This window comes from Scomber japonicus, chromosome 12 (genome assembly GCF_027409825.1).
Source record: "Scomber japonicus isolate fScoJap1 chromosome 12, fScoJap1.pri, whole genome shotgun sequence".
NCBI lineage: Eukaryota > Metazoa > Chordata > Actinopteri > Scombriformes > Scombridae > Scomber > Scomber japonicus.
The window spans coordinates 21,000,413-21,144,591 of record NC_070589.1 but is presented as its reverse complement, the minus strand read 5'-3'; the positions used below and the strand labels follow the sequence as shown (position 1 = coordinate 21,144,591).

Here is a 144,179-nt window from a genome sequence, read left to right as displayed (position 1 = left end):
GTTATGTAACACAAGTAGGTGGCTGGAGTAGCTCTGTGTGTGTGTGCGTGTGTGTGTGTGTGTGTGTGTGGTACTCTCTGAATGTGTGAATTTCCCCACACGCAGGCCTCTGCCCCTGAAGGGTGGGTGCATGCTGAAGGTATTGGAGCAATTTCATGTGGTGATGGAGGGTCAGGACTTGGGGTTGTGGGATCAAGTGTGCTGTCTAGGAAGCCTCTTAACACTGCTTGTCTGGCACAATCAATCTATACCATTTATAACCACCTTTTTTTCCAGTCAGTATCTCTATTGCCTCAGTGCAGATAATTGCCCCCATATTGCACTCACTGATGGCTCAGATCCTTTTTTTGCAGCTGGTCCAGGGCTGGACATCTTTATTTCTGGCAAAGAAGGGATCAGATCTCATCAGATAGAGTGCCCTGAGGGTGGGTCAGCATGAGGTTGTCTGAGCCTGGACTACTGGTTAGAGTGGATAATTCAGTACGCTATTATTCTCTAAAAACATCTAGTGGTTTGTTTGCAGCAGTGCACTTTGTGTGGTCATACGTCATATGTGGGGAATGTTTTAACCTTTAAGTCATTTTCTATGTCCCTTTCATTATGTGTAGTGTTACAGGGGATAAACATATCCTAGCATGCACTGGGTGAGAAGCAGAGAAAGTAGATTGTAATGCACAGTCTCACACTGACTCCAGGGAATTTATGCATGTACATCTGCAGTTTTAACGACTACTTAATTGGCTAATTAATAATTTGACTGAAAAGTCATCAGCAACTATTTTGATAATCAGCTGTGTTTAACAACATTTTCTGATTTTACCATCTCAATATGAGGATTTGCTGCATATCTTGTTCATATATAAAAGTAAAATATGTTTAACTTTGAAGCTGTGGGTCAGATAAAACTTATAATGGGCATTTTTCTGACATGTTATAGATAAAAAGATCAATTCCACCACCTCATTTGCTTTTATTTCTATGTTGTGTTGCTTTTAATTTCACGGTACATGATTTTTGTTGGACAAGGTGTTTTTAAAAATGCATCTACACGACTGGTGGAAGAACTGAGCAAGCAGTTATATGATGCACTTTGTGAGATAGCTGGTATGCTGGTGACTCATTGAAAATTCTTCTGGTTGCATATGACCTTGCTGAGCAATGCAACACCTCAGCCCGCACCGACTTAAGAACAGGGATAGCAACTGTCCAAACTAAGCCAAACATGGAGTGGTTTTGGATGCCTATGAGTTATTGGACATACAGTGGAACTAAGAGGAACCTTTGCACTCATTTATTTTCCCTCGAAATGGGAGCAGTTTGTTTGGTTGTTTCTATGGAGGGGCCTTACTTGAACATCCTGGATAGTTTTGTCCTCTTGTGTCCATCTTGAGAAAAAAACATCCACTCTAACCAACATTTTTGCTGGATCTCTTGCTTATTAAGACTTTTATGGAGGAGCTTTCAAATGCTCTGTGTTCAGAATGTTATAAAATGCTAAAAACCTATTTATATGCTGCCCAATATCTATCATATTCTGCAAATGCATGCAGTAGCCTAGGTTCCTTTCTACGTGGGAAACTGAGCTGGTGCAACTGTTTAAATGAAGGTTGCAATGGATGTAATATTTAGTCTGTCAGACATGGATGGCTCTGGATAGACAGACAATTACTATAAATACTGGGCAGTGACATAATGTCTGTTCTGAGTGGCAGTTTTTTCTATCAGGTTTTTTTTTCTGTCAGAAGAGAAGAAGGGCTAGGATAGATGGAGAATCAGTTAACTCAATTAAGCATCTGGGCGTCAGTAGACTTTTTGGACTGGAGATGGAACAGCACAACCAAAGATTATCTGAACTCAGTAAAGAATATCTCTGATATCTGTGATTATTTTGATATGATGTCACTGAACAGTAATGCTATTTGATATTAGATTTTGTGAAAAACATTAAGTGCTGGGTTTTAATGCAGTGCTGCTATTTAAAATTGACCCCGTGCCACATAACGCCTATGCTGTTGCAATGACAAAAGGTTCCTGAAACACAGTGTATCACTAAGCTTTAATGTCTGAAGTCTTAGTTATTTTTGAAATATTGCAAAAGTGTGGAAATGCTGAGCATATGGGGTCTCGTCCTGGATATCTCTTTGTGGGGATTTCATTAATTATTCATGTAATATTTTGAAATACATTATTCACCTCAATTATTGAGTTACATATGACAGATTGCAGTGTCATAGGTAGGGATGGACAATACATCATCATTATATCAACATTGTGATGTAAGACTAAATATCATCTTAGATTTTTGTAATTAGGGTGTGACCGATACATAATTTTTGGGACAGATGCTGATAGTAGGGAGTAAAAAAAATCAGATAACAATATATCAACCAGTAATATTATATACAGTAAAGATGCACAAACAACTATTGTTTGCAAAGATCTTTTAAAATGTAGTTATCAAACACTCAACACAGAAACACAGAAAGATATGTAATGGAGGCCATGATGTTTTCCAGTTTCACAATAAAACTTATTGTATAGAATAACATCAGTGCTCTGAAAAGGTAAACTTAACTGTGTATATATTAAATTTGAATTAATCATATTGTTAATCATGAGTAACCCACAGCTAAACTGATTGAATTCCAATTTAACATTTATTGAACTACTTATTGATTTTCTTTCATTTTCTCTCCCTCATGCTCTCCCTGCTATTGGCCATCTTGATGAATTCCCACCATCATGCAACTCTGCAGGTAAGCCTTGCAAACCAGATGCTGTTAGATGTCAGGATTTATAGTAAAAGCATAATGTTTGTTACATGATAAACCAGTGAAGGGTTAGCTAGCTTGCCATACTGGGCCGACCACAGTTTCACCATCCTTCTGCTCTGTGGATCCTCAAGCAGACAAGGCCATGACTTCCTGCCCTCCCGCAATCAGTACCTCTAACAGCCAGCTGTTAAATTGTACCTGCATATCAGTAAGGCTTTGCTTTGTGGTCACAGCCAACTGTGTATGTCAGCAGGTATCCTGGGGGTCACAGGACTCAATATGGGGAATATAAGAAATACCAAAATATTTTCTTTTCATGAGCACAAGAGCTTTACTTTCCGACTTCTTACCTTCTTTGTCTCAACGTGCAAGTAGCCCGTCTACACATGAACCTATTAATATGTTGATTTGGCTGATTTGTCTTTCAAATCTGTGGAAGAATCAAGTGCAAATAAGTGGGGCATGTTACTGAAGCTGCTGTTGTGGGTCCACAACAGCCTCCTCTTGGTTTCTCTACTTAATAGATTTTCAGCATTATTATTTCTGACATATGCTCTGTGAGAGGATAGGAACATACAGCCCAAGGCTGGGTATGAGCAGGGCAGTACTGATGATGTATTAAAAGGTCTTAAGAACAAGAGAATTTCTGGATCTTGTGGATTCTTCTGGAGCACGGGGGTTGCTCATAGTCACAACCCCCAGAGAGGATCACAGATGGGGACGCCATCCTCTCAGCTGGCCTACTTCCCTGTCATTTGTAATGCATAGGAATTTGTCCAATCCGCCTGCTCCTCTTCTCTTGCTAAGCCAGCCATGTAATTATTGTGTATATTCTGGCTTTGCTGCAGTGGAAGACACTCTTCTCATGCAGAATTTCCATACAGTTAGGACACTCATGCTGTACTGTGGGCACCTGTGCTCAGAGCCTGGCATGGCACAAGTGACGGAAATGTCACGGTAAAAGGTGTTGCTGACAGCGATGATGTTATCTGGCAGATGAAAGAAAACACATCAGTGGAAGAAAACTCCAAACCACAAGACTGATTTACCCAAGAGCACCAAAACTGAGCATTGAGCCTTTAAAAAAACATAAATTTCTCTCCAGTCACCTGCATGACAACAATGTTAAGCAAATCAATTTTCTCGATAGCACAGCTTTGTTGATAACCGAGGCCATCAAAAGCAAGACCTCAATATTGCAGGTCAGCTTGGGTATCTGCCGCTGTGAGGATGCAGTTGAAATGATCACAGGTTGTCATGCTGTACTGAGGCAGCAGAAATGGGGCAGTATTCAATAGGAGTCATTTCACATGTGAAAAAGGAAGCCTCTGTGTATCAGGAATTGACTGCAAGCTCATTATTTGAGTTTACTTATGAATAATTCTGACACATGTCATACCTGATAACTGTAAACTCACCAGTACAAAGCACACTCATATTTTACAGGGCTTTCCACAAGGATGTGGAATAGCTAGTCAGTGGGGAGACAGTAGCCAGCTAGGAGGGTCCGGGGAAAAGATTTTGGCTATAAATGCCCAAATTTGGTGGCCTCTGGCACATTCTGACTGATCACTTTTGAAATTAAGCCTAACCCTAACCTTATTTATTTTATTTATTAGCACCTTCACTAATCTTTTTAATTTTTTAAATTTTACTACAAATATAAATGCACTGTTATTCAATAAATAATATATTTTAAGGGAGGAACATTGTTTTAATCCCACATTCTCCTGTGTCTAGCCTACGTATTGGTCTTAACTTAGGTTTATGTTATTATCTATAATATAAACCTATGCCCAAAATAACTAAAATAACAAAACAAGTGAATCACTTGGTTGAAATCATGTGACTTTACTGAATCACCTCAATGTTTAGTCATCTTTGTCTTTATTTTCCATTTTCACTATCATCCTGAGTGTGAGGCTCAAGCATAGCCTACATTTAGCTTTCACAGGACTAGTTACTTACTTCACATTAGCCAAGTTGCTGCCACCAGTGTTTTCTGAAGTAGCCTGTCTAATGAGGATGTCTCACTCAGTGCAATGTGTTTTGGTATCAGTTATTTTGCCAGTATATGTCAAACACTGAAGATGCATATCAAATTGCAACTTGTTAATTTAAAATTATTTTATTTAAATCAAAAAATAATATAAGAGAGTATCTGGCTGGATTTAAAAGCTTTTGATCAGATTGGTTGTTAGATCTTGTTTATATTGCTGTTGTTTGGTATAAATAGTATAATATATCTTATTATTTTTTATTTATTTATTTTATATGGTTAGACCAGTGGGTAGGGTTTAGTTGGCATATAGTGGTGAGTTTGCAAATTGCAACCAACTAAATACTTATCACCTTCACCCCCCCTTTCAAATGTGTAGGGAAACCTACGATAGCCACCCAACTTGTGAAAAAAAGGGTCCTCTCTAGAGCCAGTGTTTGACTAGTCTGTTCTGGGTTACTGCGGAAACATGGTGGTCTCCGTATGTTGCTCCCTATGTTGATATAAATGGCTCATCCTAAGCTAATGAAAACACAACAGTTCTTATTTTCAGGTGTTAATAGACCAATGAAAACATTTATGAATATTATATACCATTTCTGCCAATAGATCTCTCTAAGTTCTTCCACACTGCTCATTTCATGGCTGAGTTTAAAATAGGCCAGGAGCTCAAGAATCCACTAGAGAGTTTAAAGTTTGGAACTAATTTTAGTTTCACTGCATCGATTTATGCTAACAGCAGGTTTGCTATGTGAAGTTTCTTATGTTTTTTATGAATATGAATGATTTAATTTATTGATAAAATGCCATTCATCACCACTCTTTTGCACTGGTCTCAGTATTTCATATGACGTATCAGTCAAATACAACACCTACGTCAGTTTAGCTTACAGTACCAACTGATAAAGCTCCCCAGGCTCGTGCTGCCATCGGTGGTAAGAGTCTGTGGTTTTTGAAGCTGTTTGAAGCTCTGTTTGGTTCCTGATGCAGACTTTCTGTTTACTTCCCTCAATTACTTCCTTTTGACACATTGACATTGACAGTGTTGCAATAGGTGGCCACAAAAACAACATCTAAAATGATGTGTGTAATAAAAAGGAAACTTTTTACTGGGACATGACTGACAAATTGGATAGTACATGTGTTATGCAATAAATGCTCATTCTGGTGCATAGCAGTAGATTTTGGAGGAATAACCAAACAACAAGCCAGTATTTTATGAAAGTGGTCCTTTATTGAATCATGTTTGTTTTAATCGCATATTCCATGTCTTACTCAAATCAAATCACAGTGAAAGAGAAGATTTTACAACCTGGTTATACTTAACATTTCATTTTATGATTTCATTTTTGTGAATTCTGTGAGCACATTGTCTCACTTACAGCTGCTCTGTCTGACCTTCATCAGGCACATGGGCAGCATCACAACACTGCCACACTCAATGAGTTTTTGTGAATCCTGCCACTCATAACTCATTTCGCTCCTGCTCTTCATAAAACTTGACAGTTTGTAATTGTGAAGGACAAAGAAGAGAGCACCCAGAAGTTGAACTTGAGGCACTTTTCTTATGAGTGCGACTCATTGTCCTCTTCAGTTCCTTTGTTCTCTGAGCTTTGGTTACTCTACAGCCCTGGAAACATATGTTGTGCTAGTAGCTTTGCCCTTAGTTTTTAGATTAGGTTGCTGTTTCCCAAACCTACTCAGCCTCCCATTCTTCACTCTAAACACACACAGAGGAACCCACGCTTTTCACTAACACACTTGCTGTGTAAGCAAGTTTTATTTTATGTATGCTTTGGTTCCCACTAACTCCTGAGAAAGAGCATGTATGCTTTTAGTTTCCTAGATGCTCAACTAGCCAGTGGCTAACTTGCTGTTTGGTGCTGGGAAAGTTATGTGCAGTTGGTTTATTGGAGCCTTTTGCTGGAAACAGCTGCTCGCTGGAGTTGTTTTGAGTGACTAACAATGACCTCTACAGTACATGTGCAGCACAGTTAATGCAAAACAGTGAGCTTAAAGGGCAGAAGCTGCATACAGCCATAGAGTTGGTTGCTAATTTAAAGCCAAAGCTGCTTTTTCCCCCCTACATGCTAACATGCTGATGTGTAGCAGGTACAGTTTTGAACAGGTCTACCATCCTGTTCAGCTAAAGGATGCTAACTTTTTATTATTAGAACTACACACAAAGTACAGCCACGTCTGTAGGTTTTATCACCAGTATCTAAAACTAAAGTATTGAATGAAGTGACATTTTGATCTGATGACAGCACTTGAGGGACAGTGAAAAGAGAGGATTGACTAAGCTGATGGTTTTTGATTCTAGCTTTGGGAGAAAACTTGTTTATGTTGACAACGCCACACCACACTGCCTATAATCACACGACATATAATTCTGTTTTAGCCCTGAAAATTGCCTCATTTACTTAAATATACCCCACAATACTATGCTGTGTCAGATCAAAGGAGAAAATGACTAAGTATGCTTTTAGGTGTTTTTTGGATGCCTCTTGTAATATCAGATAGTGTATGTGTTGTAGTTGGCATGAAGACCTGATTCTTGACAAGCATCTGCTGATGGGAGTCTTTTGTGATCCAGGCAGCTCCAGTCTTTCTTCGCTTTCCAGTACTGTTTTCTGTAATGGCTGTAAAATCAAGAGATGTGACAAAGCAGCATGGGCGCAGGCGGCACAAGACTCATTCATTGCCACCCTGGTGGAGTGGCTCGTGGCTTCTGCAGTTGAATTGAGTTACATAAGATCTGGAGGCTCATACTTAAAGAGGAGAGTCATAAATCAACCTGCGTAGTCACAACAACACAGCAACTTTTGTCTGAGTTGTTCAGAGTGCTCCTCATCTCTTCCTTCTTGTTTTATTCTTCTTTGTCTTCCACTTCAATCTCTTTTTACACTCTCTTTATGTAATCTGGAGGAGATGGAGATGAATGTGAAGGAGATGATGGCTACATTTTTATATGACTAGGTTTGGGTGATTCATAGCAGTTCTGTCTCAGAGTATGCATATGGGTAATGATAGCAATTTGGCAAAAAATTAGTAAATTCATTCCACCAGTTTCCTCCACATTTCTTCACTGCAGTGTGCCTTGAGCCCATAATTTGTAGACACACAATCTTCTTTGAAAGACTTGCCACTTTTCCTTGTCTCATCAACTTTTCCGAACAAAGGGGGGAAGTCTCTGATTCGCTATTTCCCACTGTTTTCAAGCATTCTTTCAGAATCACATAGTGGGATTTTGGCGGGAGCATCTCTTGAAAGTCCTCCAAAACTTGGAGAAAATAGAAGCTGACGCAACTCTTTTCACGCTAGTTGAATTTAGCATTTTGGGCCAGGTGATTCGCTCTGCCAGTCTTGGAGTGTGAAATTTGCTGTGACGAGTTCTCGCTCTCTCTGTCTTTCTTTCACTCTCTCTCTCGATCTCTTTATCTTTTTCCCCCGTCTCTCATTCATTCTGCTTCCCAGCCTGCATCACATTTTCTGTTTCTCCCTATGTTTTCCTCTCACACACAGTTGCACACATTTTACTCAGGTCCTAAATTATCAAGTTATTAGTTGTTAGTTTTTGCTTTGATAGTAATTATCTACAATGAGGCATACATCCTTTTTTTTTACTTTGATGTTGCAAAGAGGGAAATGTTTTTGTTAAGAAATAATTAGCATTCTATAAGATAGAGCTTTAACTCTGTTGCTCTTATAGACTTTTGCTTTAATTGCAATTGTACAAGCTTAATGTCTGCTTTTACTTTTCTTATTTATCGAACAGAACATTGGCTGTGTAGAAGTAAAAGAAGCTGTGACGTGTCCTGTGCATTATATTACAGTACTGCAGTTTTTCCACTTTGTTCTGTTACTTAATGACTTTATTTGGTCTCTGTTAGTTGATGTTTGTCTTTTGTAGACATTACAATCGTACTATAGTATTGTGTCATGATCACTAATAAACAGCTTAACACCTCACCGAAGTGCAACAACAGGGGAGCATCCGGTCTCTGTGGCCTTGCTTGGCATATGACGGAAGGAGGAGAATGGGACTCAGCCACCGGATGTGTAGTCAGGAACCAGTCATCACTCTCTTCCTAATCTCCCTGTTCACCCCCCTGTTCACCACCATCTGGAGAGGATGCCAGGGACTGGCCTGGTGGCAGAATTAGACTTGCAGGCTCGGAGCGTTGCCAGGCTGGAGAGGAAAATCCTGGAGGGAAAAGGCCTTTTTGCAGTTCACGCTTGTCTGTCCTGCGTCCCTGCTCTGTGGAGTTGGACATCCGCCGGCAGTGCTGACGTTGGCTGACCTGCCTCTCAACAAGACAACATCTAGCTCATCTGGCATCCAAAACATGTCCATAAGACCAAATCCCCTGATCGGGGATTAGTTACAGGCTGCAGTGAAGCATCAGTGTAGGGCGTATTGCAATCAAGCTGCACCCCAGATCAATGCAGTTATCCTGTTTTTCTTTTGTGTTCTTTGCTGTGCAGGTTTTCTTCAGCTGTATAAAAAGGCTTTTCTTTCTCCCTCTCCCCTTACCGATAACCACCTAATTTAAAGCAGTTAAGGTCAAATTCAAGATAGAGGTGCCTGGTCTCTTCCTAATTCCCCTAGAGAACACTGAACTGCAGAGTGCTGTATTTCTCTAAGTAATGAGAATGCGAGCCACCTAAAACCTGGCTGCAAAAATAATGAGTCCAAAAATGCACAGACCCGGTGTGCATGTGTCCATACTGTGAACTGTACGTTGCGTTGTCTGTCACACTCTTTATTAATAATTCTATACTCACTGTGGATAATGGAGAGTGCGTCAGATACTGTTAGCTTTGACCCTCATGTCATTTTGTCATTCTTGTCATTAAATACAGTTTGGCTAATTAGTGTTATGAAGATAGATGGAGAGTGTTAAAGTTATCCCCTCTCCATGGTTACCCAGGTTTTACACGTATAGCAAGCTACAGTAAGGAACATTTTGTCTCAAACAGTGTGGTTGGTAAGCCAGATGGAATTCAAACTGCATGGAGAAATAATTTTTGTTCACTCAGTGGACCGCTGGTGCCAAAACATCTGATTATCTCTTTTCCGCATCTCTTTGCCTTCATAACTACCAGTCAAACTAGCTACAATAAACCGGTGGCCGCTGCTGTGCTTCCACCTTTCATATCCTGTCAGTTCAGTGGTCTGCAGGGAGAGCAGACGAGGACAGGAAGTTATAATAGGACATTTGGTGGGGGGAGAACAGGAGGAGGAGGAGGTGGGGGCGGGGGCAATGTTTGTGTGTATGTTCACAAACGAGCGGCCTTGAAAATGATCCATGGGTCTCATCCCATGAGAGGAGCTCATCCTCACTGATGAACTGCCTCTGATGGATTCTCCCCTTCGTAATATGGGTCACGGTCAGAAGGGATCTCCAGATAGTAACACAGATTATTCAAGTCCGGCGTGATTCTCAGACTGGTGTATTTTTGCTATAACACGCCTCCACAATCACCATCATAACATCTTAAGTTTTAAACAGCGCAGGTTTTTAGGATGGAACATTGTTGGTGTTACGTAACACGGCTGCTGTTTTCTTTCCTCTGCTGCTTAATTATGAAAACTGTGTGTCAGAAACAGTTTTCATTATTCTGCTGCAATATTCAGGACCTGAATTTGAATCTTGTCTAGACAGCAAAGTGGGAGTATATTTTTAAGGTAGGACTCTGTGTGTTGAGGTTGGTTTGTTCCTCCATAAAAATCAATGTTGCTCTGTCCTGAGGGATAAACAGTACCTGACTCCTCCAAATTGGCTCCTCAAGTAAAACGAGTTATTTCATTAAAATTAAATTACCAGGAAAATTGCTGATGTTCCCATTATATGAAGAACATAAACATAGCCTATCAGAGTACAGATTTGGAGTGCACATACTTCCTTTTGGCTCTATTCAGCTGTGCAGCTAGGACTATAGTAATCAAGGCCTGGCATGCTGCCTTGGATTTGTGCAATATGTGCGCGCATTGTTCGGTCGTGTAGTGGTTTGTAAGAAAAACAGCATGGAGCAATATGGTTTGTCCTCCCATAATGTATCGTTGGTCTCTCACTGTGAAAGCAAGGTTTTCTCTTCTACCTCCCTCCCACTCTGCCTCTCTTCCTCTCTCTTTCCTTTCTCTCGCACTCCGCAAGGGTGAACGTGGGCGGCTGTACCGAGCATGACAGCAGTGCTCTGTTGAATTTAGACTAGAAATATGGAATAAAGAAAATACAACACCCATGGAAACACTGAGGTAGTCATGACAAAGGTGCTTGTTTGTCTTTAAGGTCGTGGATGTACAATGGTTGAGCTTACAGTTTCGTTGCACCACCATTTTGTGGTGGGTGTGTTTTTGTATTGTAGAAAAGGATGAGTTCGTGCTTTTTTTTTTTTTTTTTTTTTTTTTTAAATTACAAGTGAAAGTCTTGCATTGTGGTGTTGATTTGTGCATACCAATCTTAAGTTTGATGGTCTTTCAGAAATGATTTTTCTCTCTCATGCTGTATATGTTCCTATGTGTTCGTGCCAGGGGATGTTTGCATCCCATAAAGCTTTTGTTTCTATTTTCGTCTTTATGTAAGCATCCTTTTCCTTCCATCGTCTGCATTCCTGCTGTGATTTGTGCAGTGAGGGGCACGGCAGTAGTGACACTGATGAGCACAGCATCAGCCTCCAGCTGTGTGTGTGTGTGTATTTGTGGCTATGTGTTTGTGGCTGTGTGTGCATGTGCTTCATAGTGAGTTTGCCTGTACGTGTCACGCCTCCCTTGACAGAGTGCTGGCATTGATGAATGCAGCAGCAGCTGGGCTGAACTGAATGTTACTTGTGATTCTGTCTCTCTCTTTCTGTTTTTTCCCTCTCTCTGACACAAAACCAAACAGTAGACATTTTTCCAATTTCCTAACCCATGTTATTTTCTGATAGAAAGAGGAAATGGTGTTGGTTAGTTGGATGTCTGTGCAGCAGTCACACTGGCTGTGGATGTGAAGGCTGACATGACTTGCTGGGTGACAGTGCAAAAATCACAGTCGAGTGGATTATTACATGAATGGTCCCTGGAAATATTTCAAAAAAGACTTGTGGGTACATTATCTTAATTAAATGTTGATAATTGATGTGTCTGCAGGACATGTCTTATCAAATTCAAGCAAATTTGTTACTTTGAATAATGCTGGGTTCATTGACAAATTGTGCAGGTTTATGAAAAAGTGTTTCAATCTACTATGGACACTTGATTTTAGTGTATTTATCACTATTACCTAACAGGTAAGTTGCACAAGGAGACAGTCTCCCCCCAAAAAGCCTGCTCTTGTTACATAACTGGAATGATTCCATTTACTGATATCATGCTTAGTTGCTTTTGATTGATAATTGTTTTTGATCTTGACCTTGCACACAGACACATCTAGATGTCACAGCACCCAGTAATTGGAATCCTCAATCAGGGCTATTTGAAGATGATCTCAATCATTTTTCCAGTGTTCATGGCCTACTTTGTAAAGATAGAAGACTGTCATTTTTCTTAGTTTTACATGATATAGAAAACTGATTAAAAAAAAGCACAGTCTGGAGTGTGTTTCTTCCCCAGTCTTATCTGGAAATGTTAATACTTGAGCGTCAGGTCTGCTCACAGAAAGAGACAGGCAGATGTTGAAGTAAATTCATGAATGAATGGATGAATGAAAGACTAACTGTTGTGCAAGTAAAATGTAAAATGGAATTTGTCTTGACAATTAAACAGGCGCAAGGGCTTTGAGGTTGCCTAGGCAACTGGTTGCCGTTGCAATGGATGGGCAAGTGGGTGTGGAGTCAACAGGGGTTTGTGGGCCGTTGAGAGCGGAGGCAGGCGATTGGCACAAAGCACATGCGCACGGGGGCTAACACTGATGATCTGACAGCGATGTTGACCCTCCTCCATCTGCTGGGAAATGAGGAGGGTCACAACAACGTGACATGTGGGGAGTACACACACCCCTGCCTTTGTGCCGTGCTGCTGCTGGAAGCTGACAGCAGTTTGTGAAAACATCACAATGAGGGAACACCTGGTGGTGAAGGATTTGTCTTTTGTTCAGATGCTGTCAATGTCCGGTGATGTGTTTAAGGTCATGTGTCTCATGTTTTTTCATATCATGCTCAGGCTTCACATCAAGATTTTTTGTAACCCGAAATAACTAATAATAACTTTTTGAACAGCAGTACAAAACTCAAAGATATTCAGTTTATTGTTGTGTAATGATAATAAAAAGCAAAATTAACTAAATTTTGGGCTGTTGGTTGACAAAGCAAGTCATTTGAAGATGTCACAGGGCTGTAGCATGTGGTTGCTTTTTCACTATCTTCTGACATTCATAGACCAAAGGATTAACTGATCACTCGAAAAAATAATCTGCAGATTATTCAAAAATACCCCTTAAAATCTTTCTACAAAATACTGTCTCTGTGCTTTAAAGGTTAAACTGTTTTGGCATGGAGTGGCATTTACACATAAACAGCATACAGTTCTTTTTGAAGTCACTCTTAAACTCACGCACACAAATAGATGATAAGTGCTCTCAATACTATGAAATCTACTGTACAAGAAAAGTGCAGCCTCCCATTAAAGGTCAAGGATTTTGTGGTTTTTACATTAGTGGGCTCTCTAACCACAGTGAAGACCCCACTGACCACACTGCCATCTGTCTGTGTAAATGACACCCTTAACTATACAAGCCAGGTAACAGGTAAACATGGAAACAACAGAAATTTCCGCAGGTACGTTTATTATATTTGTTTTGCGGCAAGAGCCTAATTAGCATTTTGGTCTTGTGTGTATGGGGAACGTCAGCTGCAGTTTCTCCTGAATCTTACAGCAACCCAGTTCACTTGCACTGAGTAGCATCTCGTTAATGGCTAATTATTCACATAAATTTGCAGCATCTCTGCTGCATTCCCCCTTCAGCAAGTCACCTCAGCCATTTTGTTCTTACTTTGAGCGAGAGGCCGATCAACAGTGAGAGATTCCACTGAGGATGCGGAGTGCGTGGGCCACTACCCCACTGATGAGCTTCTTATGTAATATCCGTCTTCCAACCTCTCAGTGCACACTGGTGGTGAATTGTCCACAGTGAGCACAAGCTGGTAGACTGTGCTCTTGTGTGGATTCAAAATAAATAAAAATACTGGTAGTTGAAATATCTGCATAAAAAAATAAACAGGATTTGTAAAAAGTCTCAGATATATTTTGCATCTTTTGACAGGATTTTAGAGAAAATGAGCAGGCAGCATCTTGGGATGGTTACACTGAATGGTTGGCTTGGAAACACGCATGCAAAACAAAAATCCTGTTTTATCTGTCAGAGTTCATCTTCAGGATGTATTTTGTTAAATTTCCTTTCAGAGCAAGCAGCAAAAGCAGCATGTAGCTGCAAATATTTTTATGTTTGTCAGCCTAAATGTATTTTGCATTTTCATACAGCAACAGTGACCCCCTGTGGTGCTGCTCTGCCACAGCGTACAAAAAAAGGAAGAGTTTTCTTTTTGACCTCAGATGTGAAACTTTGTTTGTCCATCAGTCAGCTGAAATGTATAAAGTAGGTAGAGAGATTACAACAGAGCCAGTGCAACAAATGGTATTATGCCGGATGCAGAAATAGAGGGTGTTGTGTTGTGCCCGTCTCTACGCAGTACGTGGGCAGAGCTTATGTTGGGATTTAGAAGAATCTCCTCCATTTATTGTGTCAAGGCAGTTCTCAGTTGTTGGCTAAAGTCAGATTAGCTATTTGTTTACTCTCTGCAGTTGTCCTTTCTCCAGGGGCTGTGTGCTGGTGCTATTATGTTTCAGTTATTATCTGTGGATCTGGCAGCCTATCTGGAGTATCTGAGAAAGGCCAGCGTGTCAGAGTAATTGGGATTGTCATTTCTTTACATGGATGATCCTGAGTTTTCCTCTGTGGTGAATAAGTCTTGAAGGACAGGTTCACATCTTTTCAAGTCTGTCCTAAAACCACAGTCAGGTCCCCAAATGAACATTAAGACCGGGTTATCTTGCTGTAATCACTGCTCTTGTTCATACTGGCTACAAGAGATCACCTCATAATGTGCTTTCACTGTAAGTACTGGCGAACAAAATCCACAGTCCTCTTCCTGTGCAAAAATGTATTGTTTGTATACGTTTATCTGAAGCTAACATGAAGCTTCAGCCATCCAAATTAGTCAAGTCAATTTCCCTCTGTTTGTTACTATACTTTTGCATCCACTGCAGCTGAACACACAAAAAGGGATATCTCTCCCCAAAAGACTGTAAATGTGGAAGATATCCACTGTGTTAACCTAATTCAGACAGCTGGAGCCTCATTATCTTCAGATTAACTTTTACATTTACTAAATGTATTTTGTCCCCCATCTCTGACATTGTAAGCATATCTGGAGAGGATCTGTATGAATAAGAACAATGATTACAGTGAGGAAAATCAATGTTCATATGGGCACCTAGCTATTGTTTTGAGACAGACTTTAAAAATTGTGAACCTGTCCTTTAAATTTAAATGGCTGTGGTGTGACTTTGCCTCCAGCTGCATGTTTGATGACACAGATACTAGATGCTCATTGAGACATGATGAGAGGGCACGTAGCAAACAAATTGATTAAAACAACAGCCAGTGGAGCTAAATCTAAACATTTGAATTTCACCTCTGGTGGTTTTTTACATGAACCATATCAGCATTGCAATATGTGATGATTTAATCTGTTAATAAGCCATAAAATAAGTCATAATTTCTGACTTTATAATGCTAACATGCATAAAGACAACTGGTGACATTGCTCACCTTATGAATACCTTGATAAATGGATTTATGTTTCTCTAGGCCTTAGATCTATTGCAGTATGAGTCATTGTTGGACTATTAGGATATACAGAGACATCAACAGCATTGCAGAGGGCCGAGCAGCTATTTACACGTGAAGAGGATAATAAGCAATCCTTCTCCCACATATGTTTTTTTTTTTTTTTTTGTCAGAATAGACATTAGAATAGTCGTGAGTTTATTCACAGTCATTGACCAACAAGATCCTAGCTGTAGCTGCATGCATCTTTGGTGGTGTTTGTTTCATACCAAATGTGCATACGTGTCATGACTTTTGGTGTGTGTGCATGGTGCTTTCGGAGTCTACTTAGCACTGAGAATGTGAAAGCCAGAGCAAATCAGACTGAATCCCGAGAGCAGCTGGTTATCTGTCAAGTATTTCACAAGCAAACATGTATTTACCTCCTTACACGGTTTACACTGGAAGTTAATTTGCCATTTGAGCAGCAGGAAATTACCATCAAGATCGTCGCTGTGTACAATCACTTGTTTCTTCTAAATATTTTTGATGTTGTCACTCGCCTCGCATACTTATCCTGCCAGGATTTCATTTATGATACACCGTGTCATCACAATAAAGTAATATAATACATGTCCAAGTGAGTCGACTATAAAATTATTGAATTGAATCACATTTATGAGTTGAAGGTGATGGTCCTTAAGATATTCACTCATCGTGGCAGAAAGTTTGACGTGCTTTGTCTCTCAGCGCACATTAGGTGAGAGCTTATCACTTGACGTCAGTACAAGATTAAAGTGATGATGTCACCTGAATATTTGTACGGAGATGTTCAGCCGATCGTTAGTTGATAATGAAATATGCTGCAGCAGTCAGTGATTTGGAAGTAATCTGAATAAAGTAACCATCTTCTAATAGAAAGATGTTATCATTCTTCTCCCTTACACACAGTATAGTTGATATGAAATATACAGTTTCAGCTGGTTTTCAATTCAAACTTCAACAATTTTATTAGCTTTCAGAGACTTTAATCATCTGTTTGATCCTCTTTAATAGTACCTGATGCATTGGGTAGTCCACAGTACTTCTGACTGCATTTCAATACAGAAGAGTAACATCAAAGGACATTGACTTGTTTGTAACACAGTACATGGAAAAACCTGTTTTGTTTTTATGTTTTTGTTTCACTGCTGCTTATGATAATTTGAGTAGAGCCCATTCAGTTTTCATTATGTTTGTTTCCTGTTGCATAATTTCCCAAAATGTCCCAAAAGCCAGGATTGCATGCTTTTTATTTTGGCTGTGCATGTGTGGCAGACAGGGGTTTGCCACAAATAAGCAAGATGTCTTTTGTTATTTTTATTTCTACACTTATATTATCCTTATTTGTCACAGATTCTTTTTGGGAGCTTGACCTTTATGCATTTGGTTGCATAAAGATTAAGCAACTGAAGCATTTATGTTTGTTTACACATAAAGGATCAGCTTATTGCTTAAAACAGTGTTCTGTGTATCAACCTTATTTATCTGCTTGACATGATATACACTTCTTGTGTTCAGGACTAAGTTGACATTCAGACAGCGTTAGGCTGAGATATTGGATTACTTTTGTGTTAATTGAAATACACAAAAAGATTTTTCCAAAGACGATTCAGTTAACTACTACCTGGCCTTTTCTTTCGTCCTCTGAATTTCGTCCAGTCCTCTGAATGTAGCAGACCTGGCTGGAATTTTGACAAAAAGAAAACTGATGTCGACATAATGACGACCATCCTGCAGCTGTCACTACGCCGAAGCGCAAAACTGACACTGCTGCTGTGCTGATCTCATTAGCATGCAGCAGCAGTGGCCAGGCAGCCGGTTCAGACTCAATACAGACAAAGGGCCCATCATTCAAAAATAACAGTGAGCTGCACTAGCCTTTACCTTTTGCTCCCCAAACACTGACCTTGACTCTCAACTGTTTAAACTGAAACTGCCTCTGTAACACAAAGAGGTGAAATATCAGTGGGAGGGTTGGGATCCCAGTTATTTTTTTGCACCATGCAGTATCTTTCCACCATCAACCCTGAGTGCAATAGCACCTTTCAGCAGGTTTCTCCCTCCACAAGAGCTCACACCTGTCTCTTCCTGCCAGAAGCCCAGAAATAGTGCACTGCAGCAGTGTGGTTCTACGAGGGGCGGGCAGCCATGTGACCTCAGAAACTATACCTATAGAGATGCCTGGGTAAAAATAGCAGAGCCGTCATCTTCTCCTAGTACTGTAGATCAGGCAGTGTGGGGGGGCTTCCCCCGAACTTCATTATTCTTGGATTGTCTGTGGTTATTTATCACCCAGGATTGCGTAACAGAGTATCACATAATAGAATCACATCTTCCCTAAAGGTGGGGGTGCAGATGAAGCTGGTGCAGATGAAGCTGGTGCATCTTTGCGGTTTTTGAGGTGGCACTTATTTGTAATGGTCTAGTTAAAGAACAGGTCTCCCTTCTCCTGGGGAGGTTTGTGGGTGGATAGGATCGAGTTTAGGATGAAGAGATGCAGAAGGAGGGAGGAGGCGGAGGGGGAAAACCAGGAGATCATATTTTCTGTGTCATTTCTGCTGCTAGGGATTGTTTTCCAGTAGCCCAAAGTTAAGTCTCAGCTCATTAGTCTGCTTATTTCTCTTTGAATTACACAAGGGAAGATATGGGGTGCATGTAGGGAGTGTGTGTGTGTGTGTGTGTGTGTGTGTGTGTGCATATGTATGTGTGTGTGCTTGTATATTAGACACAAATATAATCAACCTCAGTGGCAGGGGAAAAAAATCAATTGCTGAAAACTTGGCATGGGCTGGAGGTGTAGGAGGTTATGACACTTCAAATCTCAATAAGGCAGTAATGTTGAATAATAATGTAGCCTGCACATGTTCAGCATACAAGATACTTGCCAGTAAGTGCATACAAGAGGCCTCTGCTAAATGAAATATATAAGCTGGGGCACATCAGCATCTAAAGTGCAGCATATTTTGCTCTTACTCATTAAATGGCCATTTGTTGCAATTTAGATGCAATTTTCTTTGCTGACTGATTTGTTTCAGGTGGAAAGGCACTGGGGTTGTAGACATATTTCTCAGTTATTGAAATTGGTGCAGCGTAGGCCTACAATCAGCAGTGCTCTAGCTCTGTGATGCACAGAAATATGACATTTCATCTCTAAAAGTGTGCAGATGATGGCTGCATCATTCCCATGGATGTTTGCTCCAAGGTCTTAACTGTACTTGTGGGGCAGCTGCCTGCTTGGACACTCTCCACAGAGCCACAGAAGTTATTAAATAAATCTCCTTGGTACAGCTGATATGTGGCTCCATTAAATTGACTAGTTTCTGACACTTCCCGAAGGGAGAACTCCCCCTTGTCTAATAACGATGGCGTGTCAGCATTTGGAAGAATTCAATCATCCAGGCTGGATGTAAGTCTGAAAAAGCTGAATTGATCTTTTGTGGCGATTCTCTGGAAAAAAAGTTGTGTTTAGATGACTATCAGTTAATATAAACTCCAAGTGCATTTAATGTTTTCCCTTCAAGTTGAGAACATCTCCTCATATGATACCCGTATCTTGCTCTGGCTTTTTTCCTCACGTTTAAAGATTTGATACACTTTGCTTTTGCTTTTGCTGATTTGGTGTGATTGTAAAAGGTGCCGTTTTGTGCCAGTTGGTCTGTGTAATGTTTTTACATCTTTCAGTTGTCCATGTCAAAACCTGACTCTGCGGCAAAATATCAGATGGAGAAACAGAAACTGTGTAATCAGCACACTGTGGTGCCCTGCGGAGAATTGGATCGTCTGATCAGCAGTTTAAAGACGTGGAATGGAAAAAATGACAATGATGAGCTTATGTTTCTGAGTTTGTGAGTATGTCTAGCTGTTTTGTGTCCATTTGTGTGTTTGTTTCTCGACATCCTAGCTCATTCATCTTGCAGGTACCATTTACACTCTTAGTTGACATTAGAATAAAAAGCTCTCCAGCAGGCCTCGTTTCTCGAAAGGCAAATTGCACAAAATACTAGTTGGGCACCATCACTCATCATCTCCACGTCAGGTTTAATCATATTCAGGTTTTCTGTTTTACCTCGACCTGCTCATGCCCACACTGCACTGAACTGAAGGAATGAGCATGATGAAATATTTCCTCCTCCAGTGTCCCCTGGCAGGGACAGGCTGATGTATAGTTATGTTAAGGGCACCTAAAATCCCATGAAGAGCATGTAATGTTACTGCTTCATACTGACTTTGACAAACTGAGCTGTCATTAAACTTCTCCGATTAGGATACAGATGTTTGCGATGGCCTCTCCAGCCTCGATGTCTGTCTCATTCAGCCACTGTAAGAGCCGACTGAGCAACTGAGCTGGAACTAAGCCTCTGTGTCTGGCTGTCTGACTGAGGACGTGCTCTCATCCAGAATACTGATGGAGTGTCATTTCTGATGGTTCACAAAATTTAACATAAATTATTTTGAAGTTATTCAATTTCCCCCACTTTTTAAGCCTTGGGGCAATTTCAGGCCTCTGCATCCTCTGCATGTTTTTAATATTGAGATATTCTAAGTAAATTGAATATCTGGAGTGGTTTTGAGATGTTTACTACACTGTCTTCTCTTTTGTGCCAGTCATTCGTAAATCATGTTACCACGGTGCCCGTCCAACCGAGCACCGTTTAACTTGAACTGGTGGCGCGTAGCTTAATTGTCAGTCACCTGTAGAACTAAATCTCCCAAAGCTCTTTCACAGGCTGAGGATTTAAGATTTTCATCAGTCACAGATATGCTAGTTAAACAGACATAACAACAATTAATCCCACATTGAATACGGAATCGATGATGCGTCACTATCCTGGAGCCATTATCTGTTAATTGCATAACTGTTTCAGTAACCAAATGCCACTGAATCAAGGGAGGAGTATTGAATCCTTACACACTAAGATCTTTTTAAATTTTGTGTACAGGTTCATGAACTGTGTATGAGTTTGATAGAAACAAATAAATATCCATAGATCAGTCAGCAGCTGCTCCATAAGTCTGCATGTTATTAGCTCTGGAGGGGGAGGGGATACACGGGAAGGAATGATGGTATTCCTCCTGACTCTTTTGTAAAATGGTGTTGTCAGGTTTATAACGAAGCTCCCAGCTTATTGTCTCAGCATGCATGGGCGGCACAGGAACGGAGACAAAAGGCGTGGGAAATTACATGGGAGCTTGTGCCCAAATGTGTCGCTATTCTTGGCCCTCTTTTGGAACAGCAAGGAAGGACAGACCTTGAAAGGCGTTAAAAGGAAAAGACTGAGCAGAATTAGACAATATACTGTAGATTTATCTCCTGTTTTATAGTTGGAAAACAACAGAAAACATGCACCTAAACCTCTATATGAACCAATGATAAACCAGTATCCTCAGATCATTATTATCCTTATGAAATATGTAGAATTCAGAGTTAGTTCAACTTAATAGTTTACCATGTCATAGCGAGAGGGTGTCAGTTTGTGGTCGACTGATGTTATGATTGGCAGTTCCATTTATTTTAACAACTGCGGGATGGTTACAGCACGATGGTAGTGATATCCATGTATGCAGCTGAAAGCCAGATGGTGCATGACAGAAGATATGCTGCTGTTAGTAGAATGAAAGATGGTGATCCAGGTTGCTTGATTGCTTAAAAGCTGCATATATCAGTGAGCAAGTTAGTGAGATGAAGAAAATGAAGTGTGTGGAGCTGTGAATAGTTCTTTGAAAAATTAGAGCGCTTCTCATATAATACATACATAAGCTTGATTGACCTTTCTCAGTTAACGGTAGGCAGGTGCTTTGTAGAGATGTCACAAGTGCCCGATATATCTGTAAAAACATCTAGGTCATGGTTATCCAAGGAGAACTGAAATAAAGGCAACTGGAAAATAAAGTTGCCCTCTATTCAACACGAAAAAACTAATTGATGAATCGATAATGAACATAATCATTAGTCGCAGTCTTACAGGAAACTACACATCACTTCCTGTCTGTGACCAAATCATTTTGGACTTTCAGATCCAGAAAGTACTGCTATAGATTTTGGAGTAGATTGGACGTGGCTCCAGTGTCTGACAGGGAGTAACGGCGGTCTATATTGCACAGGTGTTGGTGAGATCCTTCATGGATTGCCCAATATAGTGTTTAGGGGTTAAATCAAGCATATCTCTTTGCTGCTTCCTGAAGATGATCTTTGAGGTTGCAAGAGGTGCAACTAACAGTTATTTAATTAAACTTCCAATTACTTTTTTGATTAACTTATTGTTTTGGTCTATAAAGAAAACACTGGAAAATTTTACAATTTCCTGGAGTCAAACGTTACGCCATTAAACACTCAAAAATATTCAAATGACATGAAAAGTAGCATATTATCATATATGAGACATGAACCATCAAGTGTTTGGCATTTTTGTTTGAAAAAAAATACCTAAACAATGAGTCCATTATCAAAATAGTAGTCTCATGATATCAGACATTGGTGATTTCCATCTACTGAAGTCTGGGGATTTCTAAATGCATGGCAGGTGCTTGAATGGCAGTGGGAGTACATACATACACCCCTTACATTTTGTCAAGGACATCTTAACTAGAAAAGATATTCTCTCCCCATTCTCCTCCATAGTGGACTGCATGTCAGGTTTATAACGAAGCTCCCAGCTTATGATGATTATGAAGGGCTGCCTTATAGACTTTACATTGATCTGCAATTCAGTTTTAGTTTTTTTTTTTTTTTAACTTTATCATTTCCATCCTCATTCTCCATGAGCAACGCATTTAGAGACTGACCTGTAAGTCTATCATAATAGTTGCAGTGTAGTTCATTTTCTGTTGATCAACCAATGGATTAATTGACAAACTGTTGGCGCTGTAGGTCGAGAGCTCTATGTTGTTCTGTAAAAATCCCAAAAATATGACTTATATTGCTACTACTCCCACATTATCAAAAACATTAAAGAATGCAAAACCAAATCAAAGCCGTTGCATAAAAGTGAGCTTGAAGGCAAGTTTTGAAAGATGACACCAGAAGCAAGCGGGGGTTTGCAAACTCAAGTGTAGAGGAGGAGGAGTACTGGGAGCCACCAGCCCACACAAGCCTGCCTGTAAAAACAGTGCATCTCTCTGCAGCCTCCTCCTACGTTCCCTCACTGGTCATTTTGTCATCTCCTACAATCCAGTACATGCCTCCGTGTTTCCCTGCCCAGTTCCCAGTTATTGAAATTCAGGCTGACCTTTTCAGTTTTTCACACAGTTAAATTTCTTCAGCCGACACAAATGAATGAACAAATGGTAACATATTGCTTGTCATGATGGTTGGGATGACTGCACTAATCAAAATTAAAAAAAGTCAAGACTCCTAGCTGTTCATTCTCCTGTTTTCAGTAAAACATGCAGATACTGATCCTTAGTACTTACAGTCTAGTATTATTTTCTGTCAAAGGAAAATTAGTGGCGAAAATCTTGGATGTCACACATATTAATAAGGAGGGCTTCATGTTGCTTACACAGCTTTGCGCAACAGATACACACTCTGTCACTGTCTCTGCCCCATTCAATTTAATGCATTCTCTGTCTCTGTCTTTCTCTCTCTCTCACACACACATACCATACAAACGCACAAGCTCTCTCACAAAACCTGAATTTTAGAGACAGAAGCGTCTGGAATTTTTTCACAGCCTCCCACAGACGTCCTCGAACCTATCATTTTCTCTGCAGTGGAGCAATGGTGACGTATGCTCGTTGCTAGTGCAGCTGAATTTTAAAAAGCTCTACACCCACGCTCAATACCACTACTGCAAGCATAATTATCATAAACTTTCCTTGCTGTCTGTAGCCCTTCTGTCTCTGTGTATGATTCTCCGGATTAATTCAGTGCTGGTGCAGAAAGGGGAGGGTGAAAGAGAGGTCTGGTAGATTTATGTCTTTTTGAAAATGGGCAGGTCATTGTGTAATCACCAGTGCTGTGTAATCACCTGGGGGAATCAAAAGCACATGTTTGCATATTTTCACTGTGTGTGTATTTGTGTATTCTGGTACAGTATATGAGTTGTTGCATGCACAGATGCACAGATTTGTTTCCCAAGCTGCAGTTTATTTATATTATGTCTGTGGGCAATTCTCATAGAGGTGCCATTTCGGGAATAAATACTGGTCAACATGAATTTGGGGGAGAGACACCTTATTTCAGTTTTCCGCTATAACAAGCTTTCTTTGTGTTTTTTCCCTATCTACAACATACTGTATAGCCTTCAGATGTTTCTTTGGGGATTTGCTGTTTGACAGACCTGTTTGTAATCTTTTTTGGAGGGAGCCACTGCAAGTGTTAATTGTGCCACAGAGAACAAAATAGTCACACCCAGAAAAACATCAAGGATCTAGAGAAACTCCCTCATGAGTGCCCAGATTTAAAATTAACAGTGGTAATTTATTCCACCTCTGTTTTTAAAAGATATTATGACAAATTTTTAATTTGTTTTCTCTTTCCCTAAAGTAGGGATGCCACAGTAGTGCCGTGATCAGTCAGATTAGACCCGGGTGTTATAAATAAATTGCATAAACTTCAAAGTGAATCCATGCACCTAAGAAAACTTAATAATAACACTTGCAACATAATTACGCATTAGGAATGATTTTTCAGACAGCTACCATAATCCTCTTGTTGTATGCAAATTAATTCACACAACATGGCATGACTGAAAAGTACTTCTGCTTTCTGCTTAGCATTGATTGTTGCTTTTTAGATATGTGCAGTATTGATTACTGTTTTACTGTACATGCTGTGTATAATGCTAGAAGCCACTGAATTGATAATAAGTTGTAATGGCTGAAAGTAGTTTAATAATTGGGATGCTTAAATTGCCTAATGGTGTTACAGCAGAATAATGTACCAATACAGACATGCAAGGAGGTTAATGTTAAAGCTGTCCTTACTACATATCATCTTAAATGCTAATGCTCCCATTAATATATTTACAACATGGTCTTTTGGCAGATTATTGAAAAGCAAAATTGTAGTTATCAGGGACCAGTGATGGCAATAATTAAAGGCAATAATTTTAACCTTTTTTATTGTAATAATTTAGAAAAAGATCTTATGTCCACATATTTCTAGGACTGCTCTGTGAGACTTAATTTGTAATAAACATGTTCCTTTCCTTTGCCCAAAAAGGAGCACAGCTACATTAAGTGCTGGCATGTTGTGCTGGTAACCAGCTAAATTTAAAAGTCACTTAGTGTGATTGAAGGGTAGATTAGCAATACAGAGCACATAAGTGTGTGTGTGTGTTTGTGTGTGATGATGCTAATCATGATTTCTGACTCTGGCCAGTGAGGTCAGAGACTCTTCAATCTCTTCAATCAAGGACATTTTCTGACAGCTCTGAGTAATTTCCTCCACTTTGTCTGAGTTAGGCTCCCCGTGCAAATACATAAATTTATATTCACATGAGATATATTTAAAGCATGACATCAATACCTATGAGAAGTCGTGAACATTTTGTGAGTCACTGCTGCAAGCTTTGACACTGATTTGTCATGCAGAGCTTGCACTGAACACTTCTGAATAATGCAGATGACATGATATTTGTAGAAAGTAGATCACACCAAAGGTTTTGTCCTTTTATACAACGCTGAAGAATGATGGATGCTCGTCAAGTGTGAATGTTGCTTTACCTTATTGACAAAAAATATCTTCGATATCTTCAAATCTCAGCCTAATGTGGATTATCCTCCATCAGAAAACAGCTTTTGTCTACTCTTCCTGATACCCTGATTGCGAGAGGAAACAAACTGTCTTCATGAAAGACTATACATATGTGAATAGCTGTCTTTCTCATGCTGACTCATGTTCTAATACTGACAAGGGGTTAGTAAGCTTTACTCATGAGGCTGGGATGCATCATGCAATCTGCCAGACACCAGCATTTGTCGCGCATAGTGTCTGTGTCCTCATATAAACACACCAGCACTGCCATGTCTGTCATGTCGGCTGTACATAGCTTTCCTGTGGTTCCTGCTAATAGGTATTCAAAAGGTATCGCAACCCCTGAAATTGCTTAAGCCTTGAAAGTAATTGATGATGCTGTGAAAACCACTCTGAGCCTTTCAGCCACCTCTAGGCTTTCCAGTAGGTGACTGTAGCATGAGAACTTCCCTGTGAGGTTGTTTAATTTAAAGGTTGCCCCAAACTTTGTCAGGAAGTTTCCTAAACAGGTGTTTTGCTTCAGGAAATGGTTTTCAGTATACAGTTTTGAGTGACGTGACTGACCCCCTCTGGAAGGGAGTATATTGTATCAGATTACCTCAACTAAAGATGCAAATAGTGTCATGTAACATTCGATGTAAATGAGTTTAATTAAAAATTGATGGCAAAAATACAGATAATTTAATTAGGGGCTGTGAAAGTATTTTCGAAAAAAACCTTAAAATAATCTAATTCTCCATTGGTGACAAAAATACTACCCTGTATTCTAATTTACTTCAGATATACTGTAGCAACAAAATGTAAATATACAATTCTGGAAAGGTAATCCTTTGGGATAATGAGCAAATACAATTTTGGCATCTTTTTAAAATCAAATTTCTAAAGAAAAAGTACTGATATAGATGTTTAATGGAAAAAGGACCAAGAAAATCTTTCCAATGGTAAGCACTTTTAATGTAGCCTAAGGAAAGTAAAGGACAATGTGGGGTCAGCGCCATGTTGACAAAATAAGAAAAACTGAAAAATGTTTGTCACAGTGACGCACAAAGATGAGATAAACAGTCAAAACACAGAGTTGATATCTGTGCACAATCAGGCAGATGTGTATACACACACGAACGGACACATGCAGTGGAGTAGTGAGCCTCAAAACATGCTAATCCAGTTTTTCTAGAAAACCCTCCCAGCTGCCATCAAGATACAGTTACAAGAGGGAGAAACATTTAGCTGTGGGACAGAGGAGAAGAGAGGGGCACACAAGAGAAGCTCTGTTACCTGGTCAGCACGTTGAAATCCCAGGATTTACCACAGCGCAGGCTTCCTCTGGTTCAAGCTACAACAAAGACAAGAGAACAGTGGATTAACTTTAATCCTATCAGTGTTTCTTACTGTATGTAGGACCCTGCTAGCAAACACCTGCATTACAAGTTACCGGGAGGAAATTACTCCTTAGTGAACAATGACACTTGGGCCAGTTCCTCAGACTGCCCAGTAGCTGGAGGAAGAGTTTCCACTAGTATCCACATTACCAGGACTGCATGGAAGGCACATCATGGCCACAACACGATGCAACAGACCAAAGAGAGTTTTTTTTTTTGGTTTGTTTTTGGAGCCATGCTGGAAAAAACTGTCATGCTGGAGCTGAGAATTGGACTGCAGGATTATTTTTACAGCAGTGCCTGGTAAAAAGACATGAAGACAAATGAAAAGATGACCAACAATTTGGACTGACCACCTGAATGTTTTATTTATTTATTTTTTTCTAAACGGTTACATTATGAGTCATTGGATAGTCAAATTGAAGTTATAAGTAGACTATGTTGCTGTGCTTCGGGGGACGAAGACGAAATCGACACCACCAGATCCAATGGAATGAAAAGGACTGTCTGCTTTATGATGAGCCTCAGATCATTATAAATCCCTGCTTCATAGACACAGGTAAAACCCACAGCAAGTTATACTTGAGTTAGAGAGTTATACTCATGAATTTCTCTGTCAAAGCATCTGGACATTGTATTGGTAAAATTCAAAACTCTTTACATTAAGACATCCCTGATTGTACATATGTACGTGTTATTACAGTACATGTTGCTTATTACGGTTACATGTTGAAATGTAAAACTATGGGCTTCCTGGAGCAATACTTTAAATGTTTTCAATTGTTTTCATTCTCACACAACACAGCCTCCTGATAACAACACAAAGGAAAAAATGTGGATATCAGGAATTTACTCACACATAGATGGTATGGAAAGGCTATCGCCTTGATTTTAGTAATTTTGAAGAATATTATTCTTTTGAACATTGTGGTTTTATGAAGTCTGTAAATCAACTCTTGGTGAGAATTATTTTTTGGCACAATGCTGCAGTTGTGTTTGGGGCTTCAACTTCTACCTCAATGGTTATACTGGATTTTCCTATTGTGATGCAGTCATGGTTGTTTTTGGATTTCCCACCTTATGCACTCTGAGCACAGCTAGTCATTGTTGCTATATTGCTCATCATTCACCTGCGTCAAGGTTTATTTGTAATACTGGAAACATTGCAATGAAAGGTCTTTAATATAATATAATCCAATAGAGGGTTGTTTTGATCTTGTGTCATAAAATATTATTCTGGCAAATTATTATCATTGTTGATGTTAAATAAATGAATATATTGTATACTCAGGAAGAATTTTCCTTTTGTTTTTGGTTTCCTGTTCGCTACCAGCATTTTTCTCTTTTTGACCACAAAGGGGCAGTGTTCCAGCCCTAACCACACAGTAACTAGAGTGCATGCTGCAGAGACGAGCAGGTACAATCTGGTTTGATTCAGATGTTGGTATTTGTAGTACATGGCACTATGTATGATGGGCTCCATTTCAGTTCACTAATGCATCATAAAGCACCACAGCAATGAACAAGAGGAAATGGAACAGGGTAACATAAAAAGGCTCCTCTTCTCATGGCAGAGTTCACATCAGGATTTTTCTCAGTGGCTGAATGTGCCAATTTTCTCAATGAAGTTAGTCTCGGCAGTAAATGTGTTATTGTGTCAAGATGCATAAAATGCCATTTTATATAATGCCCAATGTACCATTTTCTGCTAAAGTAAGTACCAGTGCTTTTAAAGAGAATACAGTTTCCTCTACCATAAATAGCGTTCAGCCAATCTTGGAATTAAGCTTAAGCTCTGCCACGGTGTGTGGGCTCTGTAGTGGGAGCCACTGGGAGCGTGGTGTGTAGTTGTGTGGATACTCCATGTTACTAACACAGGTCACATCTGCAATAGGTCATGTAGTGAGAGGCGAGTATCTTTATTATGTTACAGTCTTTTACTATTAAAGATATCTGTACAACACAGGCAGTGTCTTTGTTAGATCCTTGAAATTAATGTTTATGTGGTTACAAAAATGTGGGGGGAATAAGAACATGAGGTATATCAGACTATTCCCCATTAAACATGGGAAAGTATCCCCCCTTTTTTTGTTTCATAGTTAGAGGGGCAGTGAACACAAAGTGTCCATTCATGACTGTTTGTTGTGGATTGTATTCTTTGTTGATTACAGTGTATATTCAGCCCAGTCTTCTCTCAATCTCATGTTCAATTCGGTCTGTTTATGTCTCTGGGGGCTACTAGCAGCTCTAGAGAAATCAGGAGGGCGTGTTTAATGCCCGTGGGATCCACTCCTTGTTTTCCATGTGTCCCGGGGGTTGGAAGGCAGCTGAAAGTTCAAACAGAGACACACTCACCCATGCTCTGCATGGCAAGAGCTCAGAGATTAAGGGGTTTGTCTGCACCGCTAACAACAAGGATTGCTCATAGCTCGCAACTTGCCAAAGAGGAAGGATGATTACATTTTTTATTAGTTGCAACTTTTGTAGCTGTTACAGATATGACTTGGATAATTTGTACTTCTTTTGTCCATCTGCTTGTGCAAGACAGGTAAAACAAAGTGTGGGGAAAAGCGTGTGCGAGTTTGCTGAGTGAAGGAGCCAGAGGATGCAGGTGGCAGCAAGGCTTTGCTCTAACTTGTTTGAAGTTTTTTTCCCATGTCAGAGGTGAAGGATTATGCCTGGCATAGGAATTTAGTCTTCAAATGAAGGACTTTATGAGCAGAATCTCAACAATTCCTGGGCAGAATGTGAGCATTGGCTTGTGCTATGCACTTGTTTTAGTGTGTTTGAATCAGGATGTGTGCGTGAATCAGTTTCAGTGAGTTGCCATGCTATTCCTCAGCAGTGGGACGGTGGATGCAACCCCAAGGAATACAACTAGCCAACAGCAGCAGGGGAAAACTGTTTATCATATCTCTGTAATTCTAAAAGAAACACAGGGAGATGCACCAGAGTCAGAGCTAGGTATGGGCCGGGTCACCCACACCCTTGTGGACAATTGCCAGCCAGGAGGAGAGACAATTAGTGTAATGCCAATGGAGAACAGCCCGAGGCTGGGCAGGGCACGACAGGACCTTGACAGGTGGCCCTCCCTGAGCTGTTCAAGCAGAGCTGGGAGGCAAAGAGATGAGGTAGTAGTGGAGGAGAATGAGGAGGAGTTGGAGGAGGTGGAAAAAATGAAGACTGACAGGTTTCTGAAACAACTTACTAACTCAAACAAATCCTCACAGCAACACAGAGACGTGGCAGAGGTAGCTGCTCAGACAGACACTCAAGAGAAACACATTCGGAGCACAACATTATGTTCTGTCAACGTCCATGCTAGAGGACTTGTCTTTGGGCATCATGGCACTGTTGCGGGACATAGTTCTCTACCCCGGGCTGTGTTGCGCAGGCCGCATCTGGATGAAGCCTCACTCGGCAGGAGAACGGTGAGCATGTATGGGGACCCAATCAGGCAGCAAAAAGATTATCAACCCGTACGGCTTCGGAGGCCCAGGAGTGTGTGCATGCTGGCAGGCCTTGGCCCAGTCCAGACAGTGACCCAGAACGAGCACCCCTCAAGACTGGAAGGCATTTCAGAGAGCAGCCAGCAGTACAGGAGCAGGAAGGCTGAGTTGAGGGCTGTGGATGGCCTCAGTCATGTTGTTGCTCAGCGGCCTTCAGTCCTCACAGAGGTGACCCCAAGGATCCGCCAGAGAAGCTGGAAGCCCAGGCCTGTCAGTATGACAGTATTGGAGCTAAGGAAGAGGGGCTCTGATGATGAGATAGACAGCCAGAGGAGCTGTAACCACATAGGGAGCGATGGAGGAAGCTCTCTCAAAGGGAGTTTCCGTTGGAGGCTGTTTGGCAAAGCACCTCAAGATAAGAACAAGGAGAGGGAGGACATTAAATCTTCTCCCAAATTTGGTAAATCGGAGGCTCCAAAAGGCACACTCAGCTCATTGAGACGGAGCCTCAGTCTGCGCATCAGAAGGACTCGGCCACGGGACAAAGTTACCGTAGGGTCTGAGGGAGAGTCAAAGGACTGCTCTCGAACTAAAAACTCTGCTGAGGAGACAACAATGCCTCCACAGCCTTTTTCATACCTCACAGGAAGAGTGCTTCCAACTTCCAGTGAACAAATGGAGGATGGGGGCATGCAGTACATTCAGTACCACAGCAGAGGAAAGGTTAAGGTCATGGAGGTACCCCTTTGTCCAACAAAACTGTCTAAACCAGTTCAGGAAGAACCAAGCATATGGCAGCTCATAGCCAACCGTTTCAGGAGGAAAGAGCAGCCATGCAGTAGCAAATGTGAATCCCAGCAGTCCGAGTGCAAAGACACTGGCCAATATCCCCTGGACAGGAATAATAAGTCACAGCCAGTCTCCATAGAGACTCTTGCAGACACTGAGTCCCATAAAGGTCAAGGTAAGACCTACAAGATTGCTGAATTTATTTCTGAGCTCAGCTTTCCATTTGCAGCCCCTCATTCACTGCATAGAATGTTTCAGCTCAAGAGAAAGTCGGAAGTGCACTTTTTTTCTTTTATTTTAGAAGGACGGGCAAATGAAAAACACATGGGGAATTGTGAGTTTGGATGGCATTCAAAAACGTCTGGTTCCAGAGAGTCCTTGTGGAATTTCTATTTTGGGGAATTTATTTCTCCAGTGTTTTTCATGTGTGAACAGCCTGTTTGTACTTACACTTTTACTTACACAATTACTTTGCCTTACATAAGATTTTTCAAGTTCAGTAAATGAATAGGTAAGTAAAGTGAACTCAAATCACCAGTTACTGATAAGACAACATCATAATGACTTGTTTTACAGTGGTGCAACTGTACTTGTGTCCCACTTCTGTTTCTGTGTTACCCAGACACAGGACATGGGAGTGTTGATAATGCTGTCTGTTGGCCTTTCAGAGACACAGCTTAAAGCAGCAGCATTAGAGTAGTTAGTGGCTGTAATGGGGATGCTTTTGTCAGCGTAGCAGGGCTAAATTAAGAGGGCTTACATGTTATAATGATGGGGAGAAGAGAAGACGACTTAAGCACTGTGTTTAAAGGTTAACTCTGACAGTTGAGTATGTTTGTCCAGTTTCCTGAAAGAGCAGTCAGGGAGGAACAAATATTTGTAACGATCCAAATTAATAGCTGATTTGCTATGTTTTTAGCGTCAAGCTGCAGTCTTACACATTCACATGAAGAACTAATTAGTCACCTGTGACAACTCAATGACTTGTACTAATGTTTAGTTGCTCAGTATTCACCCTCATTAAGCCAACCTTTGAACCAGCAAAGGAGAGTCCTGAGGTTGGCTTTGTTGATATTCCAGTCTATTTGTAATCTCTGTGTTACCAAGGATACTTTGTTGTGAGGAGTCAAGTGGTAATTGTCCATTTATTCCACTGTAGAGTCAAGTCAGTCAGGCATTAGGAATGTAGGTGTGCCGATCAGCCTCAGAAGTTAAGTGTTCAATGCCCTGGGCGGGACTCAATGCCTGTTGCTACCTGCCTAAGTCCTTGCTCCTAAATTAAATCCAGAAAGTTGAAGCCCAGTCCTCCTACAACTAAACACACATACACATGTGCACACTATTCTGTTAAAGTGCTTCCTGGTGATAACTTTAAAATCTTGTTTTAAATCAGCCACTGCCTTGTCAGAAAGGTTTGGGGGAACGGTGGTAAGAGGGTGAGGGGGTTGAGGTGTGCAGACTGTGTCCCCACCCCCACCTGTGGGTGAACAAAGCCACTCTGTTGTACCCGTGGATGCATGAGTGATCAGTGAACCGTGTGCTGAGATGGGGGCTCTCTGGGGGGCTTTGGGTTAGAGGAGGGTGGCTGGGCTGAGGCCTAGGTTGCCTATGGTGCATTTATCTAGTGAAGGTTGTAATACTAGGAATGGGACTGTATATAGAACATGTAATAAATCTCAGTATGAGGTATCACTGGGATCCAGCAGATGGAAAAGTGCTCACTGATGCGTTTTTATTCTGACTAGTCTTGACTTGCCATTACCCATTGAGAATTTCAAGAAAATCTCCTGTGTGTTTGATTCATTCTTCTTTATCTTGAATCTGACATGAAATGTATTCATGAAGATGGTTTTGCCCCTTTTTGCCGTCTCTTTTGATATCACTTCCGATGAATTCGTCTATTTCTATAAACTGTACCTTGCTGTTGAAATCAGCTAGTCCACTTAAGAAATGTTCAAAGATTGAAAATTAATGCACTTGCTATCTTGCAATGGTTTGGTAAACCAAACTCCCAGCAGGTAATTACGTTCAAGACAAATATACACCTTCAAGGGAATTGGGACGAACAGCAACACTGTGATGATGCCCTCTCATCTCCTGCAGGAGAATTGAGGAGACTTAGAGATACTGAGAAATCATTGAGTGATACACAATCTGTGCACGAACAGAAAGAAATCTGTTAATAATGAATGTAACTCATATTTGAGCATCTGCCACTGCAAATCTGAGCTAGGGTACATTTTGTTCCTCAGGATTGTGGTTCAATAGGTGAGTAGCTTCCTGCTGTTCTAGAAACACCAAGAAGTACTGTTGTTTGAGTGGGGGCCTGCATTTTGTATGTCTGTCATCACTTTGTATGCAGTTTTCTCTTCAATTCGCGGTTCATTATTTTCATCAGTTTGCCCCATTCCAATGTTTTATGCCAACTGGAAAGACATGTTAAATCTGACACTATTCTTCCCACAACTCTGCAAATTGAGCCAATCAACTTGGGCATTGTACTGCAAGACCTTTTGAAAACCCAATTTGCAAATCTCATGTCAAATGAGAATCCTGTTTGAACCAGGATGTCCCATTTATTTTCATGGAAGTGATCAATGTCTGTCTGCAGACAACACAAGGCTTAAAGAGCTTTAAGTAGGCCAGGCCATCCAGACTGCATTAGACTGGCATCGCATAAAGATTTTTACCTTGTTCTCTGCTGATTGTGTTTGTCACTTGCCTCCTTTGATAACAGTTTGGTGTTTGGGAGCCCAGCGGAACAGAGATAAGAGCTCTAACTGGGTTGCTCATTCTGTAAATGGCTTTTGAGAGCAGCATACAAAGCCCTATGCTACAGGACCATTTTGTCAAGACGTGCATGATAAAAGTAGTCAGACAAGGAATGTGGGTTGGTCATGAGGTTTGCAAATGAAGGAAGCAGAAATACTAATTGCTAGCTAAATTCTCACCCTGTAATTTATGACAGTGGGAAAGCATGGTTGGAAAGTCAGTCAGAGAGCTATAGTGGAAATTTAGACCTCAAGGTTGTGCTCTCTCATTCCAAAAACCACTGCACATTCACTACACGTAGAAAGGCGCGCATGCACACGCACACAAACAACTCCATGCACAAGGTTTCTGCTCACATTGCTTTTTCTTTTCTCGTGAAATGGAATAAGTGGGGGGCGATTGTGCTTCGCTACCCTCAGACAGAATGGTCATTTTTATCTGAGTAGACATGAGCAGTGAAGTGAAAAACCTGACAAACAAGCTGGCAACACAGTTTCCCTCTCTGAGACAAAGACACTGGTGTCCTCTCAAAGCATCACAAATGCTGGGGCTTTCTGTTTCCATAGGCATTCTGGGACACAGTAATATGGGGACGCTCATACTTAAAGAATGACGTAACATGGGGCACATGGATTCAATTAGGCTTTTTTCTTTCGTGGGCGACCAAAGTGGTTCTACTGGTTTTGCTCCAAGGATGGCAAAAGTAGGACATCTTCCTCTGTGTTAAGATTTGTTATGGGTGTGTTTGTGAGGGAAAATAGCAGATCATTTTCTACAAAGACTTTAATGGGTGTTTGCTTCTGTCCAATTTTTTGTAAAAGTTCCCGATTTCCTCTACCTCTCCTTTCCTGTGTTTTTATATCCTTGAAAGCGTAAGTGGTGTTATTATGGTCAGTAATAAGAGAATGGGCTGTTCCGGAGATGCAGGGACCAACAACTCCATCTCTGTGTTGTATGGTTATCTATATGGGTTGGCTTTGTTTGAATGTATTGCTCTTTGAAAGTATGACAATCAGTATGTCTCTCTGTCTGGCTGCTTTATTCAGTTTATTCTTAGATTTCTCTATTCAGTGACTCTGTGTAGGTTTTATGACAGTAGGTGTGACAGTAGGTGTTTTTAAACTGGAATTACTAGTTGTGACCTTTTTATCAACCATCCCATTAGCTGGAAAAAACTATAATGTAAATAAAAATAATGTAATAGAAATATAAAGGACAGAAAATGCATTTGGAAATAGTAGGACTGCACAAAACAACAGGAAATCTAATAAATTGAGGTAATAGCTTTATCTGATATTGACTCAGAGAGCTGTTAGCTGCATTCAGTTTCCTGCACTTAAAACAAAAAAAAAACAACAGAATCATATGGGTGTCTTCGTTCGTGTTCTGACATGTCAAACCCACACTGAGAGGGCTTAAATGAGGCGTGCTGTTTAAACCTACTCTGCTCCACACAATGCACGGTGAAAAGCCTCTGTGTTAGGGATGTACTCTCCTCTCCCACAACAAGTGAGATATTCAGAGCAGCACGAGGCTGATTGTAAAAAGAGGTCAGAAATAAGTAAACATTGAGGTTTTATTTTTATACCTTAATTGTAGTAAGTAAAGAGATTTTTGGCAAAGGTCTTTTTTTTTTGAAGAAAAAATAGAAAAATGTGTTCTTTAGTGACGGTGGATGGTTGCCTCAGTGTTTATACTGTCATTCTTTTCATATTAGCATTGCCCGGGCACGGAGGGAAACCACTATTACTGCAACAAACGGGCTTACTGTAATGACGGCTCCCTGTTTTTTATGTTAACGCTTTAATTGTTATGTTTTAGACGTGGGGAGGGAGTAGGGGGTTTCACCTGGTATTATGCATCTTGTTGCCCGGAGACATGGAGTCTCCTGTACTGGTGGTGATAAACATCTTCTTGGGGGATTTAGATGGTGAGAAAGCCATGACTCAAAGCAAAGTAAATTTTATTTATGTAGTGCCAAATCACAACAGAAGTTATCTCCGTGTACTTTTCACATAGAGTGAGTCTAGACCGTACTCTTTAATTTACAGACCCAACACTTGCCCGTGAGCAACCACTTGGTGGCAAGTAAAAGCAGGAAGGTGGTCTTTGTTCTAAATGTTGTTATGACACATACTTTTGTACATCTCTGTGGGAAACAGACACAGCTTATGCCATTTCTGTTTAACTGTCAGAGTTTTGTGTTGTTCCTTTTTAGTGCTCTTTCCCCTCCCCCCTTTTTCAAAGTGTGATTATCTAGTCAAAACTCTCCAAATGTCACTGGAAAACCAAATAAGCTGAATCAAGCCTGATAAGGGTTGTCTTTCAAAATGGATTAGCCTAATCCCCCTCACATATTGCACTGCATTGAAACCTTTATATTGAAATAGTCTGTGTAGAATGTACTCATTGTAGGTGTTTCACAAGTTTAAAAACCACTGAGCTGTCTTTTGTTTACATATATACAGATGCTTAAACATAACTGGACATGACACAATTAGTCATGTAGATTGAGAAATCATTACTGTCTGGTTGTTTCGTCTCTGAATGTGTTTTACAGCTGTTTGTTATTGATTAATGTTCTTATTAATTTTTTAAAATGTATCTAAAATGTCAGAAAATAATAAAAAATGCCCATCCCAATAGCCAAAGTTTACTTTCATAAAAAGCTAAGAATGACAGCCAATATTAATATTTCAAACTGGTCCTTGTACCCCCCAAAATTAGTTTAATTTTCTGTTGATTTCAGTATTGGTGTACTGATGTGTTTGGCTGTTTTTTCTGATCATACCTATCAAATCCTCTTTGAAAATAAGGAATAGAAAAAGAACAGAATAAAAATATCTGATACTTACTCTATAATAATAACTGTAGAAGATATGGCACAAATACAATGTCAAAGGTCACCAGTTTGAAAGGTCATATCATCCAGTTAGTATAGCTCTGAGACAAAATCCCACTGATTAATCCTAAAGTTTTGTGTTTAAGCAATAAGAGATGAGGGGAAAACAAGTTGACCCAGCACTGAGCATGTTTCTTTTTTAAAAACTATAACAGTTTGTTATGGGTGCATTTTTGAGAAGGAGTCTATCATATGATTTCCTAAAAGATTTTCCCAGAGTCCAAATGTAATAAATGCCTGACTTGACTGTAAATACGCCTTGTCATATCTATATGACAGGTGCAGTATTCATCATAAAACCTGTTGCACACACTATAAATAGTCTAAAAAAAGCTTTTTTTTTAACAGCTTCAAAATTGCTTTGCCATTATCCAATGGAAAACACTGTTATTGCCATATGACCTGAGGCTGGGGTCAAAAGACCTATAAACAGATGGTTTACCTTTCACTGCTGTTTGACTCAATATTTTTTTTTGTATTTTCAGACTCTTTCGTCAACAGCCAGGAATGGACATTGAGTCGGTCAGTGCCAGAGCTGAAAGTGGTGAGTAACTTCCTAAAATCCCTCACAGCCCCTCTGTCGACTCACCCTCAGAGGTCTCATCTTACTGATAGATTTAAATGTCTGTGGGAATGCATGTTCTGTTCATGTAACACTGGTCTTGCATTTTACATGAGAGGGAACAGTTGAGAAATTGGCTGGACTTTTCCCTGGCAAGTAGTGGGTGATTTTTAATGAGATGCGTTGGCATGGAGATGCAGGGTGGCTTGCAGCAGGACGCGAGATGAGTGACAGTTTTGGGCTAGACTAGTGACACATCCTGGGTCTGATCCCACCCGCCAGTGAAGCGCACACAGCCACTGCCAAATGCACAACTAACATCCTCACATGATTTAATGCCTTAAAGACTAGCAGCCTTGAAAACTGCACTCCGCCTTTCTGCCAGTTGATGTAATATTTCCGTGTTAGGTGCATTCATTGTTGCAGCACCTTGCAAAAGAGAAAACTTCAATGAAACAGAGAGAGGGGGGAATTCACAAGGAGCTCAAAGACAAACTTACTTTTTTTTTTTCTTCAAACACATTTAAATGCGTCTGTTTCTTTTTATGTTTCTAAGGTGTTAATTGGCAGCTTCCACACAGGGGTTTGTTAAATGGACCTGGACAGAATTAAGTATCGGAAAAGAGCCAACATTTCTTTCGAAACCCTCAAATAGCTGCTGCTCAGAGAGATGATCATACTGAAAAGATGCTGGTCATATATTTTAGACTATTTTTAATATGATAGTCTTCTCATGTTATGATAACAAAATGTTGGAAGTGGGGTCAAAGCTGCAGATTAGTTAAAATGATGATCATAAAAGCATGAGAGAAGCTCTAAAACATCTGCTACACTGAGCTTCAACATGGTATTGTAGTTTCGTGACAGCAACTTAACTGTGGTCAAACCTTGTTTTATTACCATCTTTTGATCATCAAATCCACGCTCTTTAAAACGCCGAGATCAAATCTAAACATCTATAAAGAAAAGAAAAGCGCTGTACTGGAATAGTGCTGATACAGCATTTTGATTTCAGTGAAGGCTATATACCAGCAGGTCACAAAGTCTAATAGTTAAAACAGCGGGAACACTGATGCTGTGGTGCATTCAAAGTCAGATTTTGTTGACTCATTGCTTTCAGACCACACGGCCCACAGCTTTTGTTAACTTTAAGCTTATTCATAGTTTATTCTGTACCTCATGGTATATACTTCAATTACAGAGAGGATAGGCTTGAAAAGGCCTGAAACAGATATTTGCTTTTGCGCCCAAAACTTCCTTATAATTAGAACCATACCTGACTTTAACACCCACTAATGATCTGAAGAAGAGGAGGGCTATGGTGGGCAGAGGAGGAGGAGGAGAGGGAGGAGATGAGGCATGTTGCAAGCCTTTGTTCTTCCCAGACATGCTGGCATCATCAGCCCACCCTCCACCATGCATCACCCTTAAGGCGCTGTAGTTAGGTCTGGTCTAGACACCAGGGAGAGGAAGCGGGGGAAAGATAGCAACCAAACCGGTGTATGCTAACTGACTTTCTTCATAATGATTCAACATCACACGGCCTGCATAAAGAGCCAAACTGTGGCTTTCAGTGAACTTTCCATTACTGCCCACTGTTCTCTGAGCTCACCATAAGATTAAGGATATATTTTTTGACCTTCCAGGCATTCATTGGATTCACTTCATGCCGGTATGGAATAAAAATCTACTTGCAGATAGTTAAGCAATCCATCACAGTGAAAACTGAATCCAATTGATGTTTTTGTTCAAGTTTACTTTGTAATTTAGAGCTCAACATTTTTATTAAGTTTGTTATTCAAAGAACTGTTACTAAGACATGTACTGAGAGGGACATTTTACAGTTGAAAAATACATTTCACAGATTTTTTCTTTTCCAAAATACCCCCAAAATATTAAAAATACTTCTGCTTCTTTGTACAGCAATGTCTTACTCAGACTATACTCAGCTAATATCAGCTGATTCATCAGTTGGTATCAGATGCTGTGAAACATGTTGATTTGACCAAGATTTGAGAGTTGACAGACAAACAGCACATACTGTTTTTTTATTTTCCCTATAACACACTGTGGCTCTTAATGCATTTTCTTTTTATTGGCAGTAATGTAAATACAACTTATAGATAATAGGCTTAAATCTATACAAAACCACTATGATTTTAATTTTAAGTCAAATCCGCTTTAACGTTTTTTTGTAATTATGGTCCTTTAAATCAACATATGCTTGTGGTTTGTCATGTTATGCTTATCATTATGTTTCTGGTCTTGCAGGGCATTGTGGGAAATCTGTCCAGTGGCAAGTCAGCCTTGGTCCACCGGTACTTGACAGGCACATATGTGCAGGAGGAGTCTCCTGAAGGTAAGAGCACTGCAGGTCTGCTGTTGGAGGTGTGTGTCAGGAGGTGATTATGACCACCAAAGATGCTGAAACACGAAGGTTTAGACTCATGCAGCGTGTTTCCTGTGGCTCTCTTGGCCTTAATGTCACACTGCTAATTCATCTCACAACTCGGCCTATAAAAGAGATGTTTTCTAATGGGTGAATACCTTGTACTTGTACTCAAAATGCTTGTTGACAGTACATTTCAAGGGTTTGGTGAGTCAAATTATGAAGTGTCCTGCAGTGTGGTGCCTCAGTTTTCTTCTGTTTTACACAAGAACAATGTTTGGCTCTGAATGCTACTCTGTACAAAGGATATTCATATTAGGAAAGGTGTATAAGGAGATTTTCATGAAGCATGGTGCTGGTTTGCCTCATGAGAGTATTTTTTCTAATTAGTTCAAATTAGTTTAAAATGCTGTGCTTTCGGATGCGACGATCAATAATTGGCTCGGTTCTGTTTATAAACTCCTTTTTTAGTCCTTTGCCAATGCAGCGAGATAATGATAGAGTGTAACATTTCCAGTAAATTATGTCTGTAAAGATTACTCATTGTTAAAATTTACCCCATTAAACCCCATCATTTCCCTGGGACTGTAAATTAAAGTTGTTTTATTATCGCAACCATAAACCTGGATTTCCTGATGGCGTATGAGCTAGTTATAACATTTAGGAGGTCCTGCCATCCTGTTTGATTCACTGAGGTTAGAAAATTAGATTTTCTTGAATATATCAGCAAGATCATAATGAGAATGCCCCCTTCTGGCCTGAATAGTAAGTCCTCCTCTCAGAAATCCACAAAGATGTAGGCAAACCCAGAGTTTACTGATGATCTTTGAGGGGTTTGCAGTGTTTCATTTTAGTGTAATTATAGTGAGGATGAGACATGAAGCACATAATCAGTTTCTGGCATTTTGCTTCACTAAGGGAGAAAAATCCTCATAGCTTAATTAGTCCTTGAGAAATCAATGGTGGAAAATAGTGGAGAAAACGAAAGAGCATTGCTGTCGTAATCAAGGAAATCTGTCTGCTTGGATGTCCATGCTTGTCTCTTTACATTTCTGCTAGTTGCTGTGACACAACATACCTGTCTCGTGATTAGCAGCTGCTTGAGCTCTGAAGGGTTTTTTTTTTCATGTAGTTTTAACACTGGCGTTGTTCCAGATTAGGAAAAAGTATTTACATTGCAGAAGCCCAGCAAAGGAAGGTTCAGCAGTGACTGTTCCTGGGCTTTTGCTATGATATCAGGAAAAAAAAGGTACTGGGGTGTGTTGCCATAGCAACACCCGAAGGAGCTCCGTTGGATTGTGGCGTTGTGTCAAGGTCTAAGCCTCCGTGTAAGCAGAGTATGCTTACTGCGTGTTAACCATGCCTACCAACTTAACCGTCTCTCTGTAGGCTGTCTGCAAGGTTATTAGTCACCTCTTTTTAATGTGTGGTTGAGCAACAAATTTAAATAATTCATAATTTGAAGAGTTTTGTGTAGAGTATGGTCTGCCTAATTTATTCACAGGTTTTTTCTTCTTTATTTGGATGCATTGTATTGGCTCAGCTCTAAATAAAGACATCAGCATCCTGGATGATTATGTAACTGAAATGTTGACTTCAAATTCCATCCATGTTTTCACCCGAGCCGTATGCTTTCATTGCAGATACTCATTTCAGAGACTCTCTCCATAATCTGTTTTGGCATATGAAGGTGCAGCCAGGGTTCATACAAACTCTGTATTCTGACAAATCTTTTGCTTTCTGTGTTGTTTTGATTCAGTCTTCCTCACTGTGTAATGAGATCCTCCTCATCTTTTTCCCCCCTTTTTAAACAAGATTCGGAGTCATAGAGACACATAGTTTCTGAGTCCTTTGTTTTAATCTCTAAAGCTCTGTGACTTCAGTAAGAAGAAAAAAAGCTGGCTGGTGGTACGTGAATCTCTGTTACACAACCAGCATCCAGCAGGGCTTGAGAGCCTGTGCAAAAGGCTGGAGAATCCCCTATTTGCCAAACGGGCTAAAGTGGATTTAACAGGGTAGAAGTGTGGCTCAAGTGGATATGTATTGCTTGCTGAGACAGGAATACTGTCCACCTATTAAAAATTACAGGCCCTGACTACTCTATGGGCCTTACAACTCCTGAGATCTATGGTTCTTAATGTGCTCATTTTAACAGCATGATCTCCAACACTCTACCTTAAAACATGACATAAGATGTAAGACCTTGGCTAACATAATGAAAAAAATCTGATAATGGTAAAATGTGCACTTTTTTCTGCTTTAACATATGCTGTCTCCAGCATAATTTCCTGATCATTCTTAGACCTTTTTAAGATTGTGCATTATTCAATTTTGTCAAAATTGCTTTCAGCATATTTCCGCATTCATAAGGCAGTGTTTTCACACTCAGGGACATCCTTAGCCTCACAACTTTCTCATTTGAATGTTTTTAATCTCCACAGGATCACAAACCATTCAAATGATATGCAAAATCTAATTTACTGTATGTTTCTACCATTGGTCTTTTCTTTATCTGCAGCCAGCTTCGCTAGCGGCAAGGAATATGCATATGTATTTGAGAAGAAGTGAGGAAAAGGGAAAAATATCAAGGCTGCATGGGGGTTTTAGTGTTAGCTCTGCACTGCTGTCCTGTGGACATGGTGTGACATGAAGCACTCCAGTTCAGACAGATTTTTTTTTTCTTTAGATGTTATCCCCCCTTCCTTCCTTCCTTCCTTCCTTCCTTCCTTCCTTCTCTTTTATTTTTGTTGGTCCGTTTTTCTTTTTCTTATTCTCTTACCATTTCATTGAAAACGGTTGACCACACTGCTCATGCAGTGAAGTGATGGAGACTGAACATGCGGCCACATAATGTTGGGGAGGGGAAAGTTGAGCTTTTCCAGGACTTGTGCAGTGACAGTGGGGCTGAACTGGTTGCCTTAGCAGCTGTGCATTAGACACGCTAAATGGCAATTTCTCGCCCACATAATTGGCTCCAGATAGACCTGGTTTCCTGTCGGCATATGATTGTAACAGCAACACATTCAGGAGATCTAAATTGAGAAAGTGCACTTAAAATCGTACACATCTCACCAAACTTTTATGAGCCTTGTCAAGCTGCGTTTTGATATTGAATTTGGTTTATCTGGTGCATCCACATCGTTTTTATGCTTAATGGGTGTGAAACGTGTCTGTCAGTGCCAGTGAATCCCTTGGCGGTTTCTAATTATGTCCTAAAAAGATAGTTATACAGTATCATCTTGTACCAGCACTGGCCCAGACTGAACATTCTTTCAGAATGACCTTGAAATTAACTTTTGGAACAAATGTCTTCTTCTCAGGTGGACGGTTCAAGAAAGAAATAGTTGTGGATGGACAGAGCTACCTTCTTCTGATCAGAGATGAAGGAGGGCCTCCAGAATTGCAGGTAAGATTATCGATCCTTAAAAACATACAGTATCTTTTGTCTCTAAATGTCTCTTAACTTTTCAAACTGCAGACAGGAACTGTTTAGAGACAGGCCATTACTTGCAGCAGTGTGAGAGCACTCTGTGGTTGTTCTACCAAAAGCACTTAAAGGGGAGTGACAGATCAATGAGCGAGCACGGCCAAAATCATTTTTGTGGTTAGAGGGACAACGCAGCACTTAATCGTCTTATTAGTGTATAAAATATAAAGAATAATGGAGCCACTGTTTCATCCAAAGTGGACTTTGCTAAGTCTCCTTAAGAGAAAAAGCTATTGATATTCTGCTGACACTATCTTATACTTTTTCACAGGGGGTATATTTAGGAAATGCTTCCTTAATCTAGCCCTCATGTAATGACAGAGCAGCCATCAGACTCTTAACCTCAGTTATGAGGATGTTGTGTCTTGTCCCTCATTAAAATGTTTTACTGGACTTAAATAGGCTTTGCATTTGGTGTTTGTTTTTTTGGATATATCAGCCAGCCTAGGGTTTATGAAGTTGAAGAGTCAAGCATAACATTCACTTTTACAGTATTTCACAGAGTCTCAAACATCCTGCTTTGCTAGATATAAGTCACTAGGTCGAAATATAGGCATTGTCGAAACACCCAGTGGTAGAAGAAGTACACAAATCCATGCAGGACTGAAAAAGAAGAAATAAAATAAAAAACAAAATTTAAAAGTGCAGAAGCATTATCAGCAAAATGTGCCTGGAGTATAAGGTATAAGTGTAAAGGTTCTCTTTATGGTGTTTCTGTAATATTATGTATTATATTACTGGATTCATTCATGCATTTACATGTCAGCAGCATTTTCATGTTGTACCTGGTGGAGGTGGAGCCACTTACTTTATACTGGTGGTTTAATCTGCACCAATGAATCAGGTTTTATTTGTTAATCATTTCAATTTTAATTTCTTATCATTCATTGGTTTGCACGATAAAAACATAATCTTAAAAATGTAATGATTTGACAAATACACAAAACCTGCTTTGCAAACACTGAAAAAGTGTCAGTGATGTTCTGATACTTTAATCTGAAATGATGCGTCCAGAGGATGCAACCTGTTTTTTCCCTAATAGTGCTACATTGTGAACAACACATTCATGTTGAAATCATAGAAATAAACAAAAGAAACCACACTGTTAACTAACCCTTTTCTCACTGACTGCACCTATATCTCTCAGCACAAAACAGGTTAGCAGTGTCATTTTCTGAAATGGAGCTAAAAAACGGAGGCTGGTAGTGAGTTGAGGCGACAAAATCCAAGATATACAGTTTGCACAGAAATATAGCTTAACGAGCTATGTAGCTTAAATAGCTTAAAGATAACATTGATGCCGAATTGACGAAGAAGAGTGTAACCTATTATGTCACATTTCTTAAAGGAAGTTTGGCGTAATATTATCCCCACAGTAGTAATTCAAACTGCTAATATGTATATTACTTAACATTAATCACCAATACAGAAACACCAGGTAACTGCTAAAGTATGATAAGGCTATCTGACGTTGACTGCTGTTAGTTATAGGTTTGATTAATGGTTTAATAATGTGTATTTTTATTGATTACTGATGGTGGCTGATCAGGCTAATTATCAGCTAATTATAATAAGTTATCTAAGGGCAGTATGCAGTAAATGGTTTTCCCTTTGTGTGCAAGACATAAACTACTTCCCTGATTAAACATGATGTGCTTGATGGTGTTATTAATGACTCCTGATGAAACTTGAAAGCTCAGTGTTCATGTTGCCCTTTAGCTTCCCTTTTTATGAGCACCATCAACAGGAAAAGCTAATATTTCTCTGTGTTATATGATCTCTTTCTTTCAGCTGCTATGTGTCTGCAGTGTATTTATAGATTTGGGATTTTATTTGTTTAATTTTCAATTAAAGATTCATACATTTTCAACATATATATGAATATACAGTAACCATAATTTAACCATCTACCATTAAACACAGGTTTATCACTACACTGTCCACTCAAATGGCCACCTGTGTGTCCCAGGGACTCACTACATTAAACCCTGTCAACACCACTGAAGGTGGCCTATACTACTTACGTTAATTGTGAAATACCATAAAAGATGTCTTATCCAATCTTTTGTCTTAGTAATTTAAGTACTCTTAAGTAATTTACAATACCCTTATTTACTTAGTAAAAAGGAAATATGTCAGATAAAATACATGGCAAGAATTGAGTGAATATAGAAATTCCAGTCTTTGAAAAGTTCTTAAATATGAAGTTATGTGTAATTTGTTGCTTAAAGGTGAATAGGTTTCATACGGGATTCAAAAGGATTCGGATTTAATTAGCAGATTCTATCAAACGCTGGCTCCACAGAGAGGCTTGCTTGTCATTCACAAGATTCATAGTTTCTGGTCACATACCGCATAAGCTCAGTGAGAATTTACCATGCAGTTTTATTAGCAGCTACTGATACCTGGCAAAGCAGAGCTCAGATTTACGCTTGCTTTACGCTCTGTGAGATCGGGGAATATAAATGAGTTCAGCTCAGTTGTCAGCTGCCTGTATAATTAGCGGCATAATTAAAGGCCTGCATTATGTTCCCACTCACAGGAGGCTGAGCAGAGTTGTGGCTTGGAGGCTTGATTTGCCATTCATTCCCTATGGGGGTCTGGGCGAGATGTGAAAGCTGAATGAAGAAGAGGGCAATATGGTGGAATAGTTATCACTTGATTGTCACTGTTAGTATTACTATGGGTTCTGCTTAGCCTCTTTGATAGAATGGATGCTGATTAGGATTGATTTCATCCACTCAAGGGAAACCTCTCTCCGCTGTTTGATTGTAAACTACACAGAGATTATGACTGTGTATGATGCGGCAAATACAAAGATTCCTAGATTATGATAGCAGTGGGAATAACAGCAAGAAAACTGATAAAGCTTCAGTTGTGGTGTTTAATCTTTCACTGTCAGTCCACCCAGTAGTGGTACCCTGCCATAGAGCAACATATTCAACTATACTATAGCTCAGAGCTGTACTATGGCTGTTGCTACACTGCCCCCTTCTGTCTGTATGTATGAACTTCAGTCAAAACACAGCCTGCAATACTTAACAAATCATTAGTGATGTCTGCAAGCCAATAACAACAATATTTGTTTCCTTGACGCATTACAAGAAAAAAAATGAAAACTCTTTTAAGGACATATGGAAATACTCTGGAAAAATAATGTGTGTTTGGTATGTTTTCCATAAAAAAGTTCAAATACAGGCACCTTGTTAAAAATTCAGAAATTCATATCTACTGCTTCTTTCTCATTTAAATAAATCAGAATATAATAATATGTTATATAATAACATTTTTAATTTAAAAAGTTTTATCAGTTGATACAAGATGTCCCAGTGTATGTGAATTTACACACTTGTGGGAGCCAACCTGCTTCAGCCTTGTTTTTATGTCAAAAATCATGCATGTAGTTTCACAGGAATTTACTTTACTTCACTGGATAATCTCTGCATGATTTACAGTTCAGAAAGCTCCTTATTTATCTGTTATTGATCCTTTATGTTTCCTCTCAGTTCAGCCCCTGTATGAAACAGGCTGTTTTAGCTCCTGTCTCTTTTAAGGCCTACTAATGACCCCACTGTGTTCTGATTAGATGCCACGAAAACAAGCTAAACAAGCAATAGTTGTAGGATTGACTTATTTTCTTGTTCTTTATTCAAAATGTCAACTTCTCAAATACATCTGTACATGCTCAAGCCGGAATCTGATCCAAAATATGCAAGTAACAAAGGCAACGGCGACAAAGGCTACACAACAGACGTTTGGACATGCACCGACAATCTGATGTCCTCAACATGCAAAACACATTTTTAGTAGAAGGGGACTTGAAGTTCCAGTATTTAGCTGCAGTGGAAGCAGTGTCTCTGAAGCGAATAATATCTGTTTTGTGAATGTTGTTCTTGCGTGATGATGAGGCAGCTTATGTTTCAATGTGCCACCTCTGCTTTGTCCTCAGTTTGCTGCTTGGGTGGATGCGGTGGTTTTCGTCTTTAGCCTGGAGGATGAGATCAGCTTCCAGACAGTCTACAATTACTTTCTGCGCCTATCCAGCTACAGAAACACAGCTGAGGTCCCAATGGTCCTCGTTGGAACACAAGGTGTTTGCCCTACATCTGATATAAAGTTTTGCCAAGAAATTGCTTCCTTCAGAGAGGAGCTACATACTCTTTACACAGGAAATACTATCTGATTAAAGGATAACTGGTGATATTCAATATTTTTTATTGCCTTTCATTACTTTGAACATCAGCACTGTAGTTTATCTTGAGTTGATCTCATATTGTTCAACCTACTGTCATAAATACTCACTAGCACACCAAATCTTCAACAAATACACTCTTTTTTTAACAATTAATTTAATAATGTTTGCTAAAAACTGTTCCAGGACATTTTTTTACCTTTTTTTCTCAATGAAACCATGTATTTATGAATATTTTTTAAAGAATAATGTCTTCAGTAGGTAAGTAAGTGAGCTTGGATCTCAGAACCACAGATGTGTTGGCTTTTTGTGAAATTTGCTGGCAATTAGGAAAACATAGAATATCACCAGCCTTGTACTTCAAGTGTAATGTTTGAGTAATATTTTTTTCTTACCCGGTTCTCTTAGATGCCATCAGTGCTGCCAACCCCAGAGTGATTGATGACTCGCGGGCCAGAAAGTTGTCAAATGACCTAAAGCGTTGCACATACTATGAGACCTGCTCTACCTATGGCCTGAACGTGGAGAGAGTCTTCCAGGACGGTGAGAAGGGTGTCAAAAATGAGCAGACATGGGTTAGACAGATGCACATTACATGTTACCTCCTCTGACACGTGATACACTTTTTCAGGGGTATTACAGTTTGAGAGGCAGTGCATGAGATAATTATTTTAAACTGTGTTCTTTCCTTCTGTGAGTCAGATTTGTTCAAATTAATCTGCCATACCAGCATCTTAACTGGTCATATTTAGAGATAAGCAATTTTTTAATGACTATTAAGCTTGTTTTTGAAAGATACGTTGACAGTTTCCTGGATTAAATGTCAAAAGTTGCAACTTTTAATGAGCAGTATTGCGTGACAACAGTGTAAGATGCAGGGTCTTTTCATTTGTTTTCCATTTCGAGTCAGATCTAACTGAGGTAAGTGCACAGCTATGAACCATTTCATGATGTGTCACTTTGTTAAAAATGAACACATTTTTTTTTTAATTTAATAATTATGATGCTAGGGAGTTTAATTGTAAAGTTCTTCATACAGTTGATGAGTTCCTGATAGAAACAAGCAACTGCCTGTGCATGCTTGAGTCACATAGAGGGGTATATATAGACATAGATATTAATCCTTATGCTGTGCTCTCAGTGGGTAAAATTAACAGACACACTTTAATTGATAATACAACAGGCATTCTGTATTAAATTAAGTTTTAATTATTGAGCGTAAAATCAGGATTATGACATAAAAATGTAGCGCTCTAAGCTAGGAACCAACTGAAATTTAGTTATATATAAATGGTGAAATACCCTTGCAATATCTCCTAAAAGCATGAACTATCTGAAAACTTTTTCTCTGAATCCATAATTGAAGTCAGGAAACTGTCATTTGGGAACTCGGCTGCTTCAACTCTGGCACATTATCCCCCTAAGGCTGCAGCTCCTTTGAAAGCCTGTCACCCTTTCACAAAACATCTGAATATGTAACACAACGTTCACTTTGCATTTCATTGACTGTTGATGCACAGGCATGTTGTCTTCCCTCCCTGCCTTAATTGCTTCCTGAAGCCCAATTTCAAATAATTAAAAGAGATGAAGGAGTGTTGGCTGTCTGGAGAACTTGCTCTGATATCACTCTTGCCTTCTTCCTGTATTTGCCATGCTGCAGCAGGCAGTCGGGCCTTCTGGTCCCAGCTGTCAGTGCAGCTTCAAATCATCTCTCTTCCCCCTCAGTGCTAATTCACGTCTCGCAGCCGTGATGTCCCCTCCCTTTCGCTCCACCCAGTCTCTCACTCAAGTGTGCCCTGAATTAAACGAGTTACACCAAGTGCATGGCAAATCAGGTTGTTCAGACGGTGTAACTGCTCTCATTTGGCCAACATCACACTATAGAGCTCAGAGAGTGACAGAAAAAGTATCATTTTGTATGATTACTTTCTTTAGTAATGGAGGTAGCTTGTTCGTTTCCCCTGGAGATATTTATAAGCCACCTTACAGTATGTTACTTAATAACTGACTGTAAAACAAATATCCTGAGGTGGTTTAGATAGTGTGTTCATATGGTTTTCTGTCTGGCTGGAATTAGCTGGACTGAAATAACTGAAATCTTTTTTCTTTGTTTGTAGCACATTTTTAAGACAACATTAACATTTCCCAACACTATGGAAGCCTTGTAAACTCAGCTGTGTGTGTGCGCATCCGCAGTGGTCATAAATGAAGGAAGTCCACTGCTGTGTAAACCATATATCATGTGTTCTGTTTGCTAATAAGAAAATTTTTAAAATCAAGTAGAGTGAAACATTTTTCACAGTGACATTGACACTCAGAAGAAAATCCTAGAGCCGTTAAAAGAAAATGTTCATGAATCAAAATAGCTGCCAGTTAATTTTCTGTTGACCAGCAGTTAATCGAATAATCGCTGCAGCCCTATTGGTTAACTTTGTAGCTGCTACAACATCTTGCATTCTCACTTTCGAGGTTTTACAAGCTGTCCACATTCACTCAACAAAGTGATTTTAATATTAGAATGGAGCAACATAACACGTGTGAATGGATTAGCAAACAATCTGTTCATGTCTCTTTGCCACTTTGTCCTCCAGTTGCCCAGAAGGTTGTGGCCATGAGGAAAAAGCAGCAGCTCTCTATTGGTCCGTGCAAATCTCTCCCTAATTCTCCCAGCCACTCATCAGTCCCCGCTGCATCCATCCCCTCTGTTCACATTAACCAGGTAAGATCAAAACCTTCACACTCTGTCAGTGTTTTACTTACCGATTATGTAACTCTAATTAAGAATACTGTGTGTAAAGAAGCTTCCACAGTCTCAACACACTCAGCTTACATAATAATTCCTACAAGTATCAGTGCAGAAAATACATACAAAGTCCATTATTATAAAGATTTTTAGTTATTTCTAAATTGACGTGCTTGCTCATTGTTTTTATTTTCTCCTCCTTTCTGACTACTTTCTATCTCTCTTTTTCTGTATTCCTCCCTCCCTTCTTCTGATTCTGTCGGTTCCTCTTAATCTCTCTCGCTCCCCAGGCGGCCAATGGTGGGGGTGCATTCAGCGACTACTCCTCCTCTGTTCCCTCCACCCCCAGCATAAGTCAGCGGGAGATGCGCATTGAGACCATTGCTGCCTCCAACACGCCCACGCCCATCCGCAAGCAGTCAAAGCGCCGCTCCAACATTTTCACAGTAAGTATGCGACAGCTGATGCAAAGCAACACCCACTCACACTACTAGAAGGCATGTTGCCAAGCTCACTTTATCCACCAGAGGGAGACAGGTAGCTCGAAATGCATCAAAGCCACCTCTCCTGCCTCCGATGCAGGCAAAGAAAGTGTCTTGCTCACACAGCACAATGGGCAAAGGGTGAAAAAGATTAAAACAGAAATTATATTAGATCCCCAAAATGCTCCCAAAAACCTTCTGTGAAAGCAAATATCAAAGATAAGCACTGTGGAAAAAACCTGAACTCATTTCATGTCGTTTTTTTTCCTAATTGGATGTAGTAAGTGCACATGGATTACGTTTCTCATCTCACCCATAACAAACTACGCCCTCTGCGCTGTCTAAATCTTTAACCTCCCTCCCCCCACCCCTCTTATTTTTACTAGATCCTTTCTTTGCAGTGACTTCCCTTATGGGAAGAGACGGCAGCAACACTAACGCCACTTCTCCTGCCCGACCAAGCTAAACTAAGAGTCTCAGCCAGCCTATGGCGTGTTCATATGCTGCTATTGCATGCCCCAACACCTCAACTTTAGATAGCCTTGCTCCAACTGCTCTCCCAGCTACTAAACATCTAGCTAGATAACTCCCCTGTCCTCACCCACTTAATGTTCTGGCCCAAATTTGGTCTCAACCACCAAGATCCCAACCCCTGCCTGCCTGCTCTCCCTCCCATGTCCTGTCATATTTTCCCTTTGCTCTAACCAATAGCATATGTGTGCACTAACCACTCTAATTTCCTTAGCTGTCCTAAGCTTGTCTTTTTACCTGTAGCCTCTGCCCTTTTCTTCTACCCAGCCTGCACCTCCTTTTTCTCCTCTCTCTTCCCTCCTACACCAGCCCTCTTTGCTGCTAAGCCTCTCCTAATCTTGCGTAGCCAGACCTCTGTCTCTTCGGGTTCAGGGAGGTCTGTCAAAATTCTGCCAAAAACTATGTTTTTATTCCATAACTTGACTGATATAATTCTACAGAGAGCTTGTTGGTGCTCAAAAAGAGAAACCAATGGTGCGTCTCCACACTGTCAACTAACAGAATAGCTGAATAGGGATTTCCGAAGTTCCATTTCAATTTTTTCCAAGTTTTCATGTTTTTTTCTCCAAAACATTTTGAGCTTAATGAGATGTAGGTCTGGCTACATGAGATTACTCCTTTCCTAACTCTTCCCTTGTATATCTAACCCTTCCCTGCCTATATTATCCTTTCTCTTCCACCTGTCTTCACCTCTTTTCCTTTTTTACTCTCTTTTTTACTTCTCTCTGACCCTTGTCTCCAACCTCCTGCCTTTCTCTCTCCCTTTCTCTCTTTCTAACTAACTCCCTCTCTAACCTTCCCTACCCCCCTCCCCCTCCTCTATTTCTCCCACCGCCTTTACCCTATTACCCCAGCTGCTCTGGGAGCCGCAGGATTGTGGCATCCGAGCAGTACAGGCTGTGTGCTAGCTCCCCTTGTTGTCTCCCTTCCACCCCTGCTAGGTAGTGACTAACCATGTCCACCAGAGAAATGAGCCTCTCCCCGTCCGCGTCATGGAGATGCCGAAGCACGCCACCTACCCAGTGTGGGTGCCGGAGTGGCAAGCCGAGCGGGAGTTTCAGCTCATGACCTTCTGAGGAGCATCGAGCGGAGGGTGGGAGGAGGGAGGGTGAGGGAGTAAAAGAGGAGGAGGAAGAAGCAGAGGAGGAGATGGAGGAGGAGGGGACGGAAAGTTAACGGGGCGATGTCGACATTTCCTCAGTGACACTTGAAGAGTGCGATGGGCTAAGGAGAGGAAGACTTGCAGTGCCATTTTACAAAACAAGAGAAAGAGAAAATATTTCATCAACCCAACAAATATCATGGATGTCCCTTTCCTAGCTTTGTCTGTTTTTAAAAATAAATTGGCCTCAGTGATCTAAAAAGTCGGGTTCTTTAAAAGCCTTGCTGGTCACTGATAGATAGCAGGCTGCCATTCATGTTTTCTAGCCACACTCTTGTAAGTAGTTCATTCTATGTTGATCTTGGGAGATGTACTTAATGGAAGAAAATATGCCTTAACGTCATCAGAAGAAAAGCTCTGACAGACTTCAAAAGATCAAACTCACTTCAGTCATTGCATATTTTGTACTGAAAGTACAGATGGGAAAATTGCTGCAAGAAATGTATCCCATCCAGTTGTAATCAGATATATAATAGAGTATATAATATTTGTCAAATTCATGGCACTGGCATTGGGACTCTTGAAAGAAGCATCCTTTGCAATGTGCAGTTTAACAGTGTTGGAGAGTAAGAATCAAAAGTATAATATAAATAATTTATCTAAAAAAGTCCCTCGAATTAGTGAATGAACAGGTGAATTCATTTTGATAATGCAGTGGATTAACTTTTTTAAGTAAGTGATTTAAAAATCAAAGCTTTACTATAGAAGATCGTATCACTCTGTCTTTTCACCGTGCTCACAAATCAGTTTCACCAACCACAACCATTTCAAGCCAGTTTCTCTCATAACTCTCCTCGGCCACTAGGTGTCAGCACAGTACACATTATTCTTTCCTAGTGCTTCCATGGTCAATAACTCTAAAGATCTGTTTTGTAATCTGTCTGTGGTCCCCTGATGTCTTCAGGCTGTCTGTCCCTTTTGTGTTGAAAAGCACATTGTTTAGGAATTTAGATGAATATTAGAGCATTTTTTATACTTAAAAATTCATTCCAATCATTCATCCGTATTCATTAAATCCATTTATTAATGTCTGCCATTTGATGTTTCCCATTTCATATTTTTTAATCCCTTGACTTGTTACTGGATCTCCACATATTAAACAAAAAAACAAAACAAAAAAAAAACAAACCATTTGACACTGTTTTTCAATATTTACAGATTTGTGCTTCTGTTTCCAACCTTTCTTCAACAAAAAGGGCTTTCCAACTCCTTCCGAATTAGAAGAGCATGATGGTTTTAAAAATAAGAGTCCCCCTGCTTTGCCAGCCCTGATAGAGAGGAGATTATTGATTGAGGACTTACAGCTTGTGGCTGCTTTACCCTCTGTGCTTTATTGCATATAGGGTAATGCATAGAACTTGCACTATACGGAAACCATAAGACTTTGCGTCTAAAGCAAAAAAAAAACAAAAACTTGATACCATTTGAGTGTGCACACTCAAAGTAGACCATCAGATATCATGAAGTGAGACAGACTGTAGGGACTCTTCTGGAAATGCCCCCCCAACTCCCCCCCCCCCCCCCCTCTCTCAAACCCCTGGCCCCCTAACCCCCTCCCCCCCTTCATGCCCTCATTCAGACATCCCCAAATAAAAACACGCTGTACAGTCAAGTCACTCTTGGAACTGTTATCCAGCCACCCAAAGGACACAACCTTTCCTTACATGACATCACACTGCCTTTTGCCATAAATGAGGACTCAAGGACTAGAGGTGCCAAGTTGTTTTTTTGTTCTTCCTTATAGATTTTCCTACATTCTTTTGGTCCGTTTTTATTTGGATTCCTTCTTATTTTACAGGGAGTATTGAAGTATTGAATGGAACTCAAAATGTGGTATATATGTACTATCTTAGAGGTATTTTAGATTAGACCAGTTTTGGGTAATTTTATGAAGGCCTTCATAAAAATCAGGTAGTGTGTCAGGGTGTTACAGAGCGATATTGAACTGAAAGTTGCCAACAAATGAAACTGGGTTGCACCGACTTGTATGAATGTAGTTAAACTTAACATTTGTTTTACTTTTATTTATTTTAAGTTATTTATTTATTTTTTGCACATTCAATTATTCTTTTCTTTCTTTCATTCATTTATTTATTTTCATTTTTTTTTCTCAGTTTAGGTTTGGTACAGAGATTATGAACTCTTGCATAATCGCTTTTCTATCATGATCGGATTGACGAAAATATAGACTGCTGTATATCTTGTATTGTATTTTATTTACAATGGTACTCTATAAAAAGTATATAAGGAGTATATGAAATAATGCCTTTATTGTCCATCCTATATTTTGTGGGAACTGCGATGTTTGGCTCAATCTGTTGAATATTTTGAAGTGGATTTGTGACTTGCTTTGTATGGTGTCTGTATAGAAGCTAAACAAGTCATCATTAAAAAAAATAAAATGTTGGAAAAAATATAAAGCAGAGTTGGTTTACTTGAACTCAGACTCTCTACCTCTCTCCATTGATGACTGGACATTTCTCATGTTGAGAGTGAGACCATACACACTCATGTCTGTCCCTACCTGTACCTCATCTCTTTATTTGTGTTTGGGTGGGAAGGTTTTTTTCAAAGGATTTATAACCATGTGAGGTTATATTTACTGTTTAACCATCTTTACCTTCCACAGGCAAGACCAGAAACTTGAAATGTTAATGTATTTTAATTTTTTTGGCATTTGAATTGTCTAACATGTGTGCAGGATGATTACATGTCCTCCTTGGTTTTGCAGGTCAAAGGACAGAAGAAGCTACTTGTACTGAAGTCTGCTGTAAAATAACCATTTTCCCTTCTTTCCTTTAACCTGTTTTGAACTCTAACTTATTTAACGTGCTACAAAAGCTTGTATCAGTGCAACAGTGCTAAAGGCACAGCTGATCCTACACTTGGTATAGCAGCAGTTGGTCTGCAGGTCCACTAAGGGCCCGCTCTGGGTCTCACACAGAGGGAAGGATCCCCCAAAGGGTTTCAGGGCTGAGTCATGACTCAATGTGTGGTCGTCCTTGGTCTCCTCTGTGTTGAGATGTGTCTATTGTGGTCTTGGTTTGGTCTCTTTTTTAATTTTCTTTTTGAACTTGCACGTCGGTGTTACTGCTGTTTGTTTCGCTGGTCTGCTTGTCTGTTAATTTCGAGCTTCTTTTTGAGACTTTTCTTTTGCAACGTCGAGTTTCTCCACAAATACTGCAAATGCTCAAACACAAACCCTCACCTTTCCCCCCCCTCATCTCTGACCCCCAGTCTCTTTCTCTCTCTCTCTCTCTCTCTCTCACATGCACAAAAACCAACATACACACATCCAGCCTCACCTCCCACCCCACAACTTCCACTCTGCTCATTCATCAGTGTATCACTTCAGTTGTTGACTGACTTTCTTGTTTTCTTGCAGTCACGGAAAGCCAGTGAACAAGCAAAGAGCGTTGACAGTAAAACAGACAGCATAGGCAGTGGAAGGGCCATACCTATCAAACAGGTAAGCAGTTTTCCTAATATTTTCCCTACACTTCCAATAGTTCCCTGGGTAAGTATGAACCTCTTTTTCTGACCTTTTCTGCTTGATGTTGATATTCTGTCTGTTACAGGTTTCATTACAGTGCTTAATCCATAGAGTTTGGGGAGAATTTTAGGGCAAAGTCATGTGTTACTGTAACCACTAGATGGCGACATAATACAACAGATAACTTCAATCCCATTGTAAGCACAAACAACACAAGACTGGAGGTTTAAAGATAGCATCAGAAAGATATTAGTAAAATAAATACCCATTTTGTAACACACTTTTCAATAAAGAAATATACATGTTTTAATATACAAACGGCACAATCGTCCATTTGACCTTATAAATTCCATATGTAATGTTTGTTTACACTGGGAATGTTTGTGAAGAAAATTAAGACAATCATGTTTTTTTGTTAATTAGGTTTGTTTTTTATCATATTCTACATTTTTCATTTCTACCATAGCATAATAAAACTATTATAATTTTATTATATTAAATTTAGTTCCTGTCTAATAGTTACCCATGTATTAAAATCTTGTTTTAAATACAATTTTTTTGAGATGTTTCAAGTTTGGTAATCTCAAATTCAGTAAAGTACTTGTTTATATTTTGATATTATTTTGTACTTTTTAAAAATAAGTCCAGTAGGAATTGTAATTACTTAATAGTTATTATTGGTCATAATTGTGTGTGGATATTATTTTTTTTCATGAAGGTTTACTCATGTCCATATAATCAATTGTGACAGCCATAATTTGCTGAAACATTCATTAGATTACCCACGAGATGTAAATGTCTTTACCCTGACATGGTGCTACATAAAATACTACACATTTAGTGACATCACAATGATTTCTATTTTAAAATGGTCGTACTATTTTATTTTATTTTATTTCTTGTGAATTTGTGTGTTGCTTTAAAGGACCAGATAGGTAGCAGTGAGCACTGAATTAGACATCTGAGTAAGGATAATTTCCAAAGGTCCGACTGTAACCATAGGAGAAGTAATTGACACATTGATTACTAATCACTCATGATTATGTGAGGGCTTTTGAAAATGGGTCAGCGTCCTTATATTATCCTCTTTACCTGCAAATGATGGAAGATGAGGTCCTTCTTTTATTATTTTTTTTCTTGAAAACATTGAGCCAGGCCTTCTCATTCTGTTTCAAAGAAAATTGCAGTGGCTTTGGTCCAGCTGAAATAAATGGCAGGGTGATGCTTCCAAGCCCTTAATCATCAGATGCAATATTTATATGTCGATCTCAGTGTCAGTCTTAGTAGATGCTTGTGTAATAGAGACAAGTATTTCACGATCATACTTAACACAACAGAATAACACAACAGAAGTTTAAATCGCAGCTTCATTTGTGCATATAATTGTTCAAAATGCCGTCATAAAACAACTTAAAAATTCAAAACATATTGTTGGCCATTCCACAAACATGATGTCTTATCTGCAGATCAGTGTAATTCCCCGAAGAATCTGCTTATTCCGGTTGAACAGGAGTTTAACAGATTAGAAAGAATCCCCCTCTGAGCAATTCTTACTGTAAACTCCCATTCTTATCCAATTGATTATGTGGAACTCCACTTTAAAGTCCAGGGCCAAAATCACTTTGTATCGTGGCAACTTTTGACAAGATAAGCCATCTTCCTTTTTATCTACAAAGGGTTTTTTTGTACAGGGGAGTTTGGCTACAGTTGGGGAAGGGAAGGGGGGCAGTGGTGTGACTAGCTAGGCCAGTCAAATGCACAATCAAGGAGATCAAAGTGTCAATGTGAGCTTAATTACCACTCCCCTCACCCCATCGGGCCAAATTACACACCGCCTGCCCCCCACGGACCCACCTCCGCCTCTGCTCCCACCCTCCCATCTATAAAAATAGTGAGTGAGGAAAACAATGCAGTCACTGCTGAGGAGGTGTTGACTGTGGCAGTGAGTGTGAGTGTATTCTTACACCCAACAGCCCCCCCACCACACAACACACACACACTTTATTTCCCCTTCTCCTTGGCTTGTCACAAAGAGGCAGCCTATCAGTCAGCCACAGTGGCGAGATGCAGCTTCTCTCCTGGTAGTCTGACAAAAGAAGGCAGCGACACTATCTCCTCTGTGTAGATATGACAATTGTGTGGACACAGAGAGCGCGTCTGACAATCGGACTGTTTCCTCGTGTCGCACAGGCTGAACACACTCAATTCTCTGTGCGTATGCGTGTGTGTATCAGTGTTGTAGGGAAGCACAGGACACCACACATGTTGCCTTTTTATGTGTCTACTGTCAAACTGTAATTTAGGGAGCACACTGCTCAATTCAGTGTGGCACACAACAGAACAATTTAATTGTCCCAAATCATTTGTCGAGGTTTATAAAAGATACAGCTATAATAGGCAGCTGTTTAGGTAAAACAAAAAATGTGTCTGCAGGTGTAAATATTTTTACATTATTGTCTTTCGTATCTTTATTGATCTGGTTCATAGCACTGATTGCACATATAGATTAATGTATGCTCCAGTAAGAGCACGAGATGAGCAACATATTTGCTTGTAAAACATACATTATAAAGTCGCCAGAGGCCCTGTGACTGGATCATTTACTTTGTATGATTAGAGAGCCATTTGAAAGTGTTTACACTTCTTTTATTGACTAAATTGAGGAGAGTGTGGGCAGTCAGCAACTATTGATTGAAGGACACAATGTTTCTTCCGGAAAAAACATCAAACGTATCAATAAAAACAAGACTCGCATGAATATGAATACATTTAACTTCATTGTGTGTCTTTTTATTTTGTAATTATGTATCCGTTCTTCTGAGCTGTACTCATTCAGCATTTTAAAGTTAACTAAATCAAAAATTGTTACACTGCAGGAACATGGGTCAAAAATATTTTTTACTTTAGAATAAGATAACATTCAGTATGCATTATTCTTAATGTCAACCTACACTCAAAATGTTGCTTAATGTTCCTCGACTTGGATGTTTGAGCTCCACTGTGCGGAATGATGTTTGACAAAATGTCTCTTAAATCTGAGTTTAACACATGTGCATATGAGCTACGAGTTTGGACGCTAATCATCATCTCATGTGCAATTAAGTGTGATGTAAAAACTTGTAACCTCTAGTGCACAGACAATACTTTGCATAGAATACACACTGAGAATTGACTTTGCAGTAGGAAACATCTTGTGTGTTGTTGCTAAAAACGTGCATTTATAGATCCTGGATTTGTTCACGCGAGTGAAGCAGTAGATGTTTTGTTAATGATATTTAGAATAAAAAAAAATCTTTTTAATTTATATAGTCCTTTTCAATCAGGATTACAAAGTGCTTCACAAAGTGCAGACTAACTAGGTTTAGGGTTAGGGTGGAAAAAAAACATCACAAAATTATTATTCAAATTATTTTTAGTTTGGAGAGGATCTTTGAAAATTTCCAAAGTTTTATTTTTGAGCCATATTTGAAATCCTGATCCAGTAAGAAGCTATACACTGACAGGCATATTGATAAGATATGAAGAAGCTCAAACTCTTCTGTCCCAGCATGCAGCCAAGATTCAGTACTTGCCCCCCCACCTCGCTTCTCAGATGAATCAGGGTTAGGATTAGGATGATTGTCGGCAAGCAGCCTGGTGCCCAGGTCACCGAGGGTCAGCTCTTCCTGATGTGTTAATCAGGATTAAAGCCTGCAGGATGGGCCTGGCTAGCAAAACACCAACCCTTCACCCCCCCCCCCTTTTCAGCTCATACACACACAGGCCCTAGCTGTAAAAGCACAAACATTGCCCCGTCTTAATCCCCTAATTAAGCGGGCCCCTCCTCACTATTTAACCCTAGTGAGCCTCCTGGCCCTTGCACTCAGCAGTGTTTGGTCACCCCCAGCAGAGGAACTGCATTGTTTACCAGTGGATTTACTCAGCAGATAAGGAAACCATCTGAGGCCTTAAAAGGCCCCAGAAGATAAAGTAGAATAGAATAAGAGCTGAGTGGGCTTTGAAGAGGGGAGATCACACTCCCTAATCCCCGGATTGAGAGGTCTTCCAGAGTTCAGCATGTTATGTGTATGAATGCAGGGAGGAGGTCTGGCAAATTGGATTGTCTCTCTTTCTGAATGGTTTCCCTGTGCCAAAGGAACCTGAGGGTTCAAATGGTCACCACAGAAAAACTAACATGTGATTAAACCTGTCGGCTAACAAACTATAATAAATAAGAACAATCTGCGAAGATTTGATTATAAACTGTGATTGTGTTGTGTATTGTCATATTTTTTTAATATAATCATTTCCATACAGTTTCATAATTGTCATTTAAAATAATGTTCATTTGCTTTGTTTGTAACCACCATGATGAATCTGTAATAAAAATAATACTGTTTTATGGTATTTAACATCCATAATGGCTCATATAATCCACCATGGTGCTTTGAGAAGAGCATATGCTCACCGTGATGCCTTGTCTCTTACAGGGAATCCTTCTGAAGCGAAGTGGCAAATCCCTCAACAAGGAGTGGAAAAAGAAATATGTCACACTGTGTGATAATGGCGTCCTCACTTACCACCCCAGTTTACATGTAAGTCTCACCCCCCCACCCCCCTTCCATTTCTTTTCCAATTGACTTTATGTGTTTGTTACACTACTGTTTGTACTTGAGGGTGCTGAAGAAGGTTTTTAATGTTGGACTTTTTCAACCGCTGAGCTCGACTCTCTTATTGCAGTTACATTTACCAGCACTGCTGCATCAAACTGGAATACAACCACATACTGTAGGTTCATGATTTCCCTGAGCCTGATTGCTATATATATATAATGACTATTTAAACCAATTCTGTGACTTAAGCCTTAGTATTAAGAAAGACGTGTCCTAGTGGTCATCTCTGCTCCCCCTGTAGCGCCCATCCTCCGTGCCAGCTAATGGAGACATGGCTGTGCTGCTGCCTGCCCGCCGCGCCCAGACTCCACGCTGGCTTGTATTTATAATGGTTCTCACTGCATGGCAGCAGAGCCTGACCAGCCTCCCACATCCATCTTTGTCAGAATCCCGCTGGGCCGCTAATACCTCTTAAATACTCGGCTGGCTGGCAGCAGACAGCTCAGGAGCTCGGTGCCACGCTCAGAAATGCCTGTCATTCTCCCAAATCCCTCAGACTCCTTCCATCACTCTCACTTGTTCGTCCAGTCCTGTGTTTGGGATGTTCAGTTAATTTTGCAAGGTAAAATGAAAGATGTTAGCGACTTCTTGTGTCTAATGAGACAGCTCAAACTTTGAACACAAGCCCAACAGTTAGAGACGTGAACCAGAGACGTGAACCTTGTGTGTGGCCTCGCTGCACTGACAGTGTGTTAGCGGTTTAATTTACAAGCAGTTATTAGTAGAGCAGTGCTGTGCTACAGTGATGTATGTAATTGACTGAACAGGCTATCTCTTGATCATTACAGCTTTTACAGGTCATCGGGGCAATCTGTGAATCTATGAATCTGTTGACTTACGGAGGGAGGTGAAATAAGGGAGACAGTTACATTAGCACGGTAACAGCTCGAGCTCATTTTGAGCAGCGAAGCAGAGACAGAGTGAGAAAGGCAAGGGGAAGAGAGAGATTGAGAAAAGGAGAGAGAAGAAAGAGGGAGGGAGGCAGACTGAGAGTGGAAGAGGGGAACCTTTAATTTCGCAGTCAGCCAAGCCATCCACACAATCACCTTCTGTTAATTCTATCTGCTACATCAATTAAATTGTTTGTAGAAACTAATTGAATGTGGCTTAATCACACATCTTAATAGCTTTGCACGCTTCGATCTGGCTGTTAATTCCTGCAATAAAATGAAATGAGAGCGCTCACTGGGTAATTAGCGAGGAGGCTTGGGAAAGAAATGAGTGCTTTATGACACGGTAATAAAGCAGAGGAGCCGGTGGGGGGACGGCAAAGGCCGAGCTCGCCCCTATCTGGGTCTTTTTCTGCTGAGCCCAATGATTTTCACCTTGGCTTCCCACATTTGGGAGGTAGTCACTTTTACACCAAATCAAATGGCAAAATTGAAACAGAATGAGACTGTTTGCATTCATTAAGCCTAACATCTCGCTATTTAGGGAGACAGCGTGGGCACAGGTGATGTTTAATGACCTTACAATCATTTCTCCACTATCACATACCCATAGTGAGAGGTCTAAGATGGGTTGTGACTAATGTAGATGGAAATTGAAGGGTCTTTAATTAGTTTTTCCTCCATAATTCCTTGATTCTTGTTGGTCTGCTGTGGCTACAATCAATTCCCTAAATTGAGGGAGATATTTACTTGTGAGGAGTGCAGATTGCTCATTGTTGTCATCTTCTTTTGTTTTTCTATTAACAGGACTACATGCAGAATGTGCACGGAAAGGAGATTGACTTGCTGAGGACAACAGTGAAGGTTCCCGGGAAGCGACCACCCAGAGCGGTGGCCACCGTCGCCCCCACTGCAAGTCCCAAAACCAACGGACTGACCAAGGATCGCAGCACCTTGCAGCTGGGCATAGGAAACACAGGTAGAATTACACACCTGCCTCATTACAAGGCTATAGATCAGATTAATGGATGAAATTATGGTTCTTTTGCAATTCTAATACCATTTTGTTCCAGCTTGACAAATATAATATGATTATGCTTTTCTACTTTTTATATAATTAATATCTCTGTGTTTGTTAGACAAAACAAGAAATTTGAGACATAATATTGAGTTAAGACATTTTTAAAGGCATTTTTCTGTATTTTTTTAATAGATCAAATCGTAAATCAAGAAAAGAATTGGCAGTTTACTTGATAATTAAAGCAATCATTAGTTGCAGACCTGAGACTAGGTAGTGCTTTTGGACACTTTTACAGTTTTAAGTCAAAATGTGTAATTGTGGTATTGAAATGACTGCCACACAAAGGGGTATCTTCCATCTAGCTGTATTACCTAAATGAGAGAACAAATCACAGGTATACTATGTAATGGTTACACAATGAGTCTTTTATTACTGTACTCATTTTCTGTGTCCTCAGTTTGTGATTAATCATAAAAATGGGTCCCAACAGGTTAATTACCCACTTTCCATATGTTTCATTCATGCAAATTAGCTGCCTCATAGTATACACAATGATGACTTAATTAGCATCTATGAGAAATCTATTAATTCTCTAAATTACTAAACAGGGAAATCAAAAATATGTTTAAACATTATGCCCATGTTTGAGGAAATTATACTGCAAAAATGAAGGTTTGTTTATCCTGGCCTCTTATGCCACTGTAATGACGCTGACCTAGTTATTTTTCCTTCTCTGTGGTGGCCGGGGTCACAGCGACACAAAGCAGTTTGGTCCTGAGCATCATGCCAGGGTTTTTCCACCTTTTGAAGTCTAAAAATAGATCTATTCTCCCAGCGAGCTGTGCCACCGGAGGCTACAGAGAGTCTGGCAGACGTAAATAGGGGAAGCTAGTGATTGGATTTAGGGGTTAGGATTAAGAGTAATTAATACTAATTAGGAAAGTGATCCCCGGAGGGAGGAGGGGTCCTTCTTCGGCTGTGAAATGGACACAGTGTTTCCATCACTCAGACTAAAGCTAAGCAGCTGAGAGTGGGTACAGTGCCAAAGACGGGTCAGCAGGGACTGTTACCGCTGTCCAGGTGGGTTACTGTTAAACCTGGCCAAGGTGCTGCCACCACTGAATGGGTTAATCAGTCAAAAGCAGAGAAGATGTAGGAGTTTACAGAGTGGAGGACATTGGATCGAGGTTGTTCCATCCCACAAACTGTTAACCTTGAGTGCTGCATTGAGGGGAGTCACCAGGACAGACAAAGGGCCCCGAAAACAGGCCAGACAGGGTTTTGGGAAAACAGAACCAACTGGTTTCCTCTTTTACTTTCAGTCTTCTTCAAACACAGCAATTTTGTTTGCTCCTGGTGTTTCATTTCATGGAAAAGACTCCTCGATGATAAATTCCCAAGATTATCAGTTGCCATCCATTTGTGCATCAGGGAACAATGTGAGGGCGATTTGCCTTAATCTCCACTTAGGAAAAGAAAGGTTACAAATCACATCAGGTCTCTCTCTGGGTGGAGGACCCTCTTCTGATTATGCGATCGGGATTTTGATTTCATTAGACATGCAATTGATGAAGGGAACAAAGGGGTAATTTTTCATTCATGGCGTCCAAATCACAAGCCTTGTCTTTGCCTTTGGTAATTCATTCATTCCTTAGATCTAAAGACCTTTATAATCACTGGGAGAAGAGGGATAGCGACAGAGAGAAGGAGGGGCGGAGTGGATGGGGGAGATGGGAAGATGAAGAGGAGAGGTTGAGAAGACAGAGAGTAAATGTGAGAACGCATGCGCCCATGAGTTTGCCAAGCGGCCAGGTTTAATTCCTTTGCTGGGTGCTGAGCGGAACCATTTTAAATATGATCCTCCCTGTTAACACGCATCCTGCCGTGTCACCGGCGACAGATACATTGTATCAAAGTATTAATGGGCCCAGTCACTTTTAATCAATCCTGTGGAGGAAAGAGATGCATGTGGAAGAGGTGGAGATCTCAGGAAAGTGTTTAGCTCATTCGCTCTTCACTCTGCACTACACTCTATCTCCAGCTTTAATCTATTACATTGTAGAACCAGAAGTCAAGATTCTTACTGGCCAGCAGGTCCTGCAAGTTCCCACATTAGGCTTTTTTCTTTCAGTATTGGTGCAGTCTGACATCTTGCAGATGACAGAGCAGTGGTTCCCACAGATGAGTTCAAGTCCTCCTTTATCAACACCTCCTTATCATGGTCCAGATTTGTTAATATGAACTGTTTTTAAATAGAACACTATTAATATCATAAAAGTAGATATTGTTATAGTATTTTTTTAACGTTAGGAAGCTTGTCCCCTTTTTCATTTTTTTCTCCTTTTTGTTTTGTATTTGACCTGCTGACTGTTTTTTAGGCACTCCCAATCACAGCACATTGTGTTTGAGATTACACCTGACTGCCGTGGAGCTAGTAATTTCAAGATATATTGGTTACTGTAACAAACAATATACCATAGATTAGCCTACCACTAATTCATAATCCTATTTGTATGTGTATTTTCCTCCTAGACACAAATACGTGTTTATATATATTATTTTTAACCAAAGTATAATTTCTATTTGCGGCAAGTGTCCCCTTACAATCATACAAGTACCCCCGGGAGTTCACGTACCCCTGTTGGCGAATCACTCAAGATCTTAATGTTTTGTGTTTTGTCTGTAGACATATTTGTTCTGTCTTTAGTTGTTATTTTTTACATTACCAAACTTCATCTCTGAGGAAATCACATCAACATTTCATCTAACTCATGATGACAATGTAGCATAAAAGCCGTTGTAAGATGGCAATGTCTGCAAACATCCTCAGACTATTCAAAACCATATGATAAAGCCTAAATACAGGACATTGTATCCAAAAAAGCAAAACAGCTAAATATCTAAATAAGAAAATATGATTGTTTTTGCTATATAAAAGGGTTCATGTAAATAATTATAAGTTATTTGGTTGTGAAATTACAGCATAAAATGTACAAGTATGACTATGAAAGAGTGAGGGACTTGTGTGGGGACTGGCAGCTGCAGTAGCAGGGGTGGAGGGGGACGTCTGGGCGTTGGTCGGGATGATGGTGGTGGATTACACAGCCCGCAGATGATGTGCTGCCTGGCCCACATTAGCATGAATGCTTCATTATCCCACTACTTGTACATAATGGCAACAACTCCACGGAGGGGTCAGGCCTCGTCACGGCTCATCAGCCCACTGACGGCCCGGCCTAAAGAGAAATGAGAAGCAAGGCAGCGCTGCTTCCCGCTAATCCATCGCCTCTACTTAACACCCCTGCCCTGGATAGCCTGCAGAACACACTATATGGCTTTTGTTATCTCTTTATACTCATGACGAGTCAGTCAGCAAGAAATATTCATAATGGTGCTCTGTACTGTTTGATTTTTATTTTCATTTTGATAAGAATTGTAAAGGAATCAAATTAAAGTATTCATATGGCAACGTCAAAATAGGAAAATTACTTTTAGTCTACAAGTATTTAGATCTATTATTCAGGTATAAAAATAAAATAAAAGTACTGCAGTAATACCACAAAGTAAAAGCCCAGAATTAAATTCTTTACTGAAGTAGGAGTGCACAATTATTATAAGCCCAATTTCCAAGTATCAAAAGTCAAACAACTCACTATGGGTCCGAATGGCAGCTAACAGTGTTATATTATTGACTATTAGATTATTGTTATAAATACTGATTCGTAAATGTGATTTAAGTATTTTCAATATTAACAGGTTGAGGTTGAAATAATTTCAACCACTTTGTACTGTTGTGTAGTTTTTCCTTTTGTTTTAAGCGGTCATCATCGGTCTCTGAAATGTAACGGATGCACAGTAAATGCTGGATTGATGTTGAATTTTAATCACAAAAATAAAGTCAAAACCTTAATATAAATGGACAAGAAAAAATGGGGTCCCAAATTAAGGTTTGGTGCATTCATCATATATCGGAAATACCCTAAGTAGAGGGTCTTTCTGAAATGGCGCATAAATCTTTGTGCACTATAAAGTTAATAGTAAAACTATTTGTATGTACTATATATTTGCTTTCTAAGCATTTATTGCATTCAAATGTAATGATACTAGATAAAGTATTTGTATTTGACCATTGTTATCACTCTTACAGTCACTGAAGTTGGTGACATCCAGTATTAAATCTGATCCTTTGGCCCTCGCTCTACATTTGTCAGCTTGTTCCATGTCCGCACTGTCACCACTGCTAAATCTATGCAACGTGCTGGAGTCAGGCCTGGCTGGAGCTGCTGGTACAGTGCTCTTTTAATGCCACAAGCTGATTATTTCTCCACTGTAATTACATTATCCTCCCCTTTATGCAGGAGTGGTCTCTGGGGACTAATGGATACAGCCATGTATAATTCATTAATCATTAGCATCCAATTTGACAATTAGGCGTGATTGTTGAATTTTAAATATCAATCGAAGATGCCTTTTAGTTATCTACAAGGTTTTTTTTTTCATCTCTTTTTTTGAGGCAAGAGTCAAACTTAACACTAAATTTGGTTATGTAGTAGAAAGAAAGTCAAGAATTAATTCTTAACAATGAGGTGATTAAAATTAATCTGTATAATATCGGGTTTTTGCTCAAAACAAAGTGGCACTGTGCTGTTGTGCTTTATTAAAATCATACTTGTAAATCCACTCTGGGAACAATTTTTAATTCACTAATGATAAAAGCAATCAGAAGCCTTTTTACAAAAGTCACAGGCTTATTTAACGTATGATTCATCCATCACTTTTTCAAAAACAAAGTTTCACATTTTCTTTTCAATACCCCTACTCCTCGGCTCTACTCCCCCTCCTCCTCCTTCTCCTCCCCCTCCTCCTTCTCCTCCTCCTTCTCCTCTGCACTGATTTCAGCATGCTAATTTAGTCAGTGCTCCTCAGCATGATTCCCTCGCTCTCTCTCCCATTCTTGCTGCGATTCTGCTCCCTCCCCTCTGGGACCTGAAGATTAATATTCCTGGGCCCAACAAGATAATTACTGATACTAATTAGACATGATTATGTGAATTTGATACACTTATTACTCTAGATAATGAGTAGGACATATTATCCTAACAAGCACCCGTGCCGCTTAGTTTACTTTACACACGACCCACACACTATATTTTCTGTTATTGTCACCTCAATCAGAAACTGATATTCTCTTGTAATTATTGAATAAAGGGCCTTGATGATACCTGTAAGATGGATAAGCATTGTTGAGAAATCCAACATCCGGCTTGTTATGCGAAACAAAAACTCCTGAAAATTTTAACCGTTTGGTGTCAAAGAAATATCAATTTAGCTGATTAAAATGTATTGTCTGTAAAAGAGGTATTGTTTGTAAATAAATACAGCAAAAATGAACTTCTGCGGTGACTAATTGGTTTTGTAAACTGCCCATCTTTTAATAGCTTACTACTAGTTTTACTACAAACTTTGTATAGTTTGTTTGTGTGCAGCATTACAATAAATTCAAATAAATAAAAATAACACAAGTTCAGAACAAATCCAACAGTTCCCTCAGCAGTTATTCTTATTCCCTTCCCATGACTGGAAGTGAATCGATGAGTTTTTCAGAGTAGTTAGGATATGTTGTAGTGACTGCTTGCGAACAGGAGGGGAGGACCCCACATGGCGCAGCCTAGCCCATGAATTAGTAAAGAGAGCCAGGCGTCTGCGGCTCGCCTGATTGGAAGTTAGGGAGAGAACGCCTGCTGACACCAGTGGAGATCGATGTGGCAGTCAGAGGGATGAGGCGAGATAATTAGCGTTCAGAGTGTATCTTGTTAATTAAGGGCTAATTAGAGGCAGAGGCGGAGGGATAGGGGTTTTGTGTGCATGTATATTTGTGTGTGTGTGGGAGTAAGGGGGGTTGTTTGACACAGAGATGTGCACAAATAAGGTGGCAGCAGCATTTCAGTGCTATAAGAAGTACCAAAAATGTGTTAACACAATTACATCATTATCGCTTCTTTCCCAGACTTTTTGTTGTTGTTGTTTATAGAAAACAATCCTACCAGTCCGTCAACTGCATTTAGAAATCAAGGGGTCGCTTTTCATTTTCTTTTCCTGTTTGTTTGCTGTTTTTCAGGCGCTCCTCACTCCAACAGCAGCACATCCCTCCAGACGGGCGGATCGCAGTTTGGCGGCAGTAAAGACGGCATGCACCAACGCTCCTTCTCTGTGTCCAGCGCCGACCAATGGAATGAAGCCATCAACACCAGTACAAGCAGCGGAGCCCGTAAGACCTCCACCCTCACCTGCTACACTGTCATCCCCTTAATCTCTACGTTTTCCTCTCTTCGTAGCGTTTTCACTCCTCCCATGATTTCTACAAATACATTCATAAATTACCACAAAGAAAATTAACACAACCTGAGGGAATCTGATCTAGAGGTGTGGATTGGCGGAGTTGCTATTTACTCCCTTCATAGACAGGTGGAACATGGCTCATTTTCATGATTAGGTGATCAGGGCTGTGATCGCTGTGACCTTTTTGGCTGCTGCTCTTTGATAGAAGCAGCGAGGAGCGTGTTCAGAGGAGAGGAACAGTGAAGGTTAACTTCCTGCCATCGATGCATCTCCACTTACCGCCTCCATGTCACATTGCGCCTTGTCACTGTACTTGAGTGAAGTAAAATAATATATTCACCATGCATGTCTACCCCCCCATCCAGTCTTTACCTTCCATCCTACCCCCCTCACACCCCCCTTCTCTGTTTTCCCCTCTTTTCTTCCGAAGAGGAAAATGAATGCTTTTCGGGGGTACCATTCATCACCAGTTATTTCCCTCTCTTTGTGGTTGGCAGTAAAAAAGCACTTAAATGCACATCAACAGAATAACAGTCATTTCCATGCATGTTTGCACTCTGGTAGTTCTCATTAGCACGGCGGCGGCTCCCCCCCTCCCCATGGGCTCCCAGGGGCCCCGGCAGTTTAAAGAGCGCACTTTACGAGCGCTGCTGGAGTCCAACTGCACGGCCCTCGTGGTTCCGCAGACAAGCCTGTCTCTCATTTGGAGCTGCCAAACGATCAATTCTGCCTGGACGCAGGCACTTCCATCACCCCCTACCCCTCTCTCCCATCAGCAGCATGCCCAAAGCAGAATTACTTAGATTCGTGGGGTCCTCAAATAAATGAGCGGGAGTGTGTGTTGTGTATGTGTTCTCTGAATTTTTAGTGTAGCTGTTTGTATGTGTGTTTTCCACGGAGCATGTTTGCATCTGTATTACAATGTGTATGTGATAGGAAAAAAGGCTTCATACTGGATGTTTGTGAATGTGCATTCAGAGGCCGGTCTGCAGAGGACAAATAGTAATTCCTAAACGTTGTGCGGCGGAAATAAAGAGGCCTAGAATTTCCCATTTTCATGTTTGGTAAACTGAAAAGTCTTCAATATCAACATAGCTCATTAACCAGCATCCAGTCTTCAACTAAATCAGATCCAAAATTTGCTCCATTATTCTATTTTCTTCAATTATTTTCATGCTACTGTTAAGGTAACCACAAATGAGCTTGAATGAGGCAAATGAGCTGAAAATAATAATAGAAACATTGTGTCAAATGATAGATATGCTGCTCGTCCTTGGAAAGAAGTGTCTCTGTAATCAGTGCATAGTCAGACAGTTTAAGAGGCTTGTAAATACTTGGTAGTTCAGAAACTTTCTTTGAAATCTCTGTTTTTATGTCTCCTTACAGTAAAAGAATCTGGATGAAAGCAGAACAATATGTCTAGTGTAAAGTGTGACTGGACTATGAGACAACATAAACTTGATTGAAATGTAGCCTCTTATCTTTCATCCTAATGCGCCTTCAATAATCAATAGAGGGTGTTCCACGGTGAAGGGTGCTCATGTTTTGCCATTTGAATTGACTTGAACCAAGCCCAATCACTCCATTATCCTTGGTGAAGGTTGCAGGTTAACATAAAATGTGATTCTGAGATGCAAAAACAGCAGATTGATGATTCACTGGAGAATGAATGCATCTTAGCCAGGTAACCATTTCCATATTATTTAAAGAATGTCCTCATTTGTAAACCTATTGAGTAAAGGCAGAAGCAGAGGTAGTAACGTCTCTTGAATATTGAGCACAGATTTTTGATTAAATCCCGACCCAATTTTTCTATTGCTTGCCTTCATAAAGACATTCATTCTTAATGCACCGGATGCTTGTTTAGATCCTGCTCTCCTTGGTACACCTCAATCTTTGAGCCTGAATTAAAAGCAAGAGGCTCAAACTGTCGTGACAATGGCGATGACAAAGACTTAACTCATGGTGGATCTTAATGCTGCATTCCCAAAGTCAAAAGATTACTGCAGATTAGTGCCCTGTTTTACTTCAATAATTAATTCAATGTTACTCTTTTGAGATATCATGACTCACAATTTTCACAGCCAAAAAATTATACCAGGTGAAATAAGTCAGTCCCAGTGTGAGATTTTTTTTTTTAACATAACAATAAACATTATTGGAAATTTTGTTCAAGTAAAACATAAAAACATACATAATTCACTTTTTTTTTAAACAAACATTTCCTGGCTTAATCTATGCTTTAGTTGACATTCATGAAATTAAATTGATTATTAACTTTGTTTTAGATAATCGGTCAGAAAAAACAACTACATCTTGGCGCTTGGCATTTTTCACTATTTGCAGACAATTTATGTGGAAAAAAACTATTAATCGAGCTGATTAATTCATAATGAAAATAATCATCAGTCGTAGCCCTTATGGAAAGAGCATTATTTTAACTTTTTACCATTTGTAATTTTAAAACTAAATACTGTCACATATTGTCACAGTATTATTTTTGTCCATATTGTCCACCTGAAATCTGCTGTATAAACTTTGCATCGCTTGCTTTTTTTCTTCCCATCTTCCAAGTAATGTCTACTTCAACTCTGGTCTGTGCTGTTCCACTTTATTAAGTGTTTTTTCTCCTCTAAGTTTTCATATGAGGACACAGGTAGTTAATGCACAGATAGCCTTTTCCTGTGGCACTGTGTTTTATACCTTGGCCTCCCGATGGGAAGGTGATAGCGTGTGGGGCGTTTGATTTCTATACCAGGCCGTAATGAAGTTTGACATTTAGTTTGGAGAGAGCAGCAGAGCGCGATCAGGCCTTGATTAGCACGCTCTAATTGAGGATAATAAGGGGGAGGCGGTGATTGTTTCTAATTTTTGCCATTAATTGCAGCCGTTGGCTTTGATTGAGGACAGGCAGGGCTGCCATGTCAAGGGGCCTGGCGGAATCATAGTGCTCCTCACCCGGAGCCTCTTGAATAACAATGAAATTACTCCCCCCTCCTCTTCATCCCCCCTCTATCTTTTGCTCTCTCTCTCACCCTTTTTTTCATTCTCATTCATTCAGTGTAGTGTTGGTAAAGTCAGGAAGCTGTTAGCAGCCCCCTCTTTGTCTCACCCACAGCCTTTATCCTGAAGCATGTTTAAACTGTCATCTCCATGGTGGGAGTGTAATACACTGTAATCACAGGTTAGGCTGATACCTATTCTGCTGCCCAGGTGATCTTGGCTGAGTGGAAAAGAGACTCCTGATCCACAGTGTGCTTCATTACCCAGCTTGGTCCTGATGGCCCTCATACACACTAACAGCTAACTAATAATGCCACTGTGATTTTTTCTGCTTGCAGGATCAGTCCAGGTCTAACTTCACAATTCCAACTTAAGAAATGTAATGTACTAGTCATGCATAGTTGAGAAGCACTTCAAGGCTTGAGACCTTATATTATTTAAAACCATTAGGTCTCAGGTGCTTTGATATTGTTGTTCACTGGTGTGGGTGGTATTTTTTATCAATTTCTTGTTCCTATAACATCTTAAAGCTGTATTGGTTGAGACAAAGGGAAGTGTATCAGCCGTGTATGTTTCAGGTGAAGGATGAGTAGGGCCTGGGTCATTTTCCACAACATTAGGGGCAGAAATTGATAATTAGAGGTGTTTATGACACGGTTGGGGCCCCTGAGGGGCAGCCCTCCCCTTTAACCTCAAGCGACATTAAACAAATGCTGGCTGTCACGTTGGAGGCAGGTTGGAGCTCAAGTCTTCCACCCGCCATACGGAGCTGTGCTGGCGGGACAGACGCTGGGATAGAGAGGGAGGAGAAAGCAGAGGGTGGGGGTGGGGGTGGGGGGGGGCACATGGAGGACCCCTGTGCCCCCAGCTGTCTGAGCCAGCTAATGACTCGTCTCAGGGGGGCTGTTGTAGGAGAGCAGGGAAATTGAAACAGACGCCTCGACTAGGAGCTGCTACATGTGTGGCTGTGTGCTGCCATTCAAAACACCACAGAGCTTAATGCATGTAGTCCAGCACAAGCACCAATGTTATGTTTATTAATGTGAGTCCATATAATAAATATTATTTCTTGGGTAACACATTACAATTTATGCTGAAATATTAATACAACTTTTAATGACTCTTTATCATATAACAAATTAAAGATAGCTTTAATGATTTTGTAGATTTTTTTTCCATTAGCCTGATACTTTTTTTGTTTGTATCAACTCTCATCCTGATGAGTCTTAAGTTGAGGACAGACGTAACAATGTGTGTCTCAGGTGTTGTCTCCTATGTTTTTGCCCACGCTCAAACAATCCAACCCCGGGCCCTCTGAGCTCCACTCTCCCCCCACGTTAGCATCTTCAATCCCCTGCTGAGCCCATCTTACTCCTCCAAGACAGCCCCATCTCCCTAAAGGTAATGACCGAATTAGGCCTAATGTTGTACACTGGCTAATGGCACAGTGCCACACATTATAGCATGTGCAACTGGCAATGACAACAGCAATAATCCCTGAGCCCCTTGTCCTCCTGCACTCCACCCCTGGGGCTGGGACAGTGCACAGGGAAATGAATGGAGTTTGCCACACTACAATGAGCTTTTGATGGGAGACAATGGAGGAGGCTGCCAGCACCACACAGGGTGGTAAGAGTAGAGCAATATGGGTCCCATCTACCGTCCCTCCCTCCCTGCTTCCCCCAGGCCTCTGGCCCCCGCTCCCTGATTCATAATGGCATCCGGAGGGGGAAAAAAAGGGAAAGTGATGTCAAATGTCAGGAAATCAGAAAGATGGCAAGCTGACAACCCCCTCCTATCGTCCCATCCCTTCTATCCCTTTGCCCAACGGTAGCACAGGTTAATATCACATTTATAAAATCACTTACAAGAAACAAAGCCAGCTCTTAGCCCCCTGTCTCTCTCAGACAGTTATATAGAGAGCTTTGCCGGGGGCTAACTTAGGTAACCATTTGTTCACTGATGGCCCCACACCTGTCCTTCACTCTATCTAAAGCTGGAGCAACACAGTTACTTTTAGAGCATTCAAAGCCATCTCTAACTCTTTACTATTGCAGTCCAATTTTGAGGTAGTGACAAGTTGGCCTGTACTTTGCATGCATCTCTCAAGAATGTAATTCATTATTCATGCTTACTGTCATTTCACAGTGATTCATACACTCATACATTGATACTTTATGCTAGACATATTTTCTTGCTTTCTGAGTTGAATACATATTGAGAAAAATGTAAAATGCCTGCTTTGTTTATTTTTAAAGGAATAGTTCACACATTTTCTTATCTACCTCTAGTTAATGCTTTGCTCATGTCACACAAGGGTGGATTTTGTGCAATTATGGGGGGACAAATCTATGGTCTTGACAAAGAGTCAACATATTACTACAGAACTCTGAGAGCAATGTCATATTTACTGCTAAATTAGATACTTGCTCTTCTTTCTACGTTGTCATTTATGTTCTGCAGTTTTTTTACCCATATGTTCTGGTTCAGTTGATATTTTATTAGTAATAGTTACAATTAGAAGTAGTTAAAAGTTAAATCCAAGATGTAATCGTTACGACTGCACATAATATTCAATTCAACAATTTTGTGTATAATTTCCTACACGCTTCCCTGGTAAATCAGTTTTTGGGGGCATTTAAAGAGCTTAAATAACTACTTGAATTCATGAGAGAATACTGAAGCATCATGTTAGCTCTGATTTTCAGTTTAATTGTGGAGTTCTGCCTGGTTATTTGAATAGAACTATAGATACCAAGCTGAAGCTGTGACAGTGACTCTTAAACCTCTATATACGAGTTTAAAACCTAGATAAACCTGAAAAATCCAAACTGTGCATTTGACATGAAAAATAATGACAGTCTTTGCCTCTCTGCTTCATCTTTTTCAGCCAATGGAATGAGCGATCCTGCGAATTCCAGTGTAGGCAGCGCCACGAGTCCTAAACTTGAGCCACCTCCCTCACCACATGCCAACCGCAAGAAACACAGGCGGAAAAAGAGCACAGGCATCACAAAGCCAGATGGTCTATCTGCGGGCAACGAAGGTAAAAGACACTTTTGAAATAATCAAATCTTCTGAAACTTTGAACACCCAAATCTGTCAAGATTATTTATGTTTCTATTGTTAGTTTCTATGGTGCTTTTCAGTATGCAAAATTTGCTCTGCGCCCAGACAACTCAATAAGCACTTTTTGCTTATGTGAAGCCAGTGAGGGATCATGCACTCAGGACTGCACAAGTAACTCTTATTGATTCATCTCTCTGCTTGCACAGAGGTTGGTGGGATTTGGGGTTAGGGATAAACCTCCTGTGCACTAAGCTCTCCTGGAGAACCTCTTAACTTGTAGGTGAAAGGAAGCAGTTGGTCACACATTGTACTGTATCAGAGGAGTCATGTTTTTGTCGTAGATATAGAGAGGCATTAGTAACATGGGCTGCATTAGTAACATGGGCTGCAGTGAAGTGGAATTATCCTTCCAAATTAACTAGAATAACTGAAAAAGGTACAGTACCAGTCAAAAGTTTGGACTCACTTTCCCATTCAAATCTATGAGAAAGTGTGTCCAAACTTTTGACATCTATATAGAACTTTACAGGCACTTCTCATGTTTTTCCCTCTATGTATTAGCTGTTTTATTATTTAATTGAAGATACTGCAGACACACAGTGGCTCAGCCGTGTAAATATTGTTTCAACTTTGAACTTCTGTTCATTTACGATTTCTTCACTCCAACTAAAAAAAAAACATGATAACCTATTGTTTATAAAGTACATAAAGGTGTGTAGTTTTATATGTCCATGTGACCCCCTGCAAGCTGCACCCTCACAGCCCCCATTTCTTTTACCGACGTATGAATAGCCTGATCTCCAGAAGCCATGGTCCTCCTCAGCAGGGGAGTGGCAGTCAGCTCTCCACCCAATTAATAATGATTCTCCAGCCCAATGATGAATGGAGTGCCCTAATTGGATGGCATTGTGAAAACACTGAGGCGCATTTCAGAGGCCATAAAACTGATGTCACAAGAGCGGGATGATCAATCAACAAGATTGATACGCTGGATAACAACAACAATGGCATTGACGCCTCCTAAATGGGGCTTAGCATTTATAATCATTATACTTTTTTATCATGGTCTCTGACAGCTTCTCTTTAAAGTCTGAATGGGTCTGTTGACCACATAGTTTAGAGTGAACATCATCAGCATCTCGGAGATAAGTGGTCGTGTTTTTATTGTTAAAGTAAGTGGTTGGATCAGCATCAGTAGTGGTGATCATAGTGGTCAAAGTTCTTTTCAGATCTGAAGATTTTGTAGATTTTGCTTGATATTTGACAGTTGCTATAAATGTGTAGAAGCAGATATCAGTTCACAGCATCTTTTGAAGCTTTTTAAAGCACCATTGCTTCAATTTTATTTGACTTTACTTTGCTCTTAATGGACCTCTCCTGGCACAATTACACAGTTGCATTAAAGCCTTTAATGAGTAATGGCTGGCCCTATTAAACATAATCAAATCTCATTGATAAATGTCCTACACATGTTGGCATAATTGAAGTCAGATTTCTGAGGAGGGAGTCTATAGTAATCAGTCTGGACGATGCAAATTCCGAATGTTTCTCACGTCATCAAATACACATAGTTTTCTATCTCTCTTCCCTCTCTCTGCAAGATATTATATTAGCATCAGCTTGTCTGTTCTGCTGAATGCCCCGAAATACGAACGTATTGCTTAAATATTGGATTCACCCAAGTCTAGGACGTGAGTTGTGTCTCCTGTTGAAAGAAGAGGAGGGAGAGAGAGGAGAGGTGGGATCTTTGAATAAATTGCTATCAGTTTATCTCATTTACGGGGCAATCAGAAGCGTGCAATGCAGGCTGAAATTGAATTTTAGTAGTTGTGAAGCGTCATAAATCAAAACAGCGTGATCATCTTAAGGTGAGAAAATCATTTTGGTCAACATGGGACGTGTAGGATGTACAAGGGAGTCTGAAGAAACTGTTGCTGCACCATTGTTTCCAAATAAGGTGCTACAGTACTTAACAAGACTCTTCTATGTGGCAGATGAAGTGGGAAAAAATATTTTGTTGTGTTCATTACTATTATGAAAGGCTAAATGGTAGACTGTCATTGCACAGAAATTATATCCGTACAATAAATCTTCAAATCGATCCACCCCTTGTAAAGTTAACCTTAAAGTTCCAAAATCACATTTATTTCAAATCAATTTAAAGCTGTATTTGGATAATACATAATTTTTCTGCCATGTCTACAGTGCTACATCTCCACCAAGGATATGCACAATGGACACAGTCCCTAATATCCTATGCACTGTCAGAGCTGTGTGGTGTAATGAACTTCTCATGTGCTTAAAGAATGATGCAGGATGCATGGCGAGACAACTGACAGCCCCGTAATGTGTTTCCCAGCAGCCGCCCGGCGACGAGCTCTCTCGGTGTGTCGCTTGCCATAAACCCACTGGAAAATCGATGGCCGATAAAGAGTTGTGTTCAGGGGGAGCCCCCTCTGATTAATGCAGACTGTCAGGGAGCATCATTAATGTATTTCTCTTTTAAAGAAAGTGTATCAAATGCTCATTGTTTTGGGGGTTTGAGCTTGTCCAATGTGAGCAGAAAGGGAGGTGTAGGATTGGAGGGAAATTGGGATGAGAGGCACATTCCTGATGCTTGCGGTTTTTATGGATGAAGATATTTACTCTTACTAAGGTCAAAGAAATCAGGGAGGAAACAAGGACTGAGTGTGTGCCTGAATATATTCAATGGCAAGAAGGTGTTATTAATTTACATCTACATCGCAAGTTTACAGACATACATGAAATCAAACCAAATGAAATCAACCAAGTAAAATAGTTCTATAACAAAATAAAAGACCAAAGGAAACATGTAACCTAAATTGAGCTCACATGCACAGAGAAGAACTTGGGTCAGCTCACTTTATTTTAACAAATTCCATTTTTGAATTTAAAAAATGAAAAGAAAAACAGAAAACAACTGTCTTGAATAGCAAATTTGAATCATGAAGTAGTTTTGTTTTACATTTTGTGATAGAGTTTAAAGTTATTTAGAGCATTCATCCAATGGATAGTTTCAGCAAATAGAGGAAGAAGGCCATGGAAGGAATGTTTATGTTTAGAAGTTAAAATAAAAACCTTCAAGGTGGATGTTACTGTTAATGTTTCATCTCACATTGTGGATTAATGTAATCGGTCCTTATGAAATTAGTGGAGATTAATCTAGACAAATTTGCTCAACAGGAACAAAACATCGACATTAATACACACTTGTAGTGATAGTAGGATCACTGGTGGAATGTGACCATAAAACTTCAATCACAAAAAATAATCTGTGTGTATATTTACGTTTTCTTACACATGCATGTACCACTTGAACCAATTTCTCATTCATTCACATTCCCAGTTGGGGTTACAGAAGAAGGAGCCTGTTGGATATAATAATTTACCATTAGATGAGGCTGTGGAGCATCATACAGTTGCAAAGGGATACGTAACTGTACATTTACAACTTTAAAGTTAAAAAAAAAAGACATTTCTGACCAGTTTGTTGTAAGATTAATGTACAGCACATGCATTGTGTACACTAATGAGACAACAAGGCTAACAGGTGGAGGAAATCATGTGAATGCCTTTACATCTGTGCTAATGCCCTCTTCTTTCATTAATTTTTCTCTCTACTGTGCACTCTTAGAAATAAAGGGCAAATCTACTCTACACTATCAAAGTTTAGATAATAAGAAAGAAAACCTGGGCACAAGCTGGTCCTTTCTGTGCCCAGAAATAATTTTCTTTCACTCCACAAGGCAACCAGCACCAACTGTCGATGAAAAACTATGCTAAGTTTTTATATGGAGAGGCCAACTTAATCTAGTATCCTATTGTCCTGCACCTTTGGTAAACTAAGGGTTAATATCCTCTGGAGTCCAGCTGAGGATTAGGAAATGGAGGTTTAACTGCCTGTGCTAATGGTGGGTGTTTATCTCAATACTTTGTTTTGTCACTCCCTGACTCGCTCTCATTTCCGAAAGCTGTCCCTGGAGCCTCCACTCTTGTAATGGCTTAGCTTTCTGAGCACCACAGTATGGAGGGAAAGGAATAACAAGATTCTCAATTGGGCTCTATACACACTGCCCACAGATACATGTATAATTGGCCCTGTTTTCATTCTGTTCTGTTGTTAAATGCACTAACTATTAGGGTAGTGGTATTGGTGCTGATTTCATGTGTTTGTTTATTGTTGGAAGGTGTGTTCCTTGTTTGTTTGTGCGTGTGCATGTAAAAGCGCGTGTGTGTGTGCGTGTGCGTGTGTGCATGAGTGTGTGTATGCGTGTCAGATAGATAAAGAGTGTGCTCTATCTCTCTCTCCCTCCCTGCTCTCTTCTTTTTGAGTTTGGTCGTGGTTCCCCTGGGGCCCCTGTCGCAGTAATGGCCTGCTCCTGATTGCTCTGATACAGGTTAGGAATATTGGCTTTAATGATGTGTAAAATGAGCAAGCAGTGCCTGTGACATTTACAGATGGCACCGCCTTGGCCTGTTCTTCCCAACTGCTCGTTAATTCACAGGAACGGCAAGCACTTCTTTAAGTGACTGCCTGATGCATGTGTACGACACAACACAACACAACATATCCTGCACACCAAAACAATAGCTCACCTTGTGTTCTTCTCCACCTTGTCATCATTTCAGCCAAGTGTTCACACAAATGGATAAAAAAGAGGAAGTCCTCAAGGCTAAGAACTGTTTGCTAAGTCCTTTCCAAGGGTTTGTCACACCAGTCTCCAGAGGTCTTTGAGAGGCTTAGACAGAATAGATGCCGTGTTGCTGTCTGCCATATAAGACAGCACAGCTGGGCTCAGAACCAAACCCCTGAGGTGCTAATCTGGTCCACAGGTCCTCAATGGTGCATCTGCTGCACATACAAAGCAATAGAGGGATCACTGTCCTCAGGTCACCCTCGTTTCTCTCACTTTCCAGTTTGATTTTCAGCTCAAACATATACTGGAACTGGTATTAAGTTATTATGTGCAGCATCTTAAAAGTAGAAAAAAAGGCGAGAGGCGAGAGTTTCTCGTAATGAAAGTTTGCAAAATGTATTTAACATCTTTTTCTTCGTTTTTCCTTTGTCGTGGAGCAATTATTTATTAACATGAAACATTTAAAGTGCTGCTGGGTTATTTGCAAGAAGTCATCAAGTAACAGATTAACAACATTTGTGACGGAGTTGTTACCTAACAGTTTTATTCTGCATGTAAATGGTGGACGATGTGTACCTGTATCTGCTTCTTCCCCTTTGTAGCTCAATGGCCATTACACTCTAATTTCCTTTTTATTATGCCATGTTAATTAAGGAGAATCATATTTCCCTCATTCTTCACAGTTGGCTCCTCCATTGCCTTTAAATTGTGTTCCTCCTTGTCCGCCCACTGGCAGAGCTGTGTTAATTTATTTCTAATTGGCAAGAACTTGTTGATCATAGGCTCGCAGATAGATGTGGTCAGGAGGTTAATGCTCATATTAATGTGACAAGGTGATTGTTCCTCTGCTAGCCAGGTGCTAGCTGTGAGCACTGAGTGATAACAGAAAGCACTAATGGCCCTTTTAAAGGCTCATCATGGCAGGTGCCTGTATAGAAGTGATACCTTCGGCACATCGTTCATACTCATGTTCATGTTTTACTATCTCTGAGAGGAACACTTTGACCTCAGCATCATGCTTACATGGAACAGAATGATTTTGGCTTATGGGGGGGAATTTCCACACTGAGGACTACATTAAAAAGTAATATCAGTATGCTGGTGCTGAATACCTGTGTCACAACGACACGCAAGATTCTTGCTGCATATGCTCCTCCATCTCTTTAGTGGCTACAATATGTCTCGCCTGTGCATTACTATGCATGGAGAATTAGATTTGTTTTGCCTTGTATACTCATCAGTTTAAGAAATCAGCCATCCGTTGCTTTTTTAATCTCCATAATGAAAGTGTTTTAATGCCTCCAATTTATTGCCTGGGCAGCCAACAGAATAATTAGCTTTGTTCAGGTTTTTTAAAAGATGAAAACACAAGTAGAACAACATTTGAGTCTGGGATCCACAAATTATAATCAAATGCATTAGTTATTGTACCTGAAGGTATATTGGACAAGAAAAAAATTGATTTTTGTTGCTTGTATTATAATTAATCTTCTTTTTTTTTTCAAATGTAATTTTCTAACCAAATGTTTTAGCTTTTTTTTATCTTTCAGTTGTAGGTTCATTTAAATTAAATTGACCGTTTTGATTCCACTAAATAGATACTTTTTTTTATGTTCATCCCCAACAGTGCTTTAAGTCATGTCATATCCACATAAAGACTTTCTCAGTGTAAGTCAAAATAAAGAGGCTCCCAAGTCTTCTATTGATTCTCTGTGACCTGTAGTCGATTCCACAAACTAAATCAGATAATTGAAGTCAGTGTCGAGCTAATTGGATTATTGCTTTCCCCCTGAAGAGATGGCTCTCCCCCCAAAGCACAGGGATTGCTACATTAGTAGCGTCCGTCAGACATCTGTCATTTAACAGCACCGCCACAACACAGGGTTATGTCTTGCACCAAGGAGGGTGAATTGATTATAAATACAAGCTGCAGTCATTTCTTTGATTAGAGGATAAAATCCTCATATTGTCATCATGAGATTACCATCATTTAAAAATAATACAGACATAACTTAATATTGAACATCCCTTCATACATCAGATGTCACATTGAACTACAGTAGATTTCGAAATAGATTTATGCAATGAAAAACCTTTTTTAATGATTAGTGGTAAATATATATATATGAAAAGCTCACTGATATATTAAGAACTATTTCCAGGACAAAGTGGATCGTAGCTACACAGGGGAAAAAAACATCCCTCTTGTGTCTACTTGCCTCCAGTCCTCCAAACATGGTTTATGCAAATGAGATCACTATTTGCATAGACATAATTAGGTAATTACAAATCATTTGGCTATGAGCTCAAGCATGTGCACAGACCAGAGATGTTACACGAGTCACATTGTACAGTACGGAGTTAATGAATTGCTTCTGAACAGCAGAGGCAATACGGCATGTGTTACAGCATATGTTGTGTCAGACCTCTTGTTGGAAAATGACAGGTGACATTTTCATAAATCTTACTTAAACGTGGAGAGTGAATGTTAAAACCTGTTGCCTGCTCAAACAATTTGCAAAGACAGTTTGAAGCAAAATTTGTTTTTATTATATCAAAAACTATAAATGTATTTAATAAAGAAAAAAATCTTTTCAGACTTTAATGTACTGTTTAGTGATGGAAACAATTTGCCAAGCCAAGAAAAATTAGTCAATGTACTTAAAAGGGGTTACAAGGGAATACATTTAAGGCATAATTAGTTTTAATAAACTGACAGAGGATTTATTTTAAAGCAATGATCTTGAAACAAACACCCACTGGCCTTGTCCAGAATGCTCAAAGATAAAATGGTAAAAATGCTATGATTAGTATTAGCTAGTGCTGAAATACCATTGAGATGAAAAAGAGTTCTGGCCAAATAATCTCTAAATTTACAATGAAAAAAATTCTCTACATTGTCTTAGTGGAACTGCATGGAATCATAAAACCAGGACTATATGTTATTCCACTATCAGAGCTTGGACGTCCCGATTGATCGCTCTGCTGATGTCAACACAGAAATCACAGTCAGGCATCATTAGATAATCTTTGATGAGGCATCATATAGTGTGCAACTAACATAGCTGAAGCAGGTTGAGGGGAAATTGACACACCAATATCAACACAGATTATATAACAATGATGAGGATAAGACACAAGACTCAAAAATACAGAAAATCTTGAATCTTGTTTATTCATGTAGGATACAACACAAATCATGTGATTTAAAAGAAACAAAAAAAACAACTAAGGATTTCTTGAACCAATACGCTAACTAAATGCACCAGATATTAACTAAATGAAATCAAGAAAGCACAATTGAAACATCTTAGTGTTGCTGGCAGGGTCTCTGCTGAGAGCACAAAGGTTCTAAAAGGTAACGTACAAGTGATAATTTGATTTAATTTGATTGCTGAGTTACTTTAGTGAGTGGTTGTTATGAATGCCGATGAAAAAGGCAGACACTCCTTGGGTAATGTTATTGACAGCTCCAGAGCACACAGTCTCATTAGCTGTATAGCACTGGATAGCACTCCTGACACAAGATATGTTCAGACTGACCACATCTCTAGTTTTACTTTAGGCTATTTGTGAAAATTGACCACCAGAGTGTTTTTGTAGTCATATTTGATTTTTTTTTTTATAAAAGCCATTTTGCAGACATAGCTGTAGCTAGATATTAGCCTACATCATACACACTGGCTGTGTGTTTGCAAAGTGTGAAAGGTGATATTGATTGTTGCTGTAGGTCTTTAAGTTGTTGCCATCTGAATGAAATTAAAATGTATCCTGGAATTTATGAGTTGGAGATTTTGAGGCATCACCACACAAAACCAGCAGTGCCAGGGAGCACAGAAATAATTTGAATGTGCTGAGTTTAACAGAAGCTTATTCCATCATGCATTCATGCACCGATGGGCCTCAATCACTGAGCTGTGCTGCTTACTTGCAGAGTCAGATTGCACAACCGACATGCACGTTGCTCCATCTAACGTGCCCTGCTTCAATGTGGTGACAGGTGCTGAATCTCCACCAGAAACAAACAGCACAATGTACTCATTTATTGGTTATTTGTGTTTTTCAGAGCAAGAGGATTCCTTTGAGTTCATCATTGTGTCGCTGACGGGTCAGACGTGGAACTTTGAAGCATCTACATATGAAGAGAGGGAGCTGTGGGTCCAAGCAATTGAGAGCCAAATCTTTGCCAGCCTGCAGTCTTGTGAGAGCATAAAGAACAAGGTACAGCAGGTCAAGAGATATCAGAGCTGGACAGGATTAGTGATTACCATCTAATTGCAGCAACGTCATCATCTCACATTGTCTGCTGCTTCATTTACATTCCCCTTTTTCCGTTCTCTCCAACCTTTATTGCGCCCTTGCCCTCCCCCCACCCCTCCTCACCCACTTCAAGCTGTCACATGTGGGAGGTTGTCAGACAGGTGCACCGCAGTGTGGGGGATCTCTTATTAGAACTGACAGACATCAGAGATAGAACACGGCTTGTGTCAGCATACTGGGGAGACACAGCCTCATTTTCATATTCATATTTTCTCTGCCTCAGTCTTTTCCTAAGACTTTGAAAAACCTCTTCCTTCACTCTGTTCATTGGTTTTCTTGTGATTTGAGTCCAGCTGTAATTGTTTGCCTTCTCTTACTCTTGCAATGATTAGTTCCCGTTGACTTATTCTCTCCCTGATCTCTTACAGTCTCGACTAGGCAGCCAAAGTGATGCAATGGCCATTCAGTCTATACGAAACGTGAGGGGGAACAGCTTCTGTGTGGACTGCGATGCAGCCAGTGAGTATAATTCTCTACATGGAGAGAAGATTGGGTTGAAAAAAAGGTCTTGTATAGTAAGAAATCAAGGTTTTCTCTTTATCTTTTTAATCAAAGATGTCCAATTACAACATGGACATTTCTTTTTGAGTGGTTGAAAAAGTTATTATATTAAAGATTACAGTATTCTGGCTATCACCAAGGAGTCATTAAAATCTTTCCAGTAAGGCTGGTTTTCAGTGGAGCTTTTTGGAAAACTCCACTCAGTGGGTTGAGCTGTCTTTTAAGATATTCAGTCAATTGTTCTATATAACTTTTTTTTAATTTTATTTGAAAGTACATTGATTTGCAAAATATTATGAATAATTAATTAGACTTGGGTTTGTTGCTTAATCATTGTTGTTAGTTATTGAAGTCAGGAAATCCAAGTTTGTGCATTTGTAACATCTGTCAGTAACGGGAAACGTGCCTTCTTAGAACAACACATTCTAAATCATTAACAACATTAACAACAATTTCTGTGCATCCTGCCACAGAGAAAATAGACTTAATATTTATTTGCCAGTTCAGGTAAGATATGGCTGTCGCAAGCAATCACAAATCAGTCAGTTTTGTACATTGACAGCATAACATTAAGGATGGCAAAAGTATTTACATTTGGGGTCTCTACACTGACTGGAGCAACAGCAGTTTATCATCATTTAGCATCCTAAGGGACTTCCTTGTGGGCTTTAAGACTCATTGTGGTTGATGTCTGTAGTAATCCTCAGCCATTGTTGTATCTAAAAACAAAATTATAAAAGGTGAAATCATATGTTACCATTGCAGATGCAACATCACAGTGAAACTCCTGTAAATATTTTTTTGTGTGTTGTTAGTTAGATTCTTGCTTTTCTAGTCCTTCCTGGAAAATTCTGAATGAAGTGTAACCTTCACATTTCTTTTTCCTGAAGGGGTTCCCCCAAAAAAAGGAAATCATCACAAATGTCCTACTTATAGTAATTGATGGAGCTTCTCTTGTAAGTTTTCATTCTACATTGTCGTCATATTTTTTTATCCCCTGTCTTGCAGACCCAGATTGGGCCAGTTTAAACCTGGGTGCCCTGATGTGCATCGAGTGCTCGGGAATCCACAGGAACCTTGGCACCCACTTGTCTCGTGTCCGCTCCTTAGACCTGGATGATTGGCCAGTGGAGCTCAGCATGGTGATGACCGCCATTGGCAACTCGATGGCCAACAGCGTGTGGGAGGGAGCCTTGGAGGGGTACACTAAACCGGGAAGCGACAGCACCAGGTTAGCGTTCCTCTACAAAGAAAAGGTGCAGCTTAATGAAGCATACAGAGATTATAGAATGAGAAGACAGCACTATCTTCTCTCCATTAGCCATTTATTAGCCACCCACATTTCAGCAGAGGCAGTTCACGCCACAAAATACTCCACAAGAAGCACCAGGGGTCCATAAATGTTGAGCTGAGCCAAGAACCCAGTATTTCATGTCCACCTTGTACACACTGATCTCAGTGCTACAGTATTATCTGAGTCAGGACTTTTTTGTCACCCGCATCCCTTCTTCTGTTAATTATAAGATATAACATTTAATATTTCCTCTGCAGTGTCTGTTGTCTTGTCCCTCCACTGACTCGACTTGAAAACAATAATTCATGAAGGGAGTGTTGTGTGTGTGACATCATTTTGCACCTCCCTGATAAATGCCCTGACTAGCTCCAAATCCATCAAGTTTGTCACTTGACATGTAAGTGCTAATCCAGAAAAGATGCTAATATCTAAACCACATCTTAAACCGAGCCCTGCAGGATTTCAGGGTGCACATATGTACACATCAGTCTTGAGTTTGGTAGTAATGTTTTTTTTAGAACTTTTTTCAGCATACTTAACAAATCCAATGTGAAACAGCCATCATGTAATTTACTCTTTTTTTTTTTCTTTTGCAACATAGCAAATACCTACGCATCTTTTTAAAATGTTCCCCCTAAATTATACTTCTCCACTTACCCCACACTGCCCTGTCCTAACTTACCCCATGATTAGCTGTCCCCTTTCCTCTGAGGTACCCAAGAGGATTGTTTATCTCTTGGTGACAGGTGAGACCTCACGTCCCAGTCTGACTAATGACCTGCTATGTGGCTGTGCAGGTAATTAAGCACACCATTATTGCTGAACCCCACCCCAAGAGCCAGGCCCTCAGGCCTCAAGCTGCCCTGTCACATATCCATCACACAGGCCTATATCATCACTCTGTCTGTCACAGGAAAGACTGTCTGCAGGGTCTCGCTGGTAGCATTAGACTGTTTTAACATCATAGTTTTGTAACTTTGTTAAGAAAAGTGGGACAGCAACGTAACTATTTTCTTTTTGTACTACTACTCCTACAGTTGCTTGTGTTGTTGCTGCAGCAGCTACTCATATACAACCTTAGTGCATATTTTGCTTTCAGCAGATAGCACAATATGTTAGCACAATTTGATAATGATACTCTATACATTCAATTATTGAAATTACTTATTACGTATTATTAAATAATTCAGAACTTTTGAAACAGCATATACAACCAATGTAACATGCTATTTTAGCATTGTAAGAAGCTTTTTTCTGCCCTACATCTTGTCCTGTTTGTTTAGTTGTTAGCAGGATATTTTAAAACCTGCTTACAGATTTTGAGGACTTTTGATGGGAAGTAGGCCATTGGCCATAAAACAAGTGATAAGTTTCTGATCATTTAGCCGATTGTGGACATATCTGCGCTTTGAGAGCTGGCTTGTTATTAGGTTAATTTCAGCTTGCTAATAAAGTCAACAACAATACAGCACAGTTTTTCTGCTATAAAGACAACTTGTCTTTCACTACACATTCACAAAATATAGAATTAGGACATCAAACATTAGAAACAACCTCTTAAACAGAAGTATTACTGAGATGTAAACCATAACCCTAACCCTAGTCACAAAGAAGGTACACAATCTATAAATGTCACTCTGGGAACCTGCTATTTTGTGACATTTTATAGTTATTAATGAATTTATAAAAGTAATCAATAGATTAAGTTTTGAAATGGAAACAGTAATTGGTTGCAGGGCCAATTTAGGCTTTGAAATTACACAATGGTTGAATCAGTATGGGTTAATTTCTTTTTTTTACTTTAAGTTGCTGATTAAAAATACTTCACCTTGTTTGTAGTTTTTTTGTAGTCTTCCATAATTTTATTTTTGACAGGGGGATGTGAAAGAAAACAGCTTTTTGTATTCTATTATAATAAGACTAAAGAGTAGTTAAAGTTTTAAAGCTCTTGAAGCTAATGCCTGCACCAGTTTCTAAGGGTAACATGATAGCAGGAACTAAAGAATTAACATAAAAACACGATAAAGCAATTTAACTAATAAATGATGTGTGCTAAGAATATTAAATCTTTGCTTTTATGCAGAACAGAACATCTTACATGACAGCATTTGTCAAGTTAGCTGACTGAAGGTGAATATTGGGCAAATCTGACTTTAATGACAACCGTAATTCATATTCCATGAATTGTTTTGTTGACTTATCATCACACCTTTCATAACCAGGGACAAGAGAGGTTAGGTTTGGTCTTCCAAATTTGTCAGATCATTTTAAAAAGACAGCAATGACAGTATAAATTTTCTGGGGAACGGAGTACATTTTGTAGCTTTGAACTTATGACAACAGTAAGTAATATAAAGTTCACTTATCTGTGAAAAAATTAAAGCAGTGTTAAATGATTCAGATTTTTTTGTAAGGATGTTTTCATAAGTACATGCTTAGAAGATGTGTTTTCCCCCAGTTTTATAGAACAATTTAATTTCTCTTAGTCTCAGCAGGCTATTTCCGCTTGAATCCATTCTCAGCTCTCTGGCCAGTTCAGAACTGAATGATGGCCTACAGTTATTTATTGAATGGTATCTGTGCTAAAGTGCTCCGCTGTAGTCTTGATGAAAGATTATTGATGTTGATTCCTCACCCTACCACTGTCAGTCCCATGTCGCCTCGGGAAGGAAGGTTCGTCATTGTCTAAAAAATCCGATCTTATCCCAGTGGCATCTCCATTAGTTTTCACTGTCAAACAATAAATCTCATTTGCAGCTTAACTAATCTGCAGACAAAAACAGCAGTTGTAAATATCATATATGGCCACTGGTTACTGAGATGCTGATGGGTTTTGTTGCTGATAGAATAATGTACCCTTGTGGGGTAAACGTTAGCATCAAATTATTTTGCCTGATCATGAATGATGAATTATAACCTACTTAATGGGATGTAGTTCCCTTCTTTCTTTCATTTTTGCTACACCATAAATCCTCACCTGACTTTTCTGTGTATGTTACCCTTAACTTGAGCGGTGCATATATGAGAGGATTTTAATTTTGTCATATTGGTGACATGTAGCGGCTTTGTGATGGCACCTAGGCAGGGAGTATATGGCTCCCGACTCCCACTAAACATTAGTGACACCTAATCTAAACGATTCAGTAACTACCTGAATATCAACTCGATGTCTGATTGAATGTCTCCTGCAAGACTAGTTTTACCCCATTGCATTTTGGAGATTTAACTTAAAAGCATTCATCCACAAGATTGGTTTAGTTTATGATATTCTGGATCGAAAGAACAAAATATATAGATTTGTCATACGCAGATCTGTGCTGAAGACTGAAATTTCTGGTGTACACAGATTACAGGCATCATGATGGGAAGCGTGTTTATTTCCATGTATATGTACTTTCATGTCAACTGATTACTTGTTTTTACACCTTGTAGAAAAATGCGAAAGTCAGAACTGGCCAGGCTACAGTTAAATAAGTGATAATAAATTTGTGAGTGCCCTGCATTGTGGCTTATCTCTGCAGTCAGCATATTGGAGGGGAGTTGTTCTTTTAATTAGCACCTGGGAGTCGTTGTGTTTTGCACGTCACCTCTAATTACTTGGCATGTTCGTGATAGAAAACACCACACACTATTTTGACTGATACTGAGGGGGGAGGTCCAGCGACTAACTTTACCCTTATCTCCTACTGGCACGCACACACACACACAAAAAATCCACACACATACATACACACAGACACCAGTTCTCATTTGGGGGAGATGTCCTGGAGCGTGGACGGATGTGGACGGCTATCCCTCACTGACGCGGGCCTCTCACTGTCACCCTCTGTAGGCTCCGCGCTGCCCTCGGCCACAGGCAGGTAATAGCTCTGATGAGAGCCCTCCACTTTGTTTCAGAAATAATTTGCCACTCCTGCCGCCTGCAGGGGCTGCGTGGTAATAAAAATGAATCACACCGCTAACCTCTCCAAACCTGGCCCCCACTGCCTGTTTTAACCCCTTCTGCTCCGGCGTCTCAGGTCTCTGTTTACAACATTGGCGCTGATGGCCACTAGAATCCAGTAAAAACCTGTTCCAGGGTTTGTCCACAGTGGCCTCTGTCCTCCACATTAAGCCCCCTAAACAGTGAGCAAAGCTTCCGGGCTACTCACAGGTTAGAAGTGCTGGAACGTCAACTCTCAGAAGAGCTTTTAGAATAGCCGGCCTTGCCAGGAGCCCTGTTGGAGCAAGAGTAATTAATTAAGACAAATGAATGACTGGGTCTTCCCATGTCCTCTCTCTCTCTCTCTCTTTCTCTCTGTCTAAATGAAACCCACAGGTCAGTAATTAGCCCTGTGTGGGAGATGTGGTACCACAGTCACTAATTGCCCACATGCCACCGTGTTTCAGAGCCAGGTAAAGAGGAAGGACTCAATCATTTTGGCGCAGTCCACTTAACTGTGCAATTTAGCTTCAATATTGTTAGCATTACAAAATCATTACAAAAAGTTCTTGTCTGGTGACCTGAAAAAAGCTGTCCTTTTATGTGAATTTTGAAATGTGTACGTACGTGAAGCAGGCTGCATACATAAGAGGGGCATGTGTTACCATCCCCTCAGCTTTGTATGTGAGGCGAGGGTTCAGCAGGGGTTAACAGCATGAGCATTTAAGGGTGTTAGTCTTGCTGGCACAAAAACACAGCCACTCCATCATGAGGAGTCTGACAACCTCATTAATGTCACAATATATTCAACTCATCCCTCTGCCTGCCTACGGCACCCAGATGCTCGCCTGTTGGCCTCTCTATAGAGCTTGACACAACAACCTTTTGAATTCTGGTCCGAGCTGTTACATCTGTTCAGACAGCACTCTGGAAGCGAGAAAAGTGGCATATTTTCCACCAGAGAAAATATTTGTCTTGACTCTTTTGCAGCTGTTATTCTCAGAAAGGAGCATACCATGTCTACACTGTACCCGCTGGACCGTAGGGGGCGGCGTTTACTGTGTTGCTCCTTCATTTCTCGCCCTTAGCAACCTTTGATGCTTTGGGGCCCAGCTTTCTTTCCCTGTTGTGTGTCCTTTTTTTCATCTCTGTCGTTTCCCTCTCGGCCCCCTCTCTGTCTTTCTGCTGCTGTCCCTCTTCCTCACTCTCTGTCTTTTCCCTCCCCTCGGTGTGTGTGGAAGTGAAGCTGCTGGCTGCATGGGAATCGGCCCTATACAAGTTGCCCACCCCCACTGTGAGGTCTGTTCAGTCTGGTCAAACCCCAAGACACCCTCTCCAAACCCCCCCCCCCCTCAGCCCCAACCTTCCAACACTGCCACCATCACCATTTCTCCCCTTCAGTGCGTCTATTTGATGTGTACACAGTGAATTTGGAGGCGCGGGGTAGAGGAGGAGGAGCCAGTGAAGCTTTGATTGTTTAGGAGGACTCAGTATGTGTTTGAAAGATGGGCAAGTGGTGGGACGGACATCCTCCTCTTCCTATGGACCAATGCACCTTAATTGCAGGCAGTCAGATTGGTCGTTCTGTGGCTACTCCACCACTGGCTCCACCTCCTCCGTCTCAGTTTCCCTTCCTATAAATTCCTGTTCGCCTTTGTCTTTCAGGCTTGACTAATTATCCTTGTTTGTCCCTCTTTATTTGGATTCAGTCATGTGTTCTTGACTCCGTGGGCTGGGTTTAGGAGAATCATTCCGCCATTTGCCACTTAATTAAGTCAGGGTCAGGATCCATTGCTCAACGGAGAGCTGAAGGGACGGAGCTCTAATAGAATTATAAAAGAGGCCTTTCTCTAAGGCTTTCTACTGTTAAGGCTGCCTTTATCTAGATGGGCTCCGCATAGACAAATGAAAGGGGACACCAGCTCGTGACAGGGAACCCTTTTCCACTTTTAGACTCAGTAAGGTTTTAGGGGTTTTGATGTTTGCCCAGAATTTCTTTCAAATCAGATCCAATGAAAGAAAGCAAAAAACGATGATTATCAGCTGGGCGATAACTAAGATGTTGGGGGAAGCTTGTAGCGAAGCAAACACCTCTTGTTTTTTTACTTGAAAGAGACACAGGCATTTTTATTGGGAACTTTGAGCACCCCTCTGTCCCCTGAGCAACAGAGAAATTTAGAACAAGTATGTGCTCAAGGGTGGGGAAATCTGTGTCTATTGGTGTGTGTGTGTGTGTGTGTGTGTGTGTGTGTGTGTGTGTGTGTGTGTGTGTGTGTGTGTGTGTGTGTGTGTGTGTGTGTGTGTGTGTGTGTGTGTGTGTGTGTGTGTGTGTGTGTGTGTGTGTGTGTGTGTAAGAGTAACCACCAGTTCAATTTCCTAAATATCCCCTCATGCTGAGAAAATTCACTCTCTTTTACCTCTCCACCTCCCCTCCTACTCTGTCCTGGCGCTTTGACATGCTAAATCTGCTGATTTTATTTTTCTTCCTCCTGTGGTGAGGAAGTGTCCTTTTCAAGGGTCTCAGTTTCCCCCCTGACTGTCTAAACCCTACCTCTGTTTGGATTGTTTTTCTATTTCAAACAAAAGACAGAGGCGGGATTACCATTTCACTTCCTTTCACACTCTATCTTTCAAGTGGCAGCAGCTGAGGGGTTTTTTTTAACCACTGCCTGGCTGCTTTTCTGTGTTTTTCTATTTTTTTTCTCTTTTTTTTTTTTTACGTGAATCGTCTGGAAAAACTGTGGTTGAATTTAGAGCTCAGCATCAGCAGTGAGGGAGGGAGGCCTTTTCCAGTAGGTCTTCAGGGCTGATTTTGAAGCGGAGGCTAACAAAGTGTCCTCAGGGCTCCTTTTTGAGATGTTGACGTCCTCTTAATGGCTCTCCCCAGCCTTTTTGTTTCACATCTTGGTGCTAACTTTCTGCCTCATTTAGCTCATATCAATTCACTGGGCTCTACAGATTCAGCATCTCATTCATGGTGTAGCTTTCTGAAAAAAAACTTTATACAATAGCTCTTACTGGCTGTTTTTTAACCATGCTTACATTTTTAGCTAATCCTCACAAGTTAATAGGTTTTACTTTATCTAGTAACTTGTAGAGTTTTTTTAGACATACTTTATCGTCTTTGACAGGAAAAAAGACACTTGTTTTCAAAGAGTCCACCGGAAATAAGAGGGGAGGGCAGGACAGCCCCTTCCTGTTCTGAGCAGTCTACTGGTTCTAAGGCCAATTGATTTGCTAACAGGCTTGTCCACACATAATGACTGAGTGGGAATTGATGGAGGTCTTACACCATAAAACTCAGCCACTGCAATTGCCTGCCATTAGGGCTGTATTGTTGATCACACAATACCCTCATCTTTAAGAAAAGATTTGCTTATGGCTTAGCGGAGTAAAGCACATTCTCTTCCACATTTTCTTCCAGGTCATAACAAAAATGTAACCATATGCTTGTAGATCCAATAGCGCCAGGACTATATTAAGATGTGGGTTAAGTTGCTTTATGAGCTTCCAGTGGTGTTTTTGTAGTCAATCAATCCATGCTTGTGCGCTGATAAAGGCTTGTCCCTCTTCCATCACATCCTTTACTCAAGTACGGCCAGTGCCAAGCTCCTCTGTGCAAGACAGACTGCTCTGCGAAGTGAGCCTGGCAGCTGACATATGAGTCTGAAAATGGTTGCTGTCTGTGGTACGTTGGCAGGCTTGACACCTAACTGCGAAGGTCATAATAAAAGAGAGTGACTAATGTTGAACTGGTTACTATTGTTAAAGATGCTGCTGTAACTGAATTTAAGTTATTTTCGTGGGGGAGTGTACATAAGGGACTAGTTCACCCAAATCCCAAAAATACATTTTCTTACTTACCTCTCTGTATTTCCAAATTTTGAGATATGACTTAAAGATTTCTGCCTCCATTCCAATAATACTACTCTTTTCTAGAGTAGACATTGTTTCTAGAAAGAGGTGTTGCTGGCACAAATCTCTTGAAAAGACCCCAAAAAATGTTTTATTACTAACAAGTATTGTACTATATGTGTACTCAAAGTGTGATGTGGTTATTTCCCTGCGCTATAAGTCTCTGCTGTTGTCTAAAAACGGTTCAAACACACAAATGAGCCAGTTCGTTGCCCTGGGTGACATGTTCTTTCATTGCAAGGAACATGGCCACTCTTGTTTATTTTGAGTCAATCTGGGTTCTGCCAAAACTCAGTAGCCTACCAAATGTGTTAAAATACTCCCCAATACACACCCTATTTTCATCTTGTTTTTTAACATTTGGTATAAACTACAGTACCCAGTTGTCGGCTTTTTGTAAAAATTAAGCCATAGGAACCAGTGAGTTTGGAGCCACAGATAGAGAAGATAAATCATAAAGTATTAAGAGACAAATTAGTGCAATATTGTTTGGATCTTTTCCTGGGATTTGTTGACAATAAGAAGAATATAGAATTATTTAGGTAGTTTTTCAAAACTGTGAGCGTCACAAACTAAAATTCATTCACCTTAATTACATTGGGATGGAGGCAGAAAGATCTAGCTCAAAACCTTGGCAAAAAACCCAAAGTGGCTCCACAGTTAAATATCCTATTCCCATTAATATAATGAGACATTTTTTTTTAAATAATTTGGATGGAACAACCCTTTGATATATAATGTTGATACATTGTTCTGCTGTTCATCATGAAGATAGATTTCACAAATTTAGCTCTACTGATTTAACATCTATGATTTAGTTTTTACTGTGATTATGATGAAATAGAATAGAAGTGAATGAGACATGCTAATAACCCTTGGCCCGTTGATGGAGATTCCCATGAGAGCCTTGTCACTCTAGTGAGCGTCACTGCTTCAACTTATCCGTACAAACCTTCTCCTTTCTGTCACTCACCCACAAATCCAAACAACAGCCTCTTTCTGCTCCCCTTATCACACCGACTGACAGGGTCACAGGGTTAGTGCCACACTGGGCATGCTCAGTCATTCACATATTGATATTGATTTTTTTTTCTTTCTTATTTGGACAGTTTGTGTGTGGGCAGAGAATGAAACGGGGGTCAAGATGGAGAGCAATAGATAGAATTCTGCCTGGCGATAGAGGATGAAGCCTTCCCTCAGTCTCTATTCTCTGCTGCAGGCTGGAATGAAGGAGCCCCACATCCCACCGTCTCTCTGGCTGCCATTCAGCCCCATCGATCTGACTCAGGGCCCAGCCACCCCAAGGGACACTGGGGCTCTGAGACACACTGCCTCTTTTGTGGGGGGATCCACCAGTTCAGACTGACAGCCGACAGCGCTGATAAAAATATGTCCCCCTCCTTCCTGTATTGTCCGCAGCAGACATGCTGTTCAAGATGTGTAACCTTTAGAAAGCTGGCCAGGCTCTAACCGTCTTGCTGTCGACCGTAATCGCTAGAAGTGGAATACTGCCCAAAGCATCACACCCTTTGGCATTCTCTCATCTCTCCAGCCTATCTCACTGTATTATTTCCCACTGCGATAGTAGAGGCCATTGGCTTTCCCGTGCTATAATAATTTAGAAATGTCACTTTATACCAGTGAGTCTCTTAGGCCAATTACTGTAATATTTCCCTCATGTGTCTACATTCTTCCCATTATACATGTCTTTGCCTTAAAATACTGCCTCTGAATAATGAGATACACAAAGTTCTTTAACTGAGATGCTATATTGCTCATAGCATGTTGCCCATGTTTCACCCTGCCTGACCTGTAGCGTCCCTGTCATTTCCTTCTCTCCAGGGAGGAGAAGGAGCGCTGGATCCGTGCCAAGTATGAGCAGAAGTTGTTCCTGGTGGGACTTCCCCAGTCGGACGTGCCCCTGGGGCAGCAGCTGCTTCGGGCGGTGGTGGAGGATGACCTGAGGTTGGTGGTGGTGCTGCTGGCCCACGGCACCAAGGAGGAGGTTAACGAGACCTACGGGGACGGAGACGGACGCACTGCACTGCACCTCTCCTGCGCCATGGCCAATGTGGTCATCACACAGCTACTCATCTGGGTGAGTGGGCTCCTCTGGCTTTTAGGTCAGAGATAGATGAATATTGTTGTTATTGACATTTAGTGTTTGGGCAAGTGGATTCAGAAGTGTTGCCCAACAGCCAGTTAACCTTTTTGCCCTTGCTGAATGCACTAATTTGTCATTACAACCATGCAGGGCTTTAGCCATGAAAATCTGAGGACATGAATCAAAGCCGTTGTCCCCAAACACCAAAAACAAAGTGTCTTTGGATATTTGGATTTTTCATAGTAAGCTGTACAGTTTTAATTTTTTTAATGAAGCAATTTTTTTAAGGAAATTGCTCAGGAAATTACTAATTGCCTATAAACTTAACACGTACATAAACGTAATTTAACTAAAATACCTGTCCCAGTTAATTTTCCCTTATACCTAGCGCTAGATTACATTGTTCCTGGAAGGAATAATTAGGAAACTCTTTAACCCATAAAATAAAGCATTACCATTTTATTTCCCAACACACAAATGTAGTGTGCTCCACACTGAAAGGTTTAATTTCTGGTAAAGAAATACTGAATCCTTTATGTAGAAAGTAGTTCAGTTATTTTAGCTGTCAATGTTAACTTTACCAAATTCTCCGAAAAAATGTATAGGGTGTTTTTCTACAATGATCCTGTAGTTATGTATTTTGAATTTTGCTCAATATATTTAGATTTATAGAAATACCAAATATGTCAGGCTGACGCTAATGTGTGTAAAATGATGGACAGCACTTCAACATAAAAACATTAGCCATCATGAGTTTGTATATATCACCAAATATGAGCATCGTATTGTAATTTAAAAGTGTTGGCAGGAGCAGATGAAAAATCTAAAAAAGCGGTGCTGTGTGTAATTATTTGTTCTAACTTCAATGCTACTTAAAGCAGTATAGGGTTCAATAAATTCAAGTATGGATATTGCTCAATATTTCAGGTTTTACAGATGAAAAATTGAGAGATTTCTATATAGGGTGAAAATTTGTTTAAATGTTTCAAGTCACTCAAAAATCCAAGATCAAGCACAAAATGCTACTTATTGTATATAGTGATAATACAAATGGGGAGAGAAAACAAATCATATGCTGATTATATACCAGAGTTAGTCAGAGTTTTAGGGTTTCACTAGTTTTTAATGTTCAAATATAAAATGTTCCTAAATAATTTCCCTCCGGTATGTAACATCTAGTATTTATCTGCCTTTTGTACTCGTCATTTTTTCCCACAGTACGGCGTTGACGTGAAGAGCAGGGATGCTCGTGGACAGACACCTCTCTCTTACGCTCGGCGAGCCGGCAGCCAGGAGTGTGCTGATATTTTACTTCAGCATGGTTGCCCCAACGATACAAGCTCTCTGTCCTCCATGCCCACACCCAACATGAGCCGCCGCAACCCCAATCCCAACATCAACAACAACAACGCCCAGTGTGAGCTCAACCGCAGTATCAGCATTATGTAGGAGCCAGGGAGCAGCTGCAAACAAACAAACCCTGAACCCACCCATGTCTCTTCCCGGTACTTCCTCCTCTGTTTCACACTGTGTATCCCAGAATCACTAACAATGGAGAGATATCAGGAGTGATGGACTCTTTTTTGATATTCCATTACACTGACAGAAGAGGGTGTTTGGGGTTCGGACATTGTACATTGTTTATTTTATATTATTATTTTTTATCTGTTTTGTTTGTTAAATTCATTCAATCTTGGTCTGAGATGATCATGATGATCAGCTTTAAGCTTTTTTTGTTTTTTAAGCATCAACCAAACAAATGACTTACTTTGGCATTCATACCAACCCTACGAAAAGCATTTCCTTAATGCTTGAACATTTCCTTTTATGTCTTCCCCTTCTGCAGCGCGAACTGATTTTATAATGAGCGTGAGTGAAAAACTTCCTTCAGATTCCAAGTCTAAGCGTAATAACATGAAACTGTGAGGAATAGTTTCACAAGTGACAAAGCCCTGATGCGGGAGAACAAACTAAATTTTCCATGATAGCAGTGGCTGTTTAGTAATGATGCATGCCTTCAACACAGCTATCAAACTCTTGACATACTATTCATATACAAAGGCAAAGCAATTAGAGTTGAAGACTCCAAATGATTTAGATACTTAATTCACAGTAAAATGGGTTCAGATCATTATAAAGGAGTTGATTGCAGAATCCCTATCGGATGAAAGTGAGTCAGTTCCTTTGCCACTCTTATTGTGATCCACCAGTAAAATGTCCATGACTATAAAGGAATTAAGGGGCATAATGTTTTATCACCATTGAGTCACCATTGGCTTTGTAAGCATGCCTCTTCAATCAGAATTCATTCAATTCAAAGGTTTGATTGAAACAGTGATATTGTATCATTATGATGTCTTTGTTGAAGTAATTTCTGATTGACTAGATTGTGTTGATAATTATTTGACATAGATTCATACAATTTCAAACCCTAAGCATACTGGAATATCCATTCACCTCCTGTGGCCAAAGGCTGTAATATTGGTACTCTCAAGAGTATCTCCTCTATTGTTGCTGTGAAATACATATATGGTACTGTGTGTGTGTGCGTCTGTACATACTGTACGATACGTGTGTGCTTATGTCTTCGTCTGTGACCATGTGCAGCACAGAGTGACTGGGCATTTCTGTTTTTAAACTTGGGAGAGGACACTGCGGAGAAGACACACCACCTGCAGTGAAGATTTGGGAACATAACTGTGTTTTAATGTACAGATCACTGTAAAAAAGTAGTTCTTGTTCTTCACCTTATTCCTTATATGAACAGTATGAGTCGATAAAAAAACAACTTTCCCTTTTCCTTGAACCTATGTGCCCTTTCCACGTCCTGAGAACCTGTCAGCCTAAAAGCAGGGATATAAAATGTATTCAAGTGACTGAGATGAAACTAACATTTAGAAATCAAATGAGCGAGAAGGTTTATTGAAGGAAGTGTAATTACTTTGAAACTCTTTGCATTAATACAAATGTACAGTATTCCTGTGAATCAGCTCAGCCACAATAAGCCAACTCAAGTAGTAAGTCAGACTTGGACAAAATTGATGAGAGCTGGCAACATGACTGTAGTGTATTTTCCCTTTTATTTGACTGCCATTTTTAAGGTTTTAAACTATCTTTGTTTTGTGGGTTTACATTGACAGAATGTGTGTTTACAGAGCAAATTATTAACATGGTACTTTATGTACTTGACTTTGTTGTTTTTTTTACAGTGTTTTTTCTTTTTTTCAGAGCCTGCAAATAATGAATATGTGGCCAGTGGAGGGTGTTTATGAATCCAGGACACAGCTAAAAGAATTTTTTGATATTTTCAAAAGTGTAGTTATTCACTTTGTTTCTGAGACTTTCATGTTTGAAGATAGATACCACTCCCATGTCTGTGTGATAACTAGGACACTGGAGCCAGTAAGCGATTTGTTTAGCTTAGCATAAAGACTGGAAACATGGGTTGACAGCTAGCTTGGCTGTCTCCAAAGTTTAAAAGTTTTCCACTAGCACCTTTAAAGCTCACATATTTTCACATATATCATTTATTTAATCTGTACACAACAAATGTCAAATGTGAGGATGACAAATTATTGTTTTAGGGATGGTTATGTGAGACCTTCGAACTGAAATAGTAACACTACCTAACTCACTCTGAAACTGCAACTTGCTTTTTTATTTTTGTTTATGCAGAGTAAACAAGTGAGAATTATGTAAATTAGTGAGCTTTAAAGGTGCTGAAAGGTGTTTTTTTTTCTTTTGGACAAAGCTTTGGACAGTTGTTTCCCCCTGCTCCCAGTAGTTATGCTAACCTAAAGTTACCAGTATGCTTCATCAGAAGTGCCTGGCGGATGGTCGAACAGCTTTGGAAAGCCTCACCCCCCTACACATCAGAAATTGGGTGGTTTAATCCAACAATTAATGTAACTTTCCGAAATCGACAATCCGACCCACACGCACATTTCACATACCAATTAGCTATTTGTGGCTCCTGTTCTTCCAGGACAGGAGAGACTGTCTAGAAATGTGTGTGTTATAAAACTCCAGCATCTTGGAACGCCTATAAACACTTTTTGCCTTTTCACGTCATCACACAACACATACGTAGTAGTTCTTTGTAAGCATAACCAAGCCCTTAGCCTCCTGGCTCTGGCTTAATACTTTACTAACAACATGAGAGTGCTATACATGTTCTCATCCAACTCTCAGAAAGAAAACAAATAAGCGCATTTCCCAAAATGTCAAAATATTCCTTTAAGATGTCCCAGAAACCGACCATACAACCAGATTACATTTTAACTCATTACACTCGTACTGTACAGTGGTACTGGCCCTTTTTTAATCTTTACTTGATAAACTTATATTAATGAGTACATTTCAGTGTCAGGGGGTTACTGAGAGGAGCTAAATGTGTACAGTGATTTCCTGAACCCTTATTTACATACCGTAGATGCTGAAAAAAACACTAGAAACCTGCCTGTTATGCCCCCAACTACAACATGAAGTGTACATATTAGCTTAATGCTTTTATCTGAAAACAAGCTCCTCCTAGAGGAATTTGAACTGGTTTTAGGTCAACAGTCCTCTTGACCCACGAACCATATTTTGATATGTTGCTTTTCGTTTCTCCTAAGGGATATTTTTTAAGGTACCTCTGTTTGGTCTCAACATTAACTGGCCATCTTTGGTACTTGTGTATAATGATGTACATTTGACATATTTATAATGCAGTATGTAAATATCTTTTTTGTTTTGGTTTGTTTTTGTTCAAGTTAATTTTTCCTATTGTAATTCTTTTACGTTCAGAACGTGAAACAAAGCAAAAGCTAAAGAGTAACTTGTTGTATGCTTGGATGCTTGGCTGACTGTTGACCTATTAATAAACACTCAAATAAAACAATGTAGCCTTCCCTGGATTTAGGGAAATCGACACATTTGTCTTGTGTATGTGTTGTTTATTCATCATCTCCTGAAGCCCAACTGACAAACTGAGACCCTTTCATATTTCATGTTTTCCCCTTTCACATGTTCCTCCATGTAGAAATTAAGGCTCACTGGAACAGATTCAGATATGTTATTGTAATCAAGACAACTTAACCAGGCCTGTCTTAAAGGTAAGTAAATCAACCTCCACTTCCTGCTCATGGGACCCCCAACAGTTGCTGAAAGAGGATTAAGATAAAGACCCAGGCTTAGTGTCAGGCAGCACAACGCTGTGGGGAAAAGTGAAAGGTCTTAGTGTTGAGAAGAGTCAAGCCCTCACTAATCCACTTCTTATTTCCTGCTAATCTTGTCACAGCATATCTTCATCTCCTTCCTCTCTCTGTTGGCTTGCATTGTTTGCACTTTATCACCTGGTTTCCCTTTAGTTTTTCTTTTTCCTCCCTCTGCACTGACTTTATTGAGCCACAATGCACCAAGTCACGCTTAAAGGCCCTTGAAAACGTATTTTCTCAATCAACTTTTCACTGTGAGTGACGGAGTCCTTCAGGAATACAAAGTTATAACAGGTTTGTTTATTTTTAGAGGAGATTTTTGTATTCCTTTTCTTCTTGGAGTTCTTTTCACTGGTTTGAAGTGAGCAGGATGCATTGAGAAAAAGGTGATATCACATAGCCTTCTTCAGTCAAATTTTATTGAACCAGCATGACATATACACTGCCTGGCCAAAAAAAAGGGTCACACTCTAATTTTTCATTGGACCACCTTTAGCTTTGATTACAGCACGCATTCACTATGGCATTGTTTCGATAAGCTTCTGCAATGTCACAAGATTTATTTCCGTCCAGTGTTGCAATAAGATCTTGTATTGATGATGGGAGAGTCAGACCACTGAGCAACGCCTTCTCCAGCACATCCCAAAGATTCTCAATGGGGTTAAGGTCTGGACTCTGTGGTGGCCAATCCATGTGTGAAAATGAAGTCTCATGCTCCCTGAATCACTCTTTCACTATTTAAGCCCGATGAATCCTGGCATTGTCATCTTGGAATATGCCCATGCATGCCCGTATTAAACATAGCCCTGAGTTCTACTGTTGTTTTTCTACGCATCAGGGTAAGAAGAGAGGCAGATGAAGTGATGCACCCATCATGCTTAGTGCCTACTGTACATGCCTGTGGGGGCAGTGCTATGATCTGGGGTTGCTGCAGTTGGTCAGGTCTAGGTTCAGCAACGTTATGTGCCCAAAGAATGAAGTCAGCTGACTACCTGAATATACTGAATGAGCAGGCTATTCCATCAATGGATTTTTTCTTCCCTGATGGCACGGGCATATTCTAAGATGACAATGCCATGATTCCTCTGGCTCAAATTGTGAAAGAGTGGTTCAGGGAGCATGAGACTTCATTTTCACACATGGCTTGTCCACCACAGAGTTCAGACCTTAACCCCATTGAGGATCTTTGGGATGTGCTGGAGAAGGCTTTGCTCAGTGGTCCGACTCTCCCATCATCAATAAAAGATCATGGTGAAAAATGAATACAACACTGGACTGAAATCAATCTTGTGACATTGCAGAAGCTTATCGAAACAATGCCATAGTGAATGCATGCCGTAATCAAAGCGGTCCAACGAAATATTAGAGTGTGTGACCTTTTTCTTTGGCCAGGCAGTGTATGTTTTTGAGTGGAGTATTTCAACTATTGGATGGATTGCCACGACATTTGGTCTCCTCCTCAGGATTAATTGTCATAACTTTAGTGAGCCTCTGACTTTTCCTCTAGCTCACAATTTAGATTTTGTCAAACACTTTGGTTTATGACCAAATACTTGCTGAAAATTTACAAAACTAATTACATTTCCATGTCCTTTGTGTTTAGTGCTAATCAGCAAATGTTAGCAATGTTAACACACTAAACTAAGATGAAGAGTCACCCATGCTAACATTATCACTGTGGGCAAAGCAGCTCAAAGCACCATTGAGCCTAAGTACACCCTCTTAATGCTTGATTAAAACATTAGATTTTTTATTTTTACTGAGTATTTCATCTTTTAAATACTTAAACCTACTATAACTGATGATTTTTTGGCAGCAGAAAATAGTTGACAAAGATTTCATTTACCTGGAATCTGTCTTCAAGATAAATAAAACTTTCAGCTCTATTTTGCTTCTCTCTCCACCAGTCCCTGAGACAAATATCTGACTCTTTAGTTGCTAAATGCTCCATTATGTTCACCTGCTAGTGGCTAACTTTGTCTGTTTGGTGTTTTGTGCTGCTAGGTAACCCATTTAATCACAATTCTCACTAAATACTTCTGCTGCTGGAAACAACACAAATGAGAGTGAACCAAAGCTATTGCAGGTCCAAAAACTGAAACATTGAGATGAAATGTGTTAAATACACTCTACACTCACTGGCCACTTTATTATGTAGGCTACACCTGTTCAACCACTGTATTCTTTGTCACTAGTTTTGACAGAGAATGGCCTGAAAAAGAGAAAGTATCCGTCTAGCAGCAAATTCTCTGCACAAAAAATGCTTTGTTGATGGCAGAGGTCAGGGCAGAATAGCTTCGAGCTGATAGTAAGATAACAATTCATAACCACTCATTACAACCACAGTATGCAGAGCAGCATCTCTGAACACACAACACATTGATACTTGAAGCAGATGGGATACGGCAGCAGGGGACCACACCTGGTGCCACTCCTGTCAGCTAACACAGGAAACTGAGGCTACAATTTGCATGGGCTCACCAAAATTAAACAATAGAAGATTGCTAAATGGTGGTAGAGTCAGAATTTGGTGTAAACAACATAAAAACATGGATGCATCCTGTCTTATATCAGTGATGTAGGTGGTGGTGTCATGGTCATGGTGGTGGATATTTTCTTGGAGTATTGCTGCTGACCATGTCCATCCCTTTATGACAACAGTGTGCCCATCTTTTAATGGCTACTTCCAGCAGGATAACTAACCATGTTGCAAAGCTCAGTTAATCTCAAATTGGTTTCTTGAACATGACAATGAGTTCACTGTACTCAGATGGCCTCCAGTTACCAGATTTCAATCCAGTAGAGCACTTTGAGCATGGTGGATGTGGAGCTGACAAATCTGCAGCAACTGCATGATGTTATCATGTTGGTTGGACCAAAATCTTGGAGGAATGTTTCCAGCACCTTGTTGAATCTCTGACATGACGACCTAAGGCAGCTCATAAGGAAAAAGGAGTCCAACATGGAACTAGCAAGGTATACCTTAAGATACCTTATAAGATGACTGGTGAGTGTATATCTGATGAGAACAGGTTGGCGATTGTCACAATTAGAGATCCCTTTCACATACACACAGTCATTTGATCTATTGTTAAAATATAGATTATAGCAGCGTTAAGTTTTCTTGGGGCTTTAAATGTCAACATTTGAAGGCCTTGCATACACTAACTGGTGTACACACCCAAAAGATATCTGCCCTGTAATTTATTACCATGCCTCAAGCCTTGGCAGAGCCTGCCACTTGTGTTTGTTGTGGTGAGGCTAGAGCGTTTGCTTGCACTGCTGTGTGTTTTGATATTTCATCAGGTCCTGCTAAACAGTGAGGAGGGCTCTCTGCCGCCCACCTCTTCTCAGACAAATTGCCTCCAAGATTGCAGAGGTGGGTCTGAGGCTGATGGATGGGTACACAAAGACCTGACGAGACCATATTTGCAAACATTAAATCCATATTTCCATAACATGTAGGAGCTCCTTGGCCACAGGCCACTATAACAGCCTGTTTAGCAAGCAGTCAGTGATGTGCCTGGTCGTAACATAAATGTTGAAACAAGGTGGCGTTGAGCAGAGGTTTGTCTAATGTGTTTTTTCCTGGCTGTCTTGATTTGGATAGGTTACTGTTGCTTCCTGTTTTTTTTCTCCTCCCATCACCCTTTTAACCTCTTTAACCAGTAATTATATCCACTCTACTCTGTCCATCTTACCATCTCCCCTTTCCTGAATCCCCCACAGACTTGAACATCCATTTATCAATTTCAGCTTCATCATGTCTGACCAGCACATCCATGTTGTGCCCTGGCCTTTCTGACTGCCCCAAACCCATGTCTTCATACTCATTTCCATATCCTTGAACCTCTCGCTAATCAGCGGATTTCAGCACATCTCTTTCTCCTCTGCTGCCAACCTGCCTGTTTCATAGCCACCATGCTGCCTTCCCCTTCATCCTCCGCTCTCTCCTTTGTCTTACATAAACGCACTGTTCCCATCACTCTTCTCCATACTCCCCTTCTCTCTCCTCTCTCTCTTTCTCTCCCCTTCCCCATTGGCTTTTGCCTGCATTTCTCTGTTAATTTGCCTGAGAATGCATTAGCTGTAATGAAGGCTGAGGGCCGAGGGAATCCTCCAGGGTTCCATTAATCATCCCCCCTCAGACAGGCAACCTTGATTACAAGTGGCAAGAAATTCATTAGAGCCGGGCCTCTGACAACTCTTATCTCCGCCACTAGATCTGACTCATTAGGCAGCCAAATTAAAGCTATGATGGCCCTGATGAAACTCATCGCTTGTTTATCTTGTGCGATTTGATGCATCTGCCCATACATCACTGTAGCCACGACCGTCCGGAGCCTCCCAAGAAGTCAGGCCTCCAGTCAGCGCTGAGCAGCCTGCACTCACACAACCAGCAAGTAATGAGGTCCCTCGCTTTCCTCTCTCGCCAGGTGGGAACATGGAGATGGTTTAATGTCTTTGCTGGAAAGAACTTATGATGTTTCAATTTGAGATTCAAGTGCAGAATGATACACATGCTGTCTTGAAGCTGAGATGTTCACTTAAAGTTGCAGTGTGCAGAATTTGATGACATCTAGCAGAATAAATAAATATGTTTTCATTAGTGTATAATCACCTTAAAATAAGATTTTTTTGTGTTGTTACTTTAGTAGAAATAGATATAGTTTTTATTTGTACATAGGGAGTGGGTGGTCTTCCACGTAGCCTGTCATGTTGCACCACCATGTTTCTACAGTACCCCAGAATGGACAAACCAAACACTGGCTCTAGATAGGGCATTTTGAGTTTTTTGTGAGTTTAATGGCCATTATAGGTTCTCCTACATGTTTCGGGGGTGGTGGGGTTCAGTTTGTTGCTATCTGCGTGTTGCCACCAAATCCTACACACTGCACCTTTAAGATGTAGCTTTGTTGGAAGAGAAATTATTACAACTCATAAAGCATTTTAAAAATTTGGAAGAAATCTTATACAGAGGAGTCATTCCTGAAAATACAAAAAAATAATTATTGCTAAATAAGGTGTTCTGAAGAAGCAGATCCATTTTTAGTTAATAATTTCACAAATAATAATAATAATATATTCCTGTCACTCTAGCCTTTAAACTGACTTTGCAATAAAACTGGAATGACCAGTCCCACTCACAGGATCTTGATAATAACAACCAACATGAAGACAGCGGCTGATCTGTGTCATGGCTCCTCATCGTCACCTCCACCATGCAGCTCATGGGGACTGAAATAGCAGCTGCGCTCTGGCACAATGTTGTGGAATTGACTGTCTATATTAGTCAGCTCTTTGGACCATAATAAAACTTCCACTGCTCGTTCGCAGGATCATCACTCCTTGAATCCCCATCCAAGTGTCACAGTCTTGATGTATGAGGTGGACTGTGGAATAAACTTTACTACTCATGGGCGCCCAGGTCATGAAATGTCTGTTTATGCTCTGGGGTCAAACACAGAGACAATTGTTGTCAGTGTGTGCATCCATGAGAGGCTTGAGGGACATGAAATGTAAGAAAATAATGCACTCTGACTTAAGCTTTCATGCTGTGTTCAAGATTTATTTAAATATAACATTAACATCCAGATCATTTTTTGACTCAACGCTGATTCAGGAGAGAGTTGGCTAATCTGATCAAATATTAATAAAATATTTGAAGAATCTGCCTCATCACCATACTTCAACAGGTGCTGCTGCAGTAGCTCAAACATGGCTGGAGGCATGAGTCTATTTTGGAAACAGGGAAACCAATCAGTCTCTTCCATCTGTGGTGAGGTGAAAATTATTCCAACATGAACCCTTATCTGGAAGCAGTTCAGAGAAACCGTGGTAAACCCAGAACCAGGGGTTTGAAAGTTTGCATAAAACATCAAACCATATTTCCCCCTTTCCGGTAAGTGGATAGCAATGTGGTCAGACACTATTTTAGTTGGGGGTTTTTAGAATTTGTTTTATTTTTTTAAATACAATTTACCATTTTAATATTGCTGGTCTATAATTTTGCATGCCTGACCAAATAAGGGATTATTTGGTTTAACTGAGCAGGCTGTCGCACTTATTTACTTGTATCACAGTAGCTTCAGTCGTCCTTGTATAATAGAGAAAGAGTTTTTTTTTTATTCAAACCTGCATCGATTGCCTTGTCCACAACTGTAAAGATCTCATTTTCTTCAAATGCATGAATCATTCTTCAAAGGTAGTTTCACGTGTTAAAATGTGGTGTCGATATTTCAGTATAAAAAAAACAATCTGACACCATTTTCTATCAAGTAATTTTTGAAAGGTCTTATACAGTTTGAGGTCACAGATCAAACAAAACAAATGTAAGCTTCGACCTCTTGTTAGTTTACTCTATTTTTAATTCTATTATTATAATTTACCATATATAAATCATTATCAGATTAGGATGTCGGTTTGCTTCTCTGTAGTGACTGATAGAGAAGTTCATTACAGTGTGTTGAATGTGCTCAATCTAATGAGGATCCATCAGTCCACTTGAGACAACATGGCCTCCGCAGGAGAAATCAATCACTGCTGCTATTTAAAAATTAAAAAAAGACCCATCTACCTTTCAGGTCTTGAGGTTTCTGAAAATAAATAATTTGTAACAAATGTGTAAACGAAGATGTGCATCAGAGAAAAACATTTTGACATCACTGAACTTTTAGGTCTATGCTGAAGCTCTTTAAATATTAGGGTATTAAAGCCCCCCACTGTTCAGGGATTTATCAGAAATATTTTAATTATCAAATTGGAAACAAGGCTTTTAGGATTTAAAAAAAACGTCATAGGCCAACATTTATTTTAAATGTGTTCAGTAATACTAAAAATGATCAGCTGTTTTTACTCCTGTAGGTCTAAATGAATCGCTATATTTAAACACTGTAGGCCATTTTTTTTCCTTTTTAGCTGGGTAAAATAATTCCTACACAATTCTCACACAAAACAAAAATCACTGTTTTTCTCCCCTCTAAATAATAAAGATTCAACTTGGATTCCAACTTTAGTATAAAGCGATTTATTAGGTCAATATACTTTACAATTATCCCTTGTTTGGTCTTTATTTCCTTCACATTTTGTTTTTTTTAATTTTTTCTCCACAAATAGCTGTCAAAGATGGTTCCTACAGTTGCCAAACAAAATGTAAAAACCTCTTCAGTTACATGCAAATGTGATCAACAAATTGTACGAAACACAAAACAAAAAATTCACGAAATGAGTAAAGGACATGCACGAAACCAACAAAACATTTTGGCCCTACATATAAATACTTAAAAAAATCTTTACAGTCTCATCTCATAGTGCCCATTTGTACCAGATTTTACCCATTTATATTTACATATTCACAAAACAATAAATAAAAATGACAGCATATTGGCAAATAATTGATCTGTTTGCGAAACAATCCTCTTCTCTGGAGTTTAGGGTCTCTGCTCAGTCTCACCTCTCAGACAAAATAATTGAATCCTCCTGTTTGTGCTTCATGCTTTCAACAAATCAGTGGAACATAGAGTCAATGTAAGTGTTTTTTTAATCGTTAATATTTTAGATTTTCATCTCAGTTCATGGCCTGGTCCCTTGTTCGATTTGTTGATGCTGACTTCTCACAGCAAACCTGTTGACGTGCACTGGGATGGGAACCACAATTTTGGGATTTCTCACCGGTTCTCCTGACCGGTTGTTGACGTTACCGGCCTTGATCCGTTTCCATTTGGCCCTGCGGTTCTGAAACCAAATTTTCACCTGCACCTCGCTCAGTTTAAGTGCATGTGCGATTTGGGAGCGTTCAGTCAGAGAAAGGTACTTTTTACAGTGAAACTCCTTTTCAAGTTCGAGCAGCTGCTCGCTGGTAAAAGCTGTTCGTCTCCTCCTGCTCTTCCCCGCAGAGCCGCCGGTGGGTAGAGCCTCCTGTGAGCCGGTTTTCAGTTTGCTCTTCTGGGACAGGGAGCCACAGTTGTTCCCGTCTGAGAAACTTTCGTTCTCACTGTCTGCGGAGCTGTCCTCTCGGTCACTGCACACGGTGTCTGCTGATTTTAGGTCCAGCTTCTCGTCGTCTGAACTATACAGTTTGGTCTCACCTAAAATATGGAGAATAACAGAGAAAACACTCACATTTAACCACTCATTCATTAATCTGGAGGTCACCGTTATGCAATGCTTCACAACGTCTGACATGCATCACCGTGCTTATGAGTTGGCTGGTAGAGATAAACACCAACAAAAATAGCTGAAGATTTCTTAAAGTGTTAGTTATAAGTAGCAACATTAGCTGAACTCATATTGGAGCTGTCCTGTGTATCTTTTCTACAAGGTTTTACAGTTATAGAGTACAACTTAGTTGATTTGACCTCCAAGCAAATCCACCACTCATGAGTTTTCTTTAAATGTGACTAAACATACTCTACAATTCATTTTGGGCTTAATAATATGAACAACAAATTTGGAATATTTTAAATCATATTGTTAAACAACTGAAACTGAAACATTAGGCTTTTCATTTATTAACTTCCACCAGGTTGCAGCTCCAAGATGTGGCCGAAATGAGTGTGGTGCCATTAATATTTCTGTCACCCTACAAAACTGACAAAACACGGCTGAAACAGATTAACTTTTTTTTACTAATTATAGACTACCTCGGAGACCAAAGTCTCTAGCCATCAAACAAGAATCTTTGCTTTAACGAATTTTTACGCACAGTGGTCACTTTTTACGCAACAGCCCTGGGATCAGGATATGATCTAAGTAGCATAAATAAGTAATGAGACCGAGTTTACCTGATATTGTCTGAAAAGTTTCCGAGAAGTTCAGCAGCTCGGAGCCCTTTTCCCGGCTGTGCAGCTCATCGGAGTGCGGACTTTCCTGCCTTCTCGCTCCTGGATCGGCGGCGCTCAATCGGGGACCGGGCAGCTCTTGGGGCGGATAGAAACTGTCCGGCGGATCCGAGAAACTTGGCATCGTTGTGGTGAGCGCAACCATGGATGGCACCCCTTGTCCCAAACTGGCACAGAACGTGTTGGTGAGTCGTCCCGCAAAAGACGCCAAAGGAGCAAGTGGTGGTATACCAGACGATAAAGGCGAGTGGGATAAAGCTTGTGGAATAACCAAAGGTCTGTACGGCATGAACATAGGATAGCCCGTGTAGAGCAGGTGTCCCGGTCTGGGCTGAGGGGTCCCTATCAGGGAATCGATCGAAAACGCCGTCCCTTGACCGCCTGGTCTCTGCATTTTGCAGACAAACACTTTTGTATTTGGTGGAAACTTGAAAGCAGGTGTCCTTTCCTCGACGAACTGCAAAACTTTCAGTACAAAGACAGAGTGAACTGAAAGTGGATCCTCTGCCGTGTTGTCATCCCTGGGAGTGGACTGTTTCTCCGGATCTCTGCACTCTATATGCGTCAGTCAGTCGGGAGCTTTGTTGTGTGCCCCACCGTTACCTTTTCCCTCTTATTTGTCACACACTGAGACATAAACACACGCTCTCTCCATCTATCTACCTCTCTCCGTCTCTGCGACTCCTCCCTCCGCCCCTCTCCGATCCACCGTGTGTGCGAGCATTGAGAGAGAGAGAGAGAGAGAGAGAGAGAGAGAGAGAGAGAGAGAGCGCATTGGTTATCATCTGCAATACAAGAGGAATGAAAAGGGGGTGTTTCCCTGGGGGCTCATCCATCTTCCTCAAATTACGCTTCATTTCCTTATTCAGCCTCTGACTTTTTGGCCGTCTTGAGAGGCGGTAGTTTCCCAGTGGAGACCAAATAGACGGGTCGCCCCCCCTCCCGCCCTGCTCCCCCCTTTTTCCAGGTTCACCATTGACTGCAAAACGGTGTGAGAGACTGTTCCAGCCCTTCCCCTTCTATAATCGTTGACCACACCAACCCAATCAGCTATTATTAATTTTGATTGATGATAAGTAATTACTCTGAATTCAAGGGACAGCGTAAAACAACGGCCGCTTTTGTTGAAATATTGGGGCCGATGGGCATCAGAGGCAGGAGGGTGGAGAGGCAGATGTTTCTCCGCTCTCTGTCCCATTCTCTGGGGCTTAAAAACAATACGTTTGGCTCCAGAAAAAGAAGTGCTGCAACAATTGTTCCCTGGAGAGAGATACTCTGTGCGAAATTAGATTCAGATAAAAGGCATTTATGCGAGGTCAACTGCAGTGTGGACACGGACACTTAGTGACCAAAGTCAAATTTGAGTGGATTTCCACTTTGTTTGAGACTGGGAGTGTTATTTTAAATGGTGTGTGAATTTAAAACTTTAAACAGTCTGACTGTCCTCTGTCAAAACACCATTTAAAGTTTTTTTTCTTTTAAATTTAAAGAATGCACAGATTTTGATTTGCACTTTTGGGATTTCTCCCAGATGAAAAATGCATGTGGAAAGGGGGGAAAAAAATCTCTTTTCTTTGAACACGGGTTTAATCGCAGATCATTTCACCTTTTAAATGGCAACGGGAGCTGATGATGATTAGCCCTATTGAGTCCTGGGTGCCCGGGCTCTCCAACTGGTCGTCTGATTGCAAGAGGACATAAACATATCACCACCGACTCTGATTAGCAATGGAGGGCCAGACCAGGCTAATTCCTATAATTGCAAGTGACTTCAGCAGCACCTCTCTGTGATCTATTGAAACCATTTGCCGAGCTCCTCTCCCCCTCTTTTTTGTGAGGAATTCTGGTGCTCGTCTGTTCCTCTTTACGTTTTATATTAACGTATTTTTAGTCCCCCCCCCAACCACCCCAAATCACATTTATATTAAACGAGCTTTTTATATTTCGGATGCATTTCTTTTTGTTTGTCATAAAAGTATTTTTTTGTGTAACAGGTTTCCTCCTACAACATTTTTTAAATGGTCACTAGTAGTGATGACAATCTTGTTATTGCTTGTTAATTTAGGGCCTGCAGATAGATGATAGAATTTGTTCATGCCAGATTTCACACACATTGCCCCTCCAACTGTTTTGGCAGAAGAATAGAAGTGCAAATTATTGAACATTTTCTTTGTCATTTTGCAAATCAAATGAACACTTTAAAAAATGATTCTCCTGATAAAAACAGACATTATAATCTACCTGAAACCTAAATTATTTAATGTGGTTGCACAACGTTTTTAATTTAAAATGTTTAACTCATATTTAAAAATGTAGTGCTGCTCAATCAAAAATTTAAAATATGTTGTGTCATATTTCGTGAATAGTCTTTCCAGAAAAAACGCAAAGCACTGAATAACAACCAATAAACAAAAACATCTGTATGGACAAACAGAAGCAAAGAAAAAAAAATGACAACAGATAATAAATAAAGAGCACTGAGAGCATTGCTGTATGGCCAGAGTAGTAAAGTTTATTTGATATTAACCCTATTGTGGCTATAAAAGGTTACAATAATATCGGTGGGAAAAATAATGTATGCAAATATAGTCTTTATAGCAGTTCTCAATGTAAAACATCAGTGTGAGCATTCACAGCAAACTGTGAGAAGTATGTATATAAATACAAAGCAACTAAGCTTCTTTATTTACTATCAAATGCAAAAGTAAAAAACAAAACAAAAACAACCCTATCATAAATAAAATATAAAATTTACAAGTTCATACCCACTATAGACTTCAACAACTCTGGTGTATAGCTCCCTCTTGTGTTGCAAAATCAAACATGTCCTGGGCTGAAGGATTGATCTGGAATAAAAGTGACAAGACAACAAAAGATGGCATTTTTCCTCCTGAAAGGCCACAACAGGCAACAAAAGGCTTTAAACATATTCAGTCTGTTACATTTCTATTGTGATCTTCAGTGTTATTATTTGCTACTACCAATCCCTCCTCACATGTAGCAGCACTCAATCATCATCAGGTCTAACTAACTACTGCATAAGGTGCTTTCAGTGGACATAGCCTCTGCATTCCAGCAGCAGGTAGTTTTTGATGAATGTGGGCAGATCAAGCTTTGGGACCACCTTGTGTACCCGACCCTGCAGGAAAGTCCTGAGTTTGCAACGTGCCAAATGCTGCAGGGAGCGAGGAGTCCGTGCCAAGGAGAAGAGTGACTCGTAGAAATCCTTGTGCTCCTGGCGGAAACAAAGATTGACTTAAACTCATTTGACTCATAATTATTTGTCTTAATCTACAGCAAGTTTTTGAATTGACCAATTAAATAAACACACAATAAGTAATTATACTCCCATTACCTATGTCCTCAATATTAGCCCTTTGTGAGTATTACAAACAATTTTCATTCATTTTATGTGCTACCCTGTCACACCCAGTCCAGCTATAAGCAGTCTGCACAACCTGCCCATCAGTCAAAATCAAAGAATAATTTAATCAGTGTTGGTTTTAGTAGAGCTTTCCTAGTCTTAGTGCTGCTCAGATTGTTAAATTTCGGGGGTCTGAATTCACCAGTATTTAAAGAAATGATCTGTTGGTGCAATATAAAAACGTAAAGTCCACACAGGGTAAATCCTTGTCATGTATTTAATTATCTAACAAGCTTGCCTTAAACACTTCCTCGGACACGGACTCAACCCAGGTGTCATTGACTTTGAGGTGACTGTAGACGTTCAGAAGGACCTCAATGGTGCCTGGAGATACGCAGCAATGCGCCAGAACCTAAAAGAAACACCACAAAACACAGAGCAAAATTATAGGATTAATATAATTGTCATCTAAGTTCATGAGCGAGCTTGTGACTCCACAGAACTGAAGAAATAAAGTAATTAAACACTTGTGAAATGAACAGATTGGTCTTCCCTCCAGGGGTTTAACTGGAAATTATACAATTAGTGCTAATTAATCTCCTATTAACACTTGCCTAATTAGGAACCAGGCATTTTGTCTGGTGCACGTGGGTTCACTGATAGTTGTAGTCTGTTTCCCACTGAGAGTGCAACACTTCATGTTGTGTCATGAAATGGGAATGATTTGAATGTGAAGTTGTGAAATCTGGAATATTGCAAGGAACAGTTTGTGTTTCAAGACTCTTACTCAAGGTGTTACATGCTAATTATGCTAAATGAGCCACCTTGATGAATAACTGGTTCATTATTCACTGTAAATACAATATACTACAATAAACCAACTCAGGAATGCATCAACCCATATGCAATGCTTATGTGCACTTTTTATCATTTGATATTCTGAGATTCAGCTTTTGATAGCACATTTTCCTACCTTGGGCAAAGCCCCAGGCCACATTTGAATGGAACCATAGTTGAGCAGAGTGCGGACAATCCTCTCAGGGTGATGGGAAACCTTGAAGCACACCTCCTTCAGGATGTTGTGCATAGGGGTTTCACCTCCATAGTCCATGTCGTTAACACTGGCTCCATTAGCCAGCAGCATATCTACTATGTCTGGATTTGCATTCTTGCAGGCCATGTGCAAAGGAGTGTGTCTGTCCTGGTCCATAGTGCGGATGTCAGCACCTGCCCCCAGCAGCATTTGGCACAACTTGAAGTAACGTTCGAGGTCCTGCACCTCCTGGCGCTGAGAACAAGCGGTGTTGAGGGGTGTAAGGCCAATCTGATTCTTTCTGTTCACAGCAGCTCCGTAGCTCAGGTAGAGCTCGGTGTGTTCTAGGAGGCCGCTCCTGGCTGCTGTATGTAAGGGAGCGTCTTCTTCATCTACAGTGCAACCATTGATTGCTGCACCATACTGCAGGAGATACTTGGCACATCTGCAGACAGAATTACACAGCCTTGTTTTTAGAAGAAGAAAAAAAACAAACACACAAATTCACATGCATACATTTGGGTAGAGCACTACACAGGTTCTGGTTGTGATCTACTTTACTTACTCCAGGGATTCAGGACTTGAACACACATGCAAAGGCATTAGACCCTCTTCTGAGACAGCATTGGGGTTGGCACCGTGCATTAGCAGTAGTTTGGTACACTCTGGGTGGCAGTTTTCACAGGACTCATGCAGGGCAGTTGTGCCACCAGGTGCCAGGTTTACATCAGCCCCACGTTGCAGCAGGAGTCTCAGGCAGTCTGTGAAGCCTCGGCTAGCTGTGATGTGAAGTGGTGTGGTCAGCTTCTGCTCATAAGTTAGTGACCATAGTCCTGCCAGCAGGGAGTATAATTGGCATAAAGTCAACTCTGAGCTCAAGACTAAGTACCACTGTAAAAAAAACAGACATGTCAGTTATAAGTACTGTAATTTAACAGTAGTGTTTCTGTTAATCAATGCATACAACACAGCATTTCATTGTCCACATGAGACCATATATATATATATGTATAAAAAGCACCGGAAAACCTACTTAAGCCCCTGTAGTTAAATCTGAAGTTCTTCCACTCATCTATGTTGCTGGTGTCAAAAATGGCATCAACAAGGTAGACATACTCTTTGTCGTCCACGATGCTGAGTACTGTCAGCTCATCACCCACAAGCAGAGAGTTCCAGTACTGCAAAATACAACCCGTGGCCTTGGCTGTGGCGATCACATCGTTGCGGTACGCCTTTGGTTTGTGCCATTTCACCTTTGGTGCTACATAAGCCATTCTGCTAACTATTTTCTACGTTTTTAAAAAATGTTTTAGTGGTGTCGTTTCTCCTGAAGGAGATAAGCTCGTATGTAGGTTGTTTGTGCAGGGGAAGCTATTTCAAGATGGTGTTATGTGATATTTTGGTTGACCTGGTAAACTTGCCAATGCAGATGAGAGCCAATGACTGGTGTGTTACAACCCACTGACTCAGCAAATCCACTGCAATCAATGATGAATTATTGCATTGAAAGAAATTAAGAGTAACACAATCTTTTGATAAATATAAGTATTGGTGTCACCCTGTGAGGTCCATGATTGGTGTTATGTATCCAATCAGAATTAGAATTTGTAGCCTTCCTCATTTTAAAATGACTCAGCAAGGGACCCACAAATGTTATTCTTTCATAAAATAAATGAGTAAATTACTTATTTTGTCTTCAGAGAAGGGCCAAAGTTCAATCCAGTGATTTACAAAACAAACAGATGACGGTCTGATGTGAGGTAGACATATGATGGTTTCTATAAATATTGCCTCGTGCTGAGTTTCTATAAATATTACTGTACTGTGTCTTTAAACCCTGCCTCATGGTAAGGTACAGGAGTTGCACATTGCATGCTGTTCATAATAATTTTAAAGCAGTGATTTTTTTTCTTTATATTCCATAACACTGTCAGTGTCGGTCATTGCCATTAAAATAAGAAGCACTTTTTGATTTCAGGATTCTGCTGTGCTCCTCTCCAGGAAATACAATGAAGCTACTAGCTATGCTGTGCCAAATCACATGAATTCCTAAATTAATTCCTAATGAAGACAGATGTTGTTTCTTACCTTCCCCTCTGGCGACCCAGCGCATTTCGCCTCCCCGTGGCTCAATGATGAGGCTTGCTGTGGATCCTTTAGGAAAGAGGTGCTGCATCGCCTCCAGGTCTCCTGTATACACAGCGTTGTGGACCACCACGTCGTGGCATAAGGCTGGTGGCCGGGCAGTGCTGGACCTCAGAGATGCCCTGTCCCCAGCCTCCCTCTTCACCATATAGCTATTGAGGTGATGGGAGGCCAACTGTTTCTTGTACTTGTATCTCTCCAGCATGTCCTCATCATGTTTAAGAGAGCGTAAGGCCAAAGGTGTAAAGACAAAGCTGCCTCGCAACATACTGTATGGCTTGCCTCTCACAGAGCAAAGTGGAAGTATAAAATGTGTATGATAAAGTGAGGGAAACTGCTCTAAAGAGGCCCGTCTCTCTCTGTTTCTGTTGTTGTTTCACTCTCACTGGCTAATGTCCACTATATGCCTGCCGGCTGTTCACAGGGTTGGTTCACAGAGTTGTTTTGATATTCGGTATGAGACCCTCCCTGCAGTGTGACAAGTAATTCTATTTTTATGTCTCACATGCAGCCACTCGAGCCTCTCCTGTTTGCCTCCAGCAAAGTTACAGCCATGAAGTCTCTCTGTCAGACTGCAAGTATGAACTGAGTTGAATGAACTCTTACTTTCTAACTACAGCACACGCTGTTTTTGGGGGGACAGAACATGTTTTCTGATTACACAATTTAATGAGCAGCATATGGGATGTTTGCTAACTTGAATTACAAACCACATTTGGAAGTTAATCATATAAAAATACAGTCTATTCTAAATAGTATTCAGTGTGTTTATAGTAAAGAAGTGCAGTGTCCGTGCAAAATCTGTTTTTGCGTGGGTTTTTACTATAAATTTGGGACCATTAGGCCTATCGCTTTCAATTTGAGACCTTGCAGTCAGAATTGTTGTTTGTTTATTCAAAGTCTAAATACAGTCCAAAGTAGCCTGGGCTATTCGAAGTGTTTTCAATTTCATCCATTTTTCTGTGGGTCTGAAGTGTATTTCACATGTTAGCAGCCAAAGCTCCGCTGCCTTATAGCCTCTCTAACTCTGGTCCAGCGCTGTGCTCAGTGTGCTGTGTGAGAGGGGGAGTGGCCACCGGCTAGAGCGGCAACAGCAAATGTGTGCTTCTTTTACCAATATATTTATATATATCTTTTACATTTCTTATCCAAACAACGTCAAACTTACTTGTGCCCGTAGCAAGACACCTGTCACGTTTGAAATCAATCGGATGTACGGTTTGAGAGATATGTGAATAGCAGACAGACAGACAGACAGACGTTCCTGTCATTTATAGTTGTGAACATTTACATGAACATAATAGTTTAATGGGCAAGTCATTGGATTTTAAACCTTTCCAAGTCCCAGCAGGGTTTGCACTGTCTCACTACAAAACATAAGTCTAAGAAGCAAAGAGCTAAGTTAAGCATTTGGTCAACTTTTATGGTAAAAATTTTCATTCATTTTTCTTGCAGGAAGTGCAAACAAAAATGCCCTATTTGCAAGCCCCTCTGTGTACAGTACGTGTTTGCAAAATGTCTCCTTCTGCTCAGTATTTTTTGTTCTTTCATGAGCCTTAATGGATTTTGTGTATCCACACGGCTCCCTGCATTAGAACATTAGGCTGAATGACTGGCAACCGCTGTGTCACTCTGCCCCACGTGTAGTGTTCTGATGGCAGAGGGACGGTACATAATTAAGCCTTTTAAGCCTACTCGCTAGGCATCTGACAAACATCTTTTTTGACGGATAGACCACTATTTTCCAGTGCTTGTTGAAATTCTACCCAGTAGAAAAAGGGATAATATCAAGTATTTTAACCCTCTAGACACTGTGGATGGGTCATAATGGCTGGTTTCTGACTCAAAATTACCTTAGCTTTTGAGAGACTGATTAACTCACTCTAATATTACCATCTATTGAAATGAGTTGTGCTGGATACAGAATGCATTAAAATACACATATTTCAATGTATATTTATCTACCTCTGCATTGGAGTCCTTCAAGATAACTGTAAACTCTGTGGCAACAAGGTCTGCACCACAGGTGGAGAAATACACACTATTTGTGGAGAGGCTTTACCTTCTTTCCCATTTGAAAACACAGAAGCATAGCTGCATCTCATCTATACCTTAACGACTGTTCTGCTATGGAAATCAAGGTCATTTATTTTATGTTACAGTTTGGTAATAGATGCCACATTAAACTGAAGGCGAGTAAGAGTTTCAACTTTGAAAACACACATTACCAGAGAGAGACTAGGAATATTGTTTTTGCGGCTGTAGTACATCCTTTTAAATGATATACATAATGAGTTTATAATATGCATCTGGGCTACCTCCTCTCTACTTTGATGCCTTCCAAATGGCCCGGGTGTCATCAGCAAAACATGTAGGCACTTTCCCGCCTCATTGACTCCCAAATGTATTTTAAATATCATTCCTGGTAACGCAATTATTTAAAACGCTGAACTAAACACTTACTAATGGGGAAAAAGACAGCGACTTCAATAAATTCATTTCTCAAATGGTGGGCATTCACGTTTTTTTTTCCCTCTGTGAAGCGGAGGCAACTCTGATGACAACAAAAAACATCAGCAGTGGTAACACCCCCTGCCCTCACAGCCCCCTGTGGACATATTAAATCTTTGGTTTCCTCACATTACCCACCAGTAGCTGTTTCTCTGAGGTTTTCTGCATTGTGGTCAACCGCCTTCGTCTCCCAAGGCGTTAAGAGACTGGACATCAGCAACAGCCCTGATGAAATTGAGGCACTTCATTTATGCAATCATAGGCAATTAGTTCCCTCTGATTATGTGCCTCTTAATGCTGTTTTGAGTACTGTGGCACACAGTAATACAGAAAGAGATTAAACTATAGCCCTCCCTCCACACTGAGCAGTCATTTAATATATTGAGAACATAATGAAATGTACACAGTAATTACAGTAATATTAAATGCTAATGGGTTTGCAATTGGGTCTGTTGTTAGTTTAAGACAAAGTCAGTACACTCAAAGAAAGTCTAAGTTTAGAGAGAGTAACCATGATGTCAGAGCACTCAATTATCCATCAGGTGTTTGTTATTTTGATGATTTATGTGTTATTTAATTATATTAAAATCAGAAGGGGAGAGAATGTGTCCGTCGTATCGGAAATTCTGCACAGGCAAGAGAGCAATTAATAAGCCATTTACAGATTTCAGCTCACATCTAGAGAGAAATAGGGTCTGAAGTTTGCATTCTGGTGATAGAATAACTGGGAGGTCACCATGGAAACATGATAAGAGTTAATGAGAATGCTTAATTGGTCGCTGGCATTATCTACAGGGAAGTTAGTTTGTGCATTTATGCATCTACTGTTTCTGATTTACATGTAGGCTTATCTTAAAATGCTATATTGACTGTGTGGTCAATACAGACACATTAAGATAGACACACACAGTCTGCTTCAAGTCTTCAGTGCCATTAAAGTGTCTGAGTCCATCAACAGTGGTTTACTTCCATATATATGTGGCTCATCAGAGTCCACAACAGGGATTAGACAAGATGCCCTGTTTGCAAATCTCCCCCAGGTCTCATCATGATGCTTGAGATGTTGGTGGAGAACCTAAATTAATTTATAGAGCCTTGAATTGAACGGTAGCTCCAAACTATTTTGTGGTAGCATGATTACTTTTTCTGTACTCTTTCAGCTCTAAGCCCACTACCTATAATGTATTGTATCGGTCTTTGCAGATTCCAATTGTCTCTCAATGCACTGATCACCACGCAAATAGCCCTCCGTTTCATCATGACAATTGAGAGGTTCATATTTCAACCTAATAGTCCTGTATAACTTTAACCATCTATCACAACCTCATTTCATTGCGGTTGCAGTTAATACGCGCTTCCCTGCCAAGTGGAACATTTTCTAATGATGCACTCTCACACGAAAACAAGGCAAGCCAGCCCGGGCTCTGCATCACTCACTAATGCACCCATCCATAATGTGTTCCTAGCAGTCTGCCTAAAGGAGACAGCGATGACTACCACTAGGCATGGGCATGAAAGGGGATATGGAGAAGGGTGCAAGATACAAAACCTAAATGGCCACGATAATCATGAACAAAGTCACTGCCATCAAAGACTGTATCACCCTCATAATATCATCTGTAGATTTCATATCATTACCAAGAATGCTGGAAAACATGCAAAATGGCTATCTCAACAATAACAATCAGTGGTGGGAGTCACATCCAAGTGCATTATCACAGAGAGCCTGGCTTTGTAGGATGTTGATAAGGGTAGCCTAATAGGTGTATGTAAAGCCTGATGTAAACACCATCCTAATTAGAGAGACCTTTAGCAGTTCCTTTATTTTATGCAGATTGGACTGGTGCAACTGCTTGTGTCATTATCCTGTAATCAAGTACTATTCAGTTGACAGTGCCGTCCTTTAATAACTTGATTAGAATGCATAACAAGGACTCCATGTTGCATTATTTCCTCTGTCAGTTTATAAATATGTCATTTTTAAAAGCTAACTAAATAATGGATCTTGTCAGGGTTTGGATGAAGGCATTGCATGCAACAAAGATTACTTTGAAAGCAGACTGTCAGTGTTTTAAAATGGGTGTTAGACCAGTTTGTGCCTCTATAATCAATTTTTTCATTTGAGACATTTATGATGATGATTATAATCAGGTCACAAAGCTATGCATTTGTTTTGCTCGAAAATCTAACTTGGAAAAACTGCAGATGATTTGACAATACTTGCTACTGATCTGAACACATCTATCCAGGAGTGACAAAGGAAATTTTAAATTAAGATAAAGATGATTAAGATTTTAGGGCAACAAAGAGTATTTCAAACAAGCTCCTAAAGTTGCAGCTTTATTGCAGTTTGTCAGGAACAGCTGTGCAATTTAATGCAGTCCAACATGACAGCTCTGCCATATATTCTACTTTTACGAAGCTTATACATCTTCAGTTTTTGTCGACACTGTCAGTTAGGTTATAATTCAACTTTATGTTTGAGAGGCTATTGTTTGTGGTGCCGTTGGCTCACAGAACATCTGATGTGGTGCACATTTAAACAGAGGATCCGGGAAGCCATCCAACAGTTTATTGTAGTCACAAGTAGATTGAAGTGGTTAACAATTGGATGGCTGTTGGTGGAATGTTTTAAAAATATTGCAGATCTGAATAGTATCAACCAAATAATAATAATAAAATATTGATAATAATAATAATAATAATCATCATGTTATTATTTTAACTTACATCATTAGTGAATCCACAATCTGGCATTTCACTCTTTTCTCCTTAATGTAGGATTAAACTCAGGTATCTAAAATATAATACAATCAGTTGACATCCAAATACATGTCATATTAACCAAATAAACAAAATGAAAGTGACAGGACTATATTAAACTCATATGGGTTCTCTTCTTTGTTCTGCCTGGAATGGTTTGGAGGGAAGACACAGGCCGGGGGTTATATAACCTTTTGGGAGTGATCTAGTAAGGAGGGGTAACCTATGTGATGATTCAGGTGGCAGAGACTGGAGATTTAATAATGTTTATTATTGAGGTCTACTAAGTGGTGGTGGTGTAGTGGAGTGCATTATATTAAATGGTGTTCCTAATATTTTGTCCACCCAATTAACATCAATGAAACAAAGTATTAGGAACGCAGTAGAATTATCACTTTTCTGACTTTTCTGAAGTCAACAACTGAAAATGTATAAGCTTAATAAAAGTAGCATTTACTGTGGAGTTGTTATATTTGATTGCACAGGTGTTCCTAATCAAGTGCTTGGTGAGTGTACTTAAATGTTATGTCCCATTACTTGATTATATTATATTTTATATCTCAAAGGCAACATCAGATCAGGTATAGAACCCTTTGATTCCAAAGACTGACATTTCCAGTTGCCATCTTTGTTAACAAAAAATAAATTCAAATGAGTTTGATTAAACTTTTTTTTTTATTGTTCCAGTTTTTGTATTGTTCCAGTTGGATAAAATTACCACTGGAATATCTATAAATGTCTTTAAAGCAGCAGAGAGTGTTGCTAAGCAACCTGAAAGGATTTTTCAACGTTTTATAAGTGTACGTCATCTTTCAGGCAAACAGGTTATGTTACACTTGTACTGTAGCAAACATATGGATAAAAATGATTAGATTAAATGCCAGACAATCTGAGTTAAGTATGACCATGATAATGTGGTGTTAACTATACTATCTATTAGCTTTAACTTAGCTTAGTTGTGGTCATTAGGTGACTTTTAAAACCCTTCTGTCATATTTTACGACCATAAGTGGTGTCTGATCGCAAAGGACTACAGACAGGCATGCTAAAATTAACAAGACATTAGCTGACTGACTGCTACTCTTTGATAAAGCTCCAGTTTGTTATCAACAGCCCTTTAGCATCATAGCCAGCTGTTTGATTCCACACCTATGCCATTATTTGTGTCTTATTCAGAAGCTCAGGCATGCCTTTGTTATAGACTGACAAACGGATGATGTGGGGATTTAAAAGAAACTGGATCTGACGTTATCATACTGTATCTTTCACCAGTCTGACTGACTCCGCTTGCTTACCAAGAAGCCACAATTCATGCAAAAGTGTTTAATATTTTCATCTCTGGTATATTGGTTAACTGTACTTAGTATTCACCAGAAGATGTTGCCAATGAGGTGTTGCCATTAGGGGACATTTGTATCTAATGTAAAACACCCAAGAAAAGTTTTGTATTTTGTCTTGGAGAAATGTGAAGATAAAATACGGGTATGTTTATTTCAAGCATGGCAAAAAATTGGTGGAAATATCTGCTTTTCTTCTTTCCAAAGCTGATCAAAAAGCACTTGACAGATTAAAAAAAGCACCTGGCATAAATGAATCCATCAAAAATAATGGGTTAGTGTACAATAATTACATTTTATTTGCATTGTCACTTTGACAATATAGTATTTTCACCCAATATCAATTCCTTAATGTATCTTTTATCTGACATTTTTTTCTTTTCTCTTAAAATGTTATCTCATATTATGTTTTTGTGTCTGCAATCCATAAATAAATCATATATGCACATAAGCTCATTTACATAATGAGCTGTAGAATTTAGGCTGTGAAACTATAAATTACAGTTGACCTCAGACTTTGTGTCAGTCTCATATGTGGTGTAATATGCAATTTGTGTTAACATGACATTAATGCGTTCGTGTTTATAGGCCAATTTATTAAGGAAACTGACACTATATGAATCAATGTGCCTGTGAAATGACAGATGTACAATTACACCATCTAGTGGTTTATACGTGTCACTACTTTTTTGATTGATGCACAGGTTTAACCAGTGTCATGTTAAAGTGGAGTGTGTTGACGGCTTCACTTGGAGCTGGTGTACTTGGTCACAGCTTTGGTGCCCTCAGACACGGCGTGTTTGGCCAGCTCTCCGGGCAGCAGCAGCCTCACTGCGGTCTGCACCTCTCTGCTGCTGATGGTGGCACGTTTGTTGTACTGAGCCAGTCGTGACGCTTCTGTGGCAATCCTCTCAAATAGATCATTGACGAACGAGTTCATGATGCTCATGGCTCGGCTTGAAATGCCGGTGTCCGGATGAACCTTCGAAAACAGGAGGGAAAGGGTTTTGTCCAGTAATGACAGACTACGAGAGTCAAACCGATCAGTTTTTGTTCTCTCTCACCCACCTGTTTCAAAACTTTATAGATGTACAGCGCGTAAGTCTCTTTTCTTTTTGCTCTTCTTTTTGCCTTTTTCTCAGTGGAATTCTTCCCTTTCTTTTTGGATATGTCATTAGTCATTTTGGAAACCTCGTTAAATGACTGAAGCTTGACAATATTAAGTTTAGGAATGAGTTCTCTGGCTCACCTGCTGCTGTTTATGTAGCGTGTTTGAGCTAATTAGTGACTAATTTAGCTCACCTGTTTTGTTTTTGGAGCGGACAGACTTGTGGTCGACGTTAAGTAGATGGTGATTAACAACCAGTAGGCCTAAGCCTGTGAACCAAAAGTTTTTGTGAGTTAATTAGTTCAAACAGTGTTTTTGTCGTGTTTGTAGACTTTCATGGCAGACACGTGATAAATGGCGTTTTAAGCCACATCATTTGCACATAACGCTTACGTCCACTGGATGGCACAATTACACCAGTTTTTTGGGCTGCATAGAAGCTTATGTTGTTTACCTAGTTTCCACTGTTTTTGCTTGTAGCTAATTTCAAATCAAGGGTACCTTTCAATATCATAACTTTTCCAGAAAAACATGTTTGAGCCGTTTATTCAGATGGATTAATGTAGGCTACACTAAGAGTGGATTAGTATGGGTCACTTTTTGCAATTCTGACTTGATGCCTATGAATCCAATACATTATATCAACACCTAAAATAATTATGAAATCAGACAATTTTTATATATTGTACTCAAAAAGAAAATGGCACATAGCCTATATATTAATGTTCCTTGTGCCAAATTTGTGGATTTTCTAATGTGGGACAGTAGTTTTTAGGCTTAAAAATACTTTGCCAAAACATTTTGAAATGTGCATACCAATATTTGGTCATTTAATTTAGTAGGTCTACAATTGTTTGCTTTTTCATCAGATAGGTTGAAAGACTAGTATGTTGACAGTTGGCTTTACAATAGGCCTAATTAAATAGAAAAAGTAAAGTTGTCCCACATTAGTCAGTGTCCCTCATTACCCTAATTCACCTACATCACAATTTTTAAACATGCCATATGGTGTGGTGAGCAAGGCTTGTTAAATTAACTTAAATTAGACATATTTTGAATGTATCCTCTAATCACATGAAAAATACACAATTTACAACCATTTTGCATAAATAAGTGCACAGTTGTGGTAGTTGGTAGTGGGGTGAATCTGTAGTTTTACCTCTGAGGCCCCCTAGTGGGTTCATCTGCCCCCTTGATGTGGTCAACAGAAATGAAATTTGTTTGTTTAGTAACAGCATGTCTTCATCATTAGGGCCCGAGCGCTGACCAGCGCGAAGCCCTATTGTAATTGCCCGGATTATTATTATTATTCCGTTTTTTATTTTTCTCCCAAAACAACGCTCTTTTTTAATTGCCCGGATTATTAGGGCCCGAGCGCTGACCAGCGCGAAGCCCTATTGTATCTGTCAAGATTATTAGGGCCCGAGCGCTGACCAGCGCGAAGCCCTATTGTTTTTGCCATGATTATTATTATTATTATTATTTTTTTTCTCTCCCGACGACGGCCTTTTTGCCCCCCTGAACGTGCCCCGAAACTCACCAAAGTCTGCACGCAAGCCAGACCCGGCGAAAATTTCGATATTTTATGGTTTGCACAAATGGGCGTGCCAAAATGGCTCTCTAGCGCCCCCTACAAAATCAATAAAAGCGAGCCCCTCGTGACAGATTGACATAGAGAAACGAAACTTGGTACACATGTTCAACATGTCAAGACGCACCAAAAAGTCTCTTGGACACATACCCTAACACCAACAGGAAGTCGGCCATTTTGAATCAAAATATTGATTTTAATGCAAATTGTGGCATCATATTTGAACGCACTACTCCTACAGTTTTCTTCCCATCCACTTCAAATTCACACAGAGTCATCTTGAGATATTGGAGATGACAAGTTATCAAAAGCTTTTTCCCCCGTCATTCCTGGTTGCCGTGGTGACGTGGCGAATTTCGATCCTTCGCCATGAAAATTCAAACCCTCATAACTTGACTTCACATGGTCTGAGCTTTACCAAGTTTCACATGCTTCTTCGGGGTCCTAGTCTGAACACATGTACAGTCTCATATTTAGTGACAGTCATAGCGCCACCTACTGGCAACAGGAAGTCACTTGCTTCATTCTTTCACTAATTACTCCCATAATCTTCATCCCATCCACTTCAAATTCACACAGGATCATCTTGAGACATTGGAGATGACAAGTTATCAAAAGCTTTTTCCCTCGTCATTCCTGGTTGCCGTGGTGACGCGACGAATTTCGATCCTTCGCCATGAAAATTCAAACCCTCATAACTTGACTCCACATGGTCTGAGCTTTTCCAAATTTAATATGCTTGTTCAGTGTCCCAGTCTGAACACATGTACAGTCTCATATTTAGTGACAGTCATAGCGCCCCCTACTGGCAACAGGGAGTCACTTGCTTCATTCTTTCACTAATTACTCCCATAATCTTAAGTATTTACACCTGAAATTGACTCAGCTGAGACATAAGACCTTGGTGATGCTACATTCTGCAACTCGTGACCCATCATCAAATACTGTTGCCATGACAACGCATTCAACGCCATGAAATACGATTACACTTTTCAGGGGCAAAGGATGCCTCCACGGTAACGAAACTCAACACACACGTCTGGAGTGTGGTCATTTAACATCCTATATACTTCAATGGGATGGCCGTGACTAAATGGCTCAATAGCGCCCCCTTGAATATTTCAAAATTGAACCTCAGACTTCCCCATTGACATAGAAGCATGAAATTCGGTAGGTTTATGTATCATCTCCAGACGCACAAAAACGCCATTTGGACCCATACCCTAAGACCAACAGGAAGTCGGCCATCTTGGGAAAAATGCTCAATTTTGGTGAGTGTTTTGGTCATTTCCAGGCCTCATATTTGAACGCACTAGTCCTAGAGATTTCATCCCATCCACTTCACATTCGCACAGAGTCATCTTGAGACGTTGGAGATGACAAGTTATCAAAAGCTTTTTTATGACTTCTTCCTGTTGGGCGTGGCTGTGCAAACAATTTCGATGCTTCGCCATAAAGCAGGAAGTCCTTATAACTCCTACAGACATTGTCCCACCTACACCAAATTGATCACACATGTAGAGGGTCCCGCCCTGAACACATCTATGCATCAATACAGCTTCATATACACAGCGCCACCTACTGGACACAGGAAGTCAGCCTCATATGACAAACATTATCCGATTTACATGACATTTACAGGATGTGTTCTCCACATCACACACTGCAACATGACATGTCATTGGTGGGTCATCTCTAGCGCCACCTAGTGGACACATGCAATGTGACTTAGCCCCATCACACAACGTTCATTACGAGCCCGGGTGCCAAGATGTCTACGTGCCCGCTGTGTTTGCCGTGTGCCTGCAGCACGCACCGACATGCGCGTACGAGGCGGTGCGTGGGGGCGCGAGGGCCCGTTCATCACTGCTTGCAGTTTTAATTAGGGCCCGAGCGCTGACCAGCGCGAAGCCCTATTGTTTTTGCCATGATTATTATTATTATTATTATTTTTTTTCTCTCCCGACGACGGCCTTTTTGCCCCCCTGAACGTGCCCCGAAACTCACCAAAGTCTGCACGCAAGCCAGACCCGGCGAAAATTTCGATATTTTATGGTTTGCACAAATGGGCGTGCCAAAATGGCTCTCTAGCGCCCCCTACAAAATCAATAAAAGCGAGCCCCTCGTGACAGATTGACATAGAGAAACGAAACTTGGTACACATGTTCAACATGTCAAGACGCACCAAAAAGTCTCTTGGACACATACCCTAACACCAACAGGAAGTCGGCCATTTTGAATCAAAATATTGATTTTAATGCAAATTGTGGCATCATATTTGAACGCACTACTCCTACAGTTTTCTTCCCATCCACTTCAAATTCACACAGAGTCATCTTGAGATATTGGAGATGACAAGTTATCAAAAGCTTTTTCCCCCGTCATTCCTGGTTGCCGTGGTGACGTGGCGAATTTCGATCCTTCGCCATGAAAATTCAAACCCTCATAACTTGACTTCACATGGTCTGAGCTTTACCAAGTTTCACATGCTTCTTCGGGGTCCTAGTCTGAACACATGTACAGTCTCATATTTAGTGACAGTCATAGCGCCACCTACTGGCAACAGGAAGTCACTTGCTTCATTCTTTCACTAATTACTCCCATAATCTTCATCCCATCCACTTCAAATTCACACAGGATCATCTTGAGACATTGGAGATGACAAGTTATCAAAAGCTTTTTCCCTCGTCATTCCTGGTTGCCGTGGTGACGCGACGAATTTCGATCCTTCGCCATGAAAATTCAAACCCTCATAACTTGACTCCACATGGTCTGAGCTTTTCCAAATTTAATATGCTTGTTCAGTGTCCCAGTCTGAACACATGTACAGTCTCATATTTAGTGACAGTCATAGCGCCCCCTACTGGCAACAGGGAGTCACTTGCTTCATTCTTTCACTAATTACTCCCATAATCTTAAGTATTTACACCTGAAATTGACTCAGCTGAGACATAAGACCTTGGTGATGCTACATTCTGCAACTCGTGACCCATCATCAAATACTGTTGCCATGACAACGCATTCAACGCCATGAAATACGATTACACTTTTCAGGGGCAAAGGATGCCTCCACGGTAACGAAACTCAACACACACGTCTGGAGTGTGGTCATTTAACATCCTATATACTTCAATGGGATGGCCGTGACTAAATGGCTCAATAGCGCCCCCTTGAATATTTCAAAATTGAACCTCAGACTTCCCCATTGACATAGAAGCATGAAATTCGGTAGGTTTATGTATCATCTCCAGACGCACAAAAACGCCATTTGGACCCATACCCTAAGACCAACAGGAAGTCGGCCATCTTGGGAAAAATGCTCAATTTTGGTGAGTGTTTTGGTCATTTCCAGGCCTCATATTTGAACGCACTAGTCCTAGAGATTTCATCCCATCCACTTCACATTCGCACAGAGTCATCTTGAGACGTTGGAGATGACAAGTTATCAAAAGCTTTTTTATGACTTCTTCCTGTTGGGCGTGGCTGTGCAAACAATTTCGATGCTTCGCCATAAAGCAGGAAGTCCTTATAACTCCTACAGACATTGTCCCACCTACACCAAATTGATCACACATGTAGAGGGTCCCGCCCTGAACACATCTATGCATCAATACAGCTTCATATACACAGCGCCACCTACTGGACACAGGAAGTCAGCCTCATATGACAAACATTATCCGATTTACATGACATTTACAGGATGTGTTCTCCACATCACACACTGCAACATGACATGTCATTGGTGGGTCATCTCTAGCGCCACCTAGTGGACACATGCAATGTGACTTAGCCCCATCACACAACGTTCATTACGAGCCCGGGTGCCAAGATGTCTACGTGCCCGCTGTGTTTGCCGTGTGCCTGCAGCACGCACCGACATGCGCGTACGAGGCGGTGCGTGGGGGCGCGAGGGCCCGTTCATCACTGCTTGCAGTTTTAATTAGGGCCCAAGCACTATACAGTGCGAAGGCCCTATTGTATCTGTAGAGATTATTATTATTCGTCTGTCAAAACGAACGCCGTTTTGACAGCCTAAACGTGCCCCAAAAGTCACCAAAATTTGCACACACATCAGACCCGGCGAAAAATTTTATATTTTAAGGTCCGCCAAAATGGCCGTCGCAAAATGGCTCAATAGCGCCCCCTATTGAATATAAAAATGTGAGAGATTGACGTACATGAACGAAATTAGGTATATATATGTATCATGTCCAGACGCACAAAAAAGTCTGTGGGGCCCATGACGTCACTCCAACAGGAAGTCGGCCATTTTGAAAAATATGTGTGATTTTGGCGTTTTCCACGCCTCGTACTTTAACAAACTTGTCCTAGGGATTTAATCCGACCGACTTCAAATTCACTCAGAAACATCTTGAGACATTGGAGATGAAAAGTTATCAAAAACTTTCTGATTAGGGATCCGGTTTGGCCGTGGCGGCGCCGACAATTTCCTTCGCCATTCGATCCTTCGCCATTAAACAGGAAGTCCTTATAACTCCTACAGACATCATCCGATCTACACCAAATTAATCACGCATGTAGAGGGTCCTGCCCTGAACATGTATATGCATCAATACTGTGTCAGCTCCATAGCGCCACCTGCTGGATACAATAGTGCCCTCTTGAAAATTGAAAAAAAATTGAGATCCTCAAGTCAGATTGACATAGACAAACGAAATTCGGTACACATATGTATCTTGTAAAGACGCACAAAAAAGTCTCTTGGAACCATGACGTCACTCCAACAGGAAGTCGGCCATTTTGAAAAATATGTGCGATTTTGGCGATTTCCACACCTCGTATTTTAATGAACTCCTCCTAGAGATTTAATCCGACCGACTTCAAATTCACTCAGAAACATCTTGAGACATTGGAGATGAAAAGTTATAAAAATCTTTCTGATTAGAGATTTGGTTGCTTCGTGGCGATGTGAGGAATTTTGATGTTTCGCCATTAAACAGGAAATGCTGGCCAAATGGGGGTACTGCACCCCATAGAAGATTAATAAAATTGAGCCCCTCCCTCCAGATTGACGTAGATGAATAAAATTTACTACACTTATGTATCATCTAAAGATGCACAAAAAAGTCTCTTGGACCCATACCTTCACTCCAACAGGAAGTCGGCCATTTTGAATTGAATTTTCGATTTTGGCACGGTTTGATACAATTTTCACACCACGTACTTTAATGAATTCCTCCTAATCCGACCAACTTCATTTTGACTCTGTGTCATCTCAAGACCTTGAAGATGCGTCACAGCAAGTCTCGCTCAGTCGTGGTGTGGCGGGGGAGCTTGGGCCCGATCATCGCTGCTTGCAGCTTTAATTAGGGCCCGAGCGCTGACCAGCGCGAAGCCCTATTGTATCTGTCCGGATTATTCTTCTACCTTTTTCTCCCACAACAACGGGCTTTTTGCCCCCCTGAACGTGCATGAAAAGTCACCAAAGTTTGCACGCAAGCCAGACCTGGCGAAAAATTTGATATTTTATGGTTTGCATAAATGGGCGTGCCAAAATGGCTCTCTAGCGCCACCTGCAGAATCAAGAACATCGATCCCCTCGCCCCAGATTGACATAGAGAAACGAAACTTGGTACACATGTTCATCATGTCAAGACGCACAAAAAAGTCAGTGGGGCCCATGACGTCACTCCAACAGGAAGTCGGCCATTTTGAATCAAAGTATTGATTTTAATGCCGATTGTGGCATCATATTTGAGCGAACTAGTCCTAGAGATTTCATCCCATCCACTTCAAATTCACACAGAGTCATCTTGAGACATTGGAGATGAAAAGTTATCAAAAGCTTTTTCGCCCATCATTCCTGGTTGCCGTGGTGACGCGGCGAATTTCGATGTTTCGCCATGAAATTTCAAACCCTCATAACTTGACTCCACATGGTCTGAGCTTTCCCAAATTTAATATGCTTGTTCAGCGTCCTGGTCTGAACACATGTACAGTCTCATATTTAGTGACAGTCATAGCGCCACCTACTGGCAACAGGAAGTCACTTGCGTAATTTGTTCATGAATTATTCCCATAATCTTAAGTATTTCCACCTGAAATTGACTCAGCTGAGACATAAGACCTTGGTGATGCTACATTCTGCAACTGGTGACCCATCATCAAACACCGTTGCCATGACAACACATTCAACGCCATGAAAATACGATTACAGTTTTCAGGGGCAAAGGATGCCTCCACGGTAACGAAACTCAACACACACGTCTGGAGTGGGGTCATTAAACATCCGATATACTTTAATGGGATGGGCGTGGCTAAACGGCTCAATAGCGCCCCCTTGAATATTTCAAAATTGAACCCCCGCCTTCCCGATTGACATAGAAGAATGAAACTCGGTAGGTTTATGTATCATCTCCAGGCGCACAAAAACGCCATTTGGACCCATACCCTAAATCCAACAGGAAGTCGGCCATCTTGGAAAAATGCTCAATTATGTTGAGTTTTTTGATGATTTCAAGGCAACATATTTTAACGAACTAGTCCTAGAGATTTCATCCCATCCACTTCAAATTCACACAGAATCATCTTGAGACATTGGAGATGAAAAGTTATCAAAAGCTTTTTCGCCTGTCATTCCTGGTTGCCGTGGTGACGCGGCGAATTTCGATGCCTCGCCATGAAATTTCAAACCCTCATAACTTGACTCCACATGGTCTGAGCTTTTCCAAATTCACCAAAGCAAGCCAGCCTTGGCGAAAAATTTGATATTTTATGGTTTTTGTAAATGGGCGTGGCAAAATGGCTCTGTAGCGCCCCCTTGAGAAATGAAAAAATTCCATCCCCTCGCCACAGATTGACATAGAGAAACGAAACTTGGTACACATGTTCATCATGTCAAGACGCACAAAAAACGTCCAGGTGCCCATGACGTCACTCCAACAGGAAGTCGGCCATTTTGAATCAAAATATTGATTTTAATGCCGATTGTGGCATCATATTTGAGCGAACTAGTCCTAGAGATTTCATCCCATCCACTTCAAATTCACACAGAGTCATCTTGAGACATTGGAGATGAGAAGTTATCAAAAGCTTTTTTGTCCGTCATTCCTGGTTGCCGTGGTGACGCGGCGAATTTCGATGCTTCGCCATGAAATTTCAAACCCTCATAACTTGACTCCACATGGTCTCAGCTTTTCCAAATTTCATATGATTGTTCAGCGTCCTGGTCTGAACACATGTTCAGTCTAATATTTAGTGACAGTCATAGCGCCACCTAGTGGCGACAGGAAGTGACTTGCGTAATTCGTTCATTAATTACTCCCATAATCTTAAATATTTACACCTGAAATTGAGTCAGCAAAGACATAAGACCTTGGTGATGCTACATTTTGCAACTCATGACCCATCATCAAATACTGTTGCCATGACAACGCATTCACCGCCATGAAAATACGATTACAGTTTTCAGAGGCAAAGGATGCCTTTACGGTAACGAAACTCAACACACACGTCTGGAGTGGGGTCATTTAACATCCTATGTACTTCAATGGGATGGGCGTGACTAAACGGCTCAATAGCGCCCCCTTGAATATTTCAAAATTGAACCTCAGCCTTCCCGATTGACATAGAAGAATGAAATTCGGTAGGTTTATGTATCATCTCCAGACGCACAAAAATGCCATATAGACCCTTACCCTAAGTCCAACAGGAAGTCAGCCATCTTGGGAAAAATGCTCAATTTTGGTGCATTTTTTGGTCATTTCCACGCATCATGTTTGAACGAACTAGTCCTAGGGATTTCATCCCATCCTCTTCAGATTCACACACAATCATCTTGAGACATTGGAGATGACAAGTTATCAAAAGCTTTTTTATGACTTCTTCCTGTTGGGCGGGCTGTGCAAACAATTTCGATGCTTCGCCATGAAGCAGGAAGTCCTTATAACTCCTACAGACATTGTCCTGTCTACACCAAATTGATCACACATGTAGAGGGTCCCACCCTGAACACATCTATGCATCAATACTGTGTCAAATACACAGCGCCACCTACTGGACACAGGAAGTCAGCCTCACATGACAAACATTATCCTATTTACATGAAATTTACAGGATGTGTTCTCCACATCACACACTGCAACATGACATGTAATTGGTGGGTGATCTCTAGCGCCACCTAGTGGACACATGCAATGTGACTTAGCCCCATCACACAACATTCAATACAAGCCCAGGTGCCAAGACGTCTACGTGCCCGCTGTGTCTGCCATGTGACTGCAGCACGCACCGACATGCGAGTACGGGGCGGTGCATGGGGGCGCGAGGGCCCGTTCATCACTGCTTGCAGTTTTAATTATATTTATTATTTTTCTTCTCCCACAACAACGGCCTTTTTGACCCCCTGAACGTGCTCGAAAAGTCACCAAAGTTTGCGCGCAAGCCAGACCCGGCGAAAATTTTGATATTTTATGGTCTGCACAAATGGGCGTGGCAAAATGGCTCTCTAGCGCCACCTGCAAAATCAAGAACATCGAGCCCTTCGCGACAGATTGACATAGAGAAACGAAAGTCGGTACACATGTTCATCATGTCAAGACGCACAAAAAAGTCTATGGGTTCCATGACGTCACTCCAACAGGAAGTCGGCCATTTTGAATCAAAATATTGATTTTAATGCAAATTGTGGCATCATATTTGAGCGAACTAGTCCTAGAGATTTCATCCCATCCACTTCAAATTCACACAGAGTCATCTTGAGACATTGGAGATGAAAAGTTATCAAAAGCTTTTTCCCACGTCATTCCTGGTTGCCGTAGTGACGCGGCGAATTTCGATGCTTCGCCATGAAATTTCAAACTCTCATAACTTGACTCCACATGGTCTGAGCTTTCCCAAATTTAATATGCTTGTTCAGCGTCCTGGTCTGAACACATGTACAGTCTCATATTTAGTGACAGCCATAGCGCCCCCTACTGGCAACAGGAAGTCTCTTGCGTCATTTGTTTATTAATTACTCCCATAATCTTAAGTATTTCCACCTGAAATTGACTCAGCTGAGACATAAGACCTTGGTGATGCTACATTCTGCAACTCGTGACCCATCATCAAATACTGTTGCCATGACAACGCATTCAACGCCATGAAAATACGATTACAGTTTTCAGAGGCAAAGGATGCCTCCACGGTAACGAAACTCAACACACACGTCTGGAGTGGGTTCATTAAACGTCCTATATACTTCAATGGGATGGGCGTGGCTAAACGGCTCAATAGCGCCCCCTTGAATATTTCAAAATTGAACCTCAGCCTTCCCGATTGACATAGAAGAATGAAATTCGGTAGGTTTATGTATCATCTCCAGACGCACAAAAACGCCAATTAGACCCATACCCTAAGTCCAACAGGAAGTCGGCCATCTATGGAAAAATGCTCAATTTTGGTGAGTGTTTTGGTCATTTCCACGCATCATACTTGAACGAACTAGTCCTAGGGATTTCATCCCATCCACTTCAAATTCACACAAAATCATCTTGAGACATTGGAGATGAAAAGTTATCAAAAGCTTTTTCGTCCGTCATTCCTGGTTGCCATGGTGACATGGCGAATTTCGATGTCTCGCCATGAAATTTCAAACCCTCATAACTTGACTCCACATAGTCTGAGCTTTTCCAAATTTAATATGCTTGTTCAGTGTCCTGGTCTGAACACATGTACAGTCTCATATTTAGTGACAGTCATAGCGCCACCTACTGGCAACAGGAAGTCACTTGCTTCATTCTTTCACTAATTACTCTCATAATCTTAAGTATTTACACCTGAAATTGACTCAGCTAAGACATAACGCCAGTTATCAAAATCTTTTTTATGACTTCTTCCTGTTGGGCGTGGCTGTGCGGACAATTTCGATGCTTCGCCATGAGGCAGGAAGTCCTTATAACTCCTACAGACATTGTCCTGTCTACACCAAATTCATCATGCATGTAGAGGATCCCACCCTGAACACATCTATGCATCAATACTGTGTCAAATACACAGCGCCACCTACTGGACACAGGAAGTAAGCCTCATATGACAAACATTATCCGATTTATATGAAATTTACAGGATGTGTTCTCCACATCACACACTGCAACATGACATATAATTGGTGGGTGATCTCTAGCGCCACCTAGTGGACACATGCAATGTGACTTAGCCCCATCACACAACATTCATTGCAAGCCCAGGTGCCAAGATGTCTACGTGCCCGCTGTGTCTGCCGTGTGACTGCAGCATGCAGCGACATGCGAGTACGGGGCGGTGCATGGGGGCGCGAGGGCCCGTTCATCACTGCTTGCAGTTTTAATTAGGGCCCGAGCGCTGACCAGCGCGAAGCCCTATTGTATCTGTCAAGATTATTAGGGCCCGAGCGCTGACCAGCGCGAAGCCCTATTGTATCTGTCAAGATTATTATTATTATTTTTCTTTTTCTTGCACGACGACGGCCTTTTTGCCCCCCTGAACGTGCCCCTAAACTCACCAAAGTTTGCACGCAAGCCAGACCCGGCGAAAATTTCGATATTTTATGGTTTGCACAAATGGGCGTGACAAAATGGCTCTCTAGCGCCCCCTACAAAATCAATAAAAGCGAGCCCCTCGTGACAGATTGACATAGAGTAACGAAACTTGGTACACATGTTCAACATGTCAAGACGCACCAAAAAGTCTCTTGGACACATACCCTAACACCAACAGGAAGTCGGCCATTTTGAATCAAAATATTGATTTTAATGCAAATTGTGGCATCATATTTGAACAAACTACTCCTAGAGTTTTCTTCCCATCCACTTCAAATTCACACAGAGTCATCTTGAGACATTGGAGATGAAAAGTTATCAAAAGGTTTTTCCCCACGTCATTCCTGGTTGCCGTGGTGATGCGGCGAATTTCGATCCTTCGCCATGAAAATTCAAACCCTCATAACTTGACTCCACATTGTCTAAGCTTTTCCAAATTTCAGATGCCTGTTCAGGGTCCTGCTCTGAACACATGTACAGTCTCGTATTTAGTGACAGTCATAGCGCCCCCTACTGGCAACAGGAAGTCACTTGCTTCATTCTTTCACTAATTACTCCCATAATCTTCATCCCATCCACTTCAAATTCACACAGGATCATCTTGAGACATTGGAGATGAAAAGTTATCAAAAGCTTTTTCCCTCGTCATTCCTGGTTGCCGTGGTGACGTGGCGAATTTCGATCCTTCGCCATGAAAATTCAAACCCTCATAACTTGACTCCACATGGTCTGAGCTTTTCCAAATTTAATATGCTTGTACAGTGTCCCCGTCTGAACACATGTACAGTCTCATATTTAGTGACAGTCATAGCGCCCCCTACTGGCAACAGGAAGTCACTTGCTTCATTTTTTCACTAATTACTCCCATAATCTTAAGTATTTACACCTGAAATTGACTCAGCTGAGACATAAGACCTTGGTGATGCTACATTCTGCAACTCGTGACCCATCATCAAATACTGTTGCCATGACAACGCATTCAACGCCATGAAATACGATTACAGTTTTCAGAGGCAAAGGATGCCTCCACGGTAACGAAACTCAACACACACGTCTGGAGTGGAGTCATTTCACATCCTATATACTTCAATGGGATGGCCGTGACTAAATGGCTCAATAGCGCCCCCTTGAATATTTCATAATTGAACCTCAGACTTCCCGATTGACATAGAAGAATGAAATTCGGTAGGTTTATGTATCATTTCCAGACGCACAAAAACGCCATTTGGACCCATACCCTAAGTCCAACAGGAAGTCGGCCATCTTGGGAAAAATGCTCAATTTTGGTGAGTTTTGTGGTCATTTCCAGGCCTCATATTTGAACGCACTAGTCCTAGAGATTTCATCCCATCCACTTCAAATTCACACAGAGTCAGCTTGAGACATTGGAGATGACAAGTTATCAAAAGCTTTTTTATGACTTCTTCCTGTTGGGCGTGGCTGTGCAAACAATTTCGATGCTTCGCCATGAAGCAGGAAGTCCTTATAACTCCTACAGACATTGTCCCGTCTACACCAAATTGCTCACGCATGTAGAGGGTCCCGCCCTGAACACATCTATGCATCAATACTGCTTCATATACACAGCGCCACCTACTGGACACAGGAAGTCAGCCTCATATGACAAACATTATCCGATTTACATGAAATTTACAGGATGTGTTCTCCACATCACACACTGCAACATGACATGTAATTGGTGGGTGATCTCTAGCGCCACCTAGTGGACACATGCAATGTGACTTAGCCCCATCACACAACATTCATTACAAGCCCGGGTGCCAAGACGTCTACGTACCCGCTGTGTCTGCATGTGACTGCAGCATGCACCGGCATGCGCGTACAAGGCGGTGCATGGGGGCGCGAGGGCCCGTTCATCACTGCTTGCAGTTTTAATTATTATTTTTCTTCTCCCACAACAACGGCCTTTTTGACCCCCTGAACGTGCTCGAAAAGTCACCAAAGTTTGCACGCAAGCCAGACCCGGCGAAAATTTTGATATTTTATGGTCTGCACAAATGGGCGTGGCAAAATGGCTCTCTAGCGCCACCTGCAAAATCAAGAACATCGAGCCCCTCGCGACAGATTGACATAGAGAAACGAAACTCGGTAGACATGTTCATCATGTCAAGACGCACAAAAAAGTCTATGGGTTCCATGACGTCACTCCAACAGGAAGTCGGCCATTTTGAATCAAAATATTAATTTTAATGCAAATTGTGGCATCATATTTGAACAAACTACTCCTAGAGTTTTCATCCCATCCACTTCAAATTCACACAGAGTCATCTTGAGACATTGGAGATGAAAAGTTATCAAAAGCTTTTTCCCACGTCATTCCTGGTTGCCGTGGTGACGCGGCGAATTTCGATGCTTCGCCATGAAATTTCAAACCCTTATAACTTGACTCCACATGGTCTCAGCTTTTCCAAATTTCAGATGCTTGTTCAGTGTCTCGGTCTGAACACATGTACAGTCTCATATTTAGTGACAGTCATAGCGCCACCTAGTGGCGACAGGAAGTCACTTGCGTCATTTGTTCATTAATTACGCCCATAATCTTAAGTATTTCCACCTGACATTGACTCAGCTGAGACATAAGACCTTGGTGATGCTACATTCTGCAACTCGTGACGCATCATCAAATACCGTTGCCATGACAACACATTCAACGCCATGAAAATACGATTACAGTTTTCAGAGGCAAAGGATGCCTCCACGGTAACGAAACTCAACACACACGTCTGGAGTGGGTTCATTTAACATCCTATATACTTCAATGGGATGGGCGTGGCTACACGGCTCAATAGCGCCCCCTTGAATATTTCAAAATTGCACCTCAGCCTTCCCGATAGACATAGAAGAATGAAACTCGGTAGGTTTATGTATCATCTCCAGACGCACAAAAACGCCATTTGGACCCATACCCTAAGTCCAACAGGAAGTCGGCCATCTTGGGAAAAATGCTATATTTTGGTGATTTTTTTGGTCATTTCCAGGCCTCATATTTGAACGCACTAGTCCTACAGATTCCATCCCATCCACTTCAAATTCACACAGAATCATCTTGAGACATTGGAGATGACAAGTTATCAAAAGCTTTTTCCCCCGTCATTCCTGGTTGCAGTGGTGAAGCGGCGAATTTCGATGCTTCGCCATGAAATTTCAAACCCTCATAACTTCACTCCACATGGTCTGTGCTTTTCCAAATTTAATATGCTTGTTCAGCGTCCTGGTCTGAACACATGTACAGTCTCATATTTAGTGACAGTCATAGCGCCACCTACTGGCAACAGTAAGTCACTTGCTTCATTCGTTGACTAATTACTCCCATAATCTTAAGTATTTACACCTGAAATTAACTCAGCTGAGACATAAGACCTTGGTGATGCTACATTCTGCGACCGAGCCGCAGCCCGACATGCGTGGGGGCGCGAGGGCCCGTTCATCACTGCTTGCAGTTTTAATTATTATTTTTCTTCTCCCACAACAACGGCCTTTTTGACCCCCTGAACGTGCTCGAAAAGTCACCAAAGTTTGCACGCAAGCCAGACCCGGCGAAAATTTTGATATTTTATGGTCTGCACAAATTGGCGTGGCAAAATGGCTCTCTAGCGCCACCTGCAAAATCAAGAACATCGAGCCCCTCGCGACAGATTGACATAGAGAAACGAAACTCGGTACACATGTTCATCATGTCAAGACGCACAAAAAAGTCTATGGGTTCCATGACGTCACTCCAACAGGAAGTCGGCCATTTTGAATCAAAATATTGATTTTAATGCCGATTGTGGCATCATATTTGAACGCACTAGTCCTAGAAATTTCATCCCATCCACTTCAAATTCACACAGGATCATCTTGAGACATTGGAGATGAATAGTTATCAAAAGCTTTTTCCCTCGTCATTCCTGGTTGCCGTGGTGACGTGGCGAATTTCGATCCTTCGCCATGAAAATCCAAACCCTCATAACTTGACTCCACATGGTCTGATCTTTTCCAAATTTAATATGCTTGTACAGTGTCCCCGTCTGAACACATGTAGAGTCTCATATTTAGTGACAGTCATAGCGCCCCCTACTGGCAACAGGAAGTCACTTGCTTCATTCTTTCACTAATTACTCCCGTCATCTTAAGTATTTACACCTGAAATTGACTCAGCTGAGACATAAGACCTTGGTGATGCTACATTCTGCAACTCGTGACCCATCATCAAATACTGTTGCCATGACAACGCATTCAACGCCATGAAATACGATTACAGTTTTCAGAGGCAAAGGATGCATCCACGGTAACGAAACTCAACACACACGTCTGGAGTGGGGTTATTTCACATCCTATATACTTCAATGGGATGGCCGTGACTAAATGGCTCAATAGCGCCCCCTTGAATATTTCAAAATTGAACCTCAGCCTTCCCGATTGACATAGAAGAATGAAATTCGGTAGGTTTATGTATCATCTCCAGACGCACAGAAATGCCATTTGGACCCATACCCTAAGTCCAACAGGAAGTCGGCCATCTTGGGAAAAATGCTCAATTTTGGTGAGTTTTGTGGTCATTTCCAGGCCTCATATTTGAACGCACTAGTCCTAGAGATTTCATCCCATCCACTTCAAATTCACACAGAGTCATCTTGAGACATTGGAGATGACAAGTTATCAAAAGCTTTTTTATGACTTCTTCCTGTTGGGCGTGGCTGTGCAAACAATTTCCATGCTTCGCCATGAAGCAGGAAGTCCTTATAACTCCTACAGACATTGTCCCACCTACACCAAATTGCTCACGCATGTAGAGAGTCCCGCCCTGAACACCTCTATGCATCAATACTGCTTCATATACACAGCGCCACCTACTGGACACAGGAAGTCAGCCTCATATGACAAACATTATCCCATTTACATGAAATTTACACGATGTGTTCTCCACATCATACACTGCAACATGACATGTAATTGGTGGGTGATCTCTAGCGCCACCTAGTGGACACATGCAATGTGACTTAGCCCCATCACACAATGTTCATTACAAGCCCCGGTGCCAAGACTTCTACGTGCCCGCTGTGTCTGCCATGTGACTGCAGCATGCACCGACATGCGCGTACAAGGCGGTGCATGGGGGCGCGAGGGCCCGTTCATCACTGCTTGCAGTTTTAATTATTATTATTCCGTTTTTTATTTTTCTCCCAAAACAACGCTCTTTTTGCCCCCCTGAACGTGCCCCAAAAGTCACCAAAGTTTCCACGCAAGCCAGACCCGGCGAAAAATTTGATATTTTATGGTTTGCATAAACGGGCGTGCTAAAATGGCTCTCTAGCGCCACCTGCAAAATCAAGAAAATCGAGCCCCTCGCCACAGATTGACATAGAGCAACGAAACTTGGTACACATGTTCAACATGTCAAGACGCACCAAAAAGTCTCTTGGACACATACCCTAACACCAACAGGAAGTCGGCCATTTTGAATGAAAATATTGATTTTAATGCAAATTGTGGCATCATATTTGAACAAACTACTCCTAGAGTTTTCTTCCCATCCACTTCAAATTCACACAGATTCATCTTGAGACATTGGAGATGAAAAGTTATCAAAAGCTTTTTCCCACATCATTCCTGGTTGCCGTGGTGACGCGGCGAATTTCGATGCTTCGCCATGAAATTTCAAACCCTCATAACTTGACTCCACATGGTCTGAGCTTTTCCAAATTTCAGATGCTTGTTCAGTGTCCTGGTCTGAACACATGTACAGTCTCATATTTAGTGACAATCATAGCGCCCCCTACTGGCAACAGGAAGTCACTTGCTTCATTCTTTCACTAATTACTCCCATAATCTTGATCCCATCCACTTCAAATTCACACAGGATCATCTTGAGACATTGGAGATGAATAGTTATCAAAAGCTTTTTCCCTCGTCATTCCTGGTTGCCGTGGTGACGTGGCGAATTTCGATCCTTCGCCATGAAAATTCAAACCCTCATAACTTGACTCCACATGGTCTGAGCTTTTCCAAATTTAATATGCTTGTTCAGTGTCCCCGTCTGAACACATGTACAGTCTCATATTTAGTGACAGTCATAGCGCCCCCTACTGGCAACAGGAAGTCACTTGCTTCATTCTTTCACTAATTACTCCCATAATCTTAAGTATTTACACCTGAAATTGACTCAGCTGAGACATAAGACCTTGGTGATGCTACATTCTGCAACTCGTGACCCATCATCAAATACTGTTGCCATGACAACGCATTCAACGCCATGAAATACGATTACAGTTTTCAGAGGCAAAGGATGCCTCCACGGTAACGAAACTCAACACACACGTCTGGAGTGGGGTCATTTCACATCCTATATACTTCAATGGGATGGCCGTGACTAAATGGCTCAATAGCGCCCCCTTGAATATTTCATAATTCAACCTCAGACTTCCCGATTGACATAGAAGAATGAAATTCGGTAGGTTTATGTATCATCTCCAGACGCACAAAAACGCCATTTGGAACCATACCCTAAGTCCAACAGGAAGTCGGCCATCTTGGGAAAAATGCTCAATTTTGGTGAGTTTTGTGGTCATTTCCAGGCCTCATATTTGAACAAACTAGTCCTAGGGATTTCATCCCATCCACTTCAAATTCACACAGAGTCATCTTGAGACATTGGAGATGACAAGTTATCAAAAGCTTATTTATGACTTCTTCCTGTTGGGCTTGGCTGTGCAAACAATTTCGATGCTTCGCCATGAAGCAGGAAGTCCTTATAACTCCTACAGACATTGTCCCGTCTATACCAAATTGATCACACATGTAGGTGGGTCCCACCCTGAACACATCTATGCATCAATACTGCTTCATATACACAGCGCCACCTACTGGACACAGGAAGTCAGCCTCACATGACAAACATTATCCGATTTACATGAAATTTAGAGGATGTGTTCTCTACATCATACACTGCAACATGACATGTAATTGGTGGGTGATCTCTAGCGCCACCTAGTGGACACATGCAATGTGACTTAGCCCCATCACACAGTGTTCATTACAAGCCCCGGTGCCAAGACGTCTACTTGCCCGCTGTGTCTGCCATGTGACTGCAGCACGCACCGACATGCGCGTACAAGGCGGTGCATGGGGGCGCGAGGGCCCGTTCATCACTGCTTGCAGTTTTAATTTAGCTTGTGTTTGGTTTTGGACACTTTTATGTATAGAGCATCCTGACAAATGAAAGATTTACATGGTCATAATCGGGATAAAATGCATCTCTCAACGATTGTGTTTTGTTTTTCATTTGAATGATCATGTTTAATGTCTAAATTGGCATTAATAATGTGATTGTCATAGTCACTTAATGTAATAGCATATTCAAGGACCAACTAAAACAGTTAATTTTAAAACAGGCCTGCATCTTTTGGCTTTCAACACACACACATACACACATACACACACAGTTGAAAAAACATACCAGTAAAAGCAAAAGCCAATAATACAATTCAAAGATTTGTCCAATGTTTGTGTTGTGTATGTGTGTGTGTGTATACTGTAATCCCTAGCTGTTCCATCCCAGATGTTTTATCTGTTTGATTGATGAGATCGAATGCACTGAAAGGAATTGAACACAAATTATACATTTTATCATCCACACACATCTTTCTAAGGGGTAAAGCACTATATCATGCCCATTCATTTCTATCATACGCACAGTTAGGGTGGCCTCACATATGCTGCTGAGGTTCCACTCATATTTTGAGATGCATCCAGATAATTAATAATCTTATGATAGGTAAACACTGAATGTGATAAAACTACTGCAACACGGCACTCTATAAAGTACGTTATTAATATTGTAAAATGTCAATTGACATCAGAGGTAAGGCAATACCTTAGACATACCTAAACAGCTTTATCATGGAAACGTTTAATGTTTTAAATGGCGCTGAACTAATTACTGGAAACTTCTAGTAAGCTGCAGTTATTTAATAAAATGTTTTTATTTTCATTTTGGCAAAACAAGGCGGAAAGAGACCGATTTCTCCCTGTCGTGTAGTCCACACTAAAGGAATGTGCTCACAAACTATAAACCACACTTCAGCCTGTGTCCAAGCATTTAATATTCAGCCTAAGCAACATAAAATACAATTTGTCTGCAGGTTTTAAATCACAGGCTTTCCCTGTAACACTTTAATGACCATCTTATATTCTCATAGATTCACTTAAACTTCTGCTTTTATCTACTTTTCTGTAAGATATGGGTACATTTGTGTTGATCAGTGAAACAGCATCTGAGTTTATAATTAGTGCCAAATTGCCTTGTAGTACATCACTACTGCTACGTCCAGGGTCTTGGACTTTTTTTCCCCCTCGCAATTGTTCTCCACATACTTACAGCAGATATTGAGCAGTAGATTACATGCGAATAGGCCTTTATCACA

General features: G+C 40.5%; 4 protein-coding genes across 4 annotated transcripts; 1 reads left to right on the top strand and 3 right to left on the bottom strand.

The window, feature by feature from the left end:
• The first annotated feature begins 29,878 nt into the window (after positions 1 to 29,878).
• On the top strand, positions 29,879 to 97,298 carry agap3 (ArfGAP with GTPase domain, ankyrin repeat and PH domain 3). The gene is made up of 18 exons (XM_053330737.1): positions 29,879 to 31,115; positions 37,100 to 37,158; positions 39,448 to 39,535; positions 42,886 to 42,971; positions 47,002 to 47,143; positions 47,653 to 47,787; positions 49,836 to 49,963; positions 50,278 to 50,433; positions 55,548 to 55,631; positions 60,125 to 60,229; positions 62,005 to 62,176; positions 68,337 to 68,486; positions 74,451 to 74,606; positions 83,354 to 83,508; positions 83,976 to 84,066; positions 85,117 to 85,339; positions 95,082 to 95,337; positions 96,562 to 97,298. The coding sequence occupies exons 1-18, from the start codon at positions 29,879 to 29,881 to the stop codon at positions 96,790 to 96,792; spliced, it is 3,654 nt and encodes a 1,217-aa protein (XP_053186712.1). The 3' UTR covers positions 96,793 to 97,298.
• A 10,677-nt stretch (positions 97,299 to 107,975) lies between these two features.
• On the bottom strand, positions 107,976 to 109,775 carry gbx1 (gastrulation brain homeobox 1). The gene is made up of 2 exons (XM_053330150.1): positions 109,325 to 109,775; positions 107,976 to 108,628 (listed from the first exon to the last, which is right to left on the bottom strand). The coding sequence occupies exons 1-2, from the start codon at positions 109,773 to 109,775 to the stop codon at positions 108,114 to 108,116; spliced, it is 966 nt and encodes a 321-aa protein (XP_053186125.1). The 3' UTR covers positions 107,976 to 108,113.
• Positions 109,776 to 112,292: 2,517 nt separating this feature from the next.
• asb10 (ankyrin repeat and SOCS box containing 10) lies at positions 112,293 to 115,052 on the bottom strand. The gene is made up of 5 exons (XM_053330736.1): positions 114,812 to 115,052; positions 114,344 to 114,659; positions 113,719 to 114,223; positions 113,044 to 113,157; positions 112,293 to 112,616 (listed from the first exon to the last, which is right to left on the bottom strand). The coding sequence occupies exons 1-5, from the start codon at positions 115,050 to 115,052 to the stop codon at positions 112,431 to 112,433; spliced, it is 1,362 nt and encodes a 453-aa protein (XP_053186711.1). The 3' UTR covers positions 112,293 to 112,430.
• Positions 115,053 to 123,279: 8,227 nt separating this feature from the next.
• On the bottom strand, positions 123,280 to 123,716 carry zgc:92591 (uncharacterized protein LOC436997 homolog). Its single transcript, XM_053329751.1, has 2 exons — positions 123,603 to 123,716; positions 123,280 to 123,516 (listed from the first exon to the last, which is right to left on the bottom strand). The coding sequence occupies exons 1-2, from the start codon at positions 123,714 to 123,716 to the stop codon at positions 123,280 to 123,282; spliced, it is 351 nt and encodes a 116-aa protein (XP_053185726.1).
• Between the last annotated feature and the right edge of the window lie 20,463 nt (positions 123,717 to 144,179).

What these genes read in the sequence shown, in the direction of transcription:
- agap3 (XM_053330737.1), top strand. Translation starts at nt 29,879, where the DNA reads ATGAAGACTGACAGGTTTCTGAAACAACTTACTAACTCAAACAAATCC. An exon ending in CAGTGCCAGAGCTGAAAGTG is followed by an intron (nt 37,159 to 39,447) that starts GTGAGTAACTTC and finishes CTGGTCTTGCAG; the next exon opens with GGCATTGTGGGAAATCTGTC. An exon ending in GCAGGAGGAGTCTCCTGAAG is followed by an intron (nt 39,536 to 42,885) that starts GTAAGAGCACTG and finishes TCTTCTTCTCAG; the next exon opens with GTGGACGGTTCAAGAAAGAA.
- gbx1 (XM_053330150.1), bottom strand. Translation starts at nt 109,775, where the DNA reads ATGCAGAGACCAGGCGGTCAAGGGACGGCGTTTTCGATCGATTCCCTG. An exon ending in AACTTTTCAGACAATATCAG is followed by an intron (nt 108,629 to 109,324) that starts GTAAACTCGGTC and finishes TCCATATTTTAG; the next exon opens with GTGAGACCAAACTGTATAGT.
- asb10 (XM_053330736.1), bottom strand. Translation starts at nt 115,052, where the DNA reads ATGGCTTATGTAGCACCAAAGGTGAAATGGCACAAACCAAAGGCGTAC. An exon ending in ATTTAACTACAGGGGCTTAA is followed by an intron (nt 114,660 to 114,811) that starts GTAGGTTTTCCG and finishes AGTGGTACTTAG; the next exon opens with TCTTGAGCTCAGAGTTGACT. An exon ending in TCAAGTCCTGAATCCCTGGA is followed by an intron (nt 114,224 to 114,343) that starts GTAAGTAAAGTA and finishes TTCTGTCTGCAG; the next exon opens with ATGTGCCAAGTATCTCCTGC.
- zgc:92591 (XM_053329751.1), bottom strand. Translation starts at nt 123,716, where the DNA reads ATGACTAATGACATATCCAAAAAGAAAGGGAAGAATTCCACTGAGAAA. An exon ending in TCTATAAAGTTTTGAAACAG is followed by an intron (nt 123,517 to 123,602) that starts GTGGGTGAGAGA and finishes CTGTTTTCGAAG; the next exon opens with GTTCATCCGGACACCGGCAT.